Below are 144,179 nucleotides of genomic sequence, written 5' to 3'. Positions count from 1 at the left end.
TATAGAACGTAGCATTCGATTCAACCCTTCTGCAGTCTGTGCCTTATCTGAAGCCCCTCCCTCAAAAAAAAAAAATCCTGGACACCCCTGTCAAATAACACGGAATAATGTTGAAAAAATTAGGTAAGAGAAAAATAGATTCAGAATACAGGGTATTTAACCTGCAGTGGAAAAATGATTATTTTTTTGTTCAATTCAAAGAAAAGGCTGTTTGTCTCATCTGTCAAGAGATGAAACAAAAACATTATTCATTAATAGTGTTATTATTTATTTTCTGATTTTTTTCCTGTCAAGATCCAAGAAAGGTTTAATTTTCGGTTATTTGCGACTTTCTGGAAAACAATGTTTACGTTTAGGCACCTCTGCGATCGTCAAACTTTTTGTTACAAACTGGCCCGGCCCCCATTAGAGAAGGGAAAAGTTATTTGTCCCTTGCAGGAAAAAGTTTGGGGACCCCTGCCCTAAGCCCTCTCACGAGCACAGGATAAGCATTATAGATAATGAATGAATGAATAGAACAGACATGTGGTGGCTGTTACAAAATTAGGAATTCATTTTGTGTCACAAAATCACAAAGAAACAGGATCCTCTTATGCTATGAATTCTCGATTTAAATGCGTTTCATCCACCATTGGAAGAGCTCAACGGGGAAGACGTGCTCTTGCCTGGACAGCACGTGCTTAGCCGCAATGCGTGCTCACAAAAACACATAGAAACCAGAATCCGAACAGGTTCAAAACACAATACACTGGACCTTGTTGCGAACAGCTCTGTGTAATGGGCTGGAACATTGTTTGAAAGAAAATAGTCCCCCATTAAACTGCAAATAACAAAGTCTGTGGACGATCATGAGGAAACGGATCGTATGCTGAGTTTTTCCAGTTTGTTGTTTTTGTTTTGTTTCATCAATATGCCCAAAACCTTGAAACTCTCATTGTCAATAGTTTGGATGGATAGATGGCACTGGAGGAAAATATATCTATTACTTAAAATGCTCTTTTCTTTGATGCCTGTGCTTTTGGATGGTGATTTGTTTCCCCTTGATGTCCTCAGAATATGTTCCTGAACTTTCTTCAGGACAATTAAAAAAAAAACGAACTCAAAAGCAAATGAGAAACAAAAGAGGGGAAGGTTTGTGTTCATAAAGATATCAGAAAAATGTTTTCTCTGTTTACACATTATTTTCAAGGTAATACTGTTGTTTCAGGGTTTCTGTGTGGTTTGTTTGGCGCGCCTGGGCTGTTAAATTAAGTTAAAAGACATTAAACTAAATTCTGTAATGATTTCTAATCCCACCGCTGAAATAGAGGCGAGTTTTCATTGCACCTGAAATTCATCCGCTGCATTTGTTCCCCTCTGGACCTTTTCACAATGCATTCTTGTTTTCGTTGATTTCAGAATTTGCATTTTGAAATTGAAACACCGTGGCTGGAAAACACTCCTTGGATCTTGGTGAGTTCTCTTGAGGTGAATATTTAGTCTGGCAACAACACAGACAAACAATCTTTACAAATCATATTGGGAAAGAAGTGATTTGAAAATAAGGTGGTATGTCTGTTATGGTGAAAAAGATAACACACAATTTATAGTACTTACATAGTACTGCTTTTCAACTTCAACTTTCAGCCAGCTTTTTTAACATCGACAACAAAAGAAATATTTAATCCTAATGTTTAATTCACCCTTCAAGATTTCTGCGAAGGTCTTGTAAATGTATTGCACCACAGACTGCCTATCAACATTGCCCTGTTGATACAACCATGCTCTGCAGAAATTGAAGCTGCATTAATTTTGTTGAAGAATCCTGTGCTTCATTCATTCATTCATTCATTCATTCATTCATTCATTCATTCATTCATTCATTCATTATCAATCCCTCTTATCCTGCAGCCTATCCCAGCTGTCTTTGGGTGAGAGGTGGGGTTCACCGTCGAACGGTCGCCAGTTGATCACTTGATGACAGAGCCATGTTTGGGCTTTCTTTCAGGCCATTATGACAAGTCCATCCAGTGTAGTTTCAGACATTCTTGGGTTAACTTGCTCGTACTGTGCCATCAAGGTGTGAAGCAAAGACGGTTACACAGTCGCTTTACCCCATAAAGGGTCTGCCTGCGTCCAAACGTAATCATTACCAGGCCCCGCTGTCTGTTGCCATCCTCTAGCTGAGTGGTAAAGACAGCGTATAGGGCAGGGGTCGGCACACTTTATCACTCAAAGAGCCATTTGGTTTGGTTTCCTCAAAGTAAAGAAAACACCGGGAGCCACACAACCCTTTTGAAATTTAAAATGAATTAACATGGCATGTATTTTTTTTTTTTTTTTGCCTTTATGCTATGTATAAACAAAATATGTGTGTGCATTTTTTTTACATCAATGGATAACTGCAGAGAAAACAAAATTACATGTCTGCATGCAACAAAACATTTTTGAACATTTTGAAAAAAGACTTTTAAGCAAATAATCGATGTTTATTTGAGTCCTTCTTATAGTTATGAAAAAAATCCGATCTTAAATTATCCAGCGGCAGCAAACCAAAAATTGCGTCCTCTCTGTGTGCTGTCATCCTTTTACTGCCGCGTGCAGTCGCATATTAAGAGCGACAAAAATATTTCAACACGTTTTGTTTGGATGTTACGAGTTTGGCCTAATCTTTAAAATTACATTCAAAAATGAACTAAAATAAAATAGATTTTAATTAAATACTAGTTAATTATTCTCAAAAGCCACAGAGAGCCGCATCAGAGGGATCAAAGAGTCGCATGCGCTCTGGATCCGCGGGTTGCCGACCGCTGGTGTAGGTCATCCGAGTGCAAGCTGAAGGCATGACGAGCCATAGCGGTTTATTAACGACAACCCCGTGTTCTTGCATGCGGTCAGAGGACCTGAAATAACCAACACAGACCCCGACTCACGGTCAAGAGCAACCATGACTGCCATTTCCCCGCTCGCTCCATATCTAGCCATCGGGAGTGATGGATTCGCCACACTGCCCCGGGGCCCTTTACTACCCCGGGCGTCACCCATTTGATAATCCGGGAGGGCGGTTCTGGCTGGGAGCTTTTGACTTGCCTAATGAGCTGGCTGGTCAGACCAGCCCAGGGGCTTGTCCTCTCAGACGCAACAAGGGGCGCGTTTCTAGCGAGAACCACGTGGAGGTGAGGACTCACCATGACCCCCTGCAGAGGCCCGCATGATCGCTGCCAGGGAACCTTGACCAAGGATTCCAAGCGAGTCAGAGTTCCTCCCGCCAACCATTTGCTTTCTCATTCACACGTCTTACAGACTTACAACTGTTCTCTCGCTCATTTAGGGTCTTCAATGAACCTGCTGATTTTGGACTGTGAGGGGAAACTGGAGAATCCGGAGGAAACCCTCGCAGACACAAGGAAAAATGGAGACCACACACAGAAAGGCCCCCGGTTGGATTCCAACTAGAGACCTTCTTGTGGTAAGACTGCAGCGCTAACCGCTGCATCACATCGTGTTTTTATTGGTTTCAGTGTGTGTCAGTGTTTAGTCACACAGACTATTTAGCCCCGCTTAATTTTCATACATACGTGCTGCCGTACGTGCTTTGTATATATTTTTGTGTACAATTTGTCAATTAGTATGCAGATTCCGTTGGTTCTGGAATCCCTATGGGTGCTGCCATTTCTAATCTGACACATTTCAAGTGTGGTGAGCAAAGTTGTAGCCTCTCTCTGTCCCCTGACGACCAGCCCTGGACAATCTCCATCCATCTTCCCTCCACACTCACACCAATCAAATTTGCGTGGCTTGGGAGTGCATGGGTCCCATGTATATTTCAGCAAAAACACTTCTACCAATCTGCAATGCAAAACTGACAGAAATATGACATTTAGAATGAAAAATTGATCTCACAAACAAAACATTCGCCAATAAATAGCTTTTAATCACAATGACGGCTGGATGCTCCTGCAGCGCTCCCATCACATTTTAGGATTAACATTTTATTAAAACATCTCTCCGGGATTGATGGATGAGTCTATATTTTCCACAGGGATGAAAGAAATACACCATAATAAATATTTCATTGGTCCTGTCATGCTTTCTTCAACTTTCTTCAACTTATTAATATTAAAATCGAATTTTTAAGCAATTGGGACAAACATAACAAGCACCAAATCACAAGGGAGAAATATGAAATACCTGGCGATGTGGGATATTGAAACTCAATATTTGTGAGCCAGAAAAAAAAAAAGAAATAAATGAAGGGAAAGTTTGAAAAGTAAAGCTTCAGGGATAAACTTTGTAATATTGCTGTTGATTTCAGCGAACAAAGAATGCACCATGTCAGCGTTAAATTCTTCGAAAAACAAGGGCACAAAGAGAGTAGTAAATAGTAGCTGAGAAGATGGGGTATCTTTTCTGAGTGTTATATATGTAATATGATTATTTACGAGTGCCTGCCGTTGAAATTGTTCATTGCTAATCTTCTTTGTGCTAATATGAGACCACATACCTTTCTTTTCTCTGTGCATGCATTAGTTTGGTAGTTAGCTTAGAATTACAAGTAATTGTAATCTAGTGAGAATGATGTGTAATGCATCCACTACGTTATGATATAATTACAATAATATCATGGGGCTGTCACTCTGTTTTTAGTACGGACGTCTGTCCGATGGGAAGGCTGGTGGTTCCATTCCTGGCTCCTCCGGCATGCCGTGTCGATGCCTTGCATGGCTGCTCTGTGTGTGTGTGTGCGTGCATGTGTGTGTGTGCGTGTGTGTGCGTGCGTGCGTGCGTGCGTGTGCGTGTGTGCGTGCGTGTGTGTGTGTGTGTGTGTGTGTGTGTGTGTGTGTGTGTGTGTGTGTGTGTGTGTGTGTGTGTGTGTGTGTGTGTGTGTGTGTGTGAATTTAATCCAGTCTAATGCAATTTTTTAACTGTGAGGTAAGGAGTTGAGGGTTCACTAGTTTGCTCAGTATTGAAGGATTTGTTAAAACCAAAAAAAAAAAAAAACCCTTTGCAAACAGACCTTTGAGAAATGAACTTGCCAGTTCGTACAACACGAGAAAACCTGGAGAGAAAACATGCGGTTAGATGTAATTTAAAAGAAAGAAGGAAAAGTTTTTCCTTAATAAGAAACAAAGGACAGCAAAACCATAAATGGAGAAACTTTATATTCTGTTTTCTCCACTTCATTATTTGGACTGAGTGTATGCAGACATCCTTGAGTTTTCTAAAATAATTTAATTGTTATTGAATTTATATCTACCAAAAATCTTTTTTTTTTCCAGGCAGAGAAAGATTTTTTTAATCCAAAAAGATAAATTAATAATTCAGAGATGAAGTAGGAGAAGCAGTGCTGTTGTATTTAATCAAAATCAAAGTCTTTCATGTTCAATATTGCAGTAAACCAACATCTAACTTGAACAACTTAAGCTTGTTTTGGCCTCTAAAGATCGCCAATGACCTCAAACCACTGGGCTCCCTGGGTGTGTATTCACGTGCACCGTTTTATCACATCCTGTCACTGATTACATTGTCAAATTGAGGAATTTATTGACCGATCACCATAGAATGCAGCTTTGTCCCATTTCAGCTTGTTCATGTACATTTCCCAGATCAGAATAAATGTTCAGCCCCCGCTTCATCCAGTCTTTTGTGCTTATAATAAAAGAAATGTCTCATTCTCTAGAATAAATTGCGAAAGCTGAGGGTCTTTAACGTAATTTTCTGCTTTTCCAACATTATCAGTTACTGATGTGCTGAAGAGAGTATTACCCTGGACGCCTGTTCAATAGTCTCGCCCCCACAAAAGATCATTGCGTAAGTTGTTACAAACGGTTTGACCCGTTATCATTATGCGTCAAACATAATTTCTTTACACTTCTTTTTACGGTGTTCTGGTGAATATATTTCGAATTGATGACGGTGCTCTCGGATCAATCTGATTGCTCAGAGGTGACTCTTGTGCTTATCCTTCTGGAAATTGTATAGCAACGGCAAAAAGGTGTCGCAATTTGTGATAATCAGAGAACAAAGCAGCTGGGAAGAAGAAGAAGAGGAGGAGAGGAGAGGAGAGGAGAGGAGAGGAGAGGAGAGGAGAGGAGAGGAGAGGAGAGGAGAGGAGAGAAGAGGAGAGGAGAGGAGAGGAGAGGAGAGGAGAGGAGAGGAGAGGAGTGCTGACGCACTGCTGAAAGCCAAAGGCAAAATGCATGAACAGGCACAAGAGATGAGGGCAAGGACACAGGAAAATTGCAGATTAAAAAAGGGCCGCAATTATCAACAGTGATCTCATTCCTGGCCGCGGCCGGTCGAAGGTCAAAAACACTGATATACAAAAACAAATCCCTGTCTTTGTACTTGGTTGCTGAAATAAGTTTATTGATCAACTAATAAAATAAAAATCCAACTTACCAAACTGAATTTGTGAATCTCCCAGGTCCTCTGCATTAGTCATCAAGCTTTTGTTTACCAAAGTATATCACCTTTATGGAATGACAATAAGCTGCTCTTCTAGGCCTGCCAATTATATTTTGTTTTCAAAAATCTGTTTTATATCTACTCGAAATTTTGGTATAAGTACCTTTTTCAGAGACTCAACATGTATATCTTTAGTCAATCCAATATTAAAGGTTTTCTCCCAATGTTAAAAATTGTTAATTACATTTATTTAACTTTTCAATTCGTTCAGCACACAAGATGTTATGCATCTCATTACTAACAAGCTGTGTTGTGTATGCAGCAACAAGCCAAGTACTAAAGTTAGAAGGGCAGAGTATTTATGAAATGTGTACAGTATTCCACATATACTTCCGCAATGCAAGCAGAATATAGTAGCTGTATAGATTTGTCATCACTACCGGAACACAATAACCATTGTTATTCCCTCTATGAATATTAAATCTATTAATCAACTATTACCATGTAATTGTCAGCATATAATTGTGAGATAAATTTTGCCTTATGCTCTTACGTGCAGCTTAGTTGCCAGGCATATTCTAAAAAGCTGATAAATATGCACACTGAAAAATTTACCTCTATCATTGTACTGAAAATTCGAGATTGTTCCTGAAACTCTTGTGGTTCATTGTACCTGAACTGGCTGATGAATAATTTTTATTTAACACCTCCCTTATTTTCACTTATCACTTTAAAATAGCCTCACATTTGAAAGAGAATCATTTAAGTTTGATGTTGCGAACATAAAAGAATTATAGATACATAAATAAAAGGACCGATGATGGAATAGGTTTACATTCCAATTATTATTATTGCTATTATTATTATATTTGTGTTTGCTGTTGTTTTTGTTATTATTGTTATTGAGATAAGATAAGATAAGATAAGATAAGATAAACTTTATTGATCCCCATAGGGGAAATTCCTTTGTCACAGCTGCCTAGCAGTTATAATGTCAAAAATAAAAAAAAGTAAAATAATTATGAATATGAATAGAGAGAAGGAGACAAAAGATAGTAAGACATTGACAAATAGATAGACAGCAGCAACAACATCAGGGATAATAATACACAACATAAAGGAACAGTGAGGGTGAAAAATACAAAACCAAAACTAAACGACAATACAGATAGAGTGACATAGCAATGAATAAAATAAATAAACAGAAATAGGCAGGGTGTGTACGGGCTGGGAAAAACAAGGATAAGAAAGACAACAGAGTTACGGCATGTGCACTCAGGCCAGTCAGAGTTGTGTTATTATTGTTAGTATGTTACTATTATTATTATTATCATTATTATTGTTATTGCTGCATTGTTAATTAGGGTTCATTGGCATGATTTAAATCAAGCACCCCTGTACTTTACAGCAAGCCATTGTGTGAGAATGATGCAAAAACCAAAACACTTTGAGTGGGTAAAACTGTAAACGCCGGTCTGCACACAGACTCACATCACCAACATGCCCCTCGGAGAGAGATGGATGGTGCAGACCCCGATCTCCCTTCCAGGCCCACAACCAGGTGCAGAACAGCTGTTGAGGCCGGGGGGAGGGTGCCGGGTGGGGGAAAGACGGGTCTCGGGGATATAAAGGAGGCTATGAGAGAAACTGTAAATTAAAGACACCTGTCTTGAAATGTATTGTTGCTCTTGCGGTGAGACCAGTTGTATCTCGCTGTCAATTTTGGCTATTAAGGTACCGATGGCTGCTGTTGGCCAGCTCGTCTCTGATCCACAGCCTGGTGTTTCTTTTAGCTGGCAGCTGGATGATGGTGGTGAAAGAAGGAAACGTCCTTGTGGAAAACATCCGGATCCAATTTATAATATTACATTTTTTTTTTGTTGCCTCTTTCACTCTCACCCCATTCAAATAATGTGTTTGCTTGTAAAACCAGGGGCTCATCCCATGAATATTTTGAAAATGTGTCACCTTGAAAAATAAGCAAAACATTACCTGAGAGTCAATAGGAAATGACCCGAAAATCTGCCAGAATTCTGAAAATCACAAGAAAAATACAACTGAAAATCAGCACTGAGATACTTAAGACTAGACAAAACTGCCCCAAATCGAAACCCAGTTACTCCATTTAACCTATACATGACTTAAAATAAGCAAAAAACATTGATCTGTCAAAAGGTGTCCAAGGTTTTTCAAAATATACTCATAAAACAGTAATTACTCTCTTAAAAATCCAGAAATAGTCTTTGAAAATCAGCGAAAATTGAAAATTTACTTCCCGAGAGCCTTCAGTTTTCAGCATTTAAACAGCATAGGAATCCTGCTGCTCATCATCTCTTATTGGCCTCTAGTTATAAGATTTAGATAACGAAACGCTTCCTGAATGTGAAGAACAAAATGAGACATTCGCTTTTTTTTTCACGCAAATAGACAGGTTTATCTATTATTGGTGGAGATGCGAGCAGAAAGAATAAATATGCTGCATAACAGAGAAACAAAAGTACTGCTAGAGGTCACAGACACAGAAAACAATCCTTGGCTGAACTTTCTTAATCTGCATCATGACATTTATAGATTGCGTTTTGGACACTACTGATAATGCTGTTAGAATACATTATTAATAGCAACCAGTTAAATTCATGTAAGGCACATAAGTAAAGGTCCAGTGTTTGTCAGGCAGTGAGACAAAACGTATTTGTGAAAAACGTTTTCTTGTTTTTCTGGCTTTTTGCATGCTATCATAACCATAATGCACCCTTACAAGATAAACACAGAGGGATTACACTGAAAATGTTTGGAGACGAAAAGTCATTTGCACATCGAAGAACTTGCTCTGGCTGTATTTATTTAGGAAATGAATGTTTCAAACATGCAGAACTTTGTCGGGATAACGAAACGCAAATGCAAATAGACTAAAAAATTTACATAATACACGTCTTATATGAGTTCAAGGCCAGCGTATGAAATATATGGGGAACAGGGAAGCACAGCACTTGTAAATACAGAAACCCTCCCGGGATAACCGTCAAGATAGAGCAGAAAAGACCAGAGACATAGATAATAATAGATTAACAAAATAATGAAATATCTCAATGTTTTCTGGATTGTTATCCTGACAAATATATATATCTAAAAAAGTTTATTGAGCATAGGTTCTCATGTATCTTACTGTCCTGATGATTTTCTCTTGTCTGCCTCGGAACACGTTGCACGGTTACATCATTTCATCTTCCGTGTGACCGGGTTATAGCGGTGGTCAAACTAATCTGAAAGATAAAAAATGATTTATCGCTCATCCATATGTCACAGGGTTTAAATGAGGTTTCATGCAGTGTCCGTATGAGATTTGAGTGGCAGGAGATGGATTCACAGCGCGGCTAACAGTGGGGTTCAAGATGACTGATGGGGTGTGCGATGCCCCATTGTGTGTCATGGTAAACTGTTTTGGATGTGAAGGAGCTCACTGGGTGCACGAAGGAAACAACAGACCCCAGAATATCAGAGCAGTTCTTATAATTTAAACAAGTCAGCCTCGTATGACATTCTTTTTCAGCTTACTGATCTCAGAAATTTTAATTGACACAAACTAGTTTGTCAAATAGGAAAACATTATTTGAAGAAATAAATTCTATTTCAAATGTCTGAATGGTACCTCTTGAGAGATGGGCTTCTGTTTGTTATGCATGCTTCATTTCTCACAGGAATTTGGGTTTGAGAGACCTTGTCTTGAATCTACAAACTAAGTGAAAAGTAGCTTTTTCTAAAGATTGCTCTCATATGAGGGCAGTAATTTTATTTCACTGAGTTGCATTGTACTACTTAGAACATTCGTTAAAAGTTATTTGGGCCTAATTTCAACAAATAGGTAATTCCTTATTTGTTCCAATTGTTATTGTATTTAAAATCTAAATGTCTGTCAAATCATACTTGGCCACAAAATTAGAATCAAAATCCCTTTTTTGTGTTAAGTACCTGCTGCAGAGTGATTCCATATTGTTGTCATGCCGAATCGTGTTATTTGCATAATCCTCCTGTAGCGGTCACATGAAAGTCTCTCCACATGACGACAACATGTCCACATCAGAGTGATCGGAGTAGTCTAAATATGATGTAATGACATAATATTTTATCATATTGCTGACATTTTTCAAGCATCAATAAACAGTGCGTGAACAGTAACTAAAAATCTTTAACTTCAAAAAATACTTAATATTTCCAATGGTGAAACATATCACAGTTTAGAAATGACTCCTTTCAAGGCCTTGATGTTCTCTGCTGGTGTGAGTTTACAGTGTATCGTATTTATAGCAAAACCGCAGTCAAGCTTGTGGATCAATACTGATGTTTTATACGTGTCTTGCATGAGCTCTTCCTCAAGCATACGTATGGGCTGGTTCTTGTATCTCAGTATGCCATCCATCATGTGGTAAGGCCACAGTAGGTTGTATTTAGTGTATTTGGCATTGTCTGCTAATTCAGCTCTCATTAGCAATTAATCACATTCTTTCTGCAGACTGCATGCATGGGAAGAGACCTCATGACTTCACCTCCTACTAAGATGTTCTCTCTGGCACTTCAACACCCACACATGAACACACATATGCACATGTGAGCAGGGCTGAAACATATATAGCCTTTTGCCCCATTAAGATGATACAAAAGCTGAGAGAGGCTTACTTACAAAGTGGGGACAGGTCAAATTATGATTATTAGTAATTCATGATCCGATCTTGGATTTGAATATCCCCTCGCGAGATGTATCACACCAAGCACTAATTTCAAGGTCAAAAACTGTCGCACCAGAATCACGTGGGAGCGCTAAGTTATAAAAAGATCTAAATTTTAGCACATTTTGCCCTGCAGCTGTACCACTAAAATCCCTTGTTTATGTTTTACTTCTAAGTAGTATCCTGCTGATGGTTTCAATGTCAGACGGAGGTGCACAGGAAAAGTCTGTTTCTGTCCCCAGAGGGGCGATAGTCGACACTGTCGCTAATTATTGGACATCAGTGTGACTATATTGACCTTTTGAAGGATCTATGGATTTTTCCATTCTGTAGAAGACACAAACACACATTTTTTTTCCGGACGCTAATCAAACAATTACAGGAGTTAAAATTGATTAAGGAACTAATTTAAAAATTAAGGGGAAATTGGAAAATTGAAAAGATAGCCCAAGTGAGAAAGGGGTGTTAAAATGACGGATGGCTGATCGGAGGTTAGATTGAACCTCCAGCTCCTGCAGTGACATGTTGGAGAGACTTTGTGGACGGCACTCTACTAATGCTAATTGCTCTTGATAAGCATGTAGGACCACCATTAGTGTGTGAATGTGCCTGTGAGAAGGTGAATGAGCTAATTTTGTAAAGTACTTTGAGTGCTATTATAACGGAAAAGGTCGATAACAAATAGAATCAAAGGTTATTTTTATCCTGGTACATGAAGGTGCAAAATCAGGGTTCGGGATTGGGCAGTAATAATGTACAAACAACAGGAGTAAAAAGAACGTACTGTTGTCAAGGGTACGGCGGCAGTGCCCAGTGTTCAATAAAATCATATTCTATTTTTTGTGTCTGCAAGTTGCTGCCATGTTTGAAGGATGTTACCTAAAGGAATACCTTGACAACCGAGTCAGTGACAACGCTTAGCTAGAAAATCATCCAGCAGGCTTCACATGAAGATGATAATGTAGCTAACATCAACTTGGCTGTTCATATCAAATTTATTGAGAATTACATATCACAACATAGCAATGCATGTGTGTTTCTTTCTACTAATGCAACAGCAACTTGATAAGGATCAGGAACACATAAGCAGGGAAAGAACACACTGACTGAGATATCCTCCGATACCTTTCAGGTGTCATGTGGAAATAACTCAGGACTGCATCAGATAAAGGCAGGCGGTGTCTGTCAAAGCATATTTATCAGATTTCCCATGTCATTTTGTGTCAGATGTAATTGAAAAAGCAGTGGTTCCTCACACACACGCATGAATGTTCACAGGATTTTAGTTGCTTGTTGCTTAAGATTTGCGCATTTCTAAAGATGCTCTGGAAAGCAATGACATGTATTATCACTATGCTCGTGTCTGCCTCTATTGCCTGGTATTTGTGTTGATTTGTTAGCCAGTCAGGGGTACAAGCATGTAGATTTTTCTGTCTTGCAAGGTTAAATGCAGTTATGGAATACCAATGTGTTTGACTGTAAATTTAAACGGTTCATAAAACCGCAAATACCACAATAACAAAATATACACATTACTAACATGCACATAAAGACCTACAGTGTCAATACAGCCTTTGTGTACATTTACTTTGGGATTCATTGAGAAGTGAGGGCTTCAGGAATGTTCAGTACCTTTATTTTAGGGGTTGTGAGCTGAAAAGGTAAAAGGCCACTCCTGTATGTCGTGAGTAATGGTTAAGGGGAATATTTTACTTTCTTCAGTATCATTTTCTTCTTTTTATCTAAAAAAAAAGCAAACATTTTGTTATTCTGGACCTGGTCCTGGTGATCACACTGCTGGACAATACTGTAAACCTTTACAGTCATAAGAATGTCCCTAGTCACTATTTTAAGCACTGCATAAAAGCTCATCATTTCATTTTTTTTAATTATTTCAGAGATATTGTTGTTTTTAAAATGTAAAAAATGTTACAGTGCTGCGTGTGAACACAAGATAAAGAGACTTAAGCATGTCTTAATACAGAGCTCCATTGAAGACTTATTTGTTCACAGAGAAGAACATGTGTATGTTAATTCATTTACCTGTCTGTATTTCAATTTGTGTGAAACAACTGTAGATGTTTCAGCAGCAAGGCGGATTACAGCATGCTGCTGTGGCTGAAGATAAGTTTGGAAAAGGTGGGAGGGAGAAAAGTGTTCAAAACCAGAGAAAATAGAATACAAATATTTCTGAGTTCTTTGCATCTGTGTATATGTGTGTTTGTTTTCTCTGTGTCCCAAGGGTATTAGGAGGCTCTGTATAATTTTTGATATCTGCAAAAAATAACATACATATATATACATATATATATATATATATATATATGTATATATATGTATAATATATATGTGTGTATATATGTATATATATATACACATATATGTATATATATATACACAAATATATATTTATACGCACACATATATACACAAATCTATGTATGTATATAAACAAATGCACAGAATTACATACATGCATACATACATACACGCATATATACGGGTATATATATATTAACACATCGAAATATTGAATTTTTTTTACAATATTAAAATATTGTATATTTAATTTAAACAAAAATAAAAATCTTTACAAATATATATTCATATAAAAACAAGTACATACATAAATGCATACATTCATTCATACACACAGAAAAACATACATACACATACAAACATACATAAACGTATATTGAAAAAACTTTTTTGATTTATAGTTTGAAGGATTCCAAAATATATGTCATGTAAAAAACAAATAGAAATATTGTGTGTGGTATAAGGAAACTCTGTATAATTTTTGATATCTATGGTAAATAACATACATACATATATATATATGTGTGTGTATGTATATATGTATAATATATGTATGTATATATTTGTGTATATATACACACATATATTTATGTACATATATTCATATATATACGCAAATGTATATATATATATATATAAACACATATATATATACACACATTTGCTTGTATGTACATATGTATGTATGTATGAATATATTGATGCATGTATAGATGTAGGTGAATGTGTGAATATATCAAGGCATGTTTTTTTTTAATGTATCTCTAAAAACATTATTGATTTGTTTATGAACAGTTTTTTAATGTACTTGATTTTTTTTCATCAAAATACTAAAAGTTGTTTTTTTAATGTCATTCTGTATGTATGTATGTATGTTTTTGTATTTATTTTTTGGTATCAATGTGTGTGATACATACCAGGTACATAGATGTGTGTGTATCACACACATCGCCCAAGTATTTGTACACATATATATGTGTATGCATGTTTATGGCATGTAGCAAGGCATGTTTGTTTGTATGTATGTATTGATGTATGTAAGAATAATGCGTGAATGTGTGAATGTGTGTATATGTTAAGGGGTGCATGTATAAGTGATTGTATGTACATATGTATGCATATATGTAATTCTGTGCATGTGTTTATATACATATATAGATGTGTGTATATATGTGTGTGTATATATATGTATATATATTTGTGTATATATGTATATATGATTTTTTGTTTAAATGTAGTATACAATATTTTTAATATAGTAAAAAAAATCAATGTGTCAATGTGTTAATATATATACCTATTTATATGCGTGTATGTATGTCAGTATATATGTATGCATATGTATGTACATATGTAGGTAAATATCTGTCAGAGTATGTATGATTGTGTGTATGAGTCAATTTTTTTTATTTTACAACATTTCAGCGTGATACCTAAATATATTTGATTTATTTCATTTTGTCAAAAATTAAAGTACTTATGGATGAATATTGTGTGCCTTTCTTTCTGAATGAATTACATGTACATTAATTGTAATGTGTGCATGTTTATATCCGTGCATGTATGTTTGCATTTACATGTGTGATAGATATGTTTCACACTCATCACCCAAGAATAATTATATACATGCATGTCCACGTGTATGTATGTATGTTTATATATTAAGTTATGTATGAATATGTATATGCATGTTTTTTAAACATGTATGTATAAGTATTTATATGTACACAGTTGTAAATACTTATGTATGTTTTTCATATATGTATGTATAAGTATTTGTATGCAAACGGTTATATGTATGTTTGTATGTCAATGTGGTTAAATATTAAAGTGTGCAAGTATGTAGATGTATATATGTACATGTACAGTATGTATGATTACATGTATACATTAATACATGTACAGATATGTACATTGATAAATCTTTGCTTGTATGTACATACGTATTTGAATGTTTTATTTTAAGGTATGTATGTATGAATATATTGATGCTTGTATAGATGTAGGTGAATATCAAGGCATGATTTTTTAAGTATCTCTAAAACATTGTTGATTAGTTTATGAACAGTTTTTAATGCACTTGATTTTTTCATCAAAATACTAAAAGTTGTTTTTTTAATGTCATTCTGTATGTATATGTGTGTTTGTATGTTTTTGTATTTATTTTTTGGTATCAATGTGTGTGATACATACCGGGTACATAGATGTGTGTATATCATACACATCGCCCAAGTATTTATACAAATATATATATGTGTATGCATGTTTATGGCATGTAACAAGGCATGTTTGTTTGTTTGTATGTATGTATTGATGTATGTAAGTATCATGTGTGAATGTGTGTATATGTTAAGGTGTGCATGTATGTGTGATTGTATGTACATATGTATGCATGTATTTAAGTCTGTGATTGTGTTTATACACATATATAGATGTGTGTATATATGTGTGTGTATATACATATATATGTTTGTGTACATATGTATATATACAAATATATGTATATATATTTATATATATACAAATATAAACATACATATATTGCATATATATTTACATATATATACATATACATATATAGACACACAGACATATATATATGTATTTATGATATATATATATATGTGTGTGTGTATATGTTTATGTATATATAAAGATGTATATATGTATAATATATGTTTGTATGTATATACATATATATGTATATATACATATGTATACACACATCTATATATGTATATAAACAAATGCACAGAATTACATACATGCATACATACATACACGCATATATACGGGTATATATATATTAACACATAGAAATATTGATTTTTTTACTATATAAAAGTATTGTATTCTAAATGTAAACAAAAAAATAAAAATCTTTACAAATATGTATTCATAAAAAAACAAGTACATACATAAATGCATACATACATTCATACACACAGAAAAACTTACATACACATAAAAACATACATATACATACATTGAAAAAAACTTGTTTGATTTATAGAGTTTGAAGGATTCCAAAATATATGTCATGTAAAAAACAAATAAAAATGATGTGTGCGGTATAAGGAAACTGTATAATTTTTGTTATTTATAATAAATAACATACTATATTCATAAATGCATATATATATATATATGTCTGTGTGTGTATATATGTATATGTATATAAATGTATATATATATGCAACATATGTATGTTTATATTTGTATGTTTATGTTTATATTTGTATATATATACATATATACACAAACGTATATATATACACACACATATATACATACAGCTTTATATGTATATAAACAAATGCACAAAATTACATATATGCATACATATGTACATACAATCACTCATACATGCACGCCTTAACATATACACACATTCACACATTCACGTATTATACTTACATACATCAATACATACACACAAACAAACGTGCCTTGCTACATGCCATATACATGCATACACATATATATGTGTAGAAATACTTAATTTTTAATACTTTAATTTTTTTAACACATTGACATAAAGACATACATAAGTATATACAACTGTGTACATACAAATTTCTTATACATACATATATGAAAAACATACTTATACATATACATATTCATACACAACTTAATATATAAACACACAAACATACATGTGTACATGCATGTATATAATTATTCTTGGGTGATGTGTGTGAAACATATCTATCAGACGTAAATACAAACATACATGCACAGATACAAACATGCACCCATTTCAGTTAATGTACATGTATTTCATTTGGAAATAAAGGCACAAAATAGTCATCCACAAGTACATCATTTTTGACAAAATGAAATAAATCAAATATATTTAGGCATCACGCTGAAATGTTGTAAAATGAAAAAGAAATTACAAATTAAACTAATTAACTCATACACACAATCATACATACTCTGACACATATTTACATACATATGTACATACATATGCATATATACATACTGACATACATACTGACATACGTACACGCATATATACAGGTATATGTATTAACACATTGAAACATTGATTTTTTTCTAGAATATTAGAAATATTGTATACTAAATGTAAACAAAAAAATAAAACATCTTTACAAATATATATTCATACAAAACCATGTACATACATAAATGCATGCATTCATTTATACACACAGAAAAATATGCAGACGAATACAAACCTAAAAGTACATACATTGAAAAGCACTTTTTTGATATATAAAGTTTGAAAGACTCCAAAATATATGACATGTTAAAACCAATAAAAATATTGTGTGTGGTACAAGGAAACTATGTATAATTTTTGATATCTATAATAAATAACGTACCTATATTCATAAATATATATATATATGTCTGTGTTTGTATATATGATATGTATATATAAATGTATATATATATAAATACAATATATGTTTGTTTATATTTGTATATATATACATATATTTGTATATATATATATACATATATACACAGATATATATATGTATATATATAAATATACAAACACATATATACACAAATCTATATATGGATATAAACACATGTACAGAATTACATACATGCATACATATACAATCACACATACATGCACACCTTAACATATACACACATTCAAACATTATACTTACATACATCAATACATACATACAAACAAACATGCCTTGTTACATGCCATACACATGCATACACATATATATGTGTAGAAATACTTGGGCGATGTTTGTGATACACACACATCCATGTACCCGGTATGTATCACACACATTGATACCAAAAAATAAATACAAAAACATACATACTTGCACACTTTAATATTTAAACACATTGACATACAAACATACATAAATATGTATAACCGTGTACATACAAATACTTATATATACATATATGAAAAACATACATAAATATGTATAACTGTGTACATACAAATACTTATACATATATATATGAAAAATATACATATACATATTCATACATAACTTAATATGTAAACATACATACATACATGTGTACATGCATGGATATAATTATTCTTGGGTGATGTGTGTGAAACATACCTATAACACACGTAAAACCAAACATACATGCACAGATACAAACATGCACCCATTACAATTAATGTACATGTATTGCTTTGGAAATAAAGCCACAAAATATTCATCCAAAAGTACATCATTTTTGACAAAATGAAAAAAATTACAAATTAAACAAATTAACTCATACACACAATCATACATACTCCAACACATATTTTCATACATAGGTACATACATATAACATACGTACTGACATACATACATACACGACATACATACATACATACACACGTATACATAGATACATACATACATACATACATACATCATACATACATACATACATACACGCATATATAAAGGTATATATATTAACACATTGAAACACTGATTTTTTTTACAATATTAAAAATATTGTATACTAAATGTAAACAAAAAAAAATCTTTACAAATATATATTCATACATAAACAAGTACATACATAAATGCATACATTCATTCACACACTCACAAAAACATACATACACATACAAACCTACATATACATAGATTGAAAAAACGTTTTTGATATATAAAGTTTGAAAGACTCCAAAATATATGACATGTAAAAAACAAATAAAAATAAAGTGTGTGGTATAAGGAAACTCTGCATATTTTTTGATATCTATAATAAATAACATACCGATATTCATAAATACATATATGTATATGCCTGTGTGTGTATATGTATATGTATATATATAAATGTATATATATACAATATATGTATGTTTATATTTGTATACATATATACATATATTTTTATATATATATACATATATACACAAATGTATATATATACACACATACATGCACACCTTAACATATACGCACATTCACACATTATACCTACATATATCAATACATACATACACATATACATACAGAATGACATTAAAAAAACAACTTTTAGTATTTTGATTAAAAAAATCAAGTGCATTAAAAAACTGTTCATAAACTAATCAACAATGTTTTAGAGATACTTTAAAAATCATGCCTTGATATATATACACACATTCACCTACATCTATACATGCATCAATATATTCATACATACATACCTTAAAATAAAACATTCAAATACGTATGTACATACAAGCAAAGATTTATCAATGTATATATCTGTGCATGTATTAATGTATACATGTAATCATACATACTGAACATGTACATATACTTACATACATACATAGTTGCACACTCTAATATTCAAACACATTGACATACAAACATACATAAGTATGTATAACCGTTTACATACAAATACTTATGCACAGATAAGCACAGATACTTATGCAAAAACATGCACAGATACAAATATGCACCCATTACAATTAATGTACATGTATTGCTTTGGAAATAAAGGCACAAAATATTCATCCATAAGTACATCATTTTTGACAAAATGAAATAAATCAAATATATTAAGGCAACATGCTGAAATGTTGTAAAATGAAAAAGAAATTACAAATTAAACAATTAACTCATACACACAATCAAACATACTCCAACACATATTTACATACATAGGTACATACATATAACATACTTACTGACATACATACATACACACATATACATCCATACATACATACATCATACATACATACATACATACACGCATATATACAGGCATATACATTAACACATTGAAACACTGATTTTTTTTACAATATTAAAAATATTGTATACTAAATGTAAACAAAAAATAAAAAATCTTAACAAATATATATTCATACAAAAACAAGTACATACATAAATGCATACATTGATTCATACACACAGAAAAACATACATTAACATACAAACCTACATATACATAAATTGAAAAAACTTTTTTGATATACAAAGTTGAAAGACTCCAAAATATATCGCATGTAAAAAAACAAATAGAAATATTGTGTGTGGTATAAGGAAAATCTGTATATTTTTTGATATCTATAATAAATAACATACCGATATTCATAAATACATATATATTTATCTGTGTGTGTATATGTATATATATATATATATACAATATATGTATGTTTATCATTGTATATTTATATATATACACATATATTTGTATATATACATATATACACAAATGTATATATATATATATACAAATATATACACAAATCTATATATGTATATAAACACTTGCACAGAATTACATACATGCATACATATGCACATACAATCACACATACATGCACACCTTAACATATACACACATTCACAAATTATACTTACATACATCAATACATACATACACACTTACATACAGAATTACATTAAAAAACAACTTTTCGTATTTTGATGAAAAAAAATCAAGTACATTAAAAAAACTGTTCGTACACAAATCCATAATGTTTTTAGAGATACATAGAAAACATGCCTTGATATATACATACATTAACCTACATCTATAAATTCATCAATATATGAAAAACATACTTAAGTATATATAATCCTGTACACACAAATACGTATACATAAATCAATGAAAAATCTACATATAAATATACATATTCATTCATAACTTAAAATATAAACATACATGCATACATGTGTACCTGCATGTATATAATTATCCTTGGGTGATGTGTGTGAAACATACCTATCACACACGTGAAAACAAACATACTTGCACAGATACAAACATGCACCCATTACAATTAATGTATATGTATTGCTTTGGAAATAAAGGCACAAAATATTCATCCATAAGTACATCATTTTTGACAAAATGAAATAAATCAAATATATTAAAGCATCATGCTGAAATGTTGTAAAATAAAAAAAAAATTACAAATTAAACAAATTAACTCATACACACAATCAAACATACTCCAACACATATTTACATACATAGGTACATGTATGTATACATGTACAGGTATGTATGTACAGGTATGTATATGTACATACATACATATAACATACATACTGACATACATACATACACGACATACATACATACATACACACATATACATACATACATACATGCATACGTCATACATACATACATACATACACGCATATATATTAACACATTGAAACACTAAATTTTTTTACAATATAAAAAGTATTGTATACTAAATGTAAACAAAAAAACATCTTTACAAATATATATTCATACAAAAACAAGTACATACATAAATGCATACATTCATTCATAAACACAGAAAAACATACATACACATACAAACCTACATATACATAGATTGAAAAAACTTTTTTGATATATAAAGTTTGAAAGACTCCAAAATATATGACATGTAAAAAACAAATAAAAATAAAGTGTGTGGTATAAGGAAACTCTGTATATTTTTTGATATCTATAATAAATAACATACCGATATTCATAAATACATATATATATATATATATATATGTATGTCTCTGTGTGTATATATCTATATGTATATATATAAATGTATATATATACAATATATGTATGTTTATACTTGTATACATATATACATATATTTTTATATGTATACATATATACACAAATGTATATATATATACACACACATATACACACATCTATATATGTATATAAACACATGCACAGAATTACATACATGCATACATATGTACATACAATCACACATACATGCACATCCTAACATATACACACATTCAAACATTATACTTACATACATCAATACATACATACACACTTACATACAGAATTACATTAAAAAAACAACATCTAGTATTTTGATGAAAAAAATCAAGTACATTAAAAAACTGTTCATAAACTAATCAACAATGTTTTAGAGATACTTTAAAAATCATGCCTTGATATATATACACACATTCACCTACATCTATACATGCATCAATATATTCATACATACATACCTTAAAATAAAACATTCAAATACGTATGTACATACAAGCAAAGATTTATCAATGTATATATCTGTGCATGTATTGATGTATACATGTAATCATACATACTGAACATGTACATATACTTACATACATACATATATACATACATAGTTGCACACTCTAATATTCAAACACATTGACATACAAACATACATAAGTATGTATAACCGTTTACATACAAATACTTATGCACAGATAAGCACAGATACTTATGCAAAAACATGCACAGATACAAATATGCACCCATTACAATTAATGTACATGTATTGCTTTGGAAACAAAGGCACAAAATATTCATCCATAAGTACATCATTTTTGACAAAATGAAATAAATCAAATATATTAAGGCAACATGCTGAAATGTTGTAAAATGAAAAAGAAATTACAAATTAAACAATTAACTCATACACACAATCAAACATACTCCAACACATATTTACATACATAGGTACATACATATAACATACTTACTGACATACATACATACACACATATACATCCATACATACATACATCATACATACATACATACATACACGCATATATACAGGCATATACATTAACACATTGAAACACTGATTTTTTTTCAATATTAAAAATATTGTATACTAAATGTAAACAAAAAAATAAAAAATCTTTACAAATATATATTCATACAAAAACAAGTACATACATAAATGCATACATTGATTCATACACACAGAAAAACATACATTAACATACAAACCTACATATACATAAATTGAAAAAACTTTTTTGATATACAAAGTTGAAAGACTCCAAAATATATCGCATGTAAAAAAACAAATAGAAATATTGTGTGTGGTATAAGGAAAATCTGTATATTTTTTGATATCTATAATAAATAACATACCGATATTCATAAATACATATATATTTATCTGTGTGTGTATATGTATATATATATATATATATACAATATATGTATGTTTATCATTGTATATTTATATATATACACATATATTTGTATATATACATATATACACAAATGTATATATATATATATATACAAATATATACACAAATCTATATATGTATATAAACACTTGCACAGAATTACATACATGCATACATATGCACATACAATCACACATACATGCACACCTTAACATATACACACATTCACAAATTATACTTACATACATCAATACATACATACACACTTACATACAGAATTACATTAAAAAACAACTTTTCGTATTTTGATGAAAAAAAATCAAGTACATTAAAAAAACTGTTCGTACACAAATCCATAATGTTTTTAGAGATACATAGAAAACATGCCTTGATATATACATACATTCACCTACATCTATAAATTCATCAATATATGAAAAACATACTTAAGTATATATAATCCTGTACACACAAATACGTATACATAAATCAATGAAAAATCTACATATAAATATACATATTCATTCATAACTTAAAATATAAACATACATGCATACATGTGTACCTGCATGTATATAATTATCCTTGGGTGATGTGTGTGAAACATACCTATAACACACGTAAAAACATACGTACATGCAAACGTACATGCACAGATACAAACATGCACCCATTACAATTAATGTATATGTATTGCTTTGGAAATAAAGGCACAAAATATTCATCCATAAGTACATCATTTTTGACAAAATGAAATAAATCAAATATATTAAAGCATCATGCTGAAATGTTGTAAAATAAAAAAAAAATACAAATTAAACAAATTAACTCATACACACAATCAAACATACTCCAACACATATTTACATACATAGGTACATGTATGTATACATGTACAGGTATGTATGTACAGGTATTTATATGTACATAGATACATATAACATACATACTGACATACATACATACACGACATACATACATACATACACACATATACATACATACATACATGCATACGTCATACATACATACATACATACACGCATATATATTAACACATTGAAACACTAAATTTTTTTACAATATAAAAAATATTGTATACTAAATGTAAACAAAAAAAACATCTTTACAAATATATATTCATACAAAAACAAGTACATACATAAATGCATACATTCATTCATAAACACAGAAAAACATACATACACATACAAACCTACATATACATAGATTGAAAAAACTTTTTTGATATATAAAGTTTGAAAGACTCCAAAATATATGACATGTAAAAAACAAATAAAAATAAAGTGTGTGGTATAAGGAAACTGTATATTTTTTGATATCTATAATAAATAACATACCGATATTCATAAATACATATATATATATATATATATATGTATGTATGTCTCTGTGTGTATATATCTATATGTATATATATAAATGTATATATATACAATATATGTATGTTTATACTTGTATACATATATACATATATTTTTATATGTATACATATATACACAAATGTATATATATATACACACACATATACACACATCTATATATGTATATAAACACATGCACAGAATTACATACATGCATACATATGTACATACAATCACACATACATGCACATCCTAACATATACACACATTCAAACATTATACTTACATACATCAATACATACATACACACTTACATACAGAATTACATTAAAAAAACAACATCTAGTATTTTGATGAAAAAAATCAAGTACATTAAAAAACTGTTCATAAACTAATCAACAATGTTTTAGAGATACTTTAAAAATCATGCCTTGATATATACACACATTCACCTACATCTATACATGCATCAATATATTCATACATACATACCTTAAAATAAAACATTCAAATACATATGTACATACAAGCAAAGATTTATCAATGTACATATCTGTGCATGTATTAATGTATACATGTAATCATGTATACTGAACATGTACATATACATACATCTACATACTTGCAAACTCTAATATTCTAACACATTGACATACAAACATACATAAGTATGTATAACCGTTTACATACAAATACTTATACATACATGTATGAAAAACATACTTAAGTATATACAACCGTGTACACACAAATACGTATACATACATATATGAAAAACCTACATATACATATACATATCCATTCATAACTTAAAATATAAACATACATGCATACATGTGTACATGCATGTATATAATTATTCTTTGGTGATATGTGTGAAACATACCTATAACACACGTAAGAACATACGTACATGCAAACGTACATGCACAGATACAAACATGCACCCATTACAATTAATGTATATGTATTGCTTTGGAAATAAAGCCACAAAATATTCATCCATAAGTACATCATTTTTGACAAAATGAAATAAATCAAATATATTAAGGCATCACGCTGAAATGTTGTAAAATGAAAAAAAAATTACAAATTAAACAAATTAACTCATACACACAATCATACATACTCCAACACATATTTACATATATAGGTACATACATATTACATACTTACTGACAACACACATACATACATACATACATACACGCATATATACAGGTATATATATTAACACATTGAAAAAACGATTTTTTTACAATATTAAAAATATTGTATACCACATGTAAACAAAAAAAATAAAAATCTTTACAAATATATATTCATACAAAAACTAGTGCATACATAAATGCATACATTCATTCACACACTCAGAAAAACATACATAAACATACAAACCTACATATACATACATTGAAAAAACTTTTTTGATATATAAAGTTTGAAAGACTCCAAAATATATGACATGTAAAAAACAAATAAAAATAAAGTGTGTGGTATAAGGAAACTCTGTATATTTTTTGATATCTATAATAAATAACATACTTATATTCATAAATCTGATATATATTTATATATATGTCTGTGTGTGTATATATGTATTTGTATATAAATGTATATATATATATATATATATACACACACACACAAAATATGTATGTTTATATTAGTATATATATACAAATATATACATATATTTGTATGTATATATATATATATATACAAATGTATATATATATATACACACATACACACACATATAAACTCACATATATACACACATCTATATAAGTATATAAACACATGCACAGAATTACCTACATGCATACATATACAATCACACATACATGCACACCTTAACATATACACACATTCACACATTATACTTACATACATCAATACATACATACAAACAAGCATGCCTTGTTACATGTCATCCACATGCATACACATATATATGTGTAGAAATACTTGGGCGATGTTTGTGATACACGCACATCCATATGCCCGGTATGTATCACACACATTGATACCAAATTAAATACCAAAACATACATACACAGATACATACAGAATGACATTAAAAAAAACAACTTTTAGTATTTTGACGAAAAAAATCAAGTACATTAAAACACTGTTAATAAACAAATCAATAATGTTTTTTGGGGATACATTAAAAAAAAACATGCCTTGATATATACACACATTCACCTACATCTATACATTCATCAATATATACATACATACATACCTTAAAATAAAACATTCAAATACGTACGTACACACAAGCAAACAATTATAAAATGTAAATATCTGTACATGTATTAATGTAAACCTGTAATCATACATACTGTACATGTACATATATATACATCTACACACTTGCACACTTTAAACACATTGACATACAAACATACATAAGTATGTATAACCGTGTACATACAAATACTTATACATATATATGAAAAACATACATATACATATAAATATTCATACACAACTTAATATATAAACATACATACATACATGTGTACATGCATGTATATAATTATTCTTGGGTGATGTGTGTGATACATACCTATCACCCACGTTAATACAAACATACATCCACAGATACAAACATGCACACATTACAATTAATGTACATGTATTTCATTTGGAAATAAAGGCAAAAAATATTTTTCTATAAGTATATCATTTTTGACAAAATGAAATAAATCAAATATATTTAGGCATCACGCTGAAATGTTGTAAAATGAAAAAAATTACAAATTAAACAAATTAACTCATACACGCAATCATACATACTCTGACACATATTTACATACATAGGTACATACATATAACATACGTACTGACATACATACATACATACATGACATACATACATACATACACACATATACATACATACATATTTATACATACATACATACATACATACATACATACATACACGCATATATACAGGTATATATATTAACACATTGAAACATTGATTTTTTTACAATATCAAAAATCTTGTATATTAAATGTAAACAAAAAAATAGAAATCTTTACAAATATACATTCATACAAAAAGAAGAACATACATAAATGCATACATTCATTCATACAGAAAGAAAAACATACATACACATACAAACCTACATATACATACATTGAATTTTTTTTTTTGATATATAAAGTTTGAAAGACTCCAAAATATATGACATGTAAAAAACAAATAAAAATATTCATACATATATGCAAACAAACATACATACATAAACACATTGAAAAAAATATATTTTGGAGGTCTGATATGTAAAGCTTGATAGATTCTAAAATAAAGATGAAGAAAATATTAATACATACATGCATGCTTTTATACATACGTAAAAAACACATCAAAATATAACTTTTTCTTTCAGAAAATGAAGTGAATTAAATATATTTGGCTGAAAGTGTGCATTTTGTAAAATTAAGAAAATACACATTGAAAACATATATTTCACATTACATAAATCAATACGCTCATACAAAAAATCTACAAATGAACAGACACAAAATTGATACATGTAGATGTACATATATGAATGCGTACAGTCATTCATAAATACAGAAAAACATACAAACATACACATATTCAAATACATAGATATTCACATATATACATTTTGATAAATTTGGAAATGAAGGTCATGCAAAAAAATACACATGAAAGATACAAATACATACATACGAGCAAATATACATAAACATAGGCAAAAATAACAAATTACATGAATTTGAATATATTCAGTTTTAAAGTGCACGTTATACAATGAAAATAAATAATTACAAATTTAGAAAATATATTCCTCAATACATACATCCATACATACATACATTCATACACACACACATTTCAGTTTGTCCCTTATGTAGCCCAACAACCTTCCTCTGTCAAAATTACGCCGGCCTACTCTGATGCAGTTTTAAAGTGTTTGTCATTTGCTTTCTCATATTAAACTATTTCAACTTTGATATTTGCAGGTCATCTTTTTAACAAATTCCAATGATACGGAAAAGCATTCCAGCATGGTCCTTTCTGTCTTCGCCTCCTATCTCGTCCTCCAGCTCTTCACGTTCACCTCGGTCCTCTGTCCCTTTCGCTATTTTCCTCTTCATCGCCAGTGTTCTGTTTGTGTGTGTGTGTGTGCGTGTGTGTGTGCGATAGAGAGAGATGGATAGAGAAAGAGACAGAGAGAGGCCTGACACATGGGCCCAGTTCCTTAATAATGTCATTCGGTGTGAACGCTATTAGCAGATTACCCTTGGCCCAGGGCAGCCTAGCCATGTGCAGGAACTAGATAACCTTGTGTTTGGTAATTTAATATCAACACTTCCCCTCTTTTCTTACCACGCTTTACAACACACAAATACCCTGCTTGTCCCCTCTGGCCCTGAGAGAGAGAGAGAGAGAGAGAGAGAGAGAGTGAGGGAGAGGATTACAAGATAGTCACTTCGAGAAGAGTCCTTTCCTCTGCTGAGTAGTGTAGCAAATCGGCCCTTGTCCACGGATGTGAGAAAATACATAAACAGGCTTAAAGTGAAAATTCCATCAGATTTAATGCAGTGAATTTAGTTCAGCGCAACATCAAAGGGGCCGCCCATCGTTTCAAAAAAAACCCCGGATCCCCTTCCTCTCTCCTTCCTATCACAGACCTGACAGCTACTTCATATCAGGCCTACTGTATATGAAAGGGCCAAATTCCTGTCCCACAGCTGGATTTTGTACAAGTGGATGAAGGAGAAGAGAGAACCTGCAGGAGCGGGCTGTTATGGAATCAACCCCCCCCCTCTCCCCACCTTCTATCCCCACAATCCCGCATTAGGCCGCCATAGCTATATAGCTATCACACTAGGCCCCCTGCCGCAGCTCTCCTCCCAGCCGCTGCCGCCAGTGAGCCACACGGGAGCACGAGGGCCAGACAGCGACCGTATCACTCACCGGCACTCTCTCACACCGGCATTAGCACGGCTTTATCTCATCTGCTGCAGCCCGGTGCGGCCGGCTGCCTCTCGCCCCTCCAGGCTACTTTACTAATAACCTATTCCTTATCAGTCGGCGCGCACCTCTGCCTGTGATCAAAGAGCCAATTAATGGAGCGGGGAAAGGTGAAGCATTCAAATAATGGAGACAGCTGTTTTTCTCTGTTTGAGAAAATCCATTTTGTATTGTTATCGGCTCTAAGCAGCAACAGCCCCCCCCCTCCGCCCCACTCCGCACGCACGCACGCGCGCGCACCTTTCAAACGGCACTTAATTCAGGCTTCTGCCCGACTTGATAAGAGTGAGCGGGGAAAAGACAGGGGGGGCGAGCGGGAAAGGAGGGTGGGCGGGGGAGACAAAGAACCCTGGTCAAATTGAACTTTATGCAGAAGAATGTGGCGGTAGGAATAAAACAGCCGTCCGACTCATCCCGGAGCTTTATCAACTCCAAAGTGGTTGAACACGCAGATAACAATAAGGTGAAAGTCTTTGAGGTCCGACTGACTGTTGTCAGGCTAAAACCTGAGGTTAGAGCGAGGGGGTTAATTGTTGCTGCTTCCAGCGGCCCGTAGCTCCATCACACGCTCATATCTTGTCAGCTTGGTTGTAATGAAGAGTTTAATTTCTAAACTGGCCCCTCACGCTAGTTGACATCTTTTAAGGGAAGTGTAATCGCAAAGGTTTTGTAATCTGAGTTCGAGTGCGATAACGCTCAAAGTAATCTGTAATTACTTGACATAATTGCTGGCGGGATTTTAGTTAGGAGTTGCGCACCATGTCTTTGGGCGGGAGCTCTCTGAGATGCTGTTAACTTATGAAATCAATCAGATATTTCCTTATTTTTTGAAACCAATATAATATATCTTGACCCTCGTTGGCTATTTCCGAGATTTCAGGATCCAACTGTATATGTGATGTGATACTCGGAGAAAAAAAAATGAAAAAAAGAAAGGTCCGAATCTTGGAAACAGGAAAAAATATCCAACGGTGTGGAAAAACGAGAAGCTCTTGATGTACTTAGCAATCATATTTCAGATTTCGCTTCCTTTCATCAGCATCAGCCGATTTTCCACATCTTGCCGTCTGGACGTCTACTGAATTACCAACAGCTGAATAAATCCAACATCTGGCACGTGTGTGTGCGCTACCTATATATTACGCCGGCTGATGGGGTCGACTGACAATAGCAAGGTCTGAGCAACGGCCATGGCAGATGTGTGTTGGCGGACAGATTCCTCCAAAATCTCCATACCACATTTTCAGAGTACAGTTGCACAGCTGGTACTTTCATTTCTGCAGCCTGTTTCTTTCATTTCTTGGACAATAACTTCTTCAGCTTAACACTTCTACCCAGTACCAATCCGCAGCACAGCAGCCTGGAAGTGCACGCAAACCTCCGTTTTCCAGAATGTACGGCTACGTTTCGAAGGTGTTAGTTTTGGCTGTGTTAATACTCATCTAGTACGTCTGTACAAAGGGAACACGAGTCTCAAGTCTCTGAGGCAGGTATTAACATATTTATTACACTGTAAAGAGAACATCAATACCAGAATTATACTGCAAAGTTTCACAGACTGACAGACCATAGTTTACAGCCCCCAAAATAAAGAATAATAATAAAAAAAAAAGAAACAAAAAGAAATAAAATCAACAAGAAACCACAGTTCTGACATAGTAGACTGGAAAGCTCTCTAGAGGACACTGACTCTAAGCGATGGGAAGACCGCCCAGTGTCAGCCTACCACTAACCTGTGGTTTTCATGTCTCAATTAAGTATTGCACAACAACTTCAAACCATTTAAGCTCTTTTTTTCACAAGTTATTTTCTCAAGAGAATGGCAAAAAAAAAAGATAAAAACAAATAAAAATAAATCAAGAACCCTCCCACCCGCATAGTTCAACTCACTCCCCAGAAATTAATGTTATGGCCTTTTCTGCTCACTGTTGGCCCCAAACAAAGGAACATAGGAAACTTCAATTACAATTCCCCTCATTGTGAAAAAGGGGCATGCCTAAATTCATAGCTTTAATTCTTTTTTTTTTCGTTTTAAGTTTATTATTTTTTTTTACAAGCTTTGCCTTGATATACCGTCTTTTTGATTTGAACCCCGGCTGAGAAGTCGACACTTTCGCTTGTCTTCACAACAGAAGGAGAGGACGGACGAGAAACGTCGGAGGAGGAAACAGAAGAAAAAAAGAGCAGGAGAGAAACATTTCTTTACCTGTGACCTTAACTTTTATCATCAAAATAGGAATCACACTTTCATTTAAAATTAGCACAATGTTTTTTTTTTTTTTTAAATCTGTTCAAACAGTTCGCGATGTACTCTATAAATGCCACAGGTAGAACAGAACTTAACAAAAGATTCTTTCGTTTTTTTTTTTTTTCTCATTTCTATTCACGTTATGTTTTTATTTATTCATGAGGTCTGCATTGTTACCAAGTAGTGATATGGTTTTGCAGCTGTATGAGCTTTGACTTTGGATTTTTTATTTTTTTTTATTTTCCTGTTCTCTTGTGCCCATTTGGTTTCGACTAGACCAGTATCAGCGCCGCGACTGATGCTCTTATCGTGCTGTAAGAGGTAGAGTGAGACTTGCTTGCCACAGAGGAATTTGTGGCAAAACATACATAAAAGAGGGAAGGAAAAAAAGAAATAGAGCTTCTCAAAGAATCATTGACAATGTTTTTTTTTCTTTTTTTTTCCTTTTTTTTTTAAACCCAGGTTCGGCCCTGATAACGATCAACACACATATTATTTGTTGTATACTTTTAAATACACTGGTGTTAAAACAGCTTTGCTGTTTCTTCACAGCTTCTGAGGAGTTGCCAGGAGGGTGTCAGACACCTTTTTGGACCTTTAGGAGTCGAGAATGCAGATGTGTGTTTTAGTTGGACGCGAAAGGGGGGGAGGTGAGGAAGTGTAGAAGGAGCAAACAGCCCAGAGGGCCTCCACTTGTTCCTTGAGGTCACAATTTGTAACGCTTCTGTGTAGCACCAAGGTGTTTGGGGTGAAGAGCTTTGTGTGCGTCAGGATAAGTGCTCTCTTACTGCAAGTGAGAGGTTTGTTAGATTTACACTGAATGTTTAGAACAAAGCTGTGACTGATTACCTATCCCAAAAGAAAAGAAAACAAAACATATATATATATATATATATATATATATATATACGTGTATATATACACATATACATACGAATATTTACATATACATACGTGTATATATATGTATGTATATATATATACATATGTACATGTATATAAGTACACATATATACGTATAGATACATGTACGCATATATATGTATCTATGTATGTATGTATATATGTATCTATACATATACATATATGTATATACACATACATATATACGTATATATACATAGATTACATATATACAAACGCATATACGTATATATACATATTACATATATATACATATATATATAAAAATTAAGAATAAAACATCTGCAAATGGCGAGAAAGCCCAGTCTCAACAATAATGTCTATTATAATCCAAAAAATGCTTAAACCTGAAATGGACACTTAATCTGAGCCTTGTGGAATGAGAACATGGACAAACAAGGATGGAACTCCATGGAAAGAAAAATGGTTAGGAAACGTTTGGGTGTTCGTGCCGCATTATTATTATTGCTCCAGTTCAAATGTGACTCAAGTCCGATTCACACCGTCTCATTTCACAATGCGAGATGAGTGTCGCTCGTCGGCTCTTCCCAGAGCAGATTAAAATAATCCATGACACTAAAACGTGGTGTGTTTTAAGGATGAGAACACATCACAGAAATAAATAACCAAATGTTGCGTGAACAAACCTCTTTTGAAAATCACTGAAATCAGGGTTTTGGTCCTTGGTATCAGTCTTTGGCTGTTTTTGGTGTGTTTTATTTTTCTCTGGTGTTAATACTGTGTGTTACCTGGTGCTTTGCAGTGTTAAAGCTGTCAATGGGAGTCTACACCTCTGCATTTGGAAAGTCAGTTTGTTAGAATTCTTTTTTTTTTGGTTGTTTTTTTTTCTCCGTTTTACTAAAAAATAACAAATATTTAACAAACGTTCAGTTAATGTGCATGCACTGTCTGTAACTATTCAGAAAAATGTAATGGCAACTTTTGCTAGTATGTTGAGAATAAAAAAAAATAGAAAGTGGTAATTTTACATTTTCCCAACACCTTCGCCGAAAAAAAAGAGAGAAAGGAAAAACAGATAATGCTATCACTACATACAAAATGGTTGATGAATTATGGCTCTATATTGATAACACAAGTATGCTGAAAAGAAGCATGCCGAAATAACGTCTGTGACAGTGCAAATACATTTATGTATGTTCCTTGTACAAAACATTTAGGGTTAGCATTCCGCGCAACATGCTAGTTCTCAGAAAAGTTCTGGCTCGGACTCAAGTAGCAGCTCTGAGATGTAGCTTGTGTCTCTTCTCGAGGGGGTGGAGGGAAGTAAAACTCATATCGCTACAGGTGAACCTACCACTTACACAGGATAGAAAAGCAGCGTGGGAAAAAAGATAACACTTTCCTTTTTTTATCTCTATTTGCACCAGCTAAAGAGAGAGAGAGAAAGGGATGAAGAGGGGGTGGGGGTGTGGGAAGGTTATGAAGGACTTGGAGTTGTGACCGGTTGAAGTACTATGCATTGTCACAATTGTCCAACACATATACAATAAATAACCATTGGTGACACCACAGGACAGAAGTCTTTAACACCATGACACCTACAGAAATAAGAACATGAAGAAAGATGTTTGACAGAATGGGAGGCAGAATGAGCTTCCTACTGAGTTTGCGTGGCCTGGCGGCTGCTGTCCAGCAGACAGTCTCTTCGGCGGGCGGGACAGTGACTTCACTTCCTATTTGATAGCGTCCGTGAACCTGCCAAGCATGCACGTGCGACTTGTAGTCAGTACATCCTCCGCGTGCGCAGCGGGCAATGGTTTGTATCTTGTCCAAGAATACTTCCTTTTACATTCTTCGGGGAGATGGATTTGTATTTCCCAGACCACTGACCTGGATATTATTACAAGTGAGAGGAAACAACACTGGCCGAACAGCTGGCTCCGCTCGCAATCTGCTGAACATCTGCCCGTCTCATGGCGGCCGGTCACTCTGTGGGCACAGATTCGGTCCGTCCTTTCGTCTCCAGGCGGCTCGTGCATCCCTCTGTCAGTATCTCATCCTGGGCATTTGAGCTTTCTCAACACAACAATGTTGGCGACCTCAGATACTCTTACTGGCTCTTTCCTTCGCTTTTGTCGTTTGGTGAAATGTGTTCTTGAGGTTGACTAGTCTCATATCCAAGGTATAGGAAGGAGATAAGCATTAGTTTGAGAAGGAAAACTAAAATTGTTGAAAGAAAACAGGAGGTCAGATATACTTTTTTCGAGTTCACAGTGTTGCACCCCGATCTGAGGCCCACATGCCCAAGAAAGCGCCCGGCATTTTGGGCAGCTACATGCGGTTTTCCAGCGGCGTAAACGCAAAATAATGAAACATTGTCCATTAAGCAGGTGTGTGGCAGGTTTTATGTTGGTTATCAGATTTTCCGGGACATACCCTTCTAGGTTTGGAGCTGATCTCAGCACAAAAAACACACGAAGCTTAAAACCCCCCGCTTATTATCTGTAATATATGACATTATTTTGCTTTGACGCCGCTGGCAAGGGTTTACATTGCTGTTCAATAAGGTGGGCTTTCGTTTCTGCAAGTGCAACTCGCATCGGGGCGTGAAACACAGCTTTCTCTTCTCAGTCTCTTTATATTTACAAGGGAAAATAAGATCAGCTACTATGACGACAACGTTAATAACAACGAGCACAACGACAAACAGACAACGAGAATAGCAAGTGTAACGATAAAAGGATGTCAATATTTAAATTCATTCATTCAAAACAAAGAATATCTTTGTGTTTCTTTAAAATCATGGCAAGTCAATATGACCTGATTATGGACCTCCTCCTCCTCGTTCCAATGACTACGCTGCAAGATAGACAGAAGCATTGCCATCTCTTTCTGTTAGCCACATTAGCTTAGCACATTTGCAAGGCAATGTAGACAGTCATGCTGTTTGTGGGGGCCGGATGCCCGGGAGGTTTTTCCCGCCTCGTCCTCAGTGTCTTAGCGTGGCGTGCCATCCAGGGCAGAGGAGGATGGGGTGCTGGGAGTGGATGAGCGAGGGGTAGCAGCGGGAGGGGTAGCAGCCGGACTCCCGGTGCCGCTGCTCGGGGTGCAGGCGGAGGAGCTGATGGGAGCGGGGGTCTCTGACCCGGTGACACCTCCCTGCTGCTGGCTGGCCTGCTGCTGCTGGGCCTGGAGGGTCTGACCGCAGACGTGGTGGTGTTTCTCCCAGTCCTTGTGCTGGCAGAAGGAGCCACAGTAGCGTGCCGTGTTGCAGCCGCTGCACGTCTCACTGGCCTTGCGGCCGCAGTTCCAGCAGCTCTGACAGACACAAAGACACATCTCACTAACACAAAACAATCATACCCATTGCGGTCGGGCAGGATCGTATTTTTTCTACGCCATTAAGAATCAGGCACTCAATTCATCATTTGTAAATTATTATTTGTACATAAATTACCATTAACATTAGCATTTCAATAATTAATGTGCGAGTCTTGAGGTCCTGCTAGGCTTTTATTTCATCTAATGCTTTGTAACATGAAGATAGTCCTTACTTCAGATGAGTTAATGTGAATGCTTAATAAACAGAATAAATGCTTTACAAGTGTCTAAATTAATCATGGTATACAGTGTTAATGGCTCTTATGAAATATTTAGTGCCACACTCACAACAATAAGTACATGTAGACATTATTTGATGCATAACTGACATTTAAATGGTTTTGAATTATTTACTTTCAAGTTGACAATCAACTTATGAACCAAACAAAAGTCAACAAATAACTTATGCAAATTAACTTTGTCATAGAAAAAATTGTGCTTTAGTTTTGGCGGCACTTAAAAAGTCTGAAAATTCTATCAGGGACAAAATGAGCCGATAAATCGTGTATATAATAGTTAAAAATCTTGCTAATATGCTGTATACTGTTTATTATACAAAGAATCATTCTTTATAAGTGACAAATCAAGGATTAACTAAAACTTGACAAATGCTATATAGTAGTAGTTGTCTTTCAATGTGACAGCAGCCCACTGATAAGAGAAAGTGTTTTATTTTACGTCCGAGAAAACATCATGTTTGATGACTTCATCAAACCCAGAACCAACGAGACGCGAAGATGAGCGAGCGATAGTTTGCTCATTAAGTGAACAAGGCATTGCTTTTACAACACTTAAGCTGAAAATCAAACCACAGACAGATCAAATACCCATCTCTTATTACACTCAGGGCCTCTTATATATCTTAGAAACCGCAGGGAGAGCATGTCAGGGATCTTGCATATCCACAGGAAACGGGCGAACAAGGTTACAAACAGCTTTTTAAAGTTCTCCTCTGGGGCACTTCTCTCTCATAAACATCACTCCTGCAATTAATGTCAGATGTGAACCATATTTTCTTCTCCCTTAACTGATTAAACGTCAAGGTCTCCAGTGGTGATTAGCAAATTAAAGCCCCTTCCCTCATTTCCTCTTAGCTGAACACCATTCCAATCACGGTGGCTACTTTGTTCGAAAAAGGACCGGGAAGGAGCAAAGCAAAAAGTACTTGTTTTTTTTTCTTTTACTTATCTCTCTCCTCGTCATCATCTATTAGCACGGTCACTTTGATATTTGTAAGAAGAACATGAGTAATTGGCTTTTGTTTATGTGATAGATGAGAAATACTTCTTTGGGGGTTTGCACGAAAAGATCCCTGCAAGTGACGTCAAAGCCCGACTTGACAAGGTGACGGTGTGTGTGTGTGTGTGTGTGTGTGTGTCACAGGTCTCACCATACCTCGCTGGAGTCCTCCTGTTGGTTTATTATGGAAAGTGCGTCCTCGGCCGCCTGCCGCTTGGCCTCGGCCACCGTGCGCTCCATCTTGGCCCGCTCGCTGCTGATCATCTCGTGGGCCTTGCGCTCTGCCTCTGACACGGCCTTCTGCAGCTCAGACATGGCTTGCCGCTTCACCTCATTCACAGCCTCTTCTGGAAAGAGTGTGGAGACAGAGGAAGTCAAGCCTCCCGAACCTGCAAAGTAGTTAGCGATGTATTATCCTGTTTTTAGAGAGAGATTCTTTTCATTCAGAATGAATACCGCTAAATTCATTGGCCTTCGCTTTTATTTGTCCTGAATAGGCAAATGATGCTTCGATATGGTCTATTTTATATTCAACATTTACACTGGAACGCAAAGATAATCTCAGTTTCTATGAAAACTCGTTCACCTATACTTTGTAAAACTGCCGTGTCATTGTGGAGCGGCCATTCAAAACACTCTCCCAACTTTCTTTCTGGCGAAAGAGCTACAATTGTATTTGCTGCAATACTCACTGAAAATACTCTCTTGTGCCAGAAAAACAGAAAGGATTTAGTTGGAAATTTCGGTTCTATTCTTTCCTCTGTTTGAGGTCAAGGATATAGAACGCTATCTTTTAAATGTAAAACAAAATTAAACAAAACATTAACAGATTTTTTTTAAATGTAAAAAAAATGTACGTGTCTATATAATTATGGCTGTGTATTTCTTAACCTGGTGCACTGCTGATACTACAAAGCTGGTATTACAAACTTTCTTTTTTTTCAATTTGGTTTAGCATGCCTTATCTAAATGGCCTAATATCACATCATTTGCAGTTTTGGTGCATGGAGCATTGTGAGATATTATGGCAATAAATACATAGAAAAGAAGTCTTATATCGTGGTAAATGAATAAAAGAAGAATCTGAAGTGCATCCCTGAGACAAGTACAATGCTCCAGGAAATCACAGCAACGGAAGTAGCGTTATTACAAACTTCTCTCTCGAAAAGGAATAATCTCGCCACGTGGATGTTAAAGCGCTGGAATTCAAACTTGAACGTCAAAGCAGAAGGGGGGCTTTTTGTTTGCTCCCATCAAGCCTGTAACTTGACTAATTGTGTATGCAAATCAGGCAATTTATATTTAAATTATGCATTTCCATTGTGATCCCAGAGGCCCACGCAGTGAGGGGAAGTGGGAAACCGGTAGGACACTGTGCAAGGTGCTTGAATATTTATCACCAACTGTAAACATTTTGCCCATTTCAAACAGATGTATTCACCGTTGTTCTCCATTGTGTTAAAATTCCTATTTTGCATGTCTCCCTGGGTCACATTTAAATCAGTCTCTCCTCAGCCAAAATATATGCAGCGGAAGTGAAAAGGATAATGGAAATACTGGGAAAAATGCGGAGAGAATGAAAAATAGACACTGCCATTTAAACTCCGGACAAAAGATAAATACGGCGACACGGGTTGCAAATATGCTTCCCTTTGCTTAATTTCCAAAGATATTACGCTTGTATTACAAACGTAAAAATGTGTTTTCAGTGTCAAAAGGAATGTTTGCCTTCTCGAAGACAGAGACATTTGCTCTCCTTTGTGATGGAACTAAATTTTTATAACAGGGTGGTTTTGTCTTTAACCTACTGTGCTGCCTGGAGTCATGGAAATTGCCCTGGTGCCGTGTGATATATGCCTTGTGCATGGAATTGTGATTACACACCAAATGCCTCAGATGGAAGATCGATCAAAGCTGGTGAGGGGAGGAGAATACTGGAGAGCAGGCAGAGCTGTGTCCCGATGGTGATACTCAATTCAATTTAAATGCATATTACTTGTTCAGAGTATCTTGCACATCATGCTTGGTCAAGCAAAGGGGACAATTTCTTTTCTCCAAGGGGTTTAAAAAGCAGATATACTGTATCACTGACAGCGAATACAAAGTGAACTCTCAAGAAGCGACTTCTCAATACAAAATCATTTCAGAATGCAGTTATGGAGAATGAGTGTGTACAAACACCGCTGTTTGTGTGACTGATGTGGGCGACCGAAGCTGATAAGACGGCAAATTACTTTCAATACAATCCTAACAGGCATCCATAAATTTACCAGTTTTACTAGTTTTGTCAAATAGAATAGCAGCAAAAGTGCTGGCTGAGTGGATTAGAAAAGTGTCCAAAGTAAAGAGATATCAAATCTTGCTACTTTACTTTAAGCAGGGAAACCACTGAAACTACTGTGAAAGTGAATTGTATCTGTTGTCTGGCACAATAAAACACTTTTATGATTTGACATCAGATCTGGTTTGTGCACAGTACTGTGGTCAAAATCCTTTACTTCTAAGTTCCTACAGTATATAAAATGACGCATTCATTCAAGCCTGAAACACAGACATTGAGACCGCACGAGGATAAGACGGGAGAATTGGATTGTAAATAAGGTTTCCAGCTCTGAGTCATCTGGGTAAAAAAGATGGCCTTGATTTCTGCAAGGCAAAATGGCTTACAAATCTGAGGGGAGGTTGTGAGAAACAGAGAATGGCTGTGTGTGTGTGTGTGTGTGTGTGTGTGTTGATGATAGTCATAGAAGTGCTTCTCACCAGCTTTCTTCCAGATTTCCTCGGGGACGTAGCCAGACACAGGCCTGTGCAGAAGCTCCCTATGAATTTCTAGGAGACAGAAATATAAAAAAAATCACTACAGACATGAGAGATCAACACCTATGGAGAGAATATACCTCCAGACAATAAATGTACCATTTGTTGACAAACCTTGGCAAAAAAAAAAACCCTGAAAAATTATTTTCAATAATAGTCAAATTCAGTTGATCGTAGTAACAACATAATTTAGTCAACCAAGGACAGCATAATCATTCTGACATTCAGTTGATCTTTAAGATAGATTTTTGAACAACACATTAAAATAAAATAGCAGAAGACCAAGAAGCTACCTCTGGGGGACACCGTATTCAACAGACAGAGGACCACAGTCAATGCCTTACTGAGAGCATGTCTGCAGTGTAATAATGGAAAATTGGAAAACTGTGATCAGTTTATACATTTGAGCTTTAAAGCAACAATCACAATATTTTGGAATTGATAGAACTGAAGAGAAGTTCAGAACTGAGAACTTATATTAATTGCGTGTGTGTGATAAAAATACTAAAGGGAGCAACATTTGAAGCAGCCTTTTAAAGATATGCTATCAATTTTTTTGTCACTTTGGACCCTAATAAGCATTACATTTTACCTGATGGTGGATTGTCCTGTGCTGCAGGGCTCTGCTGCCTCGACTGCCCACTGGTAGCACCCTTTTTCAGTTCTTCGGCGTCACTGTATCTCCGGATCCAGTAGTTGAGCTCCTCGCGATCAGCCTCCTGGCACCGTCGCAATACTGTCAGTGAGCGCCGGGTCTTCTCCACCATGTCCATGATGCAGTTCAGGAGCTGGAGACAACAGGTACCGGACAAGGCTCTGAGTTTACACATATCGATGGGCACACTTAAAAAACCCAGACAAGCTAAATTGTTGCAGGATGAGGCTCTAAACTGAAGTCAATATATGTCCTTTTTACAGGGCATGCATCGTTACTTATATAACACAAGTCATAAGCACAAATTCTGCAGGAACGAAATCAGATTTATCATGTCCACTTATTGAAGGTGATGTCAGGGCAATCTCATTTCACTATTTAAATAAAAATACACATGACGAGACCGATCGATCGGTTTTCGCTGCACACAAAGAACAAGAAGATGAAACAGCATCATAAATGTCAAATTGGATAGACTGCAGCGTTAAAAGGACAGTTTAACCCACACATATATCACCATTTAGTTATCTTAATGGGAATCCATGTCCAGATCTGTAATTCATTAGCAAAATTAATTAGTGTACGTGCTCACAAACAGCCTATAAATACTGGTATCTGTTACAATGTTCGCAAAGGAGCTTCCACAACACCCGGATAGAATGAAAAAAAAAAACGGTCTGAAAGAAAACCTTGGTTTTTCTGGACATAGAAAACACATATGTTTGTATGGAGAAATTCAGCTCCTTATGTACAAAAAATTATGTATATAATAGAAGTAAGTATAATAAATGTGACTATAACGAGGTCTCCTTGAACCATTCTTACTCACAGAGACAGAACTGAAGGGAAGAGTAATAAAAAATGTTATTACTTTTCTTACATGGTCAAGGTGCTTCCACTCCTCTGCCCACTCCCGGTCCGTCAGCCGGTGGTCAATCACTTCTTCCTGTCTGGCTCCTGCGTGCATACCTTTTTTTTTAAAAAAAAAAAAGGATAGGCAGGCAGAGAGAGCAAAGGGGGAAACAAAAATGGGCAAGTCAGTATGACAAAGATCAATAAACCTTACATTACTTCATCATTCCCTTACTCTCCTTCATATATCCTTCATTTGGCCTTTAGTGGACTCTCTCTCTCCATCCAATTGTTTCTCTCTCACTCCATTCTTTCCCCATATCTCTCTCCCGCCCTGAGGGCAGGATCAAATGACTGAACTTCTGGTCCAATAAACATCCATCACAAGTCTAGAGATGGTAAATGTGTCTCCTATTTTTAGAACAGAACCATCATTATAGCCTCATCAATACTTAGTCCCGAGGCCTTGACTGAGGTTCGTGATCTTTGGGACAGCAGAGCGACGAAGTGGTTGGAGAGATTCTCTGTACAACTCAGTAAAGTAGTAATCACAGGACTAAAGCTGAAATATTGTGATAATTTTAATTATTATTATTATTAGTGAGATACTGATCTTCACAGTATATTGAAAACTGATGTTGAGGAAATGATGAAAAGATGAGGCAACCATTGTAACTGCTTTCTTCATACTGTTATATGAAATCCATCTTGTGCTTCTAAGACATAAAAGGTTTGACATATTCGATGCCAGTATTGTCAGCACGGCCTCACCTATGGGTCGGGCTCTCTCACGGATCTCACGATGGTTGGAGGCCGGGTGTCTGTAGGTGTCTCGATAGTGATGAGCAATGGCCATGTCGTCCAGCCTGTAGTGCTGCGGAGGGAGTGGTCCTGGGTGGGGCAGGCCATTAGGTTGGTAGGACAACCCGTTTGATGGACTGAATCTCTGGGCGGGGCTTATAGTGCAGGGTCGCTTGCTGGGATGAACATCTGGGTGCAGGGCACTGTCTCGCTCAAAGCCATTCTCTTTGGTTCTGAATGCAGAGAAGAAAAAGAAGGGGTTGAAGTCAAAGCATTAGTGTTGTGTCCAAAATATCTGACTGCACAAACTGAATGCACCACTTTTGGATAACTATCATCAGACAAGGATTCATGTTTTTCCTGCACATAACACAAGACCTTCTGAACCACAATATTTGGACTAAGAGAAAAGGGTTACTGAAACAGGCAAAAAAAACAAACAATGGGGAAGATTCAAAAATTGATAGCCTTGCATTGCAAAACCATTGTCAATTGATCTGGTCTCCCTTGATTTGTTTATTTTTTTCACAATTTTTATGGAAGGGGAGGGGGGGGTCACTAGCAACAGCTGTTGATAAAAACAGCTCTGGATGCAGTTTGCCAACCAATCAGAATACATGGATTAGCACTAAGGATAAGAAATATTTAACAGACTGAAGGCTGCTTAACAAGTGCTGTTGGAAAGACAGCGAGACACATTACAGCAAGATTGAGTTGCCATTTTGATCCCATTTGAATTTTTGAACAATTTAAATAGCCAAACCATGGTGACGCTGAAGAGTTTGTTTCCAAGTGTGTTAACAAAAAAAATGCCACAGCAGCATTTCTGCTTTCCTGCCTGCCCTGGTATCACAAGGAAAGTAACTGGTTGTAATTGGATTGGTTTTCATTAAACGCTCGAAAACGAGAGGATGACAGACTGATCAGTGGAGTGAAAGAAACGTCTGTTCAGCAGCTTTATCTGGTTACTTGGCTGAAGATTTGAGGGTCCGCTGAGACATTGTGTTAAATTTTCTTATTTTTGCTCCAGTTATTGCACACTACAAGCAGAACATGAAACATATGATCTCAACAATGGTTCCAGCCCTTCATCTAATCGAGCACCAGGTAGACCTGTGAACAGACAAAGGAACTGCACACGTGCACGGTTGAACCTTGAATGTGTGTGCTTGCACAAATTAAAGGCACACAGCTAAATATGCACACAAGTAGCTTTCATGGGATCAGGTGGATTTTTGTTAGCCTGCTTCTGAAGATTAATGTAGCTATGTGCACACTTGTGTGTGTGTGTGTATGTGTGTGTTCGTGTGAGCTTGTGTGACTGCACATATGTGTTTGTGTGTGTTCGCAGTTTTGTCAGTTCACGGTTAAATCTCATCCCCCCCCACTATCTGCAATCCTTCAGTTTTCTCTCACTCTCTCTTTCTCTCTCTCTCCCCCTCATTCTCCCATCTCTCTCAGATGAACAGATTGAACTTCTTAATGAGCTGTTTTTATGGGATCCTAATGCTCATCCACAGCGCTCCATATGCTCTTTCCCTCATCCCTCCGTCTCTCCCTGCCTCCCTCGACTCATCCATCCGCCCCCCAACCCCCCAGCCACACTCTTATCTCCCCAGCCTTCCTGCTGCAACAATGTTTATATCTACAGGCATTGAATTGCGCGTGCGCGCGCGCACGCACACACGCACGCACGCACACACACACACACGCACACACACACACACACACACACACACACACACACACAAGCATGCATTCCAAGTATCCCATTCAATGCACTAATGTGTGTACATATAATTTACTGCATGTACCCACTGTCCATCCACATGTGAAGTGATTTCCTCGTATTGTTTATTAATTTTATTCACATATAAAAAAATAATCTGAACAGTAAAAAGAACACTGCGCCATTATATCAGCTACAAATCCTAAACAGAATCTCTTAATGAACAACATCCACAAACAGACATTAATTCTCCTACACAACCTGAAGACATTAAGTGTGATTCTTTATGACAAGCTGGTACGGAAGGCTAATATTTCAGGTTTCTTTCGCCAAGGTCACTTTGTTTCTAATCTCAAACTGAATGTGATCGTATTACATTAAAAAGTAATATTTGTGATCAATTTCCTTTTTGGAATACATAAGCTTAGTGTTTTCTATATCTAATTTCATGCCAATAATGCCACTTATACATCTTTTAATTAGTGAGAACATTATATATATTTGTGATTTTTATGAATTCTTGTAATTTTATCGACAATATTTCTGTTATTTATTTTCTTTTACTTCTGTTTATTTACTTTCTCAGTGCTCCTTCTGTATTTGTTTGCAAAACATGTTTATATATTAACGTTTGTCACCAAATGTTTACAAAAATTAAATATGCTTTTCTAAGTACGTGAAAAAACAAAAGCAAAATGGTAAATGTTGCATAAAATCTAAATATCTGAAAAGTCTCAAAGTAGACACCAATAATACACTAATCATTGTTTGCAGGCTTTCTGTTGAAGAAAAAAGCCCTTTGGGTATGTTTCCATTATTATGTAGATGCAAAAGTAGCACGATCCATTTAAGACAAAACTATTTTCATCCCAGCTCTGATATTCTGGAAAGGTTATTGTTTACCTTTCTAAGCCTAGTAAAGGTATCAATAAATATCAGTCACGGCTTACTCCAAACACTAGACCAGGGTATGAATAATATCGACAGAGCTTATTATTACCATGAAATCAATGCAAAGATGCTGAATTGTATTAAAATTACCATGAAAATCTTTAGAGACTTAAAACTTTACACTGTCAGCCAAAATCAAATATGTTCCTTTGTAGGGGAATTTCTAGAGTACGGTATGTTTACTCTAATATTGTATTGTAATAATTGTCGGCCAGCTTCAGCAGACCTTGCCATTAATCAGGATGAATTAATAGCACGCTGTATTCCGAAATTGAGGATTCCCATTCAAATTCCAATATTCTGACCAACGGCTTCAAGAATGGGGAGCAGAGGTAAGCAGAAAGCGGAGGTGCTTAGCCAGCCGTATTGGTGCTGGAACCTCATCTGTATGTGTTATCAGCCTATCTCCCTGGGATGACACATCTCTCCTGAGAAGTATTTACATTAAAAAAAAGCACACACTTCCACATTAGATTTAGAATTATGCTTATACTGACACGCACACATCCACACACACCTTTTACCACTAAACTGCAAAAACACAGGTTATCCTGAAGGTATGTTATGGGGAATGAATGGGAAGTGAGAATTATTGATATCTCATACGCCAGTAGTGTCCCTAAGCAAATACAAAAAAAAAGGGTATTTTCCCATCTTGTTTCAATGTGGACGCTATAACACTCTAAGGAATTTGAAAAAAAAGGCTATGCAGACGTTGCAGTATTTGCACAAACACAGGCACAGGCACTTACACCAAAGCAAAACTGCTAATGCACTTCTTTTAAGAAGTGAGAATGTCTAATAAAGTTCAAGGTTTTCTGGAAAATTAATGAACATTCAACCACTGTTTGTGAAGTCTTTATAAATCATCTGATGAAACCAAATACAATGAAAGAACAATCACAGACTATGCTAATGAAATAACACTCAATTATAAAAAATGACTTGCAATATGTTTAATGTCAACCTGGGATGTCTTCCTGCTTTTTTGTTTCTCTGTTCTGGGGTAAGTTGGGAAGCAGGAGACAGGTTTCTATAGTGCCGCGTGTTCCTGGATGGCACGTCTCTGTGCTTGTCCATTAGAGCAGAGAACATTGAGTGATTACAGAAGTCCGTGACGACAAATGGATGTAATGATTTAGCTGGGTTGGGGGATGTACACTGATGCAGAGAGACTCTGACATACAGGTACACACTGTGCACTCTTTACATTCCCAATCAAGCACAGAAGGATATGACAAACCATGTATCATGCGCGCCGGAAGTATTCACAAATTCTCCAACACATCTAGACTTTTCATTAAAGCACAGCTGTCTGCCGTAATTTCCTATCTTCGGGGTGTGTATGTGTGTCTAGCCAGGTCTACTTTTCCCATCACTTCCTCTCCTCAGTTCTGGCCCATTAAGAGCAGGAGCCAGGAGCTAGGATGTCCAACGGAGCACGTCATGAGGCACGATGGCGCACTGACAGACACTTCCCATACATATATTAACACATCACAGGATTGCCCTGCATTGGCTCAGCCTGTGTCTGCGCTGTAATGTATGGATACACGGGGATGCAGGCAGACTCAAAGGGATTTATGCATGAGATCAAATAATAGAGAAGTAAAAAGCTGCAGCAGCTTTAGTATTTTAAGCTGACACTCTCATCCATGGAGGCATGTGGTGATTATGGCTCATTTGGAGATTCACATGTTTAAAAACTGCATTTCAAACGTTTGCAATTTTTTGGATTCACCCACCTGTCTGGTGTCCTTCGCTTGCCGTTCTCGTTGACATCCAGCAGGAGTTCAGAGGAGTCCACCGGGGAAGTGGTGCTGGTGTCCAGGAGCAGCTGTTCATGCTGGGCCAGGTACTGTGCCGGGTTCTGCTTGGCCAGTCTGGCACAGTGAAGGAGCTCTCTCTGGAGGAGTGGCAGGTTGGCCTACAGAAAGAAACAGCAAAGAAAATTATACTCCACACTGACAAATTATGTGTGTCTAGGGAAAAAAAAAAGCAATAACACAACATGACATTTGGCTTTCATAAATTCAATTTAAAAAATGTTTTTTTTTTTTTTTTTTTTTTTCCGGAAACACAACAATAATACACTGTCAGAGACTTAGCTGAGCTGTTTATATCAAAACATATTAAATGCATCTGCCCTTAAAAGTCTAAAAGAATTTTTTGCTAAAAGCAACAGTAACTATATTTGAACAACAAGCCAGGTAATGTTATGTGTACATGAATTCTTTACATCAAATAATGCTGCATTTCTTATTACTTTTGTATTGAAAACATCTTGAATACAAAATGTGATAAGGTTACTCAGAATCCTTCAGGAGGGAATTATGCAATTTAAACACATAGAAAGTGCTCTATGTATATATGTGTATATATATGTATATATATATGACATGTTGTTGGTATTTAGCATCAAGAACAGACAAATGCAGGAAAACATTCCTCTTAATCTATCTCGAAAAAGTACTCCAAAATACTACACGTGATCTCATGACACCTAAAAATGAACCACCCTTGAAAGGAGAACCGAAAGCCTCAGACTCAGACCCAGAAATACAAGACCATAATCACTATTTTCAAAAACACACCAATTTGAGGAAACAAAAGAAGCCATCCAACTTGTTTACTCAGTTCCACCGAAGCACCAGCTCCTCCTGACCTGCTGCAACCCAGGGAGCAGCAACTCACAAAGAGTTTATATATATATATATATATATATATATGTACTGTAATAAGAAAATAAATATTTATATATATAAAAATATATGTATAGAAAAAAATAAAAAAAGTATATATATATATATAATTTTCTTCTTACAGAGGCAGGAACTATTTTCAATCCCCTCCACACAATAAGGCTCTTGCCTTTCTGTGCGCAGGTAAGGGGTCATGCAGGTATTTGTGCATTGGCTTCAAAGACATCTGATGGCATGCATTTTGCAGCAAGAAGATGAAAGTGTTGCATCAGTTGGGCTCACAACGAGAAAGGCTATTCTGGCATGGAACATAAGAGGAACCTTCGGAGAGGCTGTCATTATAACTCCAAGTCTCCTAATCTTTGTTTTGTCCTGCATTACTTAATCAGTGTTGCTTTGTTTTCTCTTTTCATACTTATAATCCTCTCTGTGCTCTAGGCTTTTACTCACTTTGTCCCCTTTTCCCCCCTGTCCTACATTAGCTGTCAGATCTGCTTCTATTTATCTGATAATTAGACTTTACCTTTGAGAAATGCATTAAGAAATAAGAGTTACAGTGTGTTTTTTTTTTGGGCCAGAAATATATTTCATGAGCCCTAATTGGTTGAAGAAAAAAAAAAAATAAAAGAACACCAAGCACTGGCCTTCACTTTACCTGCCCGAGTTAATGGTCCGTTAATAGCTTATGATCGTAATTACCCTCTGAAAAAAAAAGAGCATAAAATAGATTGCTTTGACCCTGCTGAACTCATCTTTCATTTATTAGAGGTCGTCCTAATTGCCAGAGATGTGGGATGCATTAACGAAAAGACTGCATGAAGAAATACAGACCGCTGAGGAGAACGGATCATTTTTCAAATTCAAATGTGATGATTTGCCATTGTGTAGTGACGGTAACTAACATCTGCACTCCAATAAAAGGAAAAATTCGAGTGGTGTTTAGCAGCCACAGTTACAAGTTAGCCAAGATGATTTATTGTGAAAGTACTGGATCTGTCACTTTTGTCAAATCGTGCCAAAAAACAATTTAGAAGATGCCAGATTCAAGATAGTCTGCACTTCGTCAGGTTTTGGTTTCTGCACTATTTTCTTTTGGAGGTGAATCTAGGTGACTGTGTTTATGCATGTCTGCATTGTCCCATATCTATTATTTCCAATCACGACTCTCTCCCTGCTCAGCTAAATGTGTTTGTTCCCGTGGCTCTGTCTCACCGCTCTCTGTCACTTCGGCACGACACAAGAAATACAAGGCCTCCTGGCCAAACTGAGTGCCAGACTAAAAAAAAAGGGCACCTATTTAACTGGAAAACAGTGAAACAGCATTGCTCTGCAAGACAAGTCTGTTGTCTAGCGTGGCAGCCATCCAGCCAGCAATCACGTCACCGGCGCTGTGTGGTTTATGATTGCCTCCTTCCAGTAAAGAGTCACAACAACCAATTTGTGGTGGAGTATTAAGAGAAGTGGAAAGGAGTTGGATTGGTTTGGACTGGGGGAGGAGGTGCAGAGGTCAGCCTGGTCTAACATTAGCATAATGAAATACTCCGTGCCCTGATGCGCATTGTTGCAGCTGTGCTTCTGTACACCTATAAAAGCTCCCCCACACCTCCAACTGCTCACTGCTACCATATGGTAGCTGGCATTTAAGGCCCCGCAGTGGGAAGACACTAAAATTAGACTGGGGAGAGGGAGAGTGGAAGAGAAGAAACGACAGAGGGTGGGGGGAAAAAAAAAAAGAAAAAGAGTTGCATCTTTGATTCTGCAGCCATCCCAGTGATGCACTAACCATCTGGCGAGGAGAGGATCGGGGAAGGAGGGACTGGAGTATGCAGACAGAGGACGAAGAACAGTAGATAAACAGAGGGGAAAGGGAAAACGCTACGGGGAGAGATCAAATGGGAAGGTGAATGAAAAGAGGAAAAGATGAAGAAAACATAAGAATAAGGGAAGGATGTGTGGTAGAGCAGAAAAAAGGGACGCAAAGCTCCTGTTTGTGTCGTTAACCGCCGGTTGTAGTGGGACCCGTATCACTGGATTATGTGCTTTTGTTGAATGTCAATAGAAAAGATTTGTGCAAACACATCAGCACAGGTGGAGAAATATGGACTAACTACCTCCAGACAGAATCACCTTTTTCAAATTCATAAATAACAGTAACCTTTTAGCTGAGCAATCCATCATCTTGTGCTGAATATACTCGTAATCCTGACATTCTATTGTGTGTTTTACAAAATACAAAATCATTTTTTTGCACTGATTTTTATTAACAGCGTCTGCTTCCAGATGATTCCGGAAATCATTGAAAACGGAAAATGAAAATGAGCTAAATTAGCTAAAAATAAATGTTTGAGAAAATACTACAAACAACCACCATCCGTCCAAAAATGCACCTTTTGAATTACTGAAAGGATTTTAGAAAATTTGCAACTTCCCATTCTGCTGAAGGAGAACTCTCTTTGAATTGTGCATCAGACCCATGTTACTTATGGTTAGGAAACGAGCCTCTGAAAAGATGCTTAGCCTTTTTTGAATCTCCTCTCATTTGCCCGGGCAGGTGAAGCACAAAATAAGATGCAGATCGGACAAAAAAAAAAACATAAATAAATAAATGGGGGAGAAAGGTGGTGAGAAAAAATAGGAGCGCCTGATCCTCCAAAGGTGAATAATAGAAAAGAATGAGCTTTGTCCTCCTCCTCCTCCTCCTCTGCTCACCGTCTCTCCGTACAGCAGTGATATTGATCGTAGTTTCATCTACACTCCACATGAACTGCAAGTAGGCAGTACATCCCTCAACATAAACACCAGCCTCATTTGTCATCTTTGACTACCGAGGCAAACCATAAACCCAGCAGCCCCTCTTGCCTTGAGACGACATTAACTCGCCAAATCCCAGAGATATTTAAAATGTGCACTGATCCGATGCAAACAGCCAGAATGCATATAAATGTGGGATGCCCATTTTTTTTTAATTCAGACTGGGAACTTAAAAGTATCCTGTAATGTAGAAACCTGTGAAATATTCAGTGAAAGTGTGGCTTAGCAAGATCAACGATCGATGACAAAACAAACGTCACACAAAGTCGGTTAACGGGCTCCGAGGAGGAATATTTGAAAGAAGCTCATTCGAAGGAGCCAAAACCCTGTGCATTTTGCTCTGGTCCTGCACATGTCAGACTTAAAAAAAATTAATTTCCAGTTCAAAGAATAGGAAGACCAAGTGTATTCTGCACAAAATTAAGGGATAAAAGTTGTAGGAATGACAAATAGACTTAGACTGACGTAAAAACAGATGTGAGGGAATCGGAGCAACGTTAAGAAAGCAGGGAAGAAGCTGGTAAAGATTAGAAAGAATGGAGATAAAGACAAATGCGAGAAAAAAAAAACAAAAATGGGGAGAAATATCATGAACATGACGACGCACATCTGGTTCTGGGCTTAATGAATGTTTTCCAGATTCCGAGTCAAGAGCAGGCAAACGTCTTTGGCGATTCAATATCTACCTTGAGGAAGGGGATGACAAAAGGTCGCAGCGGGAAGTTGGTGGCTTCTTGGAGCTTGGAATGAAATTCTTCGATGGTTAGTGTTGAATTCTGGAAAGGAGAGAGACAGAGAGAGAAAACACTTGATCCATGTGGAAGGAATTATGTGATAATATTACTTATTGGAAGCTGAGCAAAACCCTGGCCTGCAGTGAATGTTTTGAGTTTTGTAATAGGAAGCATATGGGCAGCCCACATTGCAAAGAGCCGCAGAAACAAAGACGTGCATCTCCTTCACTTAACAAAACAAATACATATGTCGGAGTTGGACTCACGTCATCAGAAAATAGGCTGTGACAGGCACAACTGTGTTTATTTTTTTATGAAATGCGCTCTTTGAATTCGAGTCGCACGATTTTGATTTTTACTGAGCCAATTGTAAACTCTGGCCAACAGTATTTTACAGCAGTTGAATGGTTTACAAACATTTCCATCCATTGGCGCGAGATTCGTCGAGATCTGATAATTTGTCGTTTTCGATGCTGGCGAAAAGGCGTTTTACGCAGGTTGTGGGAAAGTGAAATTTGGTTTGAGAAAATGAAAATGAGATTAGGCTGAAAGACAGAATTCTACAGTTTCTGGTTCTAGGTTTAGAACTCATCAGCGATCATCTGAAGACGATCTGAAAAAACACAAAGTATTTCAGGTAAAAGCAATATTTGGCAAGAGCTGTATATTGTGTTTAATTTTCTATTCCTTTTTTGTGTGTGCGCTCGCAGACAGGGGAGATGTGTGTTTTTTGGTGAGTGTTTGGTGCGGCGGGGGGTCAAAAGTGGGTTATGTCTTCCAAGTTGTCAGTCCTCCGCAACCCAAAAACATCTCTTGCGAATCATGTTGATGGCTGACAAGACGGCACAGACACTATTTTTAATTTTCAACATGAAGCGTTCCCAAAGTACCGAGCAGACTGAAGGAGTGAGGGGGGAGGGAAAGGTGAGCATCTGCATGTGGGAGAGGAAATAACAAGCAAAATACAAAAAAGAAAAACAACCCAATGAGACGGAGAACATAAAAAGGCAAAAGATATTATTTTCCTCCCCACACTCGCCGTTATTTCCCAGACCTGAATTTTGTTACATTCAGCCTTACATCTGTTCGCCCAGATTGCGTCGGGCTGTTCTTGACAGCTAGTGAAACCTCCTGAGTCTCCCTCTCTCCCTCTTCCCGGCACAAAAGTAGCTAATTAACGGTGTCACTCTTTTCAATAAGGCAGGGGGAGGGACGGTGAGACGGTAAGCGCGAGAGGAAGGGGAGGGGAGAGAGATATGGGGGGAGGTATACAAGCCAAAAGGACACAGGAGAGGTAATGTGCATGCAGACGCCGAGACAAATAAACACAGCGAAGCCAAAAGGAGGCTATGCTCTGTGTGGCTAATTAAAAAAAAAAAACCTCCCTCCGTCTCCTCCGCCTCCTCCGTTCTGCACAGCATTCAATCACTATTTCTCTATTCCCCTGCTTGTTATGCTCAAATGTGCTCAGATCACGCAGAGGCGCGATGAGGTTTAAACCGAACGCTTCCGGTGACACGGCCCTGACAGATCAGTGTCTGCGCTCGAGTTTGTTTTATCGAGATCGGCTGAGACATGATCTACATAGGCAACCTTAAAAAAAAAAAAGAACAGGTAAACACAGACTGATGTAGTTTCTCAAGATAAAGGTTAAGCTTTTGACAATCTGTTGCGGTGCCAGAAATAAAAACATAAAACAGCCCTTGAAAATCCCCCGGAGGTTTTTACAATTAGTGACACACCCAACCCAATCAGCTCATTACGCTTCGCTAAGTATATGCCTTACATCTAAAAAAAAAAAAAAAAAAATGAGCCATTTGATTTGAAAAGGGACAGCTCACTCTGAATAATAATCTCAAAGAAAGGCTTTCTATTAGTGTATTGAGCTCTTGATAAATATTCTTCAAGATCATTATTTCTCATTAGGCTTTCAATATTTTCTAAAGTTGAATGATTCCTCTCAAATATCCATACTCTGCACCGCTGCGGCGGGCCAGTGAGGAACATGAAGGAAAAGAAGGGGATGCAATCAATTTTGAAAATAGAAAAGTTTGTCGGTTACTCACCACTAGCCCCAGCACCAGCGTGCGGACCCGCTCACCGATTTCTGGTGAGATGTCGTTGCCAAATTGCTGCAGAGTTGTGAGGAAACGCTTGAGCTTACTGAGCTGCCGGGCGCCACAGGCCGGCGGCAGCTGCTGGTTGGCCAGCGAGGAGGAGGAAGAGGAGCTCGGGCCGTTACTGTAGCCGTTGGGAGGTGACGGGGCTCCGTTGAGCGCCGTAGGTGAGTGGCTACTGCCATTGGTTACTGGAACAAAGAAAAAACACATTGTCAGGAGACAAAAAAAAAAAAAGATAAATAATGATGATAAATTCACTGCTTTGAATGTTGTTTAGGTACTTCATGTGTTTTAAAATATATTTTGGTGAATATAACATCATTGATAATCAAGGGCAAACCTATTGAAAAACAAAAACAAAACTTTTGTGTCTGATATTTCATTTGAGGTAAATCATTGAAAAGTGGTCCAACAGAACCAAAACAGGCCAAAGTGAGTTGGTGTGCCTCGGATCGATCATTCCCATTAAATCGATCGCTCCCATTAAATTTCGGCACCCGATACACAAGAGGGCGCAGTAGCCTCCAGTTCTGACTGACCTTCTCGAACCTGGTTCAGTTCTCTGTTTTAAAAGGGCCAATAAAACAAGATTTTTTTTTTGTATTTTCCACTGGAGAGTTTGATCATAAAAGTTACATGCATCCGAGGGAATGAATAAAAACTCGATCTTTTCTTTAAAGCGACGAGCACATTGAACCGACAGCATCGTGTCACTTAGGGAGCCCAAAGCTGAGCGTGCTGGAAGAGCCCACCTCTCTGACTGCGCCCCAACTTTTAACAAACAGCAACAAAAGAAACAACACAGGTCAGGCCAGCGGAGACCTAACCGCTGATTTAAAATGATTTACATTCGCCTGAAAACATTTGCAATCCTCCACATTTGTTTCCAGTCATGGCAGCGCGTTTGATCCTTTGCGGCGTCCCCCGAATACAAAACACATTTTCGCATTTGGAGACACGTTGCTTCTCCGCTTCCCCTCCCTTTCTTTCCATCCCGGCAGTCTAAACAAGATGGGACGGAATGACCCCCCGTTGTGACAGGGTGCAGGAGCTGCGTGCGTGCGTCTACTGAGGGAGTGTGTACACAAAGAGATTCAAGGCGGCATAAAGCTTTCGCTCTAATGAGATTAGGTTTTGACTGGCGATTCACTCATTCCCCTCTGGCCGTTGTCCAAAGCTGCCACTGTACGGAGTGGAGAGATGAGATACTCAAACTGCATCTGGTAACAATTACATCGGGTGGAAAATCAAAGCATACCGCTTTGTTAAAACCTTTGGCATGTGTAATGAGAGAGTCGGACCTTTTCCTCCCTCATCGAAAGGAAGCCCTGATGTTAATTGTAGAGTGTGAGTGTTTTCAACAGAGGAGAAGAGAGACCGACATGTGCACAGAAAAAGGGAGAAAGTAAATACAGAGAATAAGAAAGGGAGTGTAAGTTACTAAATCAGAGCTAAATAATGCCTCTGTGGACTTGAGGGCTTTGAGCTTTTTAAACCTTTGATTCTAGTGCTCTTCATGCAAGTGGTAAAGTGTGCACTCCTAAGTGAATACTAGGGTGTAATTTGCTCATCACAGTCTATGTGTATGTCATGGCGGAGCTCCAATCGCTTGCACTTGTGGGTGTTAATGAACTTGTTACAGGCTTATTTGGAAAAACTGCAATTTGGTAAAGCTCAATGCATGTTGTTAAGAGGGTTCTTTGAAGCGGATGGTAGTTTGTGTGTGTGTGTGTGTGTGTGTGTGTGTGTGTATGTGGTTACTAAAGCATCTTCACATGTAAAAGTGCAGGTGTGTCAGCTCCAGCGCAACTCAGGGTATCCTCAGAAGGAGAAATGCTAACATAGAGTGTTGCTCATTGAATGTATTTGCTGGTGGGCTGTCCTAAGATATATTGATGTGATGGTTTTGATGGGTGATGTTAAATTGTTACAAAGGAGGCAAGCCTTATTTTTTAACCGTAGATCGTGCAATATTTGTGTCGAGCTGGGTGCATACGCCATTCATTACATGGCTGACAGCCCTTTGCGTCTGCGTTTTGCTGCAAATTATATTTCTGTCAGGAGAGGGAACAAGTCCCACTGCATTGGAATTAATGGTCTAATGGATTGTTGTCGATCTATGATCTGCACAGATCATTTCCAACTGTTTGGCAGGCACATGACCCTCTGATCAGACACGAGGCAAGTGACATGCCTTGTAATTGACTTTCAGTGAGAAGCAAACATGCACAAGCCTCACTGTGAGCTGAATTGTGTTGGACTTCTTTCACTGCGACGTGCCTGTCTGTCACTTCAAACGAAGAGGCACGCAGCCCGGGTGGCTCTGCATGTGGAGTGTCGCTCTCTGTCTGAGAACAGCTCCGAGGCGAAATCAAAGTAGGTGTGCGCTCAGGTGAGCGGTGACAAAACGTGAGAGGGGAGTGTACCTGAAAACCTCACGGGTTTGCAAAGATGTCAACCCTCTTCCCACGCAATGCCGACACTCTCCCTCTTGTGGAGGATTTCAAGGTTATAAAATCAGTGTTCTCGATGTTTGAGAAAATATTCTGTTCTTGAAGATGCTAAAAAAGTTCAAAAAAGCTCAACTTTGATCCTTAAAAATCAACCATGCAATCACTGATCGTTCATTTCGCAAGGCTATGCTGACAACTGTGGTATAATAATCTGCCTAATAAATGTATCCAATTTAATCTGCTTGCTCATGTCATACAGAGCATTGCTTATGCTTACATCCCTCTATTAAATGCATGACAAAGATCAGAAGTGTTCATTTGTCAAACATTCAGGACCAACAATCCTGACCAGTGATGGAAACTTAAAAGACTGATCTTAATCTTTTGGGTTTTATCTCACAGTTATATATTTTACATACAACTCGCTTTTCGAGGCAACCATGTCGATTTGCCTCCTCATGCATATTTCACTCACATGTGGTTGGGGTGTAGGAGCTGTTGCGGGGCGCTCCCTGTGTGCTGGGTGGGGGGGGCATGGTGGGAGGGGTCAACCTGGACTGTGTCTTGACGTCCGCAGGTGAGTCGGGCATGGTGGAGCGCTTCCCAGTGCGATCTGAAAGACGGCATAGAAGATTATAAGGCGCTGATAGGGGAAATGAACTGCAAAGACATTCCACATCTGTGCCTTGAAAGGAACTATATCATAATTTGCACATAAACAACAGAAGGATTTAAATTGGTTACAAAGTGCTAGCGAGCTACTCCAGACGAGACGAGATCCAGAAATAGATGGCTCACCACATCATGCGTCTGTGTGTCTTGCCACAATGACACTGACGCATATGCTCCGACTGTCATGTGAGAAATGAGAGGAACGTAATTCTGCAGCGAGAACGGGTCTCATTCCGCTGCCATCTGTGCCATCCTGCATGCCCGCTGTACAGAATGGCAACACAGCATCCCGCCAACCCCCCGCCCCTGCTAACGACTGCAGTGCTCATTACACACAAACACACGCACGCTAATGCTTGTTACTCTGGATACTATATTCACATCTGTTCAGGACGGTAATAGCCAACAACCAAATAGTAAATTAACTCATTTGAGGATGCAAAAACAGAAACCACCACGTCCCCCCTTGTTTTATTCTTAACTTCTGCTTTGTCTGTTGTATACCACGATGCTCGGGAAAAAAGAAAGATATTTTAAGCCTGAAAGTCCAGGCGCAGCAATAGCAGTTTTTCCACTCCATTTATAACCATTTTAAAGCAGACACTACGACATTTTTGTTTTCATTGACTTAGACAACCAGAGCAGAGCTATTCATCAGAATGAACAACATCACCACCTCATTTGTAAAGTCCCTGATCTGCCTGGATTTGTCTTGGACGTGACTGAGGGACGGATACAGTGTACGGAGTTTGCAGGATGCATTGTGATAGGCTAATTTATCTGATAGTTGACTTTGCAAGAAAAATTGATAATATGATAATTGTTAGAAACACAATATTTTGGATGGTTAAAAAATGTTCCAGCGCTGCTAAGGAGAATAAAATATAAGTAAGTAGTAATCTTTTATTATCATGGCTATGCTGACCCTAAATTAAAAACATGTTATGGTCAGGTACGGATGATTGGTATTCTAAATAATATACTGCTTTGGTTTATCGCTATACTGTTGTCACAGTATTTGTTCAGGAATAAAAACTCAGCACTGATAAAGTGAGGGTACCTCCACATTACAAATTGGTAATTAACTTCCACTTTCATCTAATTATTTGTGAAACATTAAAACTAGCAAAAAAAAAATCAGATTACACATCCCTGACATGACCTTTTCAATAAATAATTAAAAAAAAAAAGAAATAATTGAAACATGTCTCGTTAATTGTCAGGTAATTTCTGGAAGCTGAAATGTTCTGATCTCTAAACATGACTAATTACCAATTCACTCAAGAAATGTTCTGTGCTGTATTTTCCCTGGAAAAAAGATGGATAAGCAGTTTAAAGAGCTCAAGCACTGACGTGTTTCGATGTAGAGACGTATGGGTATGCATAAATCCCAATTTTCAACGTCACAAAAAAACACAACACAGTTTTTCCCCAACAGACGAATCCCGTTGAAACAAAGTCGTTAATTTGGTTTTGTTTTTTTTACACGACACAACTATTTGGACCACGATCATATGAGGACAACAACCAGAAGACACTATCACAGTCCTGCACCAGTTGCAGGGCTGAGCCCATATTGTGCAGGATGAGATACGAAGCTTAAAGCAACAGCGGCAACAAACGTATCACAAAGTCAACAGACTGTCATCAGCTGCCTCTGTGGCACATTGTGAAAGATTATGAAGAAGGGAAGGGAGAGGAACAAGTCTGGAAACGTACCAGATGGAACGAGCCACTGCGAGACGAGAGAGAAGGGAAGGGAGGAGCTGCTGGAGAAACAAAGGTGCTATCTGTGATGTCGGGAATGTGCAGCTGTAATCTGGAGCAAAGGCATGTGTTTTAACTCAAAGACCTACATGCACGGGGGGCTGTCCGATTTATCTGTTTGACAATGTTATTGGCCAATATGGGCTGATTAGGAATATCTATGCGTGGAAATTTGGGGATTATAACAAAGGCTATTCATCTTATTTTGATATTCTTCGCTCAAATGGTAAGCAATCGACCGTGACAGAGCTAATATTTATTTAGCTCCGTGTTAATTATTTTCTCCTGGTCATTTATAAAAGTGGTCGTACGGTTTGTCAAAGGTATCTGCTTCGTAATACTTTTTCAACGCTGGGGGATGAAAACGATTAGATACCACTTGATTTATTTGCCTGGCAGTGCTGAAAAGTACTGGGGCTGTGAGAATAGATGTGACATTACATTTTCTTTATCAGGATGAAACGGCACAGAAGGGAAAACAGCCAATACTTGGTCCGCGGCTACCAGAGCCGCAAGACAAACAAACCCGCGTGATGCAAGGGGTTTGCAAATGGACCAAACAAACCATTTTCAATGTAAAATAAAGCCACAGCTGTTTTGGTGTAGTTTGATCCAGTGAACAGACCGTCTACAGTCAGCCACTCAACAAAAAGGGGTTACTTTGCAGAGCCAAAGGAGACCGCTAACTATAGTTTCTTTTTGTTTACATATAAGAGAGCATAGTCGAGGTTACGTTCCATTGTTCTCATGCACTCACATTAACATTTCTAAAATTCATTATGCCGTACATAGCCTGTTCATATTAGAGAACTTGCAAGAATTGCTTGTTTATACTAGTGCTGAATAGCAGAAAAATAGTTTTTAATCTGGTTGTGTGGTATGAAAGTAGCTTTCTATTTAGCCGAGATGTAACACAGATATAGCAACATCAAAATAGTCAATTTGTTTTTTCTCTCTGGATGACACACGTCCTCACACTTTCTGTTCACGTGACGGAGCATTTCTGCCCTAAGAACACAAATGACGGAAACAGAATCTACACGAACACTAACACACTAACCATTAGCATATTCTACTTCTGTTTGTGTATTGCGGTTCCTCTTTTTTTCCTGAACGTTTGGATCCACAGCGTTGAAGTAAAATGAAAGAGAAATTCTGATATGGAGGAGACGGGATAGCCTAAGCCTGTTAGCTCGGCCCGAGCTTCACTAGCGCTCTTGCTAGCAGCTGAGGTGCACTGTGACTAAGCATTTTAGTCACGCTGGCTTGGCTTCGAGAGGCGGGCGAGTGAGAGGCAGGGATGTCAAGGAAATTCCAATAGCAGAGCGCTCCATAACTCCATTTCCAGATTTAAAGGGCCAGTTTGCTTATTCCACAACTTAACCCTTTGAGGAGGAGGAATATGATGTCAACGGAAGAACACGGTAATTACATGACATGTCATGTCCGACTACATATTAAGGACAATCACGAGCTTTGCAAGGTTACCGCAAAGTGCCGTGATAAGTACAAGAGTGAGGACTCATTTTTCGAAGTCATTATCCTAGAAAACAGCAGTTGAAACCCCTCTGAGGGGTTCCAAGGTGGTCTGGGAATCAATGCACCTTTCCTGTTAAATGCAAACTGGTAAATATATCCTGGCAAACAGAAAGAAGCATCATGGAAGCCACTCCAGACAGGGTCACACACTCTTCCGAGGTCTGCGGAGGCGAACATTGACTTAGAAAGTCAGCGGGAGGCTGAACGTACGGAGATCTTCACACTGACGTTTACCGAGGGGGAAACTACAGGACGAGCAGCAGGATCCTGCAGGACGGGAGCGAGCTGTTTCACTTTTAGTCGTCTTACCGATTTTCTCGAGATTTAGGTTCAGTGTCACAGCTGCCACCTGGCAAACTGGATAATACCGGACAATGAATCTGGTGGGGGTGAAGAATCGAAAAAGATTCAGATTCTTTTGTTTGACTCCAAAAAGGATTGCGTCTCCCATTGGATTCCTGTAGATGTTGACTCATCCACCCAGTTGCGCTATCAAAAATATGATGTATTGAACAGTTCAATCATTTGGTTGGTAGCCATACTATATAACAGTTAAAATACCAATTAACTAACTAATTAAATCAAGAAGAAAATCCTAATCAATATTCAAATAAAAGGTATTTACAGCTGGAAAAGTTACAAATATTAAGGGCGCGGGCTGAGAGCGTCATTATTACAAAACCATTAACACGTCAATGTAATACATTTTCATCGAAGTGAGAAATATTTCATACGCTGACATGCACTTGTATCTCTAGCTCATATTTTTTGAATATGACAACACTATGTTCAAAATCTATGGTTGAAAATGCACTAAAACGTCATATTTTTCCATCAAATAGATACTTTTAATTTACTCGAAGGACAATTTGTATTATTCGGGTATGTCATTTAACTGTCACGCACTTATCAAAATTCAAATTGCAAGCGCCATACTGTATACGGCAACATCACTTCCCAAACTTTGCTCGTGTTAGGATTAAAGGATGTAAATTTCATCATTTTATTAGCATAAAAATAATCTTGCATTTCATAAAGAAGGATTTAACTACCACAAGGATCAGCTGAAAGAGAATAGGTACAAAGTAGAGATTAGTGGGAAAATGCAGAGTGATGGGGAAAGCGGGGAATCGAGGTGAAAGTGGGGTAAAGTAAAAAGAAGGATGATCCAAAAACTTGGGCTGCTGTGCTGTTTCTTACGTACTGATCTCCTTCTCATCCTTCACACACTAAAACACAAACCCTTCTCCTCATCCACCCAAAACCGTGCCCAGAAAGAGGACGGTTTACTCGTTTAATTTAACCACAACGAAATGTCTGGATCCAGTGATTTATTTTATAAACTCAGGATATAGCTGACTAGCTTGTGGAAACATATATTTTTACTTATGGCTGCCAGCTTTCATATCCTGTGTTCCTGCTGAAAATATGATGTATGAAAACAAAAGATCATTAATAAGACGGCTGGGTGACGGGGCTGGAGGTAATTCATCATTTTGGAGTCAAACAAACAGACCCTACATTTATATACGTAACTACCTATATCACACATGGTAGTACTTATCCTGTTTCAATTAATCTTTGAGCTCGAGCTTTCCGTAAATCTGTTTATTGGCTTTTCTAATTGTGTGGCAATATTTGGCTGAGATTATCATCACAAGGCAAATGAGGATGCAAATCATCTTATAATTGACTTCCTTGTGATTAGATATGGACACGTGTAACAATAAAGCGTCACATCAACAAAATCCAATTTGAAATGAGAAACTGACCTGTAGCAGATCCCAGGGCGCAGATATGATTGTCCAAATGACAACAAAGTGTTTACGAGGGAACTTCGACGTTATTTGTCACGATGAAATCAATTTAAGTGCAGCGAGAGATAAAAATTCAACATCGGCGTCGTATAAAAATTTAAAAAACTCGATTTGAACCCCGCCTCTGAAAGGGGAACCTCAAAAAGGCAAACATACACAGCTGCCTACATGGCAGCACCTGCCCTGCGGTGCTGTGAAAAAAGTGAGTTTGGTTATAGGCTTGTAATTGGGGATTAACACCTGGGTCAGTGTTATGATTGGATGGCAGTTGCTGGGTGATGATGAGAGAAACATAAACCCTGAGAGCATTTGAAACTCATCCTCAGTCCCTCTGGTGAACAAGATGAAGGATAAAGAATGAATTAGTGTGAAATCCATGCGCACAGCAAATATACATGCGTCCGGGTAACAACCCGCTCTCTCTCTCTCTCTCTCTCTCTCTCTCTCTCTCTCTCTCTCTCTCTGTCCTTTTTTCACACACTATCACTAACCTACACACGGCTTTTTGATTTATGTGAAGCATCTCTTCTGTTTCTGATTTCAGTGACAGCACTGTGAAGCATATAAGCAGAATAAAATCAATGTCTCATACTAACCGGCGAGGGCTGCACCCAACCGTTCACTCAGCAATTATTGTGGCACTTGAATCAATAGCAATATGACCCTCACAAGGTAATTCACCAAAGCATTGGGGAAAAGTAAAAATGCATCTTACATCTGAAGCACATTAATGAAAACAGCTCAGAGCATTTGCCTGTGTCCTTCCTAGCGCTATGAGCAGATGTATTTTAAATGGGAATGTATAAATGTAGATAGGACCGGGCAACACTTAAGCATTTGAGTATTGATGAAGTGTCATACTGTATAGTGGATTTTGTGATAGATTGTTTTTCTAGCTGTATCTAATGGACAGAGATCGTGATTGAGTAGAAATGTTGGCGATGCACCAATTCTGCCAATTGTTTGCTAATGGATCAAATGTGTTTGTTCATTTGCCCTGCACGTTTCACATGCACATTAACTTTTCTTTCATAGAAAAGCCCAATTTGTAAAATTGTCAGATGTCATTTTTAAACCAGCTGATCATTCAGATACTATGAAAAATAACCAAAAACGATTGTAGTATCAGCAAATGAATACCCCTGAAAAAAGAAACAAAAATCATGAAGAAATAACCTATTTACCCAACAATTACCTTATCAAATGAAAAGAAATCAGAGTCAAATCACCTGAAAATCAGCAGACATTATAAATATAAAGAACATGATTGCTAAGAATTGCAACGATAAAGAAATGAATTAATCAAAATCAGATGACCTAAAATTATGACGAATTACTTTACAAGTTGGAAGAAGTTGCGTGAAAAAATAAAGAAAAATCCAGAAATCGGCATTGAAGTTTTTCCATACCCCTTGTATTTCAAGGCATTAAGACGAATAAATAAGCTGGGAAATGTTTTTTTTTTTCTGAGGAGTTTGACGTAGTTTTCCATACCTCTACCAATATGTCATATTGACAAATAAAAGAAGGGGCTGCCTGAATGACGTTTATTTTTTCCTATATTCAAGCTTGTGCGTAGGCAACCATCAGGCGAAGGAAAGAGCCCAGCATGCTGCCTAATGTATAATTCAATTCAAGCACTGCCTTAGGTTTCCTTAAACAAAGCAGAAAACAATTGCAGGATGGTCTTCCGCATTCTACATGTTAAAAGTTAATAACATAACTTAATGCACACCTATTGTCCATTTATTAGTCCTATTACAACCCGGCCAGCTGAATAATGTGGGCAGAGCAGCTTGGTGGCCAGTGGATGGATGTTATTTCAAGACTGGACAGGTATTGATGTGTAGAGCTGTAATGGAAAGGGGCGATGAGTGGTTTGACTTCCTCTAACTCACTTTACGTGTTCTCAGAAGTGCAGTTGTTTGTGGATTTAATGGAATGAAGAGGACGGCTGTCGAAGGGGCGGCCATTAGCCGTAAGAGAACAGAGGGGCCTCTCAAATGTGTTTTGATACGCTAATACGCATGTAGACAATTGCGCTAAATGTATCTATGGTCATACTTATGGATGTTTATGTGACCACTTGGTACGTGATTTTTTTTTTTTCTTTTGTCAAGCATCATACAGAGCTCTCAGTACGAGTGGTCCGAATAAGACTGAAGCCCATGAGAATATTAAAGCTTTAATGGTACTTCATTAAATGTATTGGGTATAGTGTTATTCAGATATGTGTCAAAAGTAATTACACTGTTATCTGAGTGAATTATTAGCTTCCAGCAGAGATGTGGTTGTAGTTGCTTTCGCTACATTAAGTCAGGATTATACGGACGACAGAGAGAATATTAATGTCCCGTGCAGAGCAAAAAGTCTTTGGCGGATAAACAACCAAATTCGGGGATTTGCTAAATTTGTGCCGCCTGCGTTTGAGACTAAAACATTACCGGTCGATCATCCCTAAAGCTCCTTGGTAAAATGACGAAAAAAAAAGGAATTTTCCCCCTTCCATAAGATCTTTACAATCTATCTGAGTGCACTCTCAGAAATAAGGCATGGAGGCATGGACAGCTACCTGCCACTCAAGGGGATGTCTTCAGACTTACATCACCCGTTTGCATCGTCCATGATTACGTGATCGTCGGTGTTTGCAAAATCTCTCTGTCTTTCCGCGCCTTCCTCACTCCCTCACTCGTAAGCTCCATCAACCGAGCTCAAAGAAAGGAGATTTTTATCCCCCCGCTGCCTTGTGATACACGCTTTCTCTAAGGTTACATATACGTTACATCACTCGCCTAAAACAAGGTTGTTGCAATGAACGATATCTAGAAGTAGCAGGGTCCCTGAGAAACAGTTCAATATGTTACAGAGGGGCCTTGACTCGCACACAACTCAAGGCAAAAAATACACAACGTATGAATTTCATCATCAAAACCATGAGGTCATTCTGCATAAAAACCATTTTATAAAGTGGGGACAACATTGCTTGATATTTTAGATTATTCATAAGGACTACAATACACAAGTACCATCAGGGAAGTGGAGTCAAACAATCTCCATTACACACTTCATAAGCCAGAATTGCTTCTGTTGTGTTTGCGTGCACGTAAGTATGCAGTGTGATCATACTGCTGGAGACCTAGAAAATGATGTGATAACGGTGGCAGTAATGTGCCACTCGAGAGTACTTCACACAGGCAAATCCCATTCTTTAGACGACAATGGTTTTCAATCACGCTGGGTGAATTTTTTGAGAGCTGGCGGCTGTGACATAAACAGTTTACAGTGCGCCGCTGCCTGTGTGACAAGATTGTGTTAGTCATACACAAGATGTCATCATCATGGAGGTAAATGGAAAAATGTATATAGACTGACCATGGGCAGCTTATCCATTTAAGGAAATGAAGCTGTGCTTAATGATGATATGAAAAGGGGAAATGCATGGACTCAAACCATGTATGTTTGGTATATAAACTAGCAATAATACAAAGACACTGACAAAGTAAGCTGTCAGGACACAAGGACGACATTTTTTCCCCTTGATTTCCTGCTTTTCAGCTGTTTAAAGGAAAATTATTACTGGTTTTCAGCTTCTTAAATGTTACTATTTTCTATTTTGCTCTGGTCCTGTGCGTCAGTCGCCTACATACGACGATGGCATTTAAAACTGTTAAATGACACAAACAGTGAATCAATTCACTGAGAAAATAACAGACGGATTAATCTCTAATGGAAACTGCAGGCTTTTGTTGCAGCCTGAGTTTACTTGCTTAGTTTCACCGCGCTGCCATAGACGACAATCGAGCCAAGGTAAAATGACATCGCAGTTTGGCAGAACTTCAGGCTACATCAAAAACAAGAGAAGGGTCTGTTCTAAGTTATTTAATAATTTATTACTCAGTTAAAAACCCATCAGATCACAGCATCTTTGAAGTCCATGATGTCTTTTCAGCAAATCACATAGATTCAAACTTATTTGAAGTCAATACTAATACTGTGATCAATGATCGTTGGTATGTTAAATCTAATGATTGGCATTAGACATAGGGATGTTTTATGTCACATCCAAAATGCCGCCTAATATCAATATCCAAACGCCTGCTGGAAATGTAGCTCATTACAAACTGATTAGATCTTTCACATAGAAAACATTTCTGGGATACATACTCCATATGCAGGTGCCTGGATATCTTGGAGGCTTGAAATTGGCTAAATTCCACGAGCTGACGTTATCAAATATTTTAGTCTCACTTTTAGTCTTTTACTTCTGTTCACGGAACTTTACCCAAAACGGTCTGAAATTCCACCAGGTACATTGTTATCCTCAAAAGTCAGGCGGCTTTTGGAACGACAATTTTCACAACGCGCTTTCGTAACATCAATCAACCAGATGGCTGAATGCAACGCTGATAAATGAATGTGTTATCATGATTATTACCGTTATCATGGTAATTGTACAGTACCAGCAAAAAGCAAAGTTATCCATTCGATTTCGAAGCAATGACTTTGACGTGACCTTAACTGGAAAACAGAAATTGACTTTAAATTAGATTTAGTCTCATACATACATGGTTAATTTTATATGGAAAACATATAAAGACAAAATAGACTTCATTGGAGCTCGGGTTTTTTTTTCTTGACGCTCTATTTCTCAGGATCACAATTTCATAGTCTTTGTCAACCTCCATCTGTCACCGGTGCTGACCTGATTATCACCCACACACTCAAAATGAAGAGTTTCGGCACAGGCCTTATGTGATACCTCCAGCTCACACATTGATTTGATGGTTGTGAGAGGATAAACGTGAAGCAGCAGGAAGCCTGTGGATTGAGCACTAATGTCGACAACATGCTTTTTAGTCTGTACAAAATGGTGCCTTGGGGTGGGTTATACCAACACACACACACACACGCACACACTGAACAATAATGTGAGGAAAGAGGCAGCACGACAGATAGGTAATGGAACAGATGAAGCGATGCAGAGATGGTGTGATAGTGGGTTGGGGTGATTGGTCTGTATGCTGGGCACAAACACAGAGGAATAGAGCAGGGGCCGAACACAGTAGGGAGATAAAAACGGAGAGAATGAGAGGATGATGCGTTGAGCGACAGGTAAATAGATTGAGATTCAGATGGAGTACGCGGGGAGAAAAGAAGAATCTATCGGTATGCAAGTGCAGTTGGCACTCTTCTCTTTCCATCTTTCCCCACCTGCTCCTGGATGCTGAATACAAATACATGCACACACAGTCATCCACAGCCAGATGGAGGCGAATGCAGAGCATGTCCCATCAAACTCCACCCGCTTGTCAAGAAGATGTATAGCTGCAATGCCCTACCGCAAGCTCACAAACATACAGCTGCTCAGGGTCCATACACATCCTGCAAGCGGAACAACACAAACCCAGGCAAGACCTGATTTACATAATCTTGCTTCCCACAATGTTCCTTCCATCTTTTTTGATACGCTCTCATTTTATCCATTTCCTTGTCTGCAGCAGTACCTCTTGAGAACACAGGTGAACGCATTTTTTCCGGCGGGCTCCAGCCTCATTTTCTCTCTTGGCAACGTGAAATGATGCAAGGAATTTGGGCACAGTGTGACAGGTTCCCCTCACCAGTGATGGGCTTGGCTACGTTTCATTTTCAAAAATGACAGTGGCTTCTGTCCATTGAAGCCCGTCTCCTCTCTATTGAGTGTCCTCTTTTCCATTATATGAAATGTACTTTCCATTATATGGCGTGGACCGAGCCAGACCGATACTTCCCAATGCTGAGGTGCTAACCGGCCTTTCACAGATATATCTGTATCAATGTACCCATTGGCTGACTGATGTGAAACCAACAAAGATCAATATTAATATACAAAATACCTGTTGTGTTTGTTATAACTACTAAAACTTTTGATTTAGATACCTATATTTGTATTTGTTTAACACAGGTCATAACATCAATGTCAGCTTGTCTAGTGAAAGACGTGTAGATACTGGCAAATGGTGATGGAGATATCATTTTAAGTGTATGAAATATCATTAAACCGCTTCTAAATCTTAACAAGTCATCACATGGTTGGCTTTGCGCCCGACATTAAATTTTCATCAAGCGCATTTTGATTTAAAACATACGTTTGACATCTCTCCGACATAAATCTAAATTGATCTGGCATTTTTCAACATTAAACAGACAGTCTGTGCAGTTATAAATGAAAATAGTGAGACTGCACATTTTTCGGACAAAAATACCTATGTAAAAAAACACCAGCCGATTCGTCAATAAAAAGTATTTAAACTCTGAAGCTAGGTTTCGCTATCAGCCCAAGAAATCTGGTATTTTTTGAGCCCTATGAAAACAAATTGAGCAAAAGCTCTAACAAGTTGGAACACACAGCTGAGCAGATCTGCTCATGATCTGTGTCGACTCTACTGGATCTTCTACCATATCTGTATTTTCCTCTCAGTGCAGCGTTGTGTCTTTGCCAAGACAGCAAAGGAGATTTCTCCATTGCACACAAAAGGTCTGAGTGCCATCTGTTCCATCACTCAAACATTGCCGTGCGCGTGCACTGCACACAAACACAAAAACCACATAAAGTAAACACAAGCATCTAGGACAATAAAATATATGCAGTGTAAAACATCTGTAGTCCGTCCCTGTTTTGTAAAATATAGATTTATAGCAGTGTCTGTTTTACCCCTCTGTTGAAATAAAGTCAATCTTGCAGAGACAACGAGCAGGAGCGGGGGCAACAAAGTCTGAAAGAACAATAAAGATGATTCACAGTACTCATTATGTGTCCCTTCAAATCAAACTGATTCCTACCACATCTTGTTGCCAGGCAATATTGAACTACAGGGTGTTGTAAAAATAAGACAGGTAATGGAAATGGGAGGTGGAAAAAAAGAAGGTGGGATGGAAATAAAAGACTTACTGGGGGCTTAGACTGAAGAAAACTTCAGCATATGAGCAGGAAGTGCAACGCAGAGTGAGACGAATGTTTCCATTTGGGTATAGTAGCGCTAAAGGAGGGCTCTGCGCTGCCATGTTCTGAACATAGAATCAGTACTTTTGCATTTATGTAAAACTGTTGTGTTGCGCTGGAAAAATAAATTGAAGATGGTGGTAGATGGCAACCCCACTTGAACTCTGTTTGACTGATGGACGCCGGCCTATTTACAGATTTTTCTGCATACAGTTGGGTCAGTTTCTGATGTCATGCTGAAACAGAGCCACGCACTGTATAAAAGAAAATGGACGTAGCCACCGTGACATCAACTGCTGGTTTTTGCGGTCTCCCGCCTGGAGCCCTGAGTTTGGCATCTTGGCTGGTGTCGTCTCGGGTTTTACGACTAGAAATGACCGTATTTGGAGAACGGAGTGAAACCGGAGAAGAACTCCGGGTGGATGCGACAGAGGCAACGGAAGGTCATCGTGTTTGCCACAACGGCGTGGCAAACTTCCTGATTCTGTCTCAATTTTGAAATTAAATTATTCACATTTTGCAAAAATAACTTCAAGTTGAATTATAGAGGAGCTGACACCATTGTAATAAAGAAGACAAAGTCATCAGACAAAACGAAAGCGATTTCACATTAAAATCTGACTCTGCCAGTGAGGTCAGGTCCTTAGTTTTGAATGTCCAAAAAATCATGACATTATAAAAGATCAAACTTTGAGGTTGAGCTTTTAAAATGGACTGAAACCTAAATACTCCTCTCTCTCACTGCATAGTTGCATGAAATATTAACATTTTCTCATGGGTCACCATCTGCACAGCATCCCCGCTCAAGTCAGGTACCAAGCTCCGGTCATCAATTAGTCTCACGACACACTTGCACAATTGTTCTTCCGTAAGAAAATCGGGGAGAGTGCGACGATTGTCTTCAGTGTGGGAACACTGCAACACCGGGCCAGGCTGAGCGTTGGGATACTGGAGACGTCATGAAAGCTGAGAAACAATGTTTGGGGGGGGGGGGGGGGGGGTAGCTGAATGAGTGTACCGGCAGAGTTGAGCATTCGGAAAACAGATTTTTGCAAAGCGACAAGTGCTGCAAATAAAGTCATTGATATCCGCCTTCGGATTTACAAAGAACGGCGATCTCCTCCGCTCACCGGGAAGAGTGAAGCTTTAATACTTCACTTTTCAACCCCTGAGAGGTACGTTCAATCTTCTATACTGACACCGCACAAAACCAAGTCAAATCAGAGAAGCTGGGATGTTTTCCCAGGCAAGCCTCGCAGTAAATGACTCGATCCATCTTGATGCCAGACACTGACAGCTAAACTTCACATGCAAAGTTGGCAACCGCCTTTTGCGCTTTGGTTATTGCTGCAGTGTATACAACATCATGTCGTATCTACAACAATCAATCAAGAGTAAGTTTTATTGAATCTTTTTGATTTAGGATCCCTGACTTTTTTTCTCTCTCTTTTTAGGTTTATTGGCACAATTCTATAAGAAAAGACACGGATCACTGAGCACAACCTGCAGTACAACGACAACTGAAACGCAATGATAGACCCACTCCTCCCTCATGCAACCAGGGGACTATTTCTTTCTTTTCACTGTCATGACACCTAAGCTGAGTGGACTCCTCTCTGCACCAAAGTTCTATACATTCAGTACGTGTCCACGTTTAAGGGAATATTATGCCTGTCTTTGCAGCAAATCGATTTTCAGCCGTCAGTAAAGTCTGTCATGTTTTACATGACAGCTATGTTTTACAATGTGGAGTGAGAGGGGTGAGAGGACGGAGTGATATACAATGCTGGCTGAGTGAGCGTGCAGTTACTGATTGTGATGGGGAGAAAAACAGACGGGATGAGAGCTGAGGGATCCAGATGTAGGGAAAGTTCTGGAGAAAAGAGAGGCGGGGTCGAGAGGAAAAAAAAAAAAAAGAAGCGTCAGGAGAAAGACGGGAGACAACAGATGACACGAGCCTGAAATCGAGAGATAATATTAAGCGCCTCTGAGAGACAGATGGGGAAATCAAACGTGAGAGGCAAAGGATGAGCACAGAAAAAGAGGGCAGAGGCGAACAGTAAGGAAGGGGTGGGGTGGGGGTCCTGGGTGGGAATATCACATGACGGCTGCCATGTGTTGGAAATTACTGCTGGTTAACTATCTCCCCCAAAACCGCTTGGAATAAATGTATTTCAATTTATGAAATGTGTTCCAGGGCCTGCTAAGTAGAACCAGATTTGCACAAGAAAAAAAAAAAAAAAAAAACGTTACCCTTCAGCACCCCTTCTCTGAAAACCGCTGCTTTCCTTTCTTTTTACACTCCCACTCCCCTCTCTGCAGTCTCCCTCCTCTCCCCTGCAGGAGAAGATGTATAAAAACAGATCTTAGTCACATCTGGTGAACAGGGAGCCATGGAGTTACAGCTGGTGTGACCTCACATCAGGGCATTTCCAGCCCGACAGTTTGTTTGTGTGTACCTGTGTGTTTGTGTGTACCTGTGTGTTTGTGTGCGACACTGTGACCGTGGTCTCCTAATGGGTCTAAGAGGCTGAGGATGGCTGGAGGCGAAGCCGACAAAGTCATCGCCCCCAGTCACACACACACACACACACATGAACTCACCATACACACATGCAGGACTGCAACCATTCCAGGTCAGTGATATGTCTTTGTCTCCTTTCATCTAACTATTACACACTGTCTCCTCTGCTCCTTCCTCTCATCCTGTCACCTCTTACTGTCTCACTTCCCTGTCAGCCAGAAGCCATCTGAGGCCACTGACAAATAAGAAGAGTGAGCCTCAAAATGGGAAAGGATACTAGTTCACAGCAGAGCCCCGACACACACTGATCCTTGAAACATTAGTGACGGAAACATAAATTGTAGTTTGAGTGTTTAGAATTTGGGTATCAATTCAATCTAAATGTGATGTACATATGAAAATCACTAAAAATTGCTAACTCTACGGATAATAAAATAATAACAACAATAAGAATATGTGGGCCTGTGATTTACTGGCGACTGGTTAAGGGTGAACCCCGAGATGTCACCGGGATAGCCCCCCCCCCCCCCGGCCCAACATGGACCCTGACTGCAGGATAAGCTGTGTAGATCACGAATAATAACAACAATAATGATCATATAACCTTTTATTTTCTACTCCAAAAACTCTAGGCATATTCTGACTTTCCCTTGAATCCGCACTGGTCCGCAGACAAGCCTATAGCCCATTTCAAACCAGACCCCATTCCAGCAGAAAATCTGAAAAACAGAAATAATCAGTGGTAAAACAATTTGACAAACACAACTGACCTGAATGTCCCCTGGCAAGCGTCTACAGGAACAAACTTATGACCCGGGTTATATGTTGAACATTAATCTCGTTTACAGAATTAAGAAGAAATTACATGCACATAAGGGAGCACTTTCCTCTTTGTTTTGTCGTTGTTAATTGCATTGTGAGTGTATTGAGCCCTGCATCGTTCATGGAAGCAGCTCCCAAAGTGTTGGCCTGGATACAGCCAGGGAGGGAAAACACGGATGAGCAAGCTCAGAGATGATTATCAGTCATGAAATGAAATAAAACGTGTGCCATAAACGTCTGTAAAAAAAAAAAAAAAAAAAACTTCTTTGTATCTCCACTTTGGGGTTTTTGAGTCTGACCCTCTGATTTCGTGTCTGTCTGGTGTCGGCTTTAATTTGTCACAACCCTCAGAAAACCAAACACCTGATGACAGCTGACCGTGTACTACAGGACACATGTTGCCGTCCTTGTCATGCAGGAAGCATTTTAGCTTCCTGCCTCCCACCGTCCATCAAAAACAGCTGCTTTTTAACCAGCACAAATCTGAACCCTGTCCCCACACCCACTCCTGATACTGCGCTAAGCATCAATCCCAACGCATTTGCCTTTCTGTGGTATAAACACAGATTCATGCACACACACACACACACACATAATCTCGCTCTCTCTGTCTCCCTCTCTCTCTCACACACACACACACACACACACACACACACACACACACAGACTCAGATGCACAGCCTAACCACTCTCCAGTGCTACAGATGGATGCCACCACTCTCTCTGGAGCGTTGCCAGCGCCAGCTAGTGAACAGCTTGCCTGGCACAGTGCGCTGACTCTGCGTGTGTGTGTGCGTTTGAGTGTGCATGTGTGTGTGCCTGCAGAAACAGTAGCGAAATAGCCTAGCACAGATGGGTGGCCAAAATACCCTCGCCTCACAGACACACAATATAACACTGACACATCCGCACACACAAACACGTGCACACACATATGCTGGAGAATAGAAACACACACGCAGACACATACAGATTCTCGGTTCTGCTTAAGTGTTCCTGACCTGGTACACACTTGCACAGCTGCTTCCTCACGGGCGCACACACTTCGAGACACGCACACACGCAGTCTATACACAGCGGAGGATTGCAGCTACACTCACACACATCTGTGCCAGATTTACACTTCCTGTTCAAGTATAAAATCTCAACTCCCCCACCGGCTCACAGCGCCACCATCACAGACAGACACGTGCAATTTCTGTGCGCCTCGCACACAAATACACACAAAAGCAATAATACAAAGCTTTATCCATGCAAAGCTATTCAACCTTGTTCGTATGTTCTTGTTTTCCCGACACACAGAGAAAACATCAAGCTATTCAGCTGGAGAGCCTCCAGTGCTGGCAGCCTGCCAGCAGAGGCCTATAGATCAGCGTGATCATAAGAGTGTGTTAAGACACATCAGTCTTTAATGATTCAACAATGAAATTAAGACCTGAAAGCTTTGAGTGAAACAATAGAATCAACAAAGTGTAATTGGAACGCTGTAGACGCGGGTTAAAATGCTCAAGGTGTAACGTGAATTCTCATACCGCTCGATCCGATGCCAATTCACGCTTTGGCTGTTTTTCATTACGTGCGGCTGCACGAGCAGACTCGCGAAGCGCCGCCGCCGAACAATGAAACCGCGGATTTCATATTCATTTAAGACGAGATGGCTCTCGAGCGGGATCAAACAAAAGAGACCGAAACTTTCGGCGACTGAATAAAACCGGGCTATCGACCGACTGCCAGTCAATGAGCTTATGTGGCTGGCAGCAGGTACCTTGCTCCGGTACATGGGGGAGAGCATGGTGGCTGGCGGTGCCAACTGTGCGCTGGCCGCCGTGCCAACTCTGCCAGCCTTGCAGTGTGCGTTTGCCAGCGCCATCTGGGAAGAACAGCCATGCGCACATACAGTACCTCTTCTCAGCTCAGAGGGCACAGACACACATACATGCATGGATGCACATGCGTAAGCAAGGGCAGACGAGCACTCCAGTCCACGTCCATGCAGCATGCACAAATATGCATGGTCTAAACGCTGCGCGCACACACACTGACACAGACACAGAGACACACATACACACACACACACACACACACACACACACAGTTGGACACTGACAGCTCACCATCTGTGCTCTGCCTTTGACTTCTCCCTGTGCTTCGTTCTCTGCCCTTGTTTTTGCTTTCATAAACTCTTGGTCGCCCCTCCTCGCGCACACACACACATACACACAAGCACACATGCGCGCACGCACGCACGCACGCACGCACGCACACACTCGCTCTATGTCTCTTCCAACTGAAGGATTTGGAAATTACCTGTTCCATATTTTTGTGACCTATATATTAAACCTTATCACAATATTACGAATTTCAGTACCAAATAATGAAATGAATTCATATATATAGATGCACATATCTATATATATGTGTGTGTTTGCATATACAAATCGAACTAGGAAGTTTGGGAAAATTTGATCGAAAAAATATATATTTGTGTAGCAACCTTAAAAAAACGCATATCATTGATACAGATATATAGAATGTAATGTGTATATATAATAAAAGAAGAACTTGGCTAGTCCTCAATTTATTTAAGCTTCATATATAACATTTGATTTTCCATACCTGAGCAGATACAGTGATTCATATCGATCCAGCGAGCAACAAAAACACAAAAAAGGCAGAGAGATGCGAGGAGAGAATAAAACACATCCCTCCATCTTAGTCATCCTACACAGTGTTCTCGGCAGAGTGAAAATGAGGACAAGGGTGAAAAATCAATGCGGGGAGAGAGAGGCAGAGCGACAACAGCGGTTTGAATTTATAAAAGCATCGGCGAGGGGGTGGAATATCAAGGGAGAAGAGAAGTGGGAAGGTAATGTGAGTTCAGAGTTGTGGCAACCACATCAAAGAAAAAGCTCAAACAGGTCACTTTTGTTACCCCGGTTTAGCCTCGGTTGAAACTCGCTCACACATGTTTCCAATTTAAACCCTCTGAACTTCCTCTGGAAGGAAGGCCAAGGATAGACACCAGTAATATGTCTTTGTGTGTGTGTGTGTGTTAAATTGTGTTCACATGCAACTTTAGGCAATTAGCGCATTTGCTACACGCAGAAAAAAAGTAAAGCCTTTTTCGTTCCAGATGCGACTCCACTTATCTTAAGTTTTTTTTATCCCTAGATTACAGTTTAACAGCCTGACTTTTTGAATATTGTCAAGCTATTACTTCCCTATTCGAAAGCACAACAGCTGCAATATTTTCAATCACAAATTCCCTCTATCTTCCTCTTCCTCGCTTCATTTATTCCTCTCCCTCTCACTACCTGCGGTAACTGATTGTTTCTCCCACCATCCATCCTTTCCTCGCTCACCCCCTCCTCTTCCAGACTGCGCAGCGCCATCTGAAAGAACTATGATAAAACACTATTCCACTCCTATTAGCTCGACTTCCACAGCCCATCTCACATTCAGTCAGCTGCCCCCTCCTCCTGCTTTTTCTTTACCAATTCCAACCATTTTCACCTCTCAACCTCCTCCATCTCCTCTCCTTATCCACCCCCCCCGCCCCCCTCAAAAAAATCAACACATGCTACGGCAGTGATAGAAGAAGTAGTCTTATTAAAAACAAGGAAAATCCATTTGGAGGAGATGTCTGCCGCTTCTTCCAGCCCCCTGTGAACTCTCTCGAGGAGAAATGCCCCACATTTCTCCTCGCCACAGCTTAGTTTTACTCCGCTCCCCAATTTTTCCTGCGTTCTAATTATTGCATCTTATTTCATGTTTTTTTTCTCTTGACCCCCCGCCCCCCCCCCCTTGTTAATAGATTGGTCACCATCATGTACGATAATAACAATTTTCTATATTAAAAGACCATTAAAAAATCCCAATTGGACCATATTCAATATGTATTGAATTCATTTGCCAAGATTCTTCATAATTCACTCAAACTTGATTTAGTAATATTGACAATTATATGGCAGGAGGTGTGGCTGCAGTGGAACTTATACAATATCAGTCATCTCAAAAATTTTAAATGTTTAAAGTATTTATACCAACAGTGTGAGTATGTGTGTGTGTGTGTGTGTGCGTGCACTATACCCTCTACCTATTGTACAGGAAACATTTACCATTTTTGTTCAGTGACCTCAAACCTATAGTGGAGGTCCATTCAGTTAAACTAATGGCTCGGATCGATTCTCAGCAGCAGCTTTCGCAGTTATAAAATGAATCACTGCACCACTTCCTGTCATTTTCTCTTTTCTCTTCCTGATTTCTCCTCTCCACATCCCTCCCTTCTCCTTCATCTGTGGCTCATTTCTCTCTCTCTCGCTCTCTGTCATTTATAGACCCCCCCCTTTTTTTTTTACCCCTCATTCCTCCCTCCAGTGCTTCTCTGCCTCTCTTGCTACTCCTTCTGCTCTGCCATCATCACAACATCTGATTAACATATGTCTGGGCTTTCACTCCTTGTCAGCTTGCAGGCATCTGCACACATGCACAACCCACACATGTTCGCACAGTCTCCTGCGCCATATCTATATTCCAACGATTCTCCTTTTGACTGCATTTGCATCCTTTGTGTGTCTGTGTGTGTTTGTGTATGTTTGTTTGTGAGCCAGAAAACCTCACGTTCCCCAGTGAGTTGCTGGAAATGCCAGTAATGGAGGGGAGAGAAACGGATGGAGAAATATAATGATACAGAAGGAAAGAGAGATTGAGTGGAGACAGATGAAAAAAAAAAGAATGTGTGTGTGTGTGTGTGTGTGTATATGTGTGTGCGCGCTTGCGTGTGCTGGTAAATAGCAATATCTCCACTTGCTCCCCCCCCAAGACCAATCGCCCCTAAAATTACCCACATTCACATAGTCTTCACTTAGCTTGTGTTTCCTTTCATAAAAAGACAGCGATAGAATGGATTTATTTTATTCAATAAAGAGCTTAACTTCATATCCCACTTTCCAGTTATCGAAATCAGAGATCTGTTATTGATTATTTTCAACAGGAAGGCCCGCCGCAGTAACCGTTACCAGTTGATGGCCATCGAGGCGCGTCCTCATGCCGAAGCATTTTACCTGGAATCGGAAATCATTTCATACATGTGGAAAGGAGGCGGTTTTCTGGAGGCTTTGGACTCTTTTTACAAGTCATTTGTTCTCAGTCATCAGTCCCAGTTTGTCTGGAACAAATTACCACCTCATCGCACAACAACGTCTAATTACGATGAAAGCGTCAACAGCCAAACCAAACACTTGGGTAATTGTCTCTCTAAAACACATACTACCACTGATGATAAAAAATTTAAAAAAAATAAAAAAAGTGTTGCAAGACTGCTGCGAAACAATGTCCATATGATCATTTGCATTAAGCTATGATTTGCGTTATAATTTCACCTTTTCCTTGAAATGGCTTTCACTTTTGAAACTAGTTACAAGCCACAGACATAACAGCTAATTTAAAGAGTAAATTTTTTATACGGTTATTTTTATCATTATTATTGTTGTTATTTAGGCTCTCTTGGGGACCTGCTTTAGTCTAAATTCAACAAAAATGAGTTGTCAGGACATCACAAGGAGATTGGGTCATGGAAAAAGGCATCCAAAACGTAACCTACACTCCCTTAACCCCATATTTAGCCTATTAAAAAGTCACTTTCAATACATGGGTTAAAATATGTGCTTAAATTTGAGACGTTCAAATAAAGGGCATTCTACATGCAGCTGCATTAAAGTGAATAATCACACACAGCTTATGAGAAGACAAAGTTTTGCTAAGGGGATTTTAATGCAATGCAACGGCTGTTCTGTGTGAGACAGAACGGTCTTCTGTGTGTGTGTGCAAGCATATGCCTGCACATTGTGTGTGTTTATGTGTGTGAAGTGGGGGTGGGCTGGCTTTTATAAGAAAGAAGAGAAGTGACTTTCTTTGGAAGACTTGATAAACTCAATAGAGCTTTGGAGGACCCACTCAATGATGAGTCAATGAGTTGGACTTGAATAGTGGGGGTGAGTGAGAAACACGCAGATTGCTCTCTCTCTCACACACACATACACACACACACACACACACACACACACACACACACACACACACAGAAGTCCCCTGAGGCACCCTCCTCTGGCCACTCAACATGTGTAGGTTTAATGGAATAGTCGGATATGTGACAGCAAAAAGAAGAAAGCCAGAAAAGAGGTACCTATTAGCAAATAAAAGAGATGGAAGAGGATGTAAATCCAGAGTTGTGTTTAGACTGACATGAAGCGCTCTCTCTCACACACACACACACACACCCACCCACACACACACCTCTTTTCTATTCCTTTTCTTGTCTCTTTGACCACTGTACCCTGCTTGTCTTCTGCCTATATTTGATGTGTGATTGTCCGTGGTTGTGTGTGTGTGTGTGTCTGTGTGTGTGTGTGTCCGTGTGTGGCCTACAGAACACACAGCCCCACACTGCTTACACCCCAGTGGAGACCATTAGTGATTCTCCACTTGACACACAGGGAAAGACACAAGAAAAGAGGTGTAGTGAGAGTGGGAGAGAGATGAATGTGAGGGAGAATCAGAGAGGAGAGCCAGTGACAGACTGGTTTACAGACACACAGATGGGAGGATAAATGAACAGTATTCTGGCAGTGCTGGTGCAATACTGAGAGAAAAGGGAAGGGAACATCAGGGCAAACGTCAGTACTCTTCCTCTCTGTGACTTTCTGCTTCTCTTTCACAGTCAAAGGATCGACCAAAGATGGCCCGAGCTTTGCTGCAATCTGATGTAACGCGCCAGAAACACAGTCTCAATACCGCGTACCAAACATCGTCATACGCCTGTCATCGAACTGAGGAGAGAGTTTTTGTGAAATCCTTCCAAAAGTCTTCAGCAAGGAGAATATGTGTATGTAACGAAAAAAAAAAGTTGATAACTTGGTGATATAATTGATCATTCATCATTTCTTTGAGTATATTCATCCAAGAGCCAATAAAAAAGGGAGGAAGAGAGGACATGAAGGGATATATTAGGTTAATGTTCTGCTCTATATTCTTAATTCACTGCTTCCGAAATCTCATTCTGCCTCTTTAGCATGTCGGTTACATCCAAAGCTTACAGATGCCAGTCGAGAGGCAGCGCTTTACAGACGTAGGCGCAGTTTCATCCCTCATCTGGAGTCTAAGATATCGCACCCGTCTCCGTAAAAACCCGAGCGGTTGTTGGGGGAAGTCAGTGGTCGAAGCAGTTCAGAGAAAGGACTTAGCAGTCTGTGATGGCGGACAAGAAGATCTCATAAAGAGATAAACAGATTATGACTTATGTGTTTCGGGCATGGGAACACTCTAGAAAAATCTAAATTATGGGCTCCGGTCATCAATGACGTAACATTACTTTAAATACTTTTAGACTGGGCAATATTTATATATACTGAAATCATCAAACAGTAATATCACATAGCGACCGTTATGCATTATTTTCTGGCAAAGAACATATATCTATGTAATTATTAATTTATCAATGATTTATTGCAAAATCTCAAGTCTAATCAAGTTCACTTAGTAGCTTTCAAAGCCTCATGAGACACCACTAGTTAACTGTTACTAACCTTCATGATCATAATGGAGGAATCTCCAACGCTACCAAACATTAACTAAAACTAGAATTCATCCAAAAAAAAAAAAAAAACTACAAAAAATACCAAAAATGAGAAAACAACCTAAATGTGTAAAAAAAATAAATAAATAAATAAAAAAAACTCCAAAAGAATGTACAAAAAAAAAACAAAACTCAAAAACCAAAATGGGGACGAAAAACAACTTTAAAAAAATGAACAAAAAATGGAATACCTCATAATGCTTGTGAGAACTAGTTATGTATCTGGTTAGGGATTTCCAAGACTGAAGCAAGGGCTGTAACAAATATAGAAAAGAGGTTTCTCATTATTGTGGTCTAAGTCTTACATATCGCTGAAGCCTATATTTAAGGGGCACCTGCCAGTAATGAGTCCTTCATGAATAAGTTGTGGTCACTGCCCTTTATTGCATCCTCGCTTCAGAGTCGACTGGGGCCTAGCGCATTATTTGAAAACATCTTTTAGTATTATATATATTATTCATGACCAAAAATAAGCACCGAGTGTCTCCTTATCACTAGAAGAGGTGAGAGGGAGAAAGATGGAGAGAGAGAGAGAGAGAGAAAGGAGGTTGAAAAAGACACAAATGAGGAAAGAAAGAAGAGCTTGTGTAAAAGGTAATGGGCCACATCAGACACTGCAGTCACTGCGCTCGCCTCCTGGTCACACTCTGCTTGGGAGATGATGTGTGTGTGTGTGTGTGTGAATCAGGGCTGCATGTGAACAACAACCCTGAAGGAAGGGAGGTTACATATGGGATTGGCCTTTGTATGTGTGTGTATGTGTGTGTGTGTGTGTTGGGATGGAAGTGAGAAAAAAAGGGAGCTGCAGAAGGAGAGCAAGTGAGAGCGAGTGTAGACGAAATGGTGCAATCAGAGGAGCAAAAAAAAAAAAAAAAAAAAAAAGCGAGTGAGAGACTCCCCATGTGTGCGGCAGGTCCCCAGCCATCTGGACACTCTACTCATCTCCCCCTGCTCCCCCCACCCCCGCCGACTGGTGTACTATTCATGGCGGACCCATTTCACCTTTCAATGTGTTACTCCCTCTCGCCACAATACATGCTAATGAGGTAGAACAAATGACTTTTTTGCAAGGGGTGCTTGCATGTGTGCGGGCCTGTGTGTGTGTGTGTGTGTGTGTGTGTGTGGGAGAGAGAGAGGGTGGATGGGTTGCAAAAATTCTCCCAATCACGGCGACTCCCTGCCAAGCTGCTCAATTAATCGCTGTAAGATGTGTTAATATTCACATCAAAACCAGTTTTGTTTGTTCACCTGAATAAATGCGCAGATTACTCGCGCATGATCTTACTTCTCGTCACAAATTAAAAAAGGATTTTGCTTAAAAATATATATAAAATATAAGAAATTGGGACTCGAATGCAATGCCCAAACTGTCTTCAGATCGTATAAGATTGATGATCACAATTGATAATGCCTTAGTTGAGTTTAGCTCCGGTGTCCTAAACCAGTTTTATAAATCCTTACTTACGGCCACCTTTCATTTATCCATTTATCTAGCATCCAGCGACTTTGGCCTGCTTCCAATCTGATCAGCTGAATTGGAGGGGCGGCTGTCGGCTGAGACATAAGAGAGAAGAGAGAGAGGCGTGCGTTTCCACCTCTCTATAACAACGATGACACAAGACGAATGTAGTGCTTGATATGTTGTAACAGCACTCGAGAAAGACACAAGCAACATCAGCCAGAGAGGTAGTGACACAGCGAGAGGCGAAGGAATAATAAATAAATATACAACAACCGAAGAAAAAAGGGTTCCAAGGTGTTGAAAGACAGAGGTGCGAGATTGAATGTGGGGAGGGAAGAGCGGCAGGGAGAGGCCTGGTAGAACAGAAGCAGCTGACAAATAAAGAAAGTAAAAACATATAGCGATGCAGACATGGTGACAAATCCGACAGACCAAACACCCCCGAGGTGCGTCCTGAAGTGAGGAGTGTCTCCTGTCTTACTCTTAACTCACTAGGTGGCGCTAATACATTTTCGCACTTGCTGAAGTTTTTGCCCTACCCCTCCTCCTCGCAGCTTGGCGTTCGGTTGCCGCTAGCTAGTGAAGCTCTTTCGGTGACCACCCATTTGCAATGCCCACCATCCAAGTATTTGCGTCATCAATACCACGGTCACGTCAGAGATGAATCCAAAGAAGGGGAAGAGGGGGTATCTCTGCATCCCGCAATCCGTTTCGCCTCAAGTTGTTTTTGTTTGGCATTTGTTTATTAATGACAGACAGAAATCTGTAGAAACTAGGCTGCACCTCAGATCGTGCATAAAATGGCAAATACAGTTTTCATGGAAATTGGAGTATGGGCGCCAAAGTAGAACGCGCACAAAGGCAGCTTAAACGACCCGCTGCGTATTCAGGCCGAAGCCAAACGGCGAACTGTGGTTAATGATTGGCTGACAAAATGAGGAGATCGGAAATGAAACATTAAACAGTAATGAGTCTATGTTGGCTTGGATGCGTTCTGTAGAAGCTCACGGATTGGATTTCCAAAGTAGGCTGAAAAGTGACACCAACCGGGGAAAAGAAAATGAAGCTACCAAAAGGATATTCTGGCCATGAAAGGACCTCTAAGATTCGGTGATCACGGCAGGAAGAGGAATATTATCAGTTTTTTGTTCCCCATAAGTGGCAAGAGGACAAGTAACCATGTACAGTAGATTACCTTCTCCATAAGAGAAAATAGGGAATTGGTAATTCAAGCCAACATCACCAAATAATGCTGCTGACTTGCAGTTGCTTTCTCAACTAGTTCTGCAAAGAATGCAACTGTCTACACTCAGAATGCCTGCAGTTGGGATTTGTCTTTATTTTTGGTGATCGAAAACTCATCGATATTCCCAGGAGTGACCTGAGAGGTGTTTTTTTCTGGATGATTGACTGATGATTTTGGATATATAATATCACTTCATCATCTAGTCCTGGATGACATTGTATCAGAACAAATTTGAATTATGTCCGACATTGTGCAGTTTCTTTGACCTTGACCTCTTCTGGACAAATCTTGGTTAATTCTTGGGTGGAAGTAAACATTTGTATCAAACCTTCTTTTCTTTTCTCCCTATTGAGGCCTTATTGAGATATATTTGATATATTTATATATTCCTGAGAGCGAATGAATACATCCTAAAATAACACGACGCCTCCGTCCACAGCGGTCTATGGAGCTGAGGCATAAAAACGCTTTCTTTTAACACGACATCTGTACTCTTTTTTTTAAATGACTGCCATTTTCTCAAAATTTGCATGATGTTGTCAGTATCTGTTAAAAAACAGGGGAAAAAAAACAACAACAATCGATCGCTGCTAGATTGGTATGTAAATGCACGCTCTTCCCCATCTATCAATATTTGCTGTTTATCTCTGGAGCTCAGAGAGTTATTCATCACGGGGTGTCAGATTTTTACAAGTGAAGCACATTTTATCCTACGGCAACTGATAAAAAAAACCAAAGGCATTATTAAACAATTTCAAGACTTACAACTACTTAGAAAAAAGTAGCCGCTTCTACAAAAATAGCTCTACAACTGGCTCCGCAGAAGATATAATGGACTGATGGAAACGGCACGGCGGTTCCTTTGACTGGTAGAGCAACAGGAACCAGGCCATTCCTGGCTCCCCTCTCAACCCCCAGGGCCCGGAGCCCAGCCCAGCTCACCACACAATGGGCCGTCAGAATGAGAGGAACCGCCGGCCATCCAGAGATAGCCCTGCTGGTCAGGAACCAGAAAAGGAACCAGAAGGAACCTTGGGGTGGGGAGGAGGGGGGGGCGGGGGTGCTCGACACAAGAGAATGGGAACGAGGCAGAGGAGAAGGGTGGGGATGGTTCGCTGGTCAGGGTCAGGATGTGAAGGGGACAGTTCTGTGTGTCCCGAGCAAACACACACTCACAGGCACTGGGGACTAATACGGAGCCCCGCTCTCTCCGGGGCCAGGATGTTTTTGCTCGTTTTCAGGTAATTAAAGTTTGAGGAGCGATTGTGGCGTGGAAGGCGGATGCAGGATAGTTGACGGTGTGGGGAAGAGAGGTTGGAGAATGGTTGAGGGACTCCTGGCCCCGCGCCTGACCTCGCTGTCCTGGCTCCTGCCCCGAGTAAGTGAACTATCCTATCAGGCTTCCTCAGACGGCGCCCGGGGCATCAAACGGTGAGTGAAAACAGGCTCTCGCAACACCGGCCTCCAAACTTTCAACATGGAAACAGTGACATGTCCAGGGGAGAGGACGAGACAAAGAAGATGGATCCCAAGGTTGTCCGGATCCCCCTGATCCGACCAACTCCCTACACGATTTTGGGTGTCTTTAGTAAAAACACACATCCATTCAAAGGGAGCCCTTCTTGTTTCCATGACAACTAGCGCAGCAGATACGGTCTCCAAACTGTCAAAGGATGCGCACATGTGTGTTCACCAAGTCTGAGCGTGCAAAGGAGAAAGGGAACAATGGAAATTAAAGGAGAAGGGAGAGAAAACCACGATCACGTTGGAGGGGAAAAGTGAATGGAGAGTGAATGTTGAATAAAAATAAAAATTAAATGCCTTCACCATTGGCATCTCTTCTTTCAGTAACTCTGAAGCAGAACAACCGTGTGTCTGGCTAGTAAAATAAAACTGTCCTTGACTTTACCTCTGGCAAAAGTGCACCAATGCTGCTGCTGTTGTCAGACAGAAAGACTGGGGATCTTTATTTACATCCAGCAGCCAGAGCCTTCTTACATCCAAACCAGTGGTATCACATAATCTTTCCCGTGGATGGTTTACATCAACACAGAAGCATAATATTAAATACCGTCCCGTTGACATATTGCAGGGTGCAATTGAAATTGCCTAAAATGCAAAGAGGCTAAACAGATAACATGCAGGACTATCGCAGAAAAGAGTTGCATTATAGGTCTGTATTGATTTTCATGAAATTAAAAACAGCATTGCCCTGGGAATCGCTGGGAAAAGAAAAAAAAAAAGAAGTTCTTTTGGCTTTTGCAAGCTTCCTTCCACATACCATGAATGCAACATTTTCTCAACCTCTACATCCCTTTCCACTATAATTCTCTATTACATTTGGGCAGGCAGTTATATATAGCATTCTCTGTGGCCGGCATGTAGCTGTGGTTAAAACTGTCTGTGTGAACTTCTTGGCAAGCGGCAGTTAAATATAGGTTGACTGATTTCATATTTATTTTTCTCCGCATACTGAAAAGCTTTCCAGCTTAGGAGGCAGCCCGCCATTTTTGGCGGTGGAGACAGAGAACTTCAAACAAACATTATAAGTCCCAAGCTTGTCTCCAAGCTCAGCCATTTGGAAACTCATAAATGTTGTTTAAGATCGTGAACGAGGTCTCTCACTCCCTCTTTCTGTGGTCTGTCCCTACCTCTGTCTCTGCCGCCTGACTCTGCGGCCTCTGGCGTTGGTCTCCCTTGGTTTCGAGTCACTTGCAAATATGTCCCACTTAGTTTTCTCCATTTCCCACTTTCTCTGTTTTGCAGTGACTTTTCCTCCAACTGACTAGAGCTAAAAGGCTTATGAAAAAATCCAAATACACACACCTAATATTACTGCCATCGATCCAAAACTGGAGATATTTTTCCCACTGGTCTCAAAAAGTTCTCCAAAAGTCGTGTGTCTTATCCTTCCCATGTCACCTTGGCACATCTGACACCCTGTTACCTTTCGTCCTCTCCAATTTGCTACTTTCAGCAACCAAACTCATTTTCAATCACAATCTAATCCTTACAAATCAATGCTCTGGGACGAAATCGACCGACGACGCACACTCATTCAATTCACTGAGTAAGGAACGGTCTGGCAAACAGAGACGCAGATACCCAGTTCGGTCCTCGCTTCAAGACAATATTATTACTTTTTGTTTTTAGTTATTAGGTGGTTGCATTGATCCTTGCAAGCAGTCTAACTTTTAAGACAAAGTGTGGACCTCGCATATAAAATGTTCCATCATTTTTTTTTTTTTAGTTCAGAGACATGCCTGTATCGCACATACACTGAATTTCCACCATGTGTGACGCATATTAATACCTTTTTAGTTTAAACAGGGGAGTCAAATGGATCATGACCCCCCTGTGTTCAGAGGCTTTAGTAAATTATCAAGAGCAAATGAATAAACTTAGCCACAAGTGTAATAGATTTTTAAGTGGTAATACTGAGCAAACAGGGAATCGGGGTAAACACAGATGTGTGTGCGTGTCTGTGAGTGTGTGTGTGTGTTCAAACCCCTGAGTGTGTCCTGCACCCTTGATCAGCTGGTGACTCAGTCTTGTTATTGTCCTACCAGGCAAAAGCCTGGGGCAGAGCACGACTAATGCATTAGTGTCTTTGGCAGTTAGGTCGCATCTGTCATGTGTGGGTACATGTTTTTGTGTGATTGCGTCTTGTAGCCTCGGGCAAAGTGGCAAAGCCAATGACTCTTGTGTTATCCGTAGAGCCCCTGTGTGCGTCTGTGTATTTATTTATTTTTCACAAGTGCAACTTAATCAAGACGCTGATAATTGTTTGTGTATAAACATTTTGTGCATGTTTAGTGGCTAATTAACAGAGAGTTTAACAATTAACTTTCTTCATAAAATTGGATCTTTATGAAACAAAACGAAAAACATTTCACTTCGATCAGTGAGTGAAAATGTAATATTTATAACAATGAATTTAATCATGCAACTCAGGGTTAATGCTCCTTTTTATTAAGTTCTAGGAGACTGCGTTGTGCTACAGTCACAACAGTGACTTGATGGAACATAATTGGCAGTGAGAATGAGCTCAGCAGGCCTTTGTTAAGTGGCTAAATGACAAAAAAAAATAAAATAAGAGTAAGTACCTGTGTAAATCGTGTGACTGTTGCGCTCAAGCACGCTCGCGATGAGCAGATGCAAAAATATCAAGGGCAAATTCGTGAATTTCCGTCTACGTGCATATGTGTGTTAATATGCCACCATTTTAGACTGACAACTCTACCATATGGTGCCGAGCAGAATGTTTTGTCTGCATATTCCACTTCTTTCTGTGGTGTCTGTGAGCGATTTGGCGAGCGCACACCTGTGTGTGTCTTTCCAGATACGGTGTGTGTGTATGTGCATTTGATGTGTTCCCCGGCACTGTGTGTACGCAATGGTTACATTTGCAAACATAAAGTTGCAGCTGCGCCACAATCACGATCCTTGCGCAGCTGTGAATGATTATGTGGACAATTTAAGACAGCGAGAGAGGAAATCACAAATTAATATTGTATTTTTTTTTTTTTTGTTTTGTTTGTTTTTCTCATCCATGCTCATCCAGATGTAATCCTGAATAAAAGTCCATCTTGCGCTATGTGAGTTGATACGACACATCTCGGACCCTTCGGCCCAGAGAAGCAACTCCCTGGTCTTTGCTCCTTGATGGGAAGCAGAGGCGCAGACAATGACCCAGGGGTCCATCTCAAATAGTTAAAGGGAAGGGGCTTTCCTCTCACTAAAGAATCCTCAAACTAACATCTAGGTAGTAATTTGTCCTCTCACAGGGGAGGCATAAAACCAGAACCCCAAAAATTCTTTGCAGTTATGGAAAAAAAAAGTCAAGAGAGAACAGAAAGGCAAAAAAAAAAACGAAAAAAAAAAAAAAAACTTTATCTCCCCCTCTAACTGAAAGTTATTACATTTTCTGAATGGTATGACTTTCTAATGGTTAGCATATGTGAAAATGTGTGCGCAAACAGAGAGAGCAGTAGTTGAGCCTCAGTTAATAGCACAAGCAGAGGGGGAACTGGGAACCCTTGGCTTATAAAGGATACTTGTTTCCCTGCCACACCGAAAACCAGATGTTGATAAAGAGACATAGGGGGAACAGAGAAGACAGATGGGCAAGAAATTACCATCACATGGGCCAAACATCTTGAAACATCTGCAAAAAAATTTCGGAGCTTACAAGGGGAGATGGATTTATGCTCTCCTGGATTTTTTATTGCTCCATGAGAGCCATTCTCCTTCCTCTCTTTCTTTCGGTGTTACCAGATTTAAATCACACTCTGGAGCTGTTTATACCCTGGAAAGGCCTGGATTCTTCCACAAATGGCTTTATCGTGTACAGAAGACAAACACGTCTGCACACTGCAGGAGCTATAAAACTTCACAGAGGAGACGCGGCATCGAGTCCACACGAGTCCACTATCATGCTGACTAACTTGATATGAAACTCTATAAATGTCAAGGTACATTGCGAGGCAGGTACTAGTGTGTGTAGACATTTTGCATATGTGGGACCGAAAACATAATAATTCATAATATAGATTTACAAGAGGATTGTGGTAACTGCAGAGGCACAAAGTCTGGGCTATTACTAAGGACAGAAGACAGGATGCTAAACCCTGGAGGTGAGGAAGATCATTTTCTTCTGATTTTCAAAACTATTGTTGCTGATGGATATTTTTTTTAATTCCCTTTTTTGCCCCCCCCAAAAGGAATTTCTTCTATTATTTTGAAATCGTCAATTAAATAAAGGCCGGGCCCAAAAATGACTTAAAAATAGACATTTTAAAAATGTATTGATGTTTTGTGAATATTTCGCAAATAGTATGAAAGACAAAGAACAGACTTCATCGCTGAACCAGCAATTTCTCTTTAAACCAAAGACTTTTATCATCTCTTTCACAAACAAATAAACCACTTTTACGGTTTGATCATTCTCTATATAATCTATTTTTGAGAGCAAAAATGCCATCAAACATCATTTTTGCTGCGATGAAATGGACTGTAATTTTGTTCCTGGAAAAAAAAAAAAAACAGGAACCGGGAGCACTTAGTGTTTAACACTTTGCATCAAGTGCTAGCACCAATTCAGGCTATTGAAAGTTAGATGGGGCTTGGAGGGCCGTGAGAGGAGGAAAATACCAGGGGGGACGGGACTCACAAGAAGTTAAACAAAACGGGGCTTTTACTTGGCCCCATTTTGTGAAAATTGACAAGCTCCCTCTATTTATGTGACCCCCACTGTCTCCTCTACCACTCTCTCCCTCTCTTATCCCTGTTTTGCTTTAAACCAATTTAAATAATGGCCCTTTCTAGAAATAAGTGACATTTGGCGTTTATCATTTGTGGCACCTGCTGTCGGACTGACAACAAGATAATCGGATGGAGCGAGCAGCCGTCGTCCCATTGTGCCATCCCCCTGTTTGTTTGTGACACTAACCACAACAGCTGGAAGCCCTCTATTCCTACAATACCCATCATGCAAGTCAAATCCAACCACAAAGGAAAATGGAGCCATTATTCGGTCGGAGGGGCATAATTGTAACCGGCAAACGCAGGAAACAATGATTTTGTTGGATCAGCTGATGGCGGATAAAGGGCCCTGAAACAACAGCTTGTCTGCTTGCACCTATCAAGTGTATTTATATTAAATAAAAACATCCTACAGAGCGTGTTGGGTTTCAATGCCTCCTCCTACAGACTCACAATGTTGACTCAGACCAGGCAACATAAAATATGCTGAGAATATTGCGAAAGAGATATAATGGAGTGACGGTTTTCTTTCAACACCAATGCATGACATTACTTTGCGGTCAGTGTCTGCTATAGATCTATAGGAAACTAAATGTGTTAAAAAAAATGCTTATTTGCAAAAAAATTTTTTCAGTAGCATCAAGTGCTAGCACACAGTTTTAAGTAGAAGGTTTTCAAAATCGTGGGGAAAGAGGCATTACAAAACGGTCAATTGGTCAAGATTGACAATCTAAAAAAAAAAAAAAAAAAACCTTCCAAACAGTGAAAAAAAAATTGTAGGGAACAAAATGGGGAACACTTGCAAGAAAATTAATTTAAGTTTGGAAAAAAAAAAGAAATCATAGAGCCATAGCGAAATCATAATCAATAATAACCAGGAGAATACTAGGGATTGCATTTGTTATCTTCTTCTTCTACATTATGGTGATGAAAGCGGCACGGATAAACTTGTTTACTTATATCTAATATGTCCCCTTTTCCATATCCAAGAAAATCCTGTGAGGTTTCTCAACATCACAAATTTTCCCCGAATTCCCCTGATGGTGAGATGTTCGGTCTCTCTATTATTTGAACACAGAGCCTCCTCCACCTCCTCTCACTGGTGGTAATTGACTGAACATGTCAATACTCGGAGGGACGAAAACAGAGGGTCCTCTGTCTGCATGCATCGATCCACACCTCTCCTTCTGCTTGCTCCCTGCCTGCTGATCTTAATTACACTTCTTTTTACCAACCTAGCTGCTTCTCCACTCCAGTGCCTATCCTGCTTTCACATATATATATATATATATATATGGAGAGAGAGAGAGAGAGAGAGAGCGTATCTTCTGAATCCATACATCAAAATTAATGAGACAACGTGACTGTAAATCAAATATCAAGGGGATCCAATGTTGGTAACACAATCATAAATTATGCAAAAAAAAAAAAATGAGAAGACAAAAAGAACGATTTTCTCAGGTCAACATTAACAATGTGGAGTTTTTATGGCGAAGGCAACCTTGGTGGGGGTGATTAAAGCTGCTAAGGCGTGACGGGGGCCGAGGTGTGGTCCCTCCCCACCCTCCGCCTCCGTCGCTCTCATTCCCTTCCTCTTTCTTTGTGCCTTTCCCTGCCAATTTGTCTGATTTTCTGCCTGTCTCTTTATTTGTTTTTAAAGTCTTTCTTTGCCCGCCCTCTCATCTCAATCTCCCTCTCTCTCTGTGTCTAACGTTGGCGTCCGTTTGTGTGTGTACACATGCACGCACACATGCATGCACACAAAGGACAAAAACAAATTTTACGGTCAGGTTTTATGAACTGGTAGCAAAGCAAGCCAGTCCATTCTTCAACAATTGTCCTCGGGAGAAGACTCCTAATCACACAGTTTCACAGCTCATACTCGCCATCAATCAAACCTGTCTATGTGTCCTCTACATTTATGTAGGCTAGTGTGTGTGTGTGTTTTCTCAAACCCAAACCTTTCCCCATTCACCAAAGAAAAGGACTATGAGAGATAGTGGTACATGCATGTGCCACATTTGGCTTTTTATACTAAGAAATTTACAAAACACTACTAGTGTGCACACACGCACACACACACGCAAACGTCTCTCTCTCTCTTTCACTACCATCCCTGAATCCCCCGCCACCTTCTTTAAATCTACGGATAATAATCTTTAAATGTAAATTGGGTGACAGGTGAATGTCGAGGAGGCGAGCGATAATGGGTAACATCTTCACTCGGCCGCGCTATCGCTGCTCGCCATCACAAAGGAGCGTCCATTCAATGCCGTTCCCTTTGGCAGAGTGCAAGGAGAGAGACACTTTTGAGTGTGTCCTTTTGTATTCATTTGACACACTGTATAGACACCTGCATGCGCACTTTTACGGTCTCTCTCCCCTTCGCACACACACACACACACACACACACACACACACACACACACACACACACACACACACAATCACACACACACACAATCACATCCAGTGTTGCTTATCTTTTGGAATAAGACGGCTTGTCAGGATGGCACATTGTATAAGTGTGTGTGTATGTGTGTGTGTGTGTGTGTGTAAGGGGAAGGCAATGTGCATTAGGGCGATTACAATATCAGCAGACTCCAGATGGAGGCAGGAAAATAAACAGTGGGAGAGAGAGAGAGAGAGAAAGCAAGAGAGCAAGGGGACATCATGCGAGGGAGCCTAAGAGAGAGGTTATGTGTGCGTGTGTGTGTGAGGGTGCGCGTGTGTGTGTGTGTGTGTGTGGCAGACTGCCTGTGTGCGATACAGTTAGAGAAAGTGAAGTTAATTAGCGACTCAATCTCAGTCTATACAGAGGACAGGGAGAGAATGTGCATGTTTGGGAGCGCGCGCATGTGTGTGTGTGTGTGTGTGTGTGTGTGTGTGTGTGCGTGCGTCGTCCTGCATTATTCCAGTAACTCTGAACTATGTGGTAGATGTAATGAGCATCTATCCAAACAACCGTCTTTCTATTATGGGATGTTTCAAACCATCCTTCATCATGGGTCTTGAATAACTCATAGCATTTAAACTTAAGATGTCTCAGCTGCATCGGCGAGACGCCACGACAGATGCCCCGCCGCCCTACTGGTCTCTGCTTTATGCGCCCTATAAGTATCAGGTTATCTGAAGAAAAACACCAACAAGGCCAATAAAGTCAGTTTGTGGAGCTCGGTGTTGACTTTGACAGTAAATAAGTCCCCCGTAAAGGCCAACTCACAGCAACAATAAAACAAAGACCCCTTCGCTCCTGTGAGCGCGAGGCTTCAGCGCACACGCTGACACACAAACACAACGTGAGGAACTTACGCGCATCTCAGTAAGTCCTTTTATAACACTACTGCTCTTTCATGGGTGATGAAATTCAATAAGCAGTGAAGAGAACGGCCCTCTCGCTGATAACCATCATGGACCCATCGATCGACACGGCCATGCGTGTGTGCTTATGCGCAAACACGCACTCTATCTATAATTCACTCTGGTACTTGATAACAGACGGCTCTGAATAATCGGAGCAGATCTATACATCTTAAAGGAGTGGATGGAACATTGGTTCTTGGTGCCGACAGTCGGGACTTGATAGCGCGCCCCTCAAATCCCCAAACTCCATATCGCTTACGGAAATGCTTCAGTGCTGTGGCGTCCTTTAACATCCTTTAAGACAAAATTCAATCAAATATGGAAATTATTAATTTTCTCGTATTTGACGAGAGAGAGATGGAAACAAAGCCCCCTTGTTAGGATCCATTTGCGGTTATGCAACAGCCATGTTGGCAAGCCTGCCAACTCCTGTCAACAGCAAAGCAAAAAGAAAAAGACAAAGAAAAAAAACACAAACAAGGTCCCAGTGACACCATGTTGCCATAGAGATTGGGATACATGGGTCATAGTCTCATCCTAATACATTGTGATGAAATACAAATATACTACTGCAAATTGGTTTGGCAGCACACTGTGATGAAGACATATTTGTTACTGACTATTCTTTAATCCTGCAATCGTTTTTAATGTTTTCTTTTGTTTGTTGTAATTCTTTTTCCCTTCAATTTTTCATTCCTCAAGTCTAACATATGGATTCATACAAACAAATTTGATGCATGAAATTGTTTGGACTCTGCAAAATAAACTAGGAGTCCTTGAGTGATTGTGTTTTTCTAACTCATCTAATAACAGGACGCTTTAAATATTTGGATTTTCTGACTGTTTGGTAAAATTCTCATGATTATTGAGCTTTCACAACTGATGGAACGTGCCTGTTTGAGATGCTGCCGATCCCCCCTTCCCTCCCAAAAAATAAAAATAAATTAAAACACAACAGACATTAGTACGCATTTTGCTCCGTGAGCAGTTTTTACTCTAATTAAAACTGAAACAATCCAAGTGATGCAATTTTTTAAGGCATCATGAAATGTTCCCGCCTTCAGTGCAAATACACCCTGGGAGAAATCTGACACGTGCAGTTAAGGAAAACAACAACAACAACAACAACAAAATAACAAAAAAAGACAACACAAAAAGCCATGCAGATCATCCCAGAATCCACACAGAGCTCAGCGCCTCTGCCATGTTAACTGTGTTGAGTCATCTCTGCTTATCCACACTATTTCAAACCTGGATCCCATCCAAGCATCTGTGTGTCATCCTTAAATGTGCTTTCTAATTACATCACAGAAATGGAGGCTCCATGTTACTGTGCAAAAGGGAAAATCTGATTTTTTTTTTTGTTTCCTCTCTGAAATATCATTATTCTAATTGTTTGAGTGTGTGATCTGAGAGCCGTGTTTGGATGCAGCTAAAACCACTGGAAGGGTATTAACTGTGGTTTTCATCAAAGAAAAAAAAAATGCAAATAATTAAACCGATTGCATTTGTGTGTGTGTGTGTGTGTGTGTGTCATTAGTGCCACGTGTCCGTGGCTCTATGCGTGCCACACACACACAAACACGCACACACACACACACACACACACACACACTCCTCATCACCATAGGTTGTTCAACCAAGCCAAGCGAGTGAGTTTGTATGCCTTTCTGGCGTGAGTGTGAGTGTGTGAAAAAGCGAGAATAAAATGGCTGCCATCATTTTTTTTTTTTTTTTTTTTTTTGCGAGGCCACGTCTGTGTGTGTGAGCAGCGGTCTGATGCATTTGACCCCGTGGCCCCGAGAGCAGGGGGGAGGAAGGGTGGCGGAGGAGGCGGAGGGAGAACAGGTGTGAGGCAGGCTGGTGGCTGGGCAGATGGCCCCTCATGCTAGCTGATGCTGCAGAGCCTGGACCACACTGAGCGGCAGCTAACATTAATATAAGACTGGTTATAAAGTCTATGTGCATGTGTGTCCACGTGCACGTGCGTGGACACAGCAAACACATAACCTGCGCAGACACACCATGAGCAGCCTGTATAATTCACTCTCCTCTCATCATCAGCTTTGTTTACCTTTCATTTATTCCCTCGCTCTCTGTCTCTTTCCTTTTCCTCTACACACACACACACACACACATGCGCGCGCACACACACACTCATACACACCAGGTGATGGTCTTTTCAGTATGTTAAAAAAACAGCATCACATGATTGATAGGGTCAGTCAGGTTAGCCAGTTGAAGCTCTAGTGTCACAAAACAACGGATGATAAGAAACCCTATGATGAATCCTAATTCTATCTATAATGTATGCCTTTTTTTTTTTTTTACAATAAAACAAACAAAATTCAAGTGATTTGATGAACGGATATTTCTTCTTCCATATCACCCTCTATATTTTTGCATGCATTGCTCTCACCGTCCCAAAACTGTAATCCTCTCCTCTGCAGTGAAACACTCTCTTTATAAGACGTTCAGGGATCTCCAAGGCTTTGGATGGGACTTTTGGATCTGGCTGTGGAGGGTGGGTGGGTGCATCCCAGACCCAGTGGGTTTCAGGAGATGCCACCCCCCCCCCCCCCCCACCCCCAAATCCCCCTCCGTCCAAAAAAACACACACACAAAAAAAAAAAACAACTCGCAAGTCTCCACTTTTCCCAGCCAGTGCAAAGGATCCCTCTGGATTGAAACGCACGGCCGGACCCTTTCATTTGGAGAGGAGGGTCCTCCCTGGCGCTCCGCGCGTCGGAGGGCGGAAACTTCACACGGCTCCGCGGGGATGCGTTTGACAGTTGCGGCGTGGAGTTTTTTTTTTTTTTTTTTCCTGGACTGGAGGACGTTTTTTTTTTCCGTACAAACTCTGTGCGGGGAACCATCGTACTCCGATGGCGACATTAGTTGAATTGCGAACGCACATTACTGGTTTACAACGCTTGAATAACACAATGTTTGATTTATTGCTTATAACAGAAGGCGAAATCATTATGGGGAGAAAGGGGGCAAGGATTTCAGTGCATTCCACCGCAGTCGGTGCGGGAAAGCGGAGGAAAAAGCTCAAATCTCCTTTAGTACAACCGCGTATCCTTTCAAAAGGGATGTTTGACCCTCTAACTCTGAAAGCAACTCTGCAGCCGGCAGGGGTCCGGCTGGATACCCGCGTCTCTCCCGCATTTCGGAGAGAGAAAACGCAACAAAACTATCCTCTGAAGAGCACAGTTATTGTTCAGAGAGTGAACGCGGTTCAGAAAATGCGGGAGGAACATCACCGCGTTTCATCGACGGGACTCGAAGTCGTACTGTTTCGATTCCCATTGGAGGGACACATGTTTGCAATAACGCACGGCAGACGCGCAAGTCGGCGCCTGCTAGATTTTTCATCACAAATAAAAATATAAATAAAATAGTACCCAGTATTCAGTGAAACGGCGTGAGCGTGTGCGTTTTTTTTTTTTTTTAAATCAGTCCCTCCACATCTGGAGCGGAACAGATGTTTACATTGGCGCATATGAAACAAAGCGCCAGTCAAAGTGCGGGGATCTTAAGGCAGCGTGTGTGTATATGTGTGTGTGTGTGTGTGTGTGTTTAACGCAGCCCGATTTCTTTCTAATTTCGGCGCATAAGATAAGACAAGACGGCCGACTAATGTCATGAAAGGATATATATAATACCTATCTATATATCTATATATATAGATATAAGGGGAGTCACTTACACTGAAAAGAGTCAGAAATTCCCACCATGCGGCACGTCGATGTGAGAGGCTTAAATAATTTCCAGACTCCGCGCCAAAGGTTCCCCTCGGCGGTCCGCTCGGGTCGGGCGCGGTGGCGGCGTACTTCCAGCGGCTCGGGGAAATGTGGGTCAAACTCCGACAAAACAGTGTGGTGGTGGTGTTGGAGGAGGAGGGGGTGGTGGGGGCTGGAAAGGGGAGGGTGGTTGAAGGGGGTGGGGGGGCAGCCTGCAATAAGTGATCAGTCACAGGAGAGAGCCGGGAGCCTGGTGGACGCGCAGAGAAGGACCGATGAGGAGGAGATGGAGAGGCAGGATGCTGCCGCCGCTTCCGCTGCTGCTGCTGCTGCTGCTGCTGCTGTGCGCCCTTCTTAACTCTCCGTCCGCACCTTCTCCCCTCCGAGTGCCCGAATGTCTCAGATGAAGGCTGGATTCTGGAAAGGACGAACGTATTCTCTCTCTCTCTCTCTCCCTCTCTCTCTCTTGACTCCTCGGTTCGGTGTGGGGAAGAGGAGTAGCGGCGCTCTGCCTCCAGTCGGCGGTGCGCAGCAGAGCCAGGTGGCGGTGGGCGGGACTGAGGCGCTGCTGAGGAGGAGGAGGAGGAGGAGGAGGAGGCGACTGGGCAGCAGCCAGCATCTGTGTCCTAGAACAGGTTGGGGGGGGGGAATGAAGTGTTTTCTACTGTATCTCTGGCATTGGAAGGTTTTTCACTTCTTGAGCTCCAGGGGAGTTTTGACCCCCAGGGCGCATGCGCAGTCACCCATTGTTCCCTTTCAAAATAAAAGTGTGATCTTTATGCGGGTGAGATGATGTTCAAGTCAACCTGCAGCATCCATGGACCTGGAGACAGCTGAGGCCTGGCTGAGCAAAACAATAACAATAATAAGCAGAAAGTCTCTCTCTCTCTCACACACACACACACACACACACACTGTATCTTTCTCTCGCCTGAGAAGGCCCAGACTGGCCTGCAGTAACCCAAGGCGAATGCTCTCCCCGGACCATCTGGAAGTCATCTCGCCCGCAGTCAGTGAAAGCACAGAGCAGAAGCTAAGTTTACAACTTGGTGATAACAAACAGTCCACTTGAGCTGCACGGCTGAACAAGTCATGCACCATAGCATGTTCGTAACATCTCATAAATTACTTTTTTTTTTACCCTTTTTTCTGTCACAGAGCGAGGTCTAACTAACGCAAAACCTGATCGGACTCAAAATCTTTACATATTAAGTGGGTGGATGATGGCTGTCAGAAAAAGCATGGAAAGCACATGTGCTTGTGATGCAAAATATTCCTCTATGTGTTTTGTTGAACATTTATGTTTCTGACTTATTACTATGTTAGCATTCTGCTTACAGTGCTATTGAATAGTCGTCAACGAGCAGCTGCGCTTCACGTCAGTTTTCCCTCAGTTAAAAAAAAAGAATTTGGAAGAAATGAAAAAAAAAACTACAAACCAGATCTTTAAAATATAAAACCCTGATCTGGATCAGTTTCACACTGACTAACATACATGCTAATGGTGACATTGGCTGAAAAGCAGTTTTCACCGGAGACAGATACTGCAATTAGGTAGTAGAGAAAAAAAAATAGTTTTAAATGTGTTTCACCTTTAAGTAACGTTTCCTGCTTTGTGTGTCGCACACTGGATGCAAACCACCCATTGAATTATTAGTGCACCATCAAATGCAGCTTATTGTTCCCTCAGTGCAATATCTGTGGGGAGTGGATGATGCCATTAGTGGCAATTGTTTGCAACAGTTCAGTTGTGTGTTTTCTCTTTCTCCACAGCCCGCTCCTGTCATGTGGATTGCTTCAGCAGCAGGTTACATTGTTCCTCAAAGGGAATATGCACAGAGGTCTTTTCTCGCACTGCTGCAACGACGAGCTAAGAGCTACCCGAGGGTGTGAAAACGTGCACGAAGAGAGGACGTCGGACGATAAGCGATCCAAGAAGATGCGTTTTGGTTTGAGCGATTGCGAGGAAAGGTTCTGTATCACACCTGAAAGATCAGGATGGATGTCCAGAGACGCTCAAACTGACCTCCTGAATATGGTGACAATCATCAGCGGGGCCACGAGGATGCCGTCACTCTTCGTCTATTTGTATCCTTTGGTTTGTTCCCGGAGTGCGAGTTCTCTCATGACAATCACAGCAAAACATCTTGACGGCCGGAGGCACAAGGATAGGCGTTGAGGAAACCTGCAAGGGAAAAGAGAATAGGGCAATGATCTGTGTGTCTGAGTGTGTGTGTCCTGTGATAACGGTGTGTGAGAGCAGGAAACACACAGTGCCTGTTTTTGCTGCAGGGGTTCCTGGAAGTCAGCCGCCCAGTGTGATCAGCGACATGTTCACGCACACACACGCACACCCGTACACACACACGCACACACACAGGATACCTCGCCTCTGAAAGGGAAAAACATGCTGCGTCTGATACATGTGCACACAGACAAGCAGACTTCCTGCATTTTCCCACCTACTGGGCGGCCACCTGTAACACACACACACACACAAACACACATTTATTATATTCATGAGGACAAAGGCAGAATACGACAAATGTAAGTTGGGAGTTGACAGTAAACAAGTGCCATTCATACCGCTGTAATTATCATGCTTTGGATCAATGCTGCCTGAGGCCACGCACCTTTCATCAACAACACTGACACGGCGAAGAGAGGCCAAGCCCAAATAGAGTGCAGTGGATCATTAAGTGCCTTATTCTTTGCTTTCTGTGCAACATCAGTAAAAAAAAAAAAAAAAAAAAGATCAGTGATGAGAGTGTGAAGTTAAAGAAGTCATGTTCTCCTTTCATCTTATTTTTCTCAGTGATGCAGTTGCGTGCGTGTCAGTATCATTGGATAGAATTTATGCATCGTTAAAGAAGCATAGTTACTGTCATGCATTTTTCAGGCTGAAAATGTCTAATTGCAAACCTATTGGCCTAAGAATTTAGTTCATACTATTAAACAACAATATATTTTGTGTCATATGATCACATCATTCCGTTGCAAAACCGAGAAGATATTTACATAAAATTCTCAAGTATTATTCAGTCTAAATGTTTTAGGTCCCTGGAGGACCTTTCTGTGTGAATTTTGCATGTTCTCATTGGTTTCCTCCCACATTCCAAAAACACACAGCAGGTTAACTAGAAAAAATTAGATAAATTGCCCCCAAGTGAGTGAATGAGTGAATGTTATCTGTATTTGTGTGTGGCCCTGCGTTTGACTGGCAACCAGTCCAGGGTGTACCCTGCATCTTGGCCAATGACAGCTGGCATCCAGCGGCATCCCCGCGATAAGCGGCAGAAGATGGATGGATGGTTTGATCATCCTGGGGGGGGGGGGTTCCTTGTGGGGTTTCCATGTATCCCCAAGTCTGTATGGGTTCTCCGGTTTCCTCCAACAATCAAAAAACATGCAGCAGGTTCACTGGAGAGGCTAAACTGTCCCGACATGTGAAGGAGCGAATGGTTGTATGTCTCTATATGACATGAATGAGAGAGTGAACGGTCATTTGTCTCGTTGACGTGTGAATGAGATAGAGAATGGTCGTGCGTCTCTATATGCAGGCTTGTGATCGCTCCGAGGGGAACCCCGCCTCTTTCCCAATGACAGCTGGGCGAGGCTCCAGCCCGCCTGCAACCCCGAGTGCTGGATAAGTGGTAGTGATAATGAATTAATGAATGTTTTGTTTATAGAATTGACGCTCTGTTGAGCTGCAAAGCATGATAGTGACTGGGAGATTTCTGTTTTCAGATTAAGTCTCTACTCAACAGTTTGCTGGTTTATTCTACTTGCAATAGAACATTTTTACAGTCACATGGAAAAAAATTTTGCCATTACAGTTTTTAGAATTGCATATCTATTCATTATTGTGTTATAACTCTTTTGAAATGTCTATGGTTTTGATTCTGGAGCACTGTTAATCACTCCGTGTCCAAATCTCACTGTATTGCAGTCCGTCACCATGGACCGCAGGATGAGAGACATGGGGAATCTATGGATTCTTATGTTATTTTTTTCATCTGATCCTAAAAATCCTGCTTTCTCGACTTGTTTAATCCGTCGCGAGAGCAATGACAACGCAGCCGGTCTCCAAAGGAGCGGGCAAACCCTGGGCTCAGAGTTAATAAAGGAAGAGGGAGCGACAAGTTACTCCTTTGAACTATTCTTGGAAAGGAACAGACAGATAAGATCTGGCTCCATCAAAGAGCTGCAAATCACAATCGCTCATCACTGAAATCCATCCGAAACACAAAGAAAATATTCATTTTACTCCGAAATGTATGTACCGTCAGTATAGTTCAAGTACTCCTCATTGCCATCTTTCGATCCTGCCTGCCCAGATATGTTGCAGCGCATTGTGGCCCGACTGAGGCTGCGGCGTCTGCTTCTGGTCCGCTTTACGGCATCACATTTCCAGGCACACGCTTCCACGCCTTCGTGTCCTCATCCTCCTCTCTTCTGGCCTCTTTTCAGCGCCTCGCTCGTCTCAGTAAACGTGAGTGCTGTTGAACAGTCAATAGTCTCGGCACCAAATTGATCAGTTCACTTTCTGCCACATTGTTCGAAGAGCAGAGACGGCTCGCAGGCAGAAGCCCCACGACTTGACACAGACATACAGGTGGGCAGGTTGAAGCTCGATGGCACGAAGCCACTTCACCCACCGCATTGTTAAAACTCTGGCTGAGCAAAATGTGAAATTCCTAAAATTGTATCTAACCCTTTTGGCATGTGCACGCATGCACCAAACCACACACAGATACACACTTAGAAATAACCTACAAGTAAGGAAAATAAGACGTTTCTCAAAAAAAAATAAAAAATATATATATAAATACACCAATTAGTTTGTGGCAAATAAATGCCATGTTTGTGGAACAGAGGACATTCAGCTGTAAACGGTGAAATTCCTCTTCGGCTTGGATTGAAAAGAGAAAATTGGGTTGCACTGGTAAGCAAATCATTTTTTTTTTTTTTATTGAATCCTGCCCAAGGTAACAATAACATTTGGAATAACCCTCGAGTGATTCAGCACGCGCTGAATACTTAATGAATCGGCCCATGGAGAACAAAAAATAAAGAAATAAAGGCGATGCTGGTGGAACCAGAGTGTGCCAGGGTCCTCTGATGTTTGAGCCACGTTTGTTGAGCCACTATTATTCTGCTAAACAATCATCAAGTTTAAGCTATCAGCATAATGCATTATTCTCCAAAAACTTGTGGAATCAAGCCAACAAAATGGTAATATGGTGTGGGGGAACAGAGGCCGGCTACACGGAGGCTGCAGAGCAGCTCGCTTTGCAGGTACAGTGTCTGGAGAAGGATGTCTCTCTCCCTCACTGGGGTATTATGGAATTCAACCCACCGTCTGGCTCTCTGCAAAGGAGAAGAACTAAGTGGGCGAAAAAAAAAATTGACAGCCTTGCCGTCTTCCAGGAGAATGTAAATTAGTCTGCAACTTCTTGACAAGACTGACTAAACAACCTGACTGAGTGCAAACATCTAAATAGAAAACTGTTCAAATCAAAGAGGGGTTTAATGGTGTTCTATTATGTCACACTAAATTAACAGTCCAATTCAAGATTTAAATAACATACACAATTTGATTTTTGAAATGCGCTTCCATCTATGAATAAAAACGCAGAAAGAAAAAGAAAGGCTCGTCCCCGCTGCATTGTCTTCGGTTCATCTGAACCCGAAATGGCAAATAGACGCATCCTATTGTTGATGTGCCTCTGCTCAGGCCTGGAGGATATCTCACAATCCTTTGAGATGCCGTCGTCTTCCTGGCGTATTTGATCTGAAGATGTGACAAATGAATCTTCCTACATGCTCCATCTCTTCCCACCCTCCGCCCGCTCATCACCCAAGAGTTCCCTCCGGTCTCGGAAAACAAAAGGAAAGTCGACAGAAGAGAGACGAGGAATGTTCCGTTGCTTCCCCCATCAGCTGCTTTGACAGAGAATAGTCCTTTTTTTTTTTTTTTCCCCCTGCAAAGTGAGCGGCGCCTGAAAGTTGAGCGCTGGCTCTGTCCACCGGGGATGCTGGGATATATTCATTCATCAAGATGGAAGCGTATTTGAACAACTGGAAGTGTACTCAGGCAACCGGACCTTTACGCCAAATCTTAAACACAGATAGGTCGTTTGTATCATTTCGATGTTATACTCATTGAAACCTGTTACCGCACGTGCATGTAACCGCACACACGCACGCGCGCTTATTTGTTGGCTTTAAAATAGACAAATGATACAAAAGCTCCAACTCACGCTGGGCCATATATCAACAGGAATTGTGCATAGATCACCTGGAATATTCATTCATTATCTAAACTGCTTATCCTGCAGTCAGGATTGCGGGGGTGCCAGAGCCTTTCCCAGCTGTTACTGAGCGGGAGGAAGAGTTCATCCCGGACTGGTCACCCGTCAGTCACGGGACCACATACAGACATGCACTCTCTCATTTGCACGTTTGGGTTATTTAGGTCCTCCAATGAAGCTGCTACATTTTTGGACAGTGAAAAGCAAAGAACCCAAAGGAAACCCACGCAGACACGGAGAGAACGTGCAAACTCCCGAAAGAAAGGCTGTCTGTCGGAATCAAACCGGAGACCTTTTTGCTGTGAGGCGGAAGGGTAGAAGTGCTGCCCTCTTGGATAATTGCATCGTGGATTTCTTAATAAATGATCATCACTTCTTCAGTTTACATACTGACACTCATTATCTGGTAAAGAAAAAAAAATCTTGTTTTTAACACCAGTCATTATAAGCTCATGAGTTGCTCTCTAATCACTCTTGTTCTCGGTTAATTCACTTGACTTGATTTTGAAATTGCAGTAAAACATCCCAAGTAAACTGCCAATCCCCTCAGCGAGACACTGCAACCCGCAACAGAGAGAGAGAGAAATTAGTCAGCGGTTATAAACAAATGATCAAAAACAGATAAGAACAAATTGTTCAGATATCTTATCACCTTTAAATAAGAAATCACTTTCATATGAAACATTTAAAGTCAAGACCTAACGTTTTATCCGATTTTTCATGTCCAAATTTAGGCTCTTAAATGGTGGAAAATGTAGATTTCAGCTAATGCATGTGCGTGAAACACACCTCTGCGATGAAACCATTGCAATGCATGGACATTTAAAAAAAAAAAAAAATCAGCGATTCAAATTTGTGTGTCTATATTGCTCGGCCTCGGCTCCTCCTGTCATCGCAGCTGTCGTGAAAATCCACGTTTATGAAAATTCAATCAAGGCATTTCCTTTTCCGCGAAGGTTTTGTAATTCCTACTCGTACTTCTTTCCGACAACTGTGCTAATCCCTTTGTTATAACGTCACTCGGCTGAGGAATCATCTTCTGAGGCACTCGATGTTGAAACAATCGTACAGTGGAACTGAATTGATGAGACTCCTGGTCAGCTTGGAAAGTAATTAACAACCCGACATTAATCCTTTGTCGGGGGAAAACAAAAGTGTGTTCTTGACTCACAGGTTTTACTTACTCAAGAAAACATTTTCCCCACACAAGGACACGTTTAATGCCTTGAGTTGTATGAACTATAGAATGGAAAACATTGCATTCATTAACAGGCATGACAACTGTGACAAAGAGGATGTTTTTTTTCAACCCCGCTGATTTATTTACCCTATTTTTGCTGTCCCTGTTTTGATCCTTCCAGGTAGATACCGACGGCGGTTCAGATATATGCAAATTGAATTGCAGTCACGTTTCCGCCAGAATTAGCACACATTCTCTGTTTTTCCCAATGTGTGGAGACCCGATAATGACTATTTCCACAGCTAATTTCCAATACCTGAGGTCTTTATTATTATTCTTATTTATTTATTTTCTTTTTCTCTCCCTGGTTTGCCACAAATGAATTAGAAATGAACGCATTATAAAAAAAAGGGGGCTTGTAAACAGAAGAAATCAGCAGAGGCCAGCCGTGACTTTATAGTGTTTATAGTTTCTGTTTTTCAACTTTAACTGCTTTTTCCGTTTAATATTCAAAGCCATCTTCTCAATTTTCCTACTTATTGATACGTTGGTATCAATAGGTATTGGACGACACCCTGTCAGAATATTAAAAGGTATTTAATGCTCTGGAACCATTTCATAGAATATAAGTCGGTTAAAGGGGGATAAGCAATATGTACAAATGGTTGTTTATAACGTCTATAAGACGTGTGAATTAGCAAGTGAATTGTTGGATGTTTCTATATGTGGCCCTGCGTTTGAATCGCACCTCGCACCCAATTACAGCTGTGACAGACTCCAGCACCCCTGCGACCTTGAGCACAGAATAGGATGTATAGATAACAAGTGAATGAAACCAACAATATAGGATGCAAATGATGTCCGTACTAATTGTATCACAGCGGGACAGAATTTTGTGTTTTCCAGTGAATTTGAAAGTGACTGTATTAGACAATGAGCCAAAATAATTTACTTTTAAAAACTCAGATGAGATGGAGGATTTCAAACATTAAAACAGCACAAGTTCATCTAAGACATCAAAAGAAACCACATTAATAATATGCAAAATATTGTGTATGTAAAAAAAGGTGCAAAAATGCAGGCATACTAACTGAATTGCATTATTGGAAAAAAAAAAAAAATTCTACCGCTGCAGAACAATAAATCTTCTAAATGAGGTGCTTTAATCGATTTTAAGTCTACAATTTGTCAATTTAACCCCCCCATCCCCCCACAAATTCTAGAGGACACCCTATTTTATTGCTTTGTTATGACACAACAGCAGCCTGCATACCAGCATAGCTATGAGGTGAAATAGTCTCGTGCTGTGATTGGCAGCGGTGCCCCCAGTCCCATCCATCATCATCATCCACCTTGTTCTACTTTGCTTTCAGACGCGACTTCCCAACTTCCCTCAAATCATCGTCCAGATGGCCCTTGCAGAAGCTTGCCCACTTTACACCTGATATGAAGCTATCTGTCATCTGATAATGATCAAGCTTTGGCGCTTTCCCAGCTGGGGCCTGTTGCTACACTGGGCACTGGTGGATATCGGGGATAGGTGGTGGTGAGGTGGTGAACAGCCTGACTACCTTTCTGATGGATTAGTGCCAGGTAGTGTGGCTGGCTGTTGGCGGAGGGGTGGGGGGTTAGCGGTTAGCCGCGGTGCGCGATTTAACAGGATTCACAATCATGCATTGCTCAGCGGTAGAAAGAAAGGTCTGGAGTTGGATGCAGGACTGTGTTGAATCAGATATTAGAAGGCAAAAAGAAAGCAATTTGTAAAGGTGCTGTCATAGCAACATACTGCCACATAAAGTAATTCATGATTATTCAGATGTTTTGCTCTTGACTGAAGCATTATAGCATTAAACGGCAAGGAGCATAATAGCAGTGGAAAAACCTGTCTATTTTGAGGCCATTTCAGCTCACGCCTTAGAAAAAGGTTTGACCAGGAGGGTTGGTTCAAAAAAGCGATCCTTAAGCTCATTCACACGGGTTGTGTTGTTAAAAAGACCTGCAAAGGGTCACCTCTTATGTCCTTCCAGATGAAGGTGCACAAGTGATACAGATATTTTGTTGCGTTTCAAACAGGAGAGCATTTTTACCCAGGGAGGGGCGGTCTCAAACAACCAAATTGATTGTGGTCCTGCTCTTATTTTCATGTGATATATAAACACATACATACACACACAAAATCAGGACACATATATTCAATATAGGCGCACACTAATGATGGTGACAGTAAAAAAACAAAACATTAAAAACACCAATTGTAGCTCTGAAGATAAGCGGTGATGGTAGTACGTGTCCCGCTTTAGATCATTTCAATCTCATGCCAGGAAACCTGGAAAGGATATTTTTGTTGCCCTTTCTGCAAGCCAGTCCCTCATACTGGGCTGGTGAGGCTGCAGAAGACGGAGAATTGCCTTTATTGCCACATTGAGTTTTACATAGAGCACAACATCAGCAAAATCTAACCACTGCGTTTGACCCATCATGGATGACCCACAAGCAGAAGGCAGCTGAGCAGCACCAGGGGAGCAGTTCGGGGTTCAACAAAACTTCGATGGGCTAGAAGGAGCAGGGAATTGAACCGGGTCCAAGCAGGAGCGCTCTACCCCCGAGGTAGAGCGGTCACTACAAATGAGCTATGAATCCGATTTTGCAAATCAAAAAAATGAGCAAAATGTTAAAACAACAGAATGAACATTTTAAAACTACTCCAAGCACTAATTTGACACAATTATGATTAAATAGATAAGACACAAATAGACTCACATGCACCTGTATTTTATCCTTCCTCTTGTCCAACGACAGCTGGGATAAGTCCCGACTGATTGCAGGATGAGTGTGATAGATAATGAATGAATGGATACATTTATTGTGTACTATTTAAAATCTCATGTTTGTTAAACTATGACATAGGTAAGTACAAACTGTGTTTTCTTACTTATGTTCAATGGTTTGTAGTTGCTGAAATAAAGGGGGATAATGATGTTACCCACTACTGAATTAACAACGCTGCATTTGAATTCCTCCAGACTATTAGCTGGAAGGAGAATCTCCAGTTGTCTATATGTCTGAGAGCAGCATTATAAATATGGATTATACCCTTTAAACTGACCGCACACATGCATCGAAGCATTCAGATTGCACATTTTTGTAAGTGTTAATGAAGTATCCGAGGGATGCCTCAAGGAGAGTCAGTTCCCCTTAAAATGGTTATTAGAAATTAATGTAGTTCAGTGTTTTTTCAGTATTGGCTACCAAAACATTACATATTTTTTAGGTCTTGGTTTAGCGTCCAGGAGCTGTTGCAGGGACAGCAAACTGCATGTAGCCCTTAGGGAATTTTTAGAGTTGCTTATTTTACAATTTATCAATTTGCAAATCCAAGCGTGGCCTATGAAGGTTGCATTTTTGTACTAGCGTCTCTGTATTTACTTTGGTGTGTGTCCCTGCTCACTCCCATCACAGTAGCAGCGGCACACTTACCCCTGTTATCGGTCTCGCTCAGAGGATGGATTTTACCCGGCTCTGTTTTCTGTTGAGAATTTGACATTGGTTCTTTTTACAAACACTGACTTTTTTCCAACTTTTATTTGTAAACACTTTATAAAGACATGAATAGTCTTCACTCTACATGCTCTCCCAAATACTTAACAGCCAGCAACTTCTTTAACCACCTAGATTAATAGTGAATTCTTATGTTAGAACTGTTTTGTTGACCATCATTTCACAAAGTCACCAACAATTGGTGCATATTAACATTATTATACTGTATAATGCATTTGTAGCATACAGTTGTACAGTTATTTAGATTACAGTATTTTAAAAAAAACGAAATAAATTGCCTCATTCATGAGCCTCATCCAGAAAGGATAAATACAGTATTTACAGGGCACTTAATAAATGATTGCCCACGCACTGATAGACAATGGTTTTTTCTTTAATATTTATTTTCTCTGTACCATCAAACTTTGAGCTACCTTTTTTTCCAGTTAAAATTCCTGGAGGATGTGTAATGTTTTACATTCTCTAATGAGTTGGTTAGTTGTTTCACATGTTTAAGGGGTCGGTACTTTTTCAATTAAGCTGTCATGATTGACTGGCAAGGATTATTATGTCGTTATATTCAAGACTGCTTTATTTATCTCTAATCTTTTCTATAATATTTTTACAGTAACTGAAGACCAGGTCTTTCAAACCAAACAGCCTTATGTCATTTTTGAGGGGGAGCAGTAAACTAAATAAAACAATGTCAGACAGTCTTGAGTTAGCATTTTTCACTGAAAAATAAGGTTTCAAATTAGAAACATGTAATCCGGAGGTCTTTAGATGTTGTGTATGACATGGACTGAATCTTGATGGCGAGATAATAGAAGGACGGACAAGAGATGATAACATGTTGCTTTTGTTTTGATTTTTATTTGTGTATTTTTTTAATAGCCATATTTGGAGAGATAACAACCTCTGAAAGGTCATGCAGAAAAAGATTGTGGAAGTGGTGTAAACGATCACAACGTTGCCTTCAGCCTGCTTAAAGCATTGCCATCCGCACACAAGAATGTGTTCGGCTGTAAATAATGACTTTTTAAGCACTTGGATACAATACTTTACTTGTTAACAATATCTTGGTGTGAGGGTGATTGACAAGAGAAAAATGCCTTAATGGCTTATGTTGCGCCTAATGTAGCAGTGTTTCCGACTTAACACATGCCACTGCACAGCAAGGTAGACAAGTAGCACAAATACCACATATACAAATTCACATATACACACACACACTCGTGCACGGTCACATTTATACCCCTGCTCTCACACACACAGAGCAGCGGTTCTCATTAGTGAAGTCAGTGTGCTCTAGGCAGGCAGGGTCCCTGCAGCAGTCTCAGGGAGTCGGAGGAGTCATTTGTCAGAGGAAAACAATTAGTGGGGAATGATCCGTTCCATTGGTTTTAATGAGTATAGCCGGGTCACTCCTCTCACAGCAGCAACATGCAAAGGTCATCAAAGGCTGAGAGCAATGCACATCCAAGTCACATTTATATATAGGCGCATAGGCTCCCCACGCACTTGTATTCAATTGAAACTTGTTTTGCCGCTTTCAATCTGACATACAGACAGATATATAGCACTCACACACTCAATGGTACGCTTGCAAACAAACACATCAAGCCACCTCAGCCCACATTCATCCACTTTCCACCCCAGCCATCCATTTCCACATTGTTACAGGCATTGAAGAGTCACAAGCAAAGTCGCGTTTTGTACTGTGAACGAACTCTGCATGTGAGTGACCTTGGGCAAAACTAATGGCTTAATGATATAGGTAATGTAAACACCAGATTACTGTGGAAGTAAGATGCACGACCGTAGCTATAGTAACACATGGGAGAGCTGCTATATACACTTGTATTTTCCATTTCAAAGAACAATAGAGACATCCAGAGAAAGCATGCCAGTTATAAGAGAAGTGATCCAGTACTGTCTGGTGATTAAAGAGATAAAGCTTATTTGTGGCCAATTTATACTTCACACAGGTAATGAGATAAGTAAAACAAGTTTGATAATGTTATTGGCAGACATGTTTTTATGCTTTGATGTCTTTTGACTGAGTTATGCCTACAATATTTCATGATTTATTCAAGGCAGGACATCCCAGAATTAGGACAAATTTTTATATTAATTTTCTGAAAATAGAGAAATGTCTCCAGGCACACTAATTGACAGTTGATCATGTACTACAATTTCTATTGTGTGAGAAAACAACCGGTCTGGTAGCTAACAGACAAACAGAAAACAGACATAAAGGACAGTGGTTATCAGAATTGTAATAAATACTTTATGTGGGTGTACTTTGATGCAATCAGTGTATTTGCATATGTCTTACAACATCACTGTGAGAAACCTTCATGGGGTGTTGGTGGAATTTTTAAGATCTTAGATTTAATTATTGTAAATAATAAACAGGTACGTATTGTTAAGCGTAAAATATCTTGGATCTGCCTTGGTATCATATATTATCTTTCTCCATCCGGTGGTCTTCACGTTGAGGATTATAGTATTAAAAAAAAAAAGATTACAAAATATATTAATCACACATACATTTTGCTGTTGCTTGAGTAGCCATAAGCAAATAAAGGTCTTTCAATGAAAACACCTAATTATCATTTATCAATTTGGACTAATTAATAGACATCCTATCAGATATCATAGTACCTTTAACATACTTGCACATGATAATATTTAAGAGATACGCATAAGTTCATTAAGGTTAGGTAGATATTGAAATAGCCCTTAAGTATCGTTTGAGTCACACATGACATCGGACTTGTTAGCCAAAGGGTCTCAGTTGTTTACCACTCCATTTTCTCAATGAACGGTGGTGACCAGAAGTTTGTGCCTGCTCTCTTTTTGTGTGTTAATGTGTGGAAATTACACAGGAATGCGAGAGAAATGGAGACCACTGGGTGTGAACATGCCAGGGTCCTGGCATTGTTCACACAGCAAGGGTTGCCCCACATTGTTGCCTCTCGACTACCTTTAATGAGCACATTAAGTGAGCAAAAGTGCTTTAGCAAAGAGCCCACCTGGTGGAAAGGCGCTCACGAGCTGTTCCCCCCATCCTGCTCTTAAATGAGAGGAAAGCACCTTATAATGGTTCGTGAACATGTTGACAGGTAAAGCGATGTGTCGATTTGTGGCTCTCTGTATTAAACGCATGATAAATATGATTGATTCACTTGTTATCTTCATAGCCTGAACAAAAAAATCTAGAAGTCTGCAAATCAAAATGAAACGCAGGAATTTACAGGTGAAATACTCCCAAAGGAAAAAAATTAAAAAAGCGTATAATACAGTATTAAGATTAAGACGTTTTACAGGCAAATAAACACAGCAGTAGGCTGTAAAAATTGTGGCTGGCAGATCTTCCACAACGCTATTTTCTCCTTAAAAATTAACTACATACTGTGGGTCTGCAGCACGGGGCATTGTGTTCTCAAATGAAGAAATACAGCAGGTGTTTTTTGCGGTATCACAATTTCATGGGCAGGTATCAGTGATACATTTATGGGGTTGTAGGTTTTATGTTACAGTTGAAAATGATAGCAGTTTTAAGCAATTTAAACACCATGTAGTATAAAAGGCAACAGAAAAAAATAGAAAATAAGGGAAAATAAGGGAAAACCCTTATGCGCCAGTCCATTCTATGACCCCACGGTTCGTCTGTCCGCCTGTGTGCTACGTGTCCAAGCCTAGAACATGAATTCAATGATCCTTTAAGAAAGCAGCTTCACTCATCAGGTCACTTTCACTACCTCCTCGGATGCTGATCGTATTTTTTGATTTTAAAGTGTTCTATCAAATGAATAGCCGCACCTTCTTTGCAATTCTTGATTCCTGCACGCTCACAGTTTGACACAATTTAGAGAGCATATAAATAGAATCACAATTTTGCTGTCAAACAACACTCTGCAAATCAAATGTTGATTGACTCAGCTTTTGTTGTTTGCATTCTTTGTTTGTGCACTTATGCTTTTATGATGAATGCATGTCTGATGGCGACAGTCTATCGTTCCTACTCTATTGCTCATTGTCTCTTTTTTTTTTCTCCCCCCCGAGCCAGCAGCACATGAACACTTTCAAAGTGCATCAGCAAATGTAAAGATGTGTCACAGTAATCGGTACAATATAATTATTACGAGTGCAGGCGAGGAGAAAAGTGCTTTATGGTGATAATGTGGCAAAGTAATTAAGGGGAAATATCATGACCCTGGCTGGTACCTACGGCATTTCAAAAAAGAAAAGTAATATAAGGCTGAAATTACAAAGCGGTCATCAAATCATTTGAAGAGGAGGAGAGAATGCATTGGCAGGATGTATCAGCGATTGTGTGGCAGCTTGTGTATGTCTGTAAATGTGACTAAATTGACTTGCTAATATGTGAAGATTCCTTTATGTAGATTTTCAATTTGCCTTATTTAGATTCCAACCCACTTAAGCACATCCTGACCAAATCAGAAAAGTTTGGACTTGTTAAATGCAACTTTTTTCCGACATCAAATGTACACACTGTGCGTTGTGTTTGCTGGGCGGGGGGGGGATATCAATGTAGACAAAAGGGTGGGTTTTAGACAAAGGGAACAAGAAACAAACCGAAAAGAGAGATCTCGATAATGACGAGCTCTTCACAGCCAGATACGACCTCCCTCCGCCCACGCACCCCGATGAGATAATTCTATCTCCAAATTGCAATCAAAGCTCAGAAAAACACTTGAGGAGCGGGAGCCTTTTCAACCATTAACTCACCAGGTCCTGTGGAGCTGCTTTTTAAATATTACATGTATTTGAATGTGTTTTCTGCTTTTTTTTTTTTCTCCTATTCTTTATTCATTAAAACTAACGCTTCACTTTACCTCAACAATAAAACTGGCAATTATCAATATACAACCTGAATAAATGCAGATACAAAAGATTCTTAAAGAAAAAAAAAATAGTTCATGCGATTAGCCATCCTGGATTCAGTCTGTGTATACTTGCAAGACGTTGTGTGACTTTTCTCCAGACAAAGGCGAACATACACAAGGAGATTGTTAGTTTGGTTTTCGTCTTATGCAGAGAAATTAGTGACTCCAACATTTAATATAAGCTCAATAGATTAATATGAATATGCACAAATGTAACTAGAAAATGGAAATCAGGACACAGCTAGAATTAAGTGTCTTGTTCTACAGCTGTGGGAGGCCATCTGCAATTAAGGCCCCCATAGTCCTACAATTGTAAAATTTATGTGTTTCAAGTAAACATTCAGGTAAAAAAGAAAAAAAAAAATATTGTGTCCTCCAGACACCCGGAAACGTAGCTGTTGTCAGGTAGAAACTGTTTATTTATTCTTGAGAGAACCCGCTCATTGGCTGGCCATAAACACAAACGGCAAGAAAAACTCTCTCCTCTTTCTGCACACAGATCCTCAGACACTCAGATTCTTATGTTCTTAAACAAAATCCTCACCAACCGACCAAAATACTAGGTGAAACTACATGGTATTTTCAGTAACAGAGAAAAAGCATTTGTTGCCATCCGATCTTGCTTGTGAGCACGCTTTAATTTAGATTACTAGAATGTACATCCTCAAGATGCAGAGCTTTGTCAAAACATGATATCTCTGGTACCTCCTTAAGAAATGTACGTGATTTCCAATGATCAGTTTATAAAATATCTTCACTTCACAACCCAGTTTGTTGAAAACGATTCAGTCTTCAATATTAATTTGGATTGCTCCATAACAGCCCACTGCAGCCTGCGGTTCAATAATTACTCCAGTGTAAAGATGCTGTTTGCATCTGAATGGACCGGAAGTTAAATTCACTTGTCTGCAAGAAGTTCTCATGTCAATGACTTTGCAGTGCTTTTGTGTAATGCGCTGCAGTCAGAAATTGGTCTCCATCACAAATATTTTATATCTCATGCCCTGCTTAGTTTGTATGATACGTTATACATAAAAACTCAAATTTTGAAGCCAATCATGCAATGTAGCAAAAATCAAAAAGTCAACAAGGTTCATCAGTCTGAGAATGCTTGTGGCAAGAAGACTTGAGGAAGGTTATATTTTTATGTATGATTATGTCAGATGCAAATAACAGGTTGCTGACTTAAATCGGAACTAAACAGTAGTTCGTCTGGATAACGCAATGACCAAGTTGACGCCTCTGTGACTCATGTGGCTTGAAACACCACGGATGTCAGAGAAAAGAAAAGCTCAGTCCTTTGGTGTAGATTTGGTGTCAAGTAGCTCTATTTGTCATAATTATGTGGTTGTAAAGGAAAGTCTAAAAAGGTCTAATCAATCTGATTTAATTAAGTGCAGTCAGTCATTTGAAATGTGCAGAATAGAATTAATAAGCACATTGTGGATTTGCATTTAAACCCATGTAATTATACCAATTCAGTGGACTCATGAGAACACTAAATTTTTCACGAGCAGAAAAGACAGAAATTATTAATCCCTTTCTTTCTCTGAGTCTAAATCAATACGCAGTGAGGAGCAGAGATCATATGCTCAGTTAGACTTTGTACAAGGTGGTCACACTTAGCCGTAAATAGAGGGAGCTTTATGATGCAATAGAAACATGCTGTACGTGTTCATGTTGCCGTGCTGATTCCTTATTGAAAAAGCACAAAAATGTGGCATCTCAAGCATTTTATGGAATATCCGGAATTTGACGTACACATTTGGTTGGCTGTGAGAGCCGGTGTCCTCCAAGGTGCACCCTTTACTGGGTCTTTGTCCCCAACAGACGATGTAGGGAAAGAGACTTTCTTTTTAACAAATACAGATTATCCAGCCATATAAGAGGTTCTGATTCTATTTTATCAGATGTGTTTACAGGCAGACGACTTCCACGGCGGGTGTTTAGACAGGATGAAGGACCGGCCTAAACCGGCCTTGAAGTGGTTATTTGAGCCTGTATGTTATTTTCATCTGCGTTTCGTCACAAACGCCGGGAGAATTCCAACCTGTCTCAACGGGAAGTTTCCAATGTTAGACTTTTGAATTTGGCAAATCCCTGCATTGCGCATGAACCCGTGCTTTCATGACACGACATGAAGCAGGCACCTTCATTCCGAGATCATCACACGAGCAGAATCAGGATAATGAGAACGAGTAAAAAGTCAAGTGCACGCTGCAAATGCTGGATCCAAATACAGATCGCACGAGTATCAAAGAAGCACAAGTGTCACTCGACTGCCAGAGGAGCGTGCTGTTGCATGAACAGTGGGAGAATGCAGAAATAATTTAGGGATGAAGATTCTGGAGGAGTTTGAGAGCAAAAAGGTCCTGCCAGTCAATTCCAGCTCACATTAGTAAGTGAAGGAGACACCAGATCATTACAGGTGCATAAAGACAGGGTAGTGTTGTGGACTTTGGGAGGGGGTCCAGAGGGAAGAAGCTGGAACAGTGCCCGGCTCGGGAATGGTTAGAAGAGCGGGGAGTGGGTTGTTTGCTGAGCTGTCCTACAGGCTCACAGTCTAATTGACAAGGTGGCGGTTTTGTTTTGGGTTTTGCTCGGATTGCTCTCGCATTCACCGAAGCGTTGGTGCGGGAGCAAAACCTGGCGTTTGAAAAGACCGATCTTGACCTGAATTGATTAAAATCTGCTTTGTCTGAAATACCCATGGACCCTCCATTGTAAAAGACATGTCAAGGCCACATTCAAATCTCTGAAAAGGCCCGTATTCCTTCTCCCCATTCAACATTACAGAATATGAAAATGACAAAATATTTTTTCCCCTGACAAGAAGAGAGACTATTTCTGCTCTCAGGGCTTTGCATTTTCTCATCCCATTTGTTTCTGCTTAACAAAGAAACACAAAAGAACTCCAAAGAGACTGTCCTCTTTACTCTGTCGATGGCTAACAAAGTAAATTCGGGCAGTTTTTCTGTTGACTTTACGAACACGGACTTTCAGGCCTGAGACGAGGCGAAGCTAGCCGGTGGAGAATGAAATTCTGTGAAAGCATCATTTCACGGTAAAAGAGTGAAAGACAACAAGGCAAAGGGAACTTTTCAAACTGGGTTTCTGCTTTTATTTCTCTAAAAAGTACAGTCAGTTTTTGCATTTGCAAACCCTCATCATTGACTGTCAGACAAACCTGAGAAAAAGTGTCAAACTCTGTGAATAAATCAGGTTAGACAGTAATTGGAAGGGGGGAAGAAAATGACTGGAGGAGGACTTTAAAAAGAATACATTAATCTCCTGAATACAAATAAGGCAAATTAACTATCAAGTAATTGTATTACACTCTTATTCATCCACATTGAAACGTTCACCTCGAGTACTAAGGTTTCTTTCAAGTATTTCTCAACTGTGCAAAGCCAGTCGAGAAATGAAAGTACACAAGTAGATATCACGGCTTCGCAGCTTATCTGCCCGACAAATTCACCGCAACACTTTTTCGGGCGTATTTGCTTCAAACGTTCCCAGAGCTGCTGCGCCGATGAGAGCCATATGTGCGCGCTCTAAACATCCATTATACTTTCTGTGACATTAAGCGTTGAACATCTGTAGAAAAAAAGCCAAAAAAAAAAGAAGAGCGGGTATCTGACAGAGATGAAGCGATTTGTTGTTGAAAGAGGAGTAACTGTCGTACAAAAGATGCCTACAAGGATTTACAGTATCTCCCCTCCACCCACCCCAGTCTCCTTGATATCAGAACGTTGCCTCGTGCCACAAAGATTTCCCAGGCGGCATCGAGTCATTTCCAAGCAGCCTCCTCCATCTTGCCACTAATCAACAAAGTTAATTTGTTTTCCCATTTATTTTTATAAATCCTCCAGCTACCACACTTGGGTTTCCGCCATTCCACAATATATTTCTCCCCGCTAACTGGCAAAAGCTCTCTTCATTTATCAGATCCACACAGCCGGCTTATTACAAGAGTCCTCTTATCTGTCATATTTCCTTCCAGTAGCGCTGCAGTGGTTACAAATGGGACTTATTCTATCTGGCTTGGAGCTGATGAGGGGGGAAATGAAATTATTGCGATTAGATCTGACCCATATGCTGCAGCACTCGGAGTGTGTCTTGGTGAATGTGTGTTGGCAGAGGTAATGGTACTTTATTGTGTCTCACACTGTGGTGGGTGGCGGTGGCTAGCAGCTAGATTATGGAATTAGGCCGTGCTTGCCCCAGTGAAGGTGTGTGATAATAGGAGGCAGATCTTATTTCAATTTTAGGTAATGTGCAGTATTTGAAAGGCTACGTTCTACTTCTCTCTTCTTTCTCTTGCTTTCTCATTTATCCCCTCTCCTACCTCTCATTTTCTTACACACACACACACACACACACACACACACCTCTTTCATTCCCTCTTTTTCTTGCTCTTTATGTAAATAATTGAACAGCTAGACGGGGCCAAGGTTTAGCGCCATCATCCAGCGTGCCGTCTGACTGCCAATCAGTTGACTCATCTAGTCTCTTGTGGAAAACAAACAGGAGGGCAGCGATGCGAGCCAACGGGCGGCAAACCAAATCCCGAAACCCTCACAATAAATACTGTGTTGTTATCTGTAACAATCCAGCCACAATGAGAGAAAGAAATTGATTCAATAGGTGTAATAAATACTGTACATTCAGGTTCTTCTTAGATGTAAACATGTCAATGGAGATCTGACTCCCAAGTCTTCCAGCGGTGATGATTAAGTGAGAAGGGATTCTCCACAGGGGGGAAAACGCTTGGAAGGAAAAGGCTCTTGCTTAAGGATTAGTTATGAATTGAGTGTCACCAGCAGCTGTGCTCAGAGACCGAGCTTCTCATTGCACATTTCGCCGTACGGCAATGATTCGGAGCGTGCGTTTACGAGCACATTACCGTGCTAGTTTTGATTCTCATCCAAGATCCAAGTCCTGCTAATTGGTGGAAACGAGAACACTCATCATAGGTTCTCCGTCAGAGGAAGGGTGTGAATACCCAAGTATGATGAAAAGATAATGGAGAAAGAAAAAAAAAAACAAAACATAAAAACCATTACAATACACAAGCATACATACAGATATACACTTGCAAGACTATGTAAATAGAAAAACAGAAACTGAAAGTCCGTGTTAACAAACAGACGCTGCAGAGGATTCCACCTGAATAAGGATAAATCTACAGTAACCACACCGAAAGTAATTAACAACAAATGACAAATCTAGAATTAGTTAGTTAACGATAAATAAATAGTTGCTGGTATACTGTATCTTCACAGAAATGTCAATGTGATGTTACACATGCTGATTGTTGCCCTATAGGGACAGGGCTCATTAGCGGTATTGAAGTTGTATATATTTCCAGTACCTGGTGGAAGAGAAATTAATTTATCGGGGTGTAGCTGGATTCCATCCAAGTTTCTCATCAGATCCTGGTTCCGCATAATCACAATTCTCACATCCCTTGTGTTATAGTTTTTACACCACAAGATCAATCTAGACTTCAAGTCTCCTGAAAGGACTAAATATATTTGACACTACAGTTTAGATATAGGCAACAAATTATAACTGCAAAGGGGTTCTTGTCATCGCCTATACTGCCACAAGTTAATAATCGGAGCAATACTGTTTTAATTCATGTTTCTTATGACTGAGGTTGATGAGTCGAGACAAGCGAGAGGCCTTAGTGTTTTGGAAAACTGAGCCACTTTTTGAAAAAATATTTTTAAAACTTGTTATATCAACCTTCAAGCCTTTGCTTTGAGACATTTGGGCTTTAAAAATCTGGATCTGCATAATTGAACATTCCAGTCTCAGTGCCTTCAATATCGATGAGAGTCAACAAACTTAAATCATTTGATTTAGAAACAAATCTGCCAATGTATCCCTTGGTTTCTGCGGTCGTAAAAGCATCTCAGCTACTTCACATCAGCCAAGTTATGTTTTTCCATTTGACAACGGGACATGTAAAAGTCTCACCTCCTGACCGATCAATTAATCAAAAAATGAAGTCATTCCAACAACATCACATGGACCGTGTGTTGCTCCATGAGCCTTTGTGTAGCTGTTAAATCCTAACACAGACACAGCATGAAATCACAGCAGTATCCAATTAATGACACCACTGAACCCTCCCAGAAATGTTCCCATGACATACAGCATTATCCGCTGACTCGCAGTGGACCCCAGATGTCTCACACAAGGACAACAATGTGATACTTGTTACAGTTATGGCTGAACTACAGGCAACAATTAGTTTTATTATTGTTTCATGAATTCATGGTGTGGACTTCTTAACTAAATGGCATCCCACAAAGCCGCGTTGTCCCAGCTATGATTCCCAGCCACATATCGCCAGCGAGCAGCCTGCCCCCGGACGGAAAGGGCTGGCGTATCGAGTGGTGACATTATTCCAATGTTTTTTTTGTGTTATTTTTTAAAAAGCACACTTTACTGCTCATTGTCTGAGCAAAGCCTGAGATTGTACAATTAAATTTTAAATTTTTCTTATACAATTCATTTTTCAGGCTTTTTTTTTTTTTTTTTTGCATGGTGGTGCAGCGGTTGGCACTTCCGTCTCAGAGCAATAAGGTCCGTGGTTCGTTTCCGTAGCTGGGTTCTCCGGTTTCCTCCCACACTCCTAAAACATGCAGTAAGTAGGTTCATCCAAGTCTTAGATGAACCTTAAGGTCTAAAATTCTAAAACCTTAAATTGCCCAGGCGTGAACCCTGCTGCTCACAAGTGACAGCTGGGAGAGGCTTCAGCACCCCTGCAACCTGAGAGCAGTATAAGCAATTTAGACAATGAATGAATGAACTCTGCTGCTTCACATTGCAGTAAGAGTACATTCAAATGACATTTGAGATTTACTCTTCCTTCCAAATAATCAAATTTAAATGACCATAAATCTTCCTTCATTTTTTTTTGTCCGCAGTCTGCGCATGCAATACCTCTAGTGGTCTGTCACCTCAAGGAACCCTTTCCAAACTGAACACTCCCCGATCGATATTCATTGGTGAGCAGGACAAAAGGGCGAATAATGCACTCCAGTCGTACACAAACACATTCATTGACAGGATGCATTGCCTTAGCCCTTTACCCTGACCTTAACCATTAAACCACACAAAAGCTATACTTTTCCCCCATATATACCTGAACCCACTTCTGACATCTGCGCAAAATGCACCCGAGAAAAAAATAAATTGGTAAGGAAGAAAGGGCTTAAGATACATATCTTTTATTTTCCTAAAAAAAGATAAGGTCCCTATAAATGTCCGCAGATTAAATCCACATTGGAGCAAATAGTCGGGTAAGATGAATCTACCAAAAAAGGTAAAAAAGGTAAAAAAAAACAGTGAGATTTGAGTAAATCTTCAAAATCGTTTTAAAGTTTTAATGAGCTTGAGTAGAATTAACTGCCTGTCTGCCGCTTGTTACACTGACACACAAAACAGACTGTCCAGGGGAAATCGGACCTCTGTACCTGGCTGTCTCTGCCTTTTATTTATCAGCCACGGACTTAATGGAAGTGGTCCAGAGCTACAGTTCCCCTGCTCAATTCATTAGCATCAAGTCCTTGGACCAGACATTCCATGACCTTTTGAATCCAGCTTGTTTCAACAATAATGGGCTACCAGGCATGTAAGTAGCAATCAGAGGAAACATTAATATTTTAAAACATTTCGAAAAACCATTAGGCTTGAGGGCTGTGAGTGCATCTGTGTGCTATTCTGGTCAGAAAGTAGTGAGAGGTCAGCCATTGTTGAATAAAACAGTTAAAAAAAAAAAGAAAATAAAAGCAGTGATTTTTTATCTTTTTTAAATCAAAATGTCCTTGATAGAGAGAAAGTGGTGACTTTTTTTTCATGTCTGTATCCAATTTGATATATATATATATATAATTTCTCTATTTTGTATTTCTTTGGTGTCATATTCAGGAATAGCCTCTAAAAGTCTTCATGTGTTTCTCTGTGAAAGTATGACCTCTGGAACTGTGTATCTTGTGTGTGTGTGAGTGTGTGTGTGCGCGCACGCGCATGTGTGGTGGGGCATATTAGTGTTTCTTGGCCTCTAAGTGAGCACATCTGCAGAGAGGACTTGACATCTGGATCTCACATTTTCTCCTGCTGCCACCGCTCTCACTGAAAATGAGCAAATGGGGGGGGAGAAAATACGAGACAGGAGGAAGTGCTACTCAAGCCGACACATCAGTATTCCCTAAAATGGCTGCCCCCTCGTTTGCACTAATGCTTCCTCTGAGCTTGAGCAGCCCTCATTCATGCAAATTCAAATATTTATTCATTCACACAGTGGGAATCTATTTAACTATAACCTTTATTTAATGTGAAATAAATCGGCACGGCGCTCTCCATGTTGAAAGTTTACGCAACCTGGACGAGTTGAGCAAAAAAATCACGATGTGGACAAAACTAGCCCAAAAAAAAAGATGCTCTGCAGCACAGCTCTAAAGACACTTTCTGCAATAATCGCTATTAATGACAGATATCCCAGGCCTGATAAATGATATCCCTTGTTTTTAGCAATTTTAGACATTTTGATTATAAATCGCTAACTAAACTGTTGTGCTCCAAAACGTATTAACACCTCACAGGCTCTTTTGGCTGCATTGGTCTGCCTGTTTCTCAGAAATTGCCTCCAGATGCAATTGTACTTGTAAACACGCAAAGACCATTCTTATTTGACAAACCCACTTTGAAGAAATGTCTTCTTTCACGGGATAATTTACAGATGAAGAAGGTATTAAGTCATAATATATGGTAGTGTATTGCAATGATTATTCCTTGGGTATTGTGAGAGTGGTGTGGCCTCTGGTGATTCCCACCCTTACTGAGGTTATACTTTTATCCTTGGCTAATGGCAGTGCTACTGTGCCATCCGCTGTCTGTGGGTCTGTGCGCTGCAGCTTCAGTCACATGGAAGTTATTTATTCATCCTTTTAATTTAGCAATACATGACAAAACAAGAAACAACAGCATTCGAATTAGGTCTGGTACTCATTGTTTTCCAGTATTGTCATGCTCACTGTTATTTTTTTTTCTGAATATTTCTCAGCAAATTTAAAGATTTTGCCAAAGTTGCCATGCCTTGAGCTCAGTGACTGGGTTTCTTTTCCCCTCAGCGGAGTCAGCGGAGATGATGTGAACAGAATTTCTTCAATGCAACATAAAATGAATACACAAAACACACACATGCCGGAAGAAAATAAAACACAAACACCTCAGTCGTCGCCCACAGGTCAGCTGACGACATCTATTCAACTGGACTGATTTAGCAACCAAAGAGAGAATCTGTCTTTGCACTGGGACAAACTCATATCACCTTCTCACCCATAACAGATGGCAAAAACCACACACGTGCAAATGCACACACTCTCTCTCTTGCAAGTCACAACAACATACCTGCCAAAGGGAAAGAAACCTCTAACAGACTAAATTATTGCCCTATGTTTCTCAGAGGCAGCAATGCACTTTTTGTAATAACATTATCCATTGCACTTCATAACACTTGTGACCAGAAACCCATTTCCATGCAAATGCTGATAATGTAATGTTATTACGAAGTAGGCAGCCATTTCTTCAGCAGGTTTTCCTCATACCTGCCCTGCTGGTTATTTTCTTGGAGGCTTGAGAGGGGTTTTGAAACAATAATCAATACAAGTAATTCTCAGGGTTGTGAAATTTTGGTAGCTCTTTGTTAAATAACTAAACAACTAAAATTCAAGTGTTTACACATACTGCTGAACATGCACGGTGACCAGAGAAATGCTAATGTGATTTGCCAATACAAAGCTAATACAGGCAAATGTAATTTATTCATAATCTCAGAACCGGTGCCTCTAACCTCTAATGAAAAGCGTCCCAGCCACCAGATTGAGAAGGAGGACTGATGAGGAGGAAACTACAATTACATCGCACATATTTCAATTATCATTATCGTCAAAGTCATTGTCTCCGTTTTTCCGAAAACGTTACAGTATTAGGACCAAAGATTGGGAGTGTGTCTGGAATCGAAAGCAACTTCTTCCTTTTGTGTTTTTAGAACTGAAAAGGTCAACCAAACATCAGCATTGAACTTACTGCCGGACTATTTCCAGGGACATTATCCCAGGGCCCTGTTTTTTCATAAAGTGTCCTTTTACAGTTGGACAAGCTGGACAGCTTGTCAAAAAACTAGACCACAGCGCGGTCTGGTTTGACCACTTCTCTGTATTTTAGTTTTAATCTGGACAAAGTAACTTGAAATACTTAGTCTGGTTGAACAGACTTTCCTGAAAAGCATTACTTGTAGACATCTGCTTTGGTACTGCAGTCCTGAGGGTACCATCTGCATGTCTGCTGCAAGTTCCCCACCCGTAAGGGAAGACGAGTATGGATGTGAGGGAAAAGAAAATCAAGTATCGTGGAAAAAAAATTATGAATACTTTGCTTGAACGCACACACACACACACACACACACACACACACACACACACACACACACACACACACAATTGTTGCAATGCCTATTTTATGTCTCCATCCATCGGGGTGTCAGACAGTATTATGCAATAATAAGAAAGAACGGTATGTCTCCCATCCAACTGCAAGTTTTTCCCAGCTCCACAGTGCTCTCAGCATGTCACCAGCCCTACCCTTCAGCAACCACAAAAGCTCCTGGTTAAATACTCCAATCATTTTGAAGTGCTGTTCCCTGCACATATCTTTGGTTTGGCGCATCCCAATCCAGTTGTGTGGATTTTCTGTGGAGTTCCTCCACACCCACTTGATCGCTACGTTCCACTGATGACCATCTACTCAACCTCCACACTTTGTCTGGGACGGCCTTGGGTGTAGCTGCCCAGAACGGGAACAATTTCACCCCTTGGTCCCTGACAGTGCACAGCTCTTGCTTCCTTTATGTCACAGCTGAAAACTCCCATCTTTCAATAGGTTTTTTCCAGGTGCTTTGTGAAGAGTACAAAAAAAAAAAAAAACATAAACATTTATTCTTTTATCCAAACACAGTATGTTTCATTGTTTTCGCTGTTGTTTTTATCTTGTATGATGTATTCAATGATTTATTGGAGCATCCTTGAGTGTCGTTAAAGGAATGTATAACACTCTCAATCTTTAATTAAGAAAAAAAAAAAGACTGTTTTGTGCTGACAGTTTACTGTGTAATGAACGTTTTTGTTTCCACAATAGGTCGCGCAAGTTTTAAAAGCAAAACATTTATAAGATTGTTAGTAAAGTTTAACTTCAACTCTGCGTGAAACTAGTCTGAAGGGCAAAAGGGTTCTCGGTCTTTTCCCTCCCTCTCATTCTCTCGCCGCTCTACTTTGATCACGATACCACTATATTCACTTCAAAAACGTCCCTGCTTTCTCTGTTTCCCCTGTTCGTCTTTCTTATCCCCGACTCCCTCTCTGTCTCTCTTGCCACCATCTATTAGATGACAAGGGAACAGTTCAGAGTCCATATCAAAGCCTGTCGGGGTTTGAAGTCTGCCTTCCTCTGACTCCCAGTTACCTTTGGAGTTTGGTTACAACCGAGCCGTGAGCAACCGGCTTGACTTGTGTGTCTGGGACATCCTCAAGGTGGGTGGTTAAAGAAAGTGTGAGCTGACGCCATGCTGATCGGCTCAATTGTTAAGCTGATGTGATCAAAAAGACCCAGCGCGGGTCCATATCCGTATCCTCCCACTCCACTGGGTTAACCAGTTGAGTTTCACATTGGAAAACTGGGTGTTTTAGTTGGAAAGGAGGGGGGGCCCAAATAAATAAGGAAATCTGATTTTGCACAATGACTCATATCCCCCCAAATATGTCCACTACAGGAATGTCTTGTTTATATTTGACAGAACTAGATCTAAGTTAAGTTTTTTTTTTTCCTTTTGGAAGTAGAACATTTGCATTTTGTTTTTGAAACATCAGAAAGGAACTGGTTTGTGTTTTGCTTCTTGACAAATCAGCTCAAATGGGAAAAAAAGATGCTGTTCAATCTGTGAGGCAGAAACAGATTCTCATATATATATATATAAACACATGGTTGAGGTCAAGAGATACTGAGTTAATACATTCACCAAGCTCTATTTCGCTTGTTAAGAAAATAATGTTTGAATTTATCTGAACTGGGGGTGAAAAGAAAATCAGAGCTATAAATACCCCCCCCTGTCTGGTTGTCACTTCTGTAAGTTTTTTTAGCATATCCTTTTTATTCTTTGTACTTTGCTGTAACATAAACAAGCATTTGTTTGAAAATAGCGATTTTTTTTTTCTTACAGCTGCTATATAACCCCACTTTACAGCATCACATACAATGCAGAAATTATGAGATGGAGACACAGCATGTCTTCTTCAATCCTTTCACACACTGACACCATCTTTCAAAACTGTCAACCACATTTTACTGACTGGCGTGACACCGTCTCTCTCTCTCACACACACACACACACACACACACACACACACGCTTAATAAAATATTAACTAGCTGCGTCTTTTAGTGCTGCATGCCCTGCTGAAATATAGCTGATGGATTTATAGTTTCACTCAACTGCTCCACTGAAAGGTCCCACAACGCCCCGCCTTTCTTGCTGTATTTTTTTTTCTTCCTGTCAGTAACCCCCCTGCGACCTTCCTCCAGCTGTTTAAAAGTACAGCCCCATCTGAAGACAGGGTTGGAGGGAGGGGCCCAGACGCTGCCACCCATACTCAGGGAAAATGCTAATATGGTAATGAGGGGTCTCTTATCAATCTCAAGAATAATGAAACAGACAAAAGCTCCCCTGGGAGATGGGAGTAAGTCACAAAAAGCCCTCTTGTCTTAATCTTCAAGTTTAAGCAGGTATCAAGATTCTGCGGTCAGAGCCAAGTCAGGGTATGAGCTCTTAGTCTGATTATACAAATAATAAGCAAAGGTACATAAAGTTCTAACAATCCAAAAAACCCTAAAAAAAAAAAAAAAAAGAAAAAATCTCAAAATGCTAAAAGCCCAGCCTGCCACCACATATATCCTTATTTTCCCCCCATGATGACTGATCCGGACCACCGCCTTTTTTTTCAGCAATGTTTGTAATTAAAGAGCCGGCTCAACATTCCTCTCATAAAAGTGGATGTTTCTGTTCACTTTATCAAAATAAATCACCTGCAAACAGCAGCCAATTGTGTTCTCCTCCCAGTGCAGTGCCTCAGCACTGTCAGCGCACAGCAGGTTAACCTAGACTAGTTTTACCCGCTGCCCGTGGTGCCATTGAGCTGTGGAACTCTGCTCCCTCACAAAAACAGAGAGCGTAGTAGAGCTGACTTATTTCAGCTTTTACTGAAATACGCCATTTTCTCACCTTGGCAGGATCCTCACTAATGAGCTGCAGTGCCATCAGCAGGCTCAGAGATGAATAAACCGTGGGAGATAATCTGATAAATGGCACCATGTCTCTGGAATGAGGAAAAGACCGCAGCCTGCAGGTCCAGAGGAGGGGAAGCCTTACTGTTTTTGCTTTCTAACAGAGTTTTGTTTGTGTGTTTGTTTGCTTTTTTTGTGGACATCCCTGACTATTAAGTAGCACAATTTGTATATTGCAATTTTGTTTTTGTTTTTATTACCATCATTGAAATCAATACAAACGTCTCCAGCAGATTGGTCTGTAACCCTTTCACAGTCCGACTTGGATGCCAGGTAACATATAATCTAAACCAATCAATTTCTAAATCAAGTTAAGTCATCTATCAATATCAGTCAAGCGCTGTTAAATCCTAAAATTGCAAAATTAAGTCTACATTAAGGCTGATGACTTGAGACATTCTCTAGTATTTCAACAAAAGAAATATTTCTTCCTTTTAATGGAGGGATTTCAGAATTAAAATTTTCCTCTGCATGTTTTCCTTTCAAGATTCTTTTTTCAGAGTCCACTCAGAACCCTACTTGCTACATTTATATCATATCATTCAGCTGTTATGCCTGTACAACATGATGACAGACACTTTTGTAGAAATGACAGAATATGGGTTTTTCCTTTTCACACTGATTTGCTTCAAAAAAAAAAAAAAAAGACTTCCTGGTGGCTTTGAGAAGCTCGGTTTATCGTTCCACCTCCATTCCTAGTTTCATTCACGAGCCAGTGATCCTGGCAACACACATGTTGATGGCAAGACTGTTTCTGGTTGGCTTACATGTGATGAATGTAAGCCATGAATAGGTTAGTGTGCCAGGGAGGCCAAAAGAGTTGGAAAACTCTGGAAAAAGTGTTGCTTAACTTGATATAAAGTCTTATTTCCAAGACTTCAACGCTTAGAATCGACCTGACTGAATCAACAGGCTGTATAGGAAAAAACTGTTAGCCTCGATATGAATTAACACATTTTACAACTTGAACATTAACTGCGGCAGAAATGACAAAGCAGTAAAGAGAGTGAAAAGTTATGACCGCCGTGAGACGAGGCTTCCGAGACTAATCTGTACCGATGAAGTTACCGCATCTTATTTCACTCAAACGGACCACAACTGCATGAGGTCACAGATGAACATGCAGCTGATCCGGTGCCAGCGTGTCTTGACATTATGGCAAAATTAAACCCCGCTGACTGATCGCGGTGGCTCCAAGATGTGGGAGTTACTTGTCAAATCAGACAGGTAGATAGGACACTGACAGGCAGCAAGGTATAGAAGCAGGGGAGCAAAGACCAGCAATTAGTGCAGATTGATTTAGGTTGAGGAGCCACCCACGTTCATCTTGGCAGGAGCAAAGTCGGGGCCAGCAGCTGTGAGACGCACCAGGTTAATTAGCGGTGTGTAGATCTGCTCAAGTGTGTGAGCTGCTTGCTAATATAAGGTTCCTCTCCCTTGTGTAATGTATGGTAAATCACACACATTAAGCCATCCCCCTGTAGACCAAATCCCACTGGTCTGCATGGGCAAACACACAGATACACCAGGTCTGATTTACTAAGATCACAAATAAAGATCTCTCCGTTGAATGTTCACTTTCATGCATTTCTTGCTGTGTGTTTTGCAGGTGATCAGCCAGGGGTGATAGTATAAGTGATAAAGGGTGTAACATGGTGAAAAAAAAAGGGAACTCAGGGACGGCACACGTCCTCTGGTGGGACAGCACATTAGATGTTTCCAAGATAAGGTCGGAGAAGCCAGATGAGAGGTTTCGGTCATGTACAGGGAGCAGGATGGTGAATATATTGGTGGAAGGATGCTGGGGTTTGGAACCACCAGGCAGGAGGCCTAGAGGAAGACCAAAGAGAAGATTTATGGATTTACTGAGAGAGGACATGAAGTTAGTTGGTGTGAGAAGAGGATACAAAGATAAGGGATAGATTGGGGAGTTGATTCGCTATGGCAGCTCCTGAAGGGAGTAGTTGAAAGGAAAAGATGTCGTGTTCACGGTTTCAGCGATGGAAAGTTAGATTTGTGTAGAAGCAGACTAAACAAGAGCAAAAAATGAAAACATCAGCTGAAATTGCAAGTAACCAGAGCAAGAGGTCATTCAATTGATGGTAAATCATTTAGTGGCGCGATTTACAGAGAAAGAGAAGCGACGCCAAGGAAAATAAAGAAATCTGACAGGGGCATCGTTTGAACGGAGACCTCGGCCATTTGAGCTGCTGCGGTTCAGCAGGTTGCCATCAGACATGGACGCAAGTAGGCAGTGTGACCAGTTGTCAGTCACGTCTGTTAAAGAGAATGATCCGTCGCGGGATGACAGCCCTGCATTGTGAAACGACCGAACATGCAGCCATCCGTCTTCTTTATTTGCTCTGCAGTTTCATTTAAGAGAGCGTAATTATTACTTTCTCAATTGATGTTGCATCGTTTTGCCACACACGGGCAGCCACTATTAATCAGAATGTTAATTTGACCGCAGATATAATGGCAATCTGTGCATTCCAGCCGATAATCATTGTGTGGCATTTGTGGACCCACTGACAGTTCTATTATTATGTTCATACATAGTCAATCACAATGCATGTGGTAAATTAACCCATTTACATTTAGTCCTTGTAGGATCTTGCAGCTCAGAGTAAATACAGCCCTTATTGATGCAGTCCTCGCTGTGATTACTAGCCCAGCCAGCTCGTATATTTATTTCAGAGCATTTTTGGTTTGTATATGTAAACCCTCAGTGAACGAGAACAACCGACTCCATAACATCTCTCCCTTGGTTCATTTGAGCGACTGAATCGCAGATACGGCCCGATCGGCGAGAGACGCGGGACCACACAAACCTCAGCGTGTGTGTATGCGTTCTCCGTTTTCACGCTTTTTCTTTGAAATACTTGAATTCTCATCCCGGACAATTAAAAGGCACCAATGGCGGTTGTCAGTAATCAGCATGTCTGCACAGCCCTTTCTAATTCATATCTGTCAAATGCAATGGGCTGAAAGTAAAAGGTCGCCAATTATACACAGGGAGCCTGGTAAGCCTTCAGAGACTAGAGGTTTAAACAGAGCACACACTGGATTGTGCAGACGGACACACACCCCAGTGAGCTCTGCACACTGGGCACGAGCACACTTAAAAGCACTACAACACACATCTTCCATTTCTCCCCCAGTGTGAGATTTGACAGGACCCGAGGTGAGGGAGGAGAGAGAAGAGGACAATCTACAATGAGATGAGAGATAGCGAGTATCCCGCGTTCTTAAACAACAGAGTGTCTAAAATGAAACAAGATGTTTTCTCTGGTCAAGCTCTGTTTTAGTGAAGCAGCTGCTGAAGAAACTGCTCCCCGTGCGGAGCGGTGATAAAGGCTAGCATAAAAATTCCTGACCTGAGGAAGGACAAAAATCAATATTCCCACTCAAACCGAGCCAAGGGTCAAAGACTCATCTTTCAGGGTCGCAATCTTGTTTAATATGACTTATTGAATTTTAAATAATTTGCAGACCCATGTGACCACCCCTTGAACTAACTACATGTCGGCATCGAGATCAAGTAAAAACCTTGCGTTAAGTCGTGTAGACACACAACACAAATACACACGCTCTGATGTGATGCAAGTCCCACATAAGAGTTCAATTCAGCATGTGGGATGAAGAGCCGAATATCATAATTGCCACCAGATGTAAAGGTCTGTCAGGCAGCAGGTTCTGGTTTCTAAATAAACAGGCTTTTATGACTCATAACATTATAGTGATGACGGAGCTCCAGTTTCCCTTCTTGAAACACAAATAAATAATCAAGAGCAGCTCTTCCACATTCCCCTGTTAACATTGTGTTCTTGGCAAACTGATGCTGGGAAATGTTTTATATTAGATGGAATGGAAAGCTGGGAATTCCTCCCCCCTCCACTCAATGTATTGTTTTGCATTAATTCAAGAGAATACAAACGTTGCGCACACACACTTGTGCCTCATAGCCTGAGCACAAGGCAAAGACATAATCCTTGGGCATCATCCAGTCACCTTTACCTTCAATATTCAACTATATTTCTAATGCAAAGATAACACATTTCAGTAAAGATGTGTATTTTATCTAAACTACACCTTCTGAGAATATAGTATGAAAACAGTATGCACAGTTATTTGAATAGATTCTAATTTTGTAACTGTGGCAACTTAAAAAAGGTACTGTGGTATTATTGCGTGCACTACTGTTGTACTGTGGTATGATTACATGCAGACACAGATAGGTGTTTGTTTGGGTGGGCTGAGATCTGAGGACAATGATGAACAGAAAAGAAATACAGATTTTCCTGCAATCATAGAGCCATGATCTTTTTTTTGAATCACAAAACAAGCCATTTGTCCCCACATGTCAAACAAGAGGTGGAATGCATGAATGAACACACGAATATAAATAAGAGTGGTTATGCCCGCAGTCCAGAAAAAAAACAACACCATTAACATATTTCACACCATAATGGCAGTGGGATTTAAAGAAAAAAATTAGATTAAATTGGGTTTCAATTGGACTTCTTTTGGTTGACAAAGACACAGTTGGAGCTTTTCTTAATTTTACACTGCAAGCATAAAAAAATAAATAAATAAATAAAAAAAATCAATGTTCAGACTAATTTTGTCACAGACTGAGGAAATTCAGAAACCTATTGACATTGATTAAACCACCTTACAGTGAAGTGAATTGACATTTACCAGTGTTGAGCTGATGGATGACAAGGAATGCCAAAAAAACAGTTAAATAACTCATTGCACTTCAGTTGATATTTTGTTCTCAGATAATATTTAAACATTATCGGAGTAAGTAGGACCCTAATTGAATTTGAATCAGCTCCTCAAGTCTCACAAACATCTCTTTCACTGATGACATTATGAAACCAACACAGATCCAGCGGATTCTTCGAGTTTGGGTTTTAGCACCTGCTTCCAACTTTTTTTTTTCATCCGTGAGCAGAAAATGCAGAACTACAAGACTTCTGTTTCTGTTGCATCTGGTTTCAGGTGCAAATCGATGGGACTGTGAGTCTCTGTTCAAATATGAACGCTCCATTTACACAGTATCTGAATTCACCGTCTGTCCTCTTTACACTAAACACAACTGGTTGCTAATTTACTGACTAACCATTACAACATTTGCACTGTTAAGTGAATAACATCCCTTCCTCTCTATGAACACCAATGTCACACAGACATTCAATCTCTGTGCTGAAAGACCACCAGCACCGAAGACGATACACTGGCATTAGCTTGTGTTTGTGCGGCTGTTCATTTCTAAAAGCCAGAATAAATGCCGGGAGCCTTTTCTCTCAGTTCCCTGCCAGGTAGAACTGTAATAACTGTCAGGCAATTTCTAGAGATTCTGCCGAAAGGAGGCACGCTAATAGCCTGTGTGGAAGACAGGAGCAAGCACATGTATCCAAAAAGGCATGTGTGTTTGAAAGAAAGGAGTTAAAAATCACAGTGGATATGGCTGGAGAGGGGAAAACTGCCTATCAGTCTTTCTAGAACTGTATTTAATGCATTGCCTTCATGTATCATCTATATTTAGATGCGGCTAAAGTAGAGCTGGCCATTTTATTTGTAATAAATGAATACAAATGGCCCTTTGCTCCAAGACCATCTTGGATAACAAGATAAGCAGGTTGAACTCAGGTGAATGTCTGGATCTGTTTAAGCTAAAAGGAATTTATTATATATTCATCTGAATGATGAATATGTATGTAAGCAGCATGGCCACACAGTAGTTAACACTTCAGCCTCACAGCAAGAAGGTCCCCGGTTTGACTCTAACAGGGGGGCTCTGGTTAGTTTGCATGGATTTCCGTAGCGTTCCTCCGATAGGCCAAAAACAAGCCGGAGGTTGAGACACTCTCCACAGCCCAGATGTGTAAATGACAGGGTGAGTGATTGTAGGTTTCGAGATGACACATGAATGAGAGAACTGAGTTTTAAAGGTTTCTATATGTCTGTGTGATTGACTAGTGACCAGTCCAGACTGAACTCTACCTCTTGCCCCATGGCTGCTAGGCAACTGCCTCCCTGCGACCCTGAATGCAGGAAAAGCAATATAGATAAATGAATATGTATACAATTTGAACCTCATCCTGACACATAATCACAACCCCACCAGGCTGTGAACCCTTTTACCAAATGGCTTATCTGCAACATAAAACAATCCAAAGGCAGAGGTGAATTTCAACATGTGTGACTAACAAGAAGCAACATAACGCAGAGCGGCATCTGGTTTCTACGTCACACAAATGTCAACATCATTATCAAAGACGCTCCCGGATCACAACAAACACATTTCATATTAGAGCTCCAATCTTCCTTTTGTCAAGTATTATTTTGTCCGTGCGCGTGTCTAGAGACTCCAGTCTTGGTTAGGAGTATTTTTGACTCACCGTATGCTATTCTATTACTTTCCTGTTAATTAGCTATATTTCAGTTGTATTTATGCCACAATCCTTTATGAGTACTGGCCTTTTCTCCTTGCTTGTTTTTCTGTAGTTCCTCCTGCTGGATCCTCCAAGTTGTTTTCAGTCCTTCCTCTTTCTGCGACCACCTGTGTGTTGTTCAGTAATCATCTCAGCCTATCTCTCCTCCAATCAGCTCCCTCCGCCCCTCATGGGGACACCTGTCTACCGTCTACTACTATAGACTGTCTGTCAGATCCCCCTGCTGTTTCCAGAGGGATTCTATGCCTTTTCTTTGGTTTTACCTTTTGTACCTGCATTTCTAAAAAAAAACCATCTCAAATGTCCTGCATGCTTGATTTTCCACAGTGGTTTTCCAGATACCGTCTGTAATTTTGATTCCATTTGTCAATTATTTATTCACTGATTACTTTGATAAGCTTGTTTACCATGATCTTACCCACCATGATTCCCACCATTGTGTCATTCACATTACCGTCATTACCGACTTGTCATTACTGACTTGGGATTGGGTCAAATGCAAAACATTAATGAACTGAACTGAAGAAACACTAGAACTGAAGAAGCCTCTTGGCTGACGGCTGAAGTGCCTTCAAGTGAAGAAATTCAATGGTCATTTATGGTTTCCAACATTTGGTGACATTGGTAAGATAGCTTCATCTTCTTGTCCTTTAGGCTGCTCCCTTCAGAGGTTGCTGCAGCAAATCATCTTCCTCCATCTAACCCTCTCCTCTGCATCCTTTTCTCTCACACCCCTGACCATGTTCTCTTTCATAACATCCATGAAACTCTGCTTTTTATCCACCTCTAAACGTCCTGCCTGGTAGTTCCATCTTCAGCATACTTCTACTCATATATAAACTAACCCTTGTCTTCATTTCCAACCCTTCTCAGTCTGACTTTATCTCCAAATCATCTACCATATACCATCCCTCTGATGGAGTCATCCCTGATCCTACCCATCTTCCTCACTCCCAAGGAAAACATCTTCATCTCTGCTATCTCTACCTCTGCTTCCTGTCTTGTCCAACTGTCTTGCACACCTTTCTTTCCATTCTGGGTTATATTCTTTTATTCCACATCTGACACTTTTCTCCACCCTTTTCCAACCCACTCTCACATGTTTCTTCACCTCTTCTCCACACCCTCTCTTACTCTGGACTGTTGACCCGAAGTACTTAAAATCCTCCAACTTTTTTATCTCTTCCCCCTGTAGCCTCACCGTTCCACTTGAGTCCCTTTCATTCACACATATTACACACACATATTCTGTCTTGCTGCAGCTAACCTTCATCCCTTCATCTCCTTTCCAGACCATACCTCTGCCTCTTTCGTTTTTCCTCCACCTGTTCAATGCTCTCACAGCAGAATATCATCTGCAAACATCATTGTCCATGGAGATTCCTGTCTAACTCCATTTACTAGCTTGTCCATCACCATTGCAAACAAGATGGGGCTCAGACGCAGTCCCACCTCCACCCTGAACTCGTCACACTCACACCTACGGCACACCTCACCACTGTCTTACAGCTCTCATACATGTCCTGCACCACTCAGACATGCTTCTCTGGTACTCCAGAATTCCTCATACAGGACAACAGCGCTTTTCATGGCACCCTGTCACTGATAAGATCATTGGAAAAAACAAAGAAACAAAAGCTGGCTTATCCGGTTCTCAAAATAATTTAACCCTCTCAGGCTCAAATTAAGTTGTGGCGTAATTAGCTAAGTAGCATTTGGCTGTCGCAAATCTGCAACATCTGCCTGGAGAGGGTTAAACACAATTATATCCCAGTTTATTATGACTATTTGCAGCACTAGCCCTAGAAATATATATATATATGTAGGACAATATAAAATTAGGTGTTATACACATATATACATTATATACATTGTCTTAGGGGTACCACGGTGGTGCAGTGGTTAACGCTTGGGCCTCACAACATTCTATTCCGATAAGGGGACCTTTCTGTGCGGAGTTTGCATGTTCTCCTCCGGCATGGGTTTCCTCCGGGTTCTCCGGTTTCCTCCCACAGTCCAAAAACATGCAGATTTGTTTTTTTTTTTTTGTGGGAAAATTGAATGAATGAGTGAGTGAATGGTTGTTTGTCTATATATATGTGGCCCTGCGATGGACTGGTGACCAGTCCAGGATGCACCCCTGCCTCTGGCCTGATGAGGCAGGGTAAGCCGAAGAAGATGGATAGATGGCTACATTGTATCATTATTATTATTTTGTAAACAGTGATTTTCACAATTATTCAAACAGCTATACAAGACAAATGTACCATATGTCTTATTAAAAGAGACAATTTCTTGTGAAGTTTTGTGATGCAGACAGTTAATAGACCATTTTGGTTACTAAATCAAGGGTTTTTCAAAAAAAAAAAATAAAGCAAACAAGAGACATCCAATTAACATTTATAAATATCTACCAGCTGATAAAGTCTCTGTAATAAGTCCAACTATTGTCAGTATTTTTGTTGGAAGAAGTAAACGCTAAATCTCACTCTCTACTTGTAGATATACAATATCCATGCACCAGTACATGTAAAAAATGCTGAAACAAACATTTAAAACGGTAGAAAAGAGAGGTCTGCTGTCGAAAGCAACGAAGCAACGACAACCTGTTTTTTTATTTTTCTCCTAAACCACAAACACACGTTTCCTCTGCCTTGGAAATTCTGTCATCATTATTAGGACAGACACTTTCAGAAACATGCCAAAAAAAAACACAATAGCTATATCTTCTTTCTATGCATTGGGAACAATTCACAACACTGCCATGGCATTTTCGATGCATGGGTGTCATCCAGGAAGCAATCTTTACTGGTATTGTCGATACTTGGTGTTGAAAGCAGAGAAAATTGTTGAGTGAGTTGAGACCAAAAACACAAAGCCATCGTGAGAAAATAAGTCCAAAAAAAATCTCAAAGCACTCCAGGATTTTGGAGACAACAATAGTGTGAATCCAGGCATCACATTTCATCTTTTATCTGGATGTGTTGCTGAGACCCGCTAGAAATTAAAATGGAAATAAAGAAAAAAGAATCTTACTTGTGGAGGGAACTTGTCATTTGGGACCTTTGGAGTGCTTGCCTGCTCTGTCCCTCATGTCTCCTCAGCTTGTCAGTTGCTTCATTTTAGCCTTTTGAGTATGAAATTAAACATCTCAAATTAATCTCCAATTCGTGAAATAAAAAAAAAAAAGCTTTTGATTCCAACACAAGCAATCACATTTAGTGGGCACTATCTTCCACCTGTTCGGTTCCTATTCAAGCCTGCAATTTGGCTTGCTGATTTCAGCACATATGAAACAATTCCTCTAAAACTGCCACTTATCTATACAATAGGAATTCCACAAGGAAATAAAAGAGGCAGGCAAAGCTACACATCCATCAACTCTGAAACCTCTGATCACTTGAACAAATAAAAGAAACACCTTCGAACCAACTGACTGCGTTAATATATATATGTATATATATTAACACAAACACATACACATACTGTATCTTTGTATACACACTTGTATAAATACAAACATAAATACATACTTAATACTCAGCAGATTTATCCATCGTTTTTCAACAGTAATGCATTATAAGCAATAATGCAAAAATACATCAGGTTACTTCGGATAAAGAATTTCAAAAGTTTGATTAAAGCTTTTACTTAATCCTGAAATGTCATTAAAAAGGCTATGACTCAAATACAATTTGTATTTGACAAAACAAGAATAGCTGTTAAATGGTGAAAGTGTCTTCCTTCTGAGACACACACACACACACTCACACACACACACACACACTTGCTCTTGTCTTGGTGCCATAAATATTGCAGAAAAAACTAAATGCTTGAAAGTCTCCTTACACTTCACTTGGATTGACAACATATCTTTTCCCTCTGTGGGTGGAGAAAAAGTATGTAATCATTTTAATTTTAATTTTTTTCAACTGATGGAGCTCAAGATTTCCTTTCCTCCTGACCAGGTAGATTACATATGGTGGCAGAGATGGCGAAACCCATTCATTTTACCAACTTGATGCATCGTAAAGAGTATCAGTGTTCAAATCCTAATGAAGCGCATCCCTAAAATCCTCCCTCATCTTCTCCACCTCTGACAGCTCCCTACCTTCCCCACTCGCTGCCTCCCTCCTGTTTTCTCCACACAAACAGTACAACAGCTGGAAGCGGATTGCTTCATCCGGTCTTGGCGAGCCACCAAGTTTCTCTCTCTGCTATTTTAAGCTCCTACCTCATTTTGTCTGTTTCTCTCTCAATTTAGCAGAAACCATAACATACACTGACAGATGTTGAATCCCAGCTTTACTCTTTATCCTCCCCTTCTTCTCTCTCTCTCTCTCTCTTTCTGTGTGTGGGTGTGTGGGCGTGTGTGTTTGACTATCTCCTTCCCTGGTGTGTTTTTTTTTTTTCGTTTTTATTAGTGAAAATGTGTCCAACAGCCATTGACACAGATGTTGTATTTTGTTTGCAGGGCCGAATTCTCTCTCCTTTCATTCTCTCTCTCTCTCCTTCTCTCTCTCGCAGGCTGCACCTGTGCCGAGTCTGTGCCAAGCTCCTGTTGAGTCTAAATGGGAGGTCCAAACATTCCCAGAGCTTATCTCATGAAAGCAAATATCCAGTGATTATACACTGCATTGTGGGTTCTCGCTGGGGAGGCCCTGTTTTATTTATAATTATCCATAATAAATTAATCAATTCAAATCTAAATAAAATATTTACATCATCAAGATATGAATAAAGAGGGATGATTTACTGAGTTCAAGAATAGATTTATGCACCACCATGCTTCGTTTTGGTGGCGGGAATGGTTCCTTGAGTCACCCTATGGACAATAAGTTCATTCAAAAGCCTTGGTTAGGCGTCCATGGCTGAATGCATGACGATGTGGATGTCATTTTAAGAGTGTTCCCGATGTTAGAATGAGCCCACACACAAATTTCATTCATTCATTCATTCATTCAAACATTCATTATTTATACTGCTTAACCTGCACACAGGGTTGCGTTGGTGTTGGAGCCCATCCCAGCTGTCATTAGGCGATTTGGGGAAATACACCATGGATTGGTTGCTAGTTGATCGCAGGGCCACGTGTGCACATCTCTCATAGAGAACCATTCAACCATTCACTCATGCACTAACACATTTGGGCAACTGTCATAAAACACTTCATTGTTCCCCACTGTGGAAATTTGAGAATAAAAACAAACAATACAGGGCAGGAGACGAGGAACCCTGAGGAAAACCGGAAGAACATGCAAACTCCACACTGAAAAGGCCTCCCAGTCGGAATTGAACCACAGACCTTCTTGCTGTGAGGTAGAAAAGCTAATCACTGCCACACACAAATATTGCGACGCTCAACAGACCGCAGTTATTAAACATCACAGGGAATGCAAACCTGGAAAAGTCAGGCACCGAGATGAGAACAAAATTGTGAAAATCGCTATTATTAGGACTGAACGTACCTGTTATTTGGGCAGGTTGAAAAAGAAATCATCAGTTAATAGACGGTACAAAATACTTCTATAAACCTTGGCTGGATATTATCATAGTAGCATGTTTACATTACAACATTGTTTACATAATAGTGTTGGCTGGGATGTTACAAAAAGGATGTCACTTTCCAGGAACTAGCGAAATATGTTTTGTTTTGTATTAAAAATGTATCTCTGATTGATGTTTGCCATTGCTTCCTAATTTATTCATTTATATATTTATTTTTTATCCGTCTACCTCTAAAATAAGCAACAGATGGAATTTGAGAGGGAAATTAACCATGGATGAAATGTGGCAGAAAAAACGTGGATGAAAATGAGTGAAATGAAATGCGCGTGGCTACCAAGGGAGGAGAGCGCAGGGAGCGCGAGGGGAGCGGAGTGATGGAGGGGAGCTGAGAACGAGTCGGAAACAGATCGGCTGTGTGCGGGAGCAGCAGATGGGCCGCGAGCAGCAGAGAGAGGAGGAACGCAGTCTTTGTTCTCTCTGCTTTCTATCTATCTGCCTGCCTGTCAGTTTGTTAGGATCTGCTCCGGCTCTCCCCATGCCATCCTCGCCTCCCGGTCTGTTATTCAAACTTACCGCCTGTCTCATCACCTTTCCCCCTCCCCTTCAATTAAACACTTGAAAATCTCAATTCTTGACCCTAACTATAAAAATGAAAAAAATAAAAAAAAATAAAAAATTGATCAACCCCTGAAAATGCTGCATTGAAACGGATAGTTGATATAGATTTCAATAACAGAAAAGGGTGCATCTGAAGTCTTTTTTTTTTTTTTTCAGTTTAACTCATAACTGGATGAAAATAAAAACGGATAATTATATTTACAATTCAAGGCAACCAATTTCCAAGAGCGTAGCGTTTAAGAACCTCTGTAATAGCTTGATTATGACAGTTTGGTTCTTTTGGAATGTGCTAATTGAACTTCTCCTTCCACCTCCCTTACACTTTTCTTATGGGCTGCAAGGAGAAATTCAAGTTGCCAGAAAGTGAATCCATTCATCTATACAAAATCTAATTTTGATGCAATAACAATATTGGCTTAACTACTAACAGTCGAGAGCTGAAGCAGAACAGCAAATTTCTGATATTATTTAATAAAAATATCATTATAATGCAAATGTACTGCTTGAAATTCAATCTTTTGCACAATCTGAGAGATACTGTTGACTCAGAGCAATGAAATGCGGAATTGTAGAAATCCGAGCCATTATTCTTTCCGTCATTGATCCGTGGACTTTGATTGAAGGATGTAGAAATATGTTTTATATTCTCTTCTCCATCCAGTTTCAGGGTAGAAATCCTGCCTGGATTGAATCATTCCATTGCCTGCAAGTGAAAAGTATGAAAGAAGCACAGCTCGAGGAAGCTCGCAGGAGTTCTCCATGCTCCGGCAGCCGATACTTTATTCCAAGGTTTAAAAAAAAACAAAAACAAAAACAAAGAACAAACAAAGCCGCATTTGTCTGCACTGTTCGCCCCCCTCCTTCTCATGATCTGGCAACATTCTAGTTCTTGTTGCAGAGTTGTTTCATTCATTCACAGAATATAAACAACAGTCTGGCTGTCATGATGTTCACAATCAAATTAACCTTGCAGCATTGCACTCATATGGTTCAATTTAACATCCCAATGTTTGATTACTTTATTCCCTTCAGTCACCTACACATGGTGTCCAGCATACAAGGGGTCAGTATGCTGGTATTTGACTGCTTAATGAAATTGTCTCAGTACAAGTGCTTGGGATAAGTCACAATTGTTTAATTGAAAAAAAAAAAAAAAGGATAGCTTTTTCATATTCAAAACACATTTAGTGATAAATGCAGCTGAGGGGATCCAAACCTTGGATGCTGAGGAAATCTGTTAATACAAAATCTTAATCGAGCCTGAATTGGTCTCAAACATTATATAACGTCAGGATTTTAAGTTTGGAGGATTGCGGTGACTCAAGGATATGTTGCTCTATTGCAAAAGTTTGTTGATCCACTTATAAAGCAATAATAAAACCACGCTGGCCAAAATGTTACAATGATCTCTAATTCCCTCAATAAGAAAGCTCCGCTTTTGGTTGAAATTTTTCAGTTGTTTTTTTTAAATTAGATTACACCAAAAAAGTTTTCATAATGCCTTTTATTTTTTTTTTCTTTCCAAGATAAAGGTGGAACATTTGTTACATTTAGTTTATAATTTGTTCAAACGGCCTTCTTTTCCTTTTGGAAAACTTGACACTGGGTCTCCAAAATTAATTTTGGATTTCGCAGATAAAAGTATTGTTCGGTTATCTAGCGTATAAAATGATTTTTAACTTATACTTTTAATGTTCCCATCCTTTAATGCTCGAAAGACAAAATCACGTGACGCAAACTCTTTTTTTTTTCACCATGGGTTTCACATGACTGTTAATGGTAGTATCACTTTGACCTCTGGACGACCTTTTCAAAACGTTTCCCTTTGTCCCGTTTCATGTTGTCTCAAATTCCCCAATCCCATCTTTTCACTTCACCCACATAGCAATTATAGTACCTGGAGACCTCACTGACCCCCTGCCTCTCGCTTTCTCTCTCTGCCTACAACCCAGATATTATGGTGCGTGCCATTACACCTACACACCATTACTTCTAATATCTCACCTGAGGTGGAAGCATGCACTTAGCAGAACTCATCTGAGACAACAATTTTCCAACAGCGGCACGCACACACACAAACACACACACACACACACACGCAAAAGGGTTTCGAGCTTCACTTACTCAATGTCGGATGGAGAACAAGTATCATCCAAACCTGAATCATACTTGTTACTCCTGTGAGCGATGATGGAACAAGAAACATAAAGGCAACAGTTGCAAATGTATATACTGACGTCAGTGCCAACTCAGAAGAATCAACATTATCTTTTAGTGTCTTTAGTTTCCAAAACAAACAGGGCCAAGATGTAGAGCTCTGTGTGAGTTCCTGACTACAACTGGATGAACCAAAGGGATGGAAAATACGAGGACAGTCATCTTGACTAATGTGTACATCCGTGTTTGCGTACAGCTCTGATTTATAAGTCTTTGTACACATGCAAAAGCCGACCCCCAACACACACACACACACACACACACACACACACACACACAAACACACACACACACCGAAGCCCCTTAATGAACCGATTTTCATACGAATCGCTGTTGTTTTTCATTCATTACCGAGATAAATGATAGAAAAAGAGGAGCGGAGGCAACGTGCGGTGAGGAGTGAGAAAACAAATGACGGTTCATGAAGTTACTGAGGAGAACAAACATCAGAGTCGCTGCCGCCACCTGCAGAAATTCATTTCTAGATTTATATCACTTCAAAAATTGCTCTGTATAGTTTGTCCAGAACCTGGACTAAGTGAAAATGGTTGTGCATTGTAAAACCCCAAACTACAGAAGACAGAAAGTAATTATCTACAAAGCTTTGTCATTTATAAAGGGGGAGAAAGGTGTATATTCTTTTCATCAATAATCTAATCTATATTTAATTTAAATGAATGATAGATTTTTTTATATGGTATTAATGCTGTATTCAGCAATTCCAAGGATGGATCATAAAACAAAAACACAGTTATGAATCTAAGTCAAGTATTCATTTCTATATCTATATACGCATTTATTCAGACCATGCCTAAGGCTTGAACTTTGATTAAAGAGTGTTTAAATTCTACTTTTATAAACTCGTATCAGTGCTGCTATCCCAGACCATTAACGTATTTGTATTTTACTTTGCATTGTATTTTTTACCCCTTTCTTGCATATGAAAGCTTAAAACATCTACCAAGATACAAGCACAAAGTTATTAATGCTATGGACAGAGTATTGAAATATTATTATCATAAGGATGTTGATGTCATGTAAACCTGTGAACACAGAGAAGTACAAGAGCATAGGGGGACATGCATCTATTCATTTGGCCTTGGGTGTGAATTTCACAAACGATGTGCAATCGATAACAAAAACACACTTTCATATTGATCTATCCTTGCAAAATTCAGGTTCTTAATGGGTTTGAAATTCATAAAGAGCCTATCCAAAATGCTCCAAGCTGAGGCTTTCCAATTGCCGATGCACAGACAGGAAGTTCAAGTAACGATCACAAGCAGTTTCAGATACATTGACTGGAGAATTGCATACACACTTCAGACACACAGCTGTGTGTATGTATGATTCTATCTGAGGTTCCCTCTAAAGATCATCCCAGTGCTCCTCACTGTGGGGGAGTGCAATGCCACGCAGGGAACAAAAGATTAGGAGAAGACACTGTGTGTGCGCGCATGCATGGTTTTGCGTGTGTGTGTGTGTGTGTGTATGTACGCATGCACACATGCACATCACCCAATATCCTCCGGGCTGACTGCTGCCGAGGAACTATTATCCCACCATCCGTCTCTTACTGTGTGAGGCACGCGTGCGCACTGGTGCTATCATCATATTAACATAGATGACAATCTGGCGCAAAGGTGCTGATCAAAGATAAATTTCCCTCTCTGGCTCGCCTCCCTTTAATTATGCCATCTGTGTAGGAACGTAGTGCCTTGTATGTGAGGGAGGCCGATCCGTCAACGCTCCCACTCTCTCGTGCTGACAGGAATTCACTAGGGACTGGGAAGCCTCCAACCCCTAGATAGGTTACACACATATGGCCACGAGGATGCACACATTCTGCTCTCAGTTACTTACAGAAATAACCGTTTTTGTAGTAATCCCCACCCAACACACACACACAAACATTCACATGCTCCAAGACACGTGCACACAACCCTCTTGACTCACCGTTCACCTCCGGTCAAACACATTTCAACACCTTTTGTACAGTTTTTAGACGCATACAGCACCATTAATGGGTTACCGGTGTCTCTCGGCTGCAAGAGAGTTCAAATCCTTATGTGCTAGAAGGTAGAGCTGGAATACACATGACCAGGTGCAAATTTGTAGATTGTGTTTGTGCCAGTCAATAAATGGCCCTTGAATTAAACGGATTACTATATATATATATATATATATATATATATATATATATATTAACATATAGTATAGTTGCATAATGAAAAACGGAGTCAGGGTCAAGGATATATCGCTCAAAGGATAATGCTCTTTAGACGAAGGTTTTAATTCAACAACCGACAAACACATAAAACCTGGGAGGGCATCTTGCAATGCCAATAGTTAAACTAAGATCCAGCCCCCCGTTATGAGGGGGGGTATGTGCACACAAACATACACACAAGGGCTTCTCTTATTTTCTTGTGGGTGTATATTTCAAGATTCAAAGCATATATTGCCCTATGAACTTCTCCATACAATGAAATTCTTACTTTACTGTCCGCAGTGCATTTGGCCGGCATGCAACTGAGTGAGCAAACTCGTCTGCCTCAGAGGGCGCCATGTTTATGCTATGTCTATTCATATGTGTGTGTGTGTGTATGTATGTGTATATACAAACATATTTGTGTCTGTACATAAATACATATATGTATATACACATAGCCACATGTATATGTGAGCGCCATGCTCAGCCCCCCAACATGCCGGCTAGCAGTTACAGTGAACTCAGTGAATAAGAGAATAAGCCCTACTGTGTTCTGATCTTCGAAGCCTGCACTACATAAGAATATCATGTTGTTGCAATGTTTTGAATTCTACAGCAATGTGCTTCTCAGATCCCTTGTGTTAATATAACAGTCAATGGGAGGATGAGCAAGTAGATATCTATGACTACTGGAGGGTTACTGTGTTTATCTAGGGGAAAAATAAACTGTTTCTTTCGGAGGCTTTTGTCAGAAGCCTGAAATCCAGGGCCATATAGCTGACATTTTAACATTAAAAAGTTGACGATTCCTTTTAGCATCATTAGAATTCTTTGATTAAAACACTGTCCAAATGCAAAAAAAGTGGACTACTTTACAGTCCACTTTTTTGGCACGGGCAAGTGACAGAAAAAGGGTAAATAGCCAAGATAATGCACACTAAACAAAAGCATAACCAGGTACAATCTCCAAGAACATGCAGACTTTCAGACTTTCTCACACTAAACAAATGAGAAGTTGCTTCTGAACGTCTGAGCAGCGACTTCATGGAAGTAGATTGATTATATCACAGGTAAATCTGAACTCATGCTTTGTACGCTACAGTAGATGGGTAATGTGCCAGATTTGTGTGGGAGCTTTGAGCTTACTGCAGATACTGTATGGCAAAGGCAGGCTGAGCCAGGCTGTATGCCAGGAACCTTATGTTTGTTTGTTTTCATTTGTATTCAGTATGAGAATAATCCTATCAGTGGCTAACTGGATAATTGCATTACAGTGTTGGGTAACATGTAACTTCACTCCCGCTGGGTTAGTTACTTAGTGCATTAACCGACAGATATTCATCTGATGAACATGAAGTTGTCCCAGAAAGGACGGTGTCCCCCTCCGATCACTTCCAGCTCAGCGGCGAGAATACGACGGAATACAGTATCAGGTTTCCAATAATGTAAATACACAGTGGAAATTCTTTCTTTCCTCCAGAGTAAGCGTTAAACTGTAACATGGGGGGGTGATGGGAGGGGGGGTTGTCCATGTCCCACGTTTGTGCCAGATGTGAGGGGCGTGCTTTATGAGGGCTCGCCTGGCAGAAAGTGCCACTGTGACAAAGAGGCACACGCCATTAATCTCCTACTTCTGGGACGCCTATATTCCGCTATGGTTTAAGAGTCCTCCATCCCCCCCTTTTCACCACCTCTTTCTGCTCTCCCATCATTCCATCAATCCTCCCATCTGTTCCACTTTAAACCAGTGACATTTCTATTCCTCGACACTTTTCTCGGTGAAATCTTAAGCTTCCATGCATGCACACTTCCGTTCACTCTATCACTC

The 144,179-nt window shown here is 39.5% G+C and overlaps 1 protein-coding gene across 7 annotated transcripts; it reads right to left on the bottom strand.

Moving 5' to 3' along the window:
- Positions 1-33,639: 33,639 nt before the first annotated feature.
- runx1t1 (RUNX1 partner transcriptional co-repressor 1) lies at positions 33,640-96,123 on the bottom strand. Of its 7 annotated transcripts, XM_086177710.1 has the most exons (12): positions 59,642-59,671; positions 58,534-58,580; positions 56,618-56,755; positions 53,636-53,877; positions 51,522-51,611; positions 47,068-47,249; positions 42,613-42,875; positions 41,861-41,958; positions 40,927-41,122; positions 40,278-40,346; positions 37,674-37,906; positions 33,640-36,215 (listed from the first exon to the last, which is right to left on the bottom strand). In XM_086177710.1, exons 3-12 carry the CDS (start codon positions 56,730-56,732, stop codon positions 35,895-35,897), a joined length of 1,809 nt encoding a protein of 602 aa, XP_086033836.1. In that variant the 5' UTR covers positions 56,733-56,755; positions 58,534-58,580; positions 59,642-59,671; the 3' UTR covers positions 33,640-35,894. The 7 variants fall into 7 exon arrangements, with proteins under 7 accessions (XP_086033836.1, XP_086033831.1, XP_086033833.1 ...); XM_086177705.1 differs by lacking the exons at positions 58,534-58,580; positions 59,642-59,671 and adding an exon at positions 95,943-96,123; XM_086177707.1 differs by lacking the exons at positions 58,534-58,580; positions 59,642-59,671 and adding an exon at positions 95,943-96,123 and having other exon boundaries at positions 37,674-37,864.
- Positions 96,124-144,179: the final 48,056 nt, after the last annotated feature.

Source organism: Fistularia commersonii, chromosome 30 (genome assembly GCF_037954325.1).
Source record: "Fistularia commersonii isolate RoL2024-O1a breed Wild chromosome 30, RoL_Fcom_v1.0, whole genome shotgun sequence".
NCBI lineage: Eukaryota > Metazoa > Chordata > Actinopteri > Syngnathiformes > Fistulariidae > Fistularia > Fistularia commersonii.
Note: the sequence above shows the minus strand (reverse complement) of the source record. Positions and strands in the feature narration are given on the sequence as shown.

Coding starts and splice junctions, on each gene's coding strand:
- runx1t1 (XM_086177705.1), bottom strand. CDS start 95,970: ATGGTGGGAATTTCTGACTCTTTTCAGT. Junction 51,612..53,635: donor CGCTGGTGCTGGGGCTAGTG/GTGAGTAACCGA, acceptor TCTCCTTTCCAG/AATTCAACACTAACCATCGA. Junction 42,876..47,067: donor AAGCGAAGGACACCAGACAG/GTGGGTGAATCC, acceptor CTCTGCATTCAG/AACCAAAGAGAATGGCTTTG.